The sequence below is a fragment of the Macrotis lagotis genome, chromosome 1, assembly GCF_037893015.1.
Source record: "Macrotis lagotis isolate mMagLag1 chromosome 1, bilby.v1.9.chrom.fasta, whole genome shotgun sequence".
NCBI lineage: Eukaryota > Metazoa > Chordata > Mammalia > Peramelemorphia > Peramelidae > Macrotis > Macrotis lagotis.
Window position 1 is genome coordinate 782,492,800 of NC_133658.1, and position 111,692 is coordinate 782,604,491.

At 35.7% G+C, this 111,692-nt stretch overlaps 1 protein-coding gene and 1 long non-coding RNA gene across 3 annotated transcripts; one reads left to right on the top strand and one right to left on the bottom strand.

Annotated features, from left to right (window-relative positions):
- Nucleotides 1-18,175: 18,175 nt before the first annotated feature.
- LOC141488299 (uncharacterized) lies at nt 18,176-109,092 on the top strand. The gene is made up of 3 exons (XR_012468636.1): nt 18,176-18,379; nt 20,152-20,214; nt 108,923-109,092. It is a non-coding gene; the product is annotated as an uncharacterized LOC141488299 (long non-coding RNA).
- On the bottom strand, nt 36,553-88,409 carry ALKBH8 (alkB homolog 8, tRNA methyltransferase). 2 transcript variants are annotated; one of them, XM_074216605.1, is made up of 12 exons: nt 78,451-78,532; nt 77,295-77,395; nt 74,312-74,549; nt 71,419-71,550; nt 69,474-69,569; nt 67,434-67,538; nt 66,051-66,121; nt 55,403-55,509; nt 48,277-48,428; nt 42,580-42,845; nt 38,334-38,483; nt 36,553-37,629 (listed from the first exon to the last, which is right to left on the bottom strand). In XM_074216605.1, the coding sequence occupies exons 2-12, from the start codon at nt 77,385-77,387 to the stop codon at nt 37,066-37,068; spliced, it is 1,974 nt and encodes a 657-aa protein (XP_074072706.1). In that variant the 5' UTR covers nt 77,388-77,395; nt 78,451-78,532; the 3' UTR covers nt 36,553-37,065. The 2 variants fall into 2 exon arrangements, with proteins under 2 accessions (XP_074072706.1, XP_074072705.1); XM_074216604.1 differs by lacking the exon at nt 77,295-77,395 and adding an exon at nt 88,375-88,409 and having other exon boundaries at nt 36,554-37,629; nt 78,451-78,586.
- Nucleotides 109,093-111,692: the final 2,600 nt, after the last annotated feature.

The window sequence follows — 111,692 nt, forward strand, 5'->3', positions numbered from 1 at the left end:
GATCTTGGTTACAGTGGTTTTATCTGTGCAAAAGCTTTTTAATTTAATGTAATCGAAATCATCTAATTGGTTTTTGGTGATGTTCTCCAACTCTTCCTTAGTCATAAACTGTTCCCCTTTCCATAGATCTGACAGGTAGACTAGTCCTTGATCTTCTAATTTGCTTATAGTATTGTTTTTTTATGTCTGTGTCCTGTAACCATTTGGATCTTATCTTGGTAAAGGGTGTGAGGTGTTGGTCTAATCTAAGTTTCTTCCATACTAACTTCCAATTTTCCCAGCAATTTTTATCAAAGAGGGAGTTTTTATCCCAATGGCCAGACTCTTTGGGTTTATCAAACAGCAGATTACTATAATCATCTCCTGCTTTTACACCTAGTCTATTCCACTGGTCCACCACTCTATTTCTTAGCCAATACCAAACAGTTTTGATGACTGATGCTTTATAATATAATTTTAGATTGGGTAGGGCTAAGCCACCTTCTTTTGCACTTTTTTTCATTAAGCTCCTGGCAATTCTTGACTTTTTATTTCTCCATATGAATTTACTTACACTTTTTTCTACCTCGTTAAAGTAATTTTTTGGAATTGTGATTGGTAGGGCACTAAACAGATAGTTTAGTTTTGGTAGAATTGTCATTTTTATTATATTAGCTCTACCTATCCATGAGCAGTTGATATTTTCCCAGTTATTTAAATCTAATTTAATTTGTGTGAGAAGTGTTTTATAATTGTTTTCAAAAAGATTCTGAGTCTGTCTTGGCAAATAAACTCCCAAATATTTTATATTGTCTGAGGTTACTTTGAATGGGATTTCTCTTTCTAGCTCTTCCTGCTGTTTCTTGCTAGACATATATAGAAAAGTTGAGGATTTATGAGGGTTTATTTTATAACCTGCAACTTTGCTAAAATTGCTAATTGTTTCCAGTAGTTTTTTAGATGATTTCTTGAGATTTTCTAGGTAGAGAATCATGTCATCTACAAAGAGTGAGAGTTTTGTCTCTTCCTTCGCAATTCTAATTCCTTTAATTTCTTTTTCTTCTCTAATTGCTGATGCTAATATTTCTAATACAATATTGAATAGTAGTGGTGATAATGGGCACCCTTGTTTCATCCCTGATCTTATTGGGAATGCCTCTAGCCTCTCCCCATTGAGTATAATGCTTGTTGATGGTTTCAGATAGATACTGCTAATTATTTTAAGGAACAGTCCATTTATTCCTACACTCTCTAGTGTTTTTAATAGGAATGGATGCTGTATTTTGTCAAAAGCTTTTTCAGCATCTATTGATATGATCATATGATTTCTGATAGGTTTGTTGTTGATATAATTAAGTATACTAACAGTTTTCCTAATATTGAACCAACCCTGCATTCCTGGAATAAATCCTACTTGATCATAATGTATTATCCTAGTGATGACTTGTAATTGTTTTGCTAAGATTTTATTTAGGATTTTTGCATCTATATTCATCAGGGAGATAGGTCTATAATTATTTTCTTTCTCTGTTTTAACTCTTCCTGCTTTAGGTAACAGTACCATATTGGTTTCATAGAAAGAGTTAGGCAGAGTTCCATCTTTCCCTATTTTTCCAAAGAGTTTATATAGGATTGGAACCAATTGTTCCTTAAATGTTTGGTAGAATTCACTTGTGAATCCATCAGGCCTTGGAGATTTTTTTTAGGGAGTTCAGTAATGGCTTGTTGAATTTCTTTTTCTGAGATAGGGTTGTTTAGGTATTTAATCTCTTCTTCATTTAACCTGGGCAACTTATATTTTTGTACATATTCATCCATTTCATTTAGATTACCATATTTATTGGCATAGAGTTGGGCAAAATAATTTCAAATTAGTACTTTAATTTCCTCCTCATTGGTGGTGAGTTCACCTTTTTCATTTATGATACTAGCTATTTGGTTTTCTTCTTTCTTTTTTTTAATCAAACTGACCAGAGGTTTATTAATTTTATTGGTTTTTTCATAATACCAACTTTTGGTTTTATTTATTAATTCAATAGCTTTTTGCTTTGAATTTTATTAATTTCTCCTTTAATTTTTAGAATTTCTAATTTGGTACTTAATTGGGGATTTTTGATTTGTTTTTCCTCTAATTTTTTTAGTTGCATGTTTAGTTCATTGATTTCCTCTTTCTTCAATTTATTCATATAAGCATTTAGAGCTATAATATATCCCCCTGAGAGTTGCTTTGAAAGAATCCCATAGGTTTTGGTATGTTGTTTCATTATTATCATTATCTAGGATAAAATGGTTAATTCTTTCTATAATTTGTTTTTTGCTCCACTCATTTTTTAAAATGAGGTTATTCAGTTTCCAATTTGTTCTGGGTCTATATCTCCTTGGCCCAGTATTGCATATGACTTTTATTGCATTGTGATCTGAGAAAGATGTATTTCTATTTCTGCCTTTCTGCAGTTAATCATTAGGTTTTTATGTCCTAGTACATGGTCAATTTTTGTATAAGTTCTATGTACTGCAGAGAAAAAGGTATATTCCTTTCTATCCCTATTCAGTTTCTTCCATAAATCTACCATATCTAAATTTTCTCACAATCTATTTACCTCCCTAATTTCTTTCTTGTTTGTCTTATGATTCGATTTATCTAGATCTGATAGCGGGAGGTTGAGGTCTCCCACTAGTAGAGTTTTGCTGTCTATGTCTTCCTGTAATTCTTTCAGCTTCTCCTTTAAGAATCTGGATGCTGTCCCATTGGGTGCATATATATTCAACATTAAAATGACTTTATTGTCTATGGTACCTTTTAGGAGGATATATTTTCCTTCCTTATCTCTTTTAACGCTATCTATTTTTGCTGCTGCTTTGTCTGAGATAAGGATTGCTACCCCTGCTTTTTTTTTACTTCAGCTGAAGCAAAATATATTTTGCTACAACCTTTTACCTTTACACTATATGTATCTCTCTGCTTCAAATGAGTTTCTTGTAAGCAGCATATTGTAGGATTCTGGTTTTTAATCCACTCTGCTATTTGCTTACATTTTTAAGGGAGAGTTCATCCCATTCACATTTAAGGTTATGATTAATAATTCTTTATTGCCCTCCATGCTATCTTCCCTCTGTTTGTATTTTTCCCCCTTTCCCCCCTTTTATCCATATTCCCCAGTCTTTTGTTTCTGAAAACCACCCCCTTCAGTGTGTTTGCCCTCCTATATCACACCCTCCCCTTTCTTTCCCCTTTCCCTTTTTCCCTTTTCCCTTCCCTTCCTTTTATTATTTCCCCTTATTTCCCCCACTCACCTTCCCTTTCTCCATCCCCCTCCCCTTTTCCCCTTTTAATACTTGAAAGGTTAGATGTTTTATAAGTTAACTGAGTATGTGTAGGTTGACTTTAAGCCAAGTCTGATGAGAAGAAGATTCAGGTGTTTCTCCTCTGCTCCCTTCTTCCCCACTATTACCATAGGTTTTTTGTACCTCTTAGAGTGTAATGAGATTTACCCCATTCAATCCCCTTCCTCCTCCTGTTTCTTTCCTGTCCCCCTTTTTAGGGCAGTAGTGTTTTTTTTAGATCATTCTATCTAAGTCATAGAAAATTCTGAGTGTCTGACCCTTCTAGTTCTGTATATTCTATCGAATAGAGTCTAAATTCCTGAGAGTTATTAGAGTCTTTCTCCCAAATGGGGTTAAAGCCAGTTACATCCCATTAGATAGTAGTCTCATGGATAGGTCATGAATGTCCATCATTTCTGGCAAGGTGTATTCTCTCTGTTAGAGTTACATTTATTGAATTTTTTTTCCTTTTACTGCCCCCCCTTTTTTTTACCTTTTCATGTGTCTCTTGAACCTCCTGTTTGATGTCCAAATTTTCTGTTTAGCTCTGGTCTTTTCATCAGAAATTTTTGGAATTCTCCCACTTCATTAAATGTCCATCTTTTTCTCTGGAAGAGAAGGCTCAGCTTTGCAGGAAAGTAGATTCTTGGCTGCATTCCAAGCTCCCGTGCTCTTCAAAATATCTCATTGCAGGCCCTTCGATCCCTTAATGTTGATGCAGCCAGGTCCTGCATGATCCTTACTGTGGCTCCTTGATATTTAAATTGTTTCTTTCTGGCTGCTTTCAGGATTTTCTCTTTTTTCTGATAGTTCTGCAGTTTGGCCACAACATTCCTTGGTGTTTTCATTTTAGGAACTTTTTCTAGTGGGGATCGATGTACTCTTTCAATAACTACTTTGCCCTCCGATTCCATGATATCAGGGCAGTTTTCCATCACTAGATCCTGTAATATTAAGTCCAGGCTTTTTTTTTCCTCTTCAGTGTTTTCAGGAAGTCCTATAATTTTCAGGTTGCCCCTCCTCGATCTATTCTCAAGGTCAGTGGTTTTGTTGATGAGGTATTTTACATTTGCTTCTATTTTTTCTATTTTTTAATTTTGTTTAACTGACTCTTGCTGTCTTGTGGAGTCATTAGTTTCTGTAGACTCCATTATTTTTTGGGGGGAGGAGTTTTCTTCATTAACCTTTTGCAACTCCTTTTCCAATTGGTCAATTCTACTTTTGAAAGAGCTTTCCATTTGACCAATTGAGGTTTTGAGAGAATTAATTTCTTTTTTGCATTTGCTCATTTGAGGATCTGAGAGAATTGTTAGCATTTTGTAATTGTCCAATTGATGATCTGAGAGATTTTTTCTCCTTTTGTGTTTGTCCAATTGTACTTTCTAAGGTTTTGTTTTCTTGTTGCAAGGTATTAATTGTTTCTCCCAAATTTTTAAGCTCCTTCCTTATTTCTTCAAGGAAGTCTTTCTGTGCTGGAGACCAGAATGTATTCTCCTCAGAGGTTCCAGGTCTCTCTGAGTTTTGCTCTTTCCCTTCCAGGAATTTTTCTATGGATCCACCTTTCTGATGACCCTTCTTCATTTTGCTAAGACCTTGAGTTGCTGGGGGCTGGTTCACCTGGGCCTGGGATCCTAAAGCCTTTACTGAGTACAGTTTCTCTGGCTGGCCAGTAGGAGGTGCTGGTTGCCCTCTCTGGGGTGTCTGTGACCTTGGTTGGGAGGCCTTCTCCCTTTGCTGGAAGGCAGGATTTGGAGCTATTGAATTCTTTTGCCTTCAATCAATGGTGGGCTTTACCCTGGCCTGAGGTCATTCCTCAACTGGGCTGGTTTTTCGGCTCACACACCTGGGCCTGAGGCAGAAGTAGTTTGCAATTGTTTGTTTTGGAGGAGGCCTCAGTGCAATGGAGGTGTGGCCTCAGAGTTTCTCAGACCTAAGGAGCCCAGCGATGGTGTCCACAGCTCTCCTGCACCAGACCCCTCCCCACAGCCCCTTCCCCAAGCTCCGGGGGACAGCACCAACACCCGCACCTCTGCTTCCCTGTGGACTCAAGCCCCTTTTGTCCAGCCCCACTGCTGATCCAGCAGGTCCCACTTTCCGGCCCTCAGATTCCCGGTTCCAATTCAGCTGTTACTCTGGCTGATCCGGGTCTGATACTCACCCGCCCGAATTCTACCAAAGCTGCAGCGGGAGACAAATCCCGAGGTAGATGCTCTTTCTCATGACTTTTCTCTCTGCGTTCCGTGAGTCAGACTTCCTCTAAGAGGTTTGTTTCATGTGATAGATGGGGAAGAGATCAGGAGACTCTAGAACTGTGCCTGTCTTCTCTCCGCCATCTTGGCCCGGAAGTCTGTCCTTTGTTCTTGAAGAAGACCACAACATCAGGGAGGTGATGCTGTGAAAAGCAAGTGAATTGGATTTGAATGAGGGGGTGCTGTGCTAAGTCACCAGCCTCACCTTCTCCTCTAGAATTGTCTGGGTCCAATGGTCTGATGTGAATCAGGACGACTGGAGATGGCCCTGGATGTGAGGTAGTCAAGGCTAAATAACTTGTCCAAGGTCACACAGTCAGTGTCAAGTGTCTGAGGCTGGATTTGAACTCTCATCCTCCTGATTTCAAGGCCAGTGCTCTATCACTGTGCTCACCTAGCTGCCCTCTTTGAAATGGAAAATGTACAGCAGCTACAAATAAACAAGTACCTGTTGACCCAATATAAACATTGGCTGAAACCAATAGCTATCCTTTGTTCAATTTTAGAACATTTAAAGTTGAAATCTTCACATTTTTTGTTCTTTACAGAAGACAATAATTGCTGATTAATTATCATGCCAGTAGTTGTCCTTGGTATTGTAGGCCTTAAAATTGGGCCTCCTCCTGCCTACTCCTCTGGCTGATGTAGGAATTAAGGATCTCCCCATAGTACAGCTGCTTATGTAAGGACTGAGGATATAGCTGTATTTGGGAATTATCTTTTTCAGCTCTTAAGTATTTCCTGTCAAGGTAATTAATGCTGTTGCTGGTGATGATGGTATAAAAATTCTATAGCTTGGGAATCCTGAAAGACAGAATTGTTGTTTTGAATTGTCTAGAGGAGGTGACTTGCCTTCTTCATTGCCATTTATCTTCTTTCCTAAGATGGAGGATCTGATCTTGCCTATCCATAGCAATCCTAGAGGAAATAGGGAGACACTAAAATTACTTCTGCTTTTAAGAAAATCATTTTTGCTGCTCAGTGTTACAGATTCTCTCCCATTGTCTTTTCTCATCTATCTGTCTAATGAAATCCTCTCTCTTTCCATAGCCCCCTCTAATCATTTTCTAATTCCTTTGAGAGGGAAGACATGTGTGATCTCTAGCAAATCACTTGACTTCTCTGGGTCTCAGCTTATCTATCTGTATAGATGATTGGTTTGGAAGTAGATGACTCTTGAGTTCCTTCTAACTCTGTCTAGGCTCCCCAGATCCTATCATTTAAGGAATCATTGGCAATCTCGGTTTCAGTAGAGTGGGAAATTCGGAGATCAGATCATAAGAGGTTGCAGAGATCATGTCTTCACTTATACTATCTCTACCTTAGTTTAGGCCCTCCTTACCTTGTCTGCATTAGTATGATAATGTTGGGGACCAGTTTTGGAAAAATCAATTGAAATGACAAACTTGCTATTACTTAGCATTTGGTCTCAGAAAACTTAAATGACTTTTCCATGGTCACTCAGCTAGTATCAGGGGTGATCCTTGAATCTAGGTCTTCTTGACTGACTCATGCTGACAAGTTGGAGGTTTGCAGAGAGGGCAGTCACTGCTACAATTAACTGTCTAAGCCTAAGTGCTCTATAGGTAACCCTGGTGAAGGAAGAAGGAAGGAAGGAAGGAAGGAAGGAAGGAAGGAAGGAAGGAAGGAAGGAAGGAAGAAAGGAAGGAAGGAAGGAAGGAAGGAAGGAAGGAGGGAGGGAGGGAGGGAGGGAGGGAGGGAGGGAGAGAGGGAGGAAAGAAGGGAGGGAAGGAGGGAGGACTATAGCAGAAAAAGAAAGATATTTGAAAAAATCTTCTAGTCTTGGTGAATATGCATGATGAGTAGGGTTTGCCCTTGCAGTGTGCTGTGGGTCTTTGGTTGGAACAAATTGAACCACTTGCTAAAGATATGAGGAGCTGAAGGGTATAAGGATAGAAAAATGAGTTAAATGATCTTTGCTTTTGGAATGGGCTTCTATTCTTGATTCTTTTTTTGGTTTTCTATGGTTTCTGTGCCCTAGTTAGCATAACCTGGAGTCTATCACTTATGGCTGTGCCTGTGTCTAGTCTGGGATAAAGTATTGAACTCACTACCTGAATCTCATAATCTCTCTACTTTGCTAAGTCATATTGCTTATATGTCCTGAGAAAGAATATTATTCTAATAAGTAAAATATTGCTCTGTAAGTTGTGCCTCCATTACAAAGATGGCCAATATCTTTTATGGTCTGGTTTTATAGAAGTTTTGATTTTCAGAAAAACAGGAATTAATATTTGGATTGACAATCTGTCCTAGAGCTGACTCACTTAAGAGATGTGTGGTATTATAGAAGGAGTATTTACAAAATACTAAAATAGTCTATAAGCTGTCACTCATTGCTTTACTAATGTCAGTTAATAAAATCATCTTCATCATCATCAAAGTAGAAAGTGGCCCAAGTCCGAAATAAATCATAATAATTGGGGAAGGAGATAGACATTTATAGAATTCCATATTACATGCTAGGCTCTTATACATATTATCTCATTTGATCCTTACATCAACCCTGAGAGTTAATTAGTGTTATTATCTCTATTTTATAGTTGAAGAAACTGAAGCAGTTTAAACTACTTGCCTAGGGTCCCACAGATAATAAATACCTAAGGCCACATTTGAACTCAGGTTTTTCTGATTGTACAACCTTCTAGCCACTCTGCTATCTAGCTGCCTTGATTAACTCTGCTCCAACCCTGAATATATCTATTCCTAATAAAAATATCCCATAGATAGCACACTCTTTTTTAAATACAAAGAACAACAAGTGAATCAAACCAAGTATTTTTCCTCACTGAGACAGGAAGATGACCCTCTACGGATGATGGTCAGGTATCACTGAGCAGCAACATAGGTTAATCTTTTCTTCAAATAAAAAGCAATTGTCAAATTCCTAGACCACAATTTCATATCAGTTTTTTGATATGAAATCCAGTGCCAGTAAAATTCATGTTTTTTAGAAATATTGACTAGACTCTGAGTCACAGTGATTCAGAGTATTATTCAAATGGGAAATTTAAGCTTCTTATTTTTTCTCCTCTGAGTCACTGGCTCATCTGGACCTTGATGTCAAAATGTCTAAATGATCTTAGATGTTTCATTTCCTCATAAATTCATGGTGAAAGTTTGAGCATGTGCTAGCACCAGGTTTTCTTACAGCTGGGCAATCTGTAACACGCTTTTGTTTAAAAACTGTTGCTTTAATAATAAAATTTACATAAGTAGTAGATATAATACTTTTAGGTTTATAAAGCACCTCAAGTGCATTATCATTTAATCCTTCTAACCTCCCATCAAAGTAAGTACTAAAGACAGAACAGCATAATAGATATTGAACTTATCTCTAAGTCGAAGTCCTGACATATGCAGGCTGTGTGATGCTGAGCAAGGCCCTTAAGTTCTCTATTCTAGGCAACTCTGAATCAGAGACTAAAAGTTACAGAGATCAGATCAATAAACATTTATTAAGCACCTACTCCAGGTACTATCTTGGCATTTGGGATACAAAAAAAAAAAAAAGGCAGATGATAGTCCCTGCTTCCAAGGAGTTCATATTCTAATGGAAAGAGACAAGTTATATACAGGATAAGCAGAAAATAATTAAATGAACTAAGGTAGGGGCAGCTAGGTGGCACAGTGGATAGAACATGTTCCCTGGAGTCAGGAGGACCTGAATTCAATTCCTGCCTCAGGCACTTGATAATTGCCTAGCTATGTGACCTTGGGCAAGTCACTTAGCCCCACTGCCTTAAATAAATACAATTAAAACAAAAATGAAGACAGACACCAGAATTGAGGAATTTTGAAATTCTATAGAAGAAGACTAGAAAGGTAAAAATGGGGCTAGGTTATGAAGGATTTTGAATGCCAAACAGAACTTTTTAGGCATTAGGAAGCCACTGGGGTTTACTGAGATGAGGGGTGACATGAGATTTGTATCAATTCTCTATCTAGAGATGGATAGCACATTTCATCATGAATCCTTTGGAATTGCAACTGTTTATTATATTGATCAGATTATCTCAGTTTTTCAAAGTTTTCTTTACAATATTATTATCTGCTCACTTTGTATCAGTTCATACAAATTTCCCAGTCCTTCATAACTTCAACACATGAGAATTCCATCACATTAATTTAGCATAACTCATTTCCCAACTGATGGGCTCCTCTCAGTTTCCAATTCTTTGACACCTGGAAAAGCTGTTATAAATATTTTTGTGTATATGGGTCCTTTTCCTCTTTCTTTGATCTCTAAGGGATTATAAATATACCAGCAGAGTCACTGAGCCAAAGGATATGCACTCGTTCTTTTTTTATTTTTTTATTTTTTTTTACAAGGCAATGGAGTTAAGTGGCTTGCCCAAGGCCACATAGCTAGTTAATTATTAAGTGTCTGAGGTCTTTCTATGTACCTTTAATTTTAAAAAAAATTGTCTTATTATGTAATTCTGCTATATCTCATACTATATATTTCTTCCTTAAGGATATGATTTCTCTCTCATTACATTCAACTTAGATCAGTGCATACTGTGGGAATGATGTAAAGACTAACAAACTGCCTTCTGTAGGGTGTTGGGGGGAGAGAAGCAAGATTGGGGGGAAAAATTCTAAAATTAAAATAAAATAAGTAAGGTCTAGCTCAAATCAAGAGCCAGCATTATCTGTAATAGGAATAATCTAGGAACTTTTCTTGTTTTGTTTTTGTTTTTGTAAGGTAATGGAGTTAAGTAACTTGCCCAAGGTCACACAGCTAATTATGATTAAGTGTCTGAAGTGAATTTGAATGGTCCTCCTGACTCCAGAACTGGTGTTCTATCCACTTCACCACTAACTGCCTCAAAACTTTTCTAATAAGAAAGGGAATGAAGTAAATATCTATTACTATTGAAGTAATAGCGCTAAATAATAGTGCAAAAAATGCTACCTATTACAATAAGCAGATTAGATGGTGATTTACTTAGAAAATCCTACAGAATTTATTTAAAAATTGAATTGAATTTGAATTGAAATCAAAACAATTAAGAACTTCAGCAAAAGTGTAGGATATAAAATAAACCCCCATAAATCAACATATTTCTGTATATTACCAACAAACTCCAACAGGAAGAAACAGAAAGAATAATTTCATTTAAAATAAATAAATAGAGCATAAAATATTTGGTGGTATACCAGGCAAGACACACACAGGAACTACGTGAATATTTTTACAAAACACTGTTTACATAAATAAAGACAGATCTAAGTAATAGGGGAAATAGCAATTGCTCACATGTGGGCCAAGCACACATAAAAATGACAATGCCATCTAAAATTAATTTACTTATGCAAGCCCTACTAATCAAGCCATGTAAGGAGAACTTTATAGAACAAGAAAGCACAATAATAAGATTCATCTAAAACCAAAAAGTCAGGATTATCAGTGGAAAAAAGGAAGGAGACCTAGCCATACTTGATCTCAAGCTATACTATAAAACTAAGCACCAAAGCAATTTGATCTGTCAATCCAACTATATATATATACAATATACAGAAGCAAATGGACATAAGTGTAATGTTTGAAAAACCCAAAGATTCTAGTTATTGAGTCAAGAACTCATTGTTATGCAAAAACTGATGAGAAAACTGGAAAATAGTGTGAAAGAAACTAGGCATAGACCAACATTTCACACCAAAAACAACACAAACTCCAAATGAATAGATAATTTTAATGTAAAGAGCAATATCATAAACAAATTAGAGGAGAATGACCAAAAATACCAGTCAGTAACAGACTACCTTCTGTGGGGGGTGGGGGAGGGAAGCAAGACATGGAGGGATTATAAAATTCAAAATAAATAAACTTCCAAAAAAATGCCAGTCAGTTATGTGGACAGCAGAAGACTTCAGGAATATACAGGAGATAGAGATGACCAAAGGAGGTAAAATTGATAATTTTGATTAAATAAAATTAAATATTCTTTCTGTAAAAACAAAATCAACGTAATTAAAATTAGAAGAGAACCAGGAGATTGGGGAAATAAATCTTTACAGCAACCTTCTGTGATAAAGTTCTCATTTTTAAGATATGTTAGGGAACCAATTAAAATTTATTATGATTAGAACCATTCCCCAATTGATAAATTGTGAAAGCATATGAATAGTCAATTTTCAAAGAAAGAAATCTAAGTTATCAACAATCATATTAGGAAGGAGGAAAAACTCTCTAAATAACTAATAACTAGGGAATCAAAACAATTGAGGTACCTCCTAAACTCCTACCTCCACAGATCAGATTGCTAAAGTTGTCAGAAAAGGAAAAAGAAAAATATTGGAGGAACTTTGAAAAAATATATAAAAATATATACATTAATGCATTTGTTCAAACTCCACAATTCTTTCTCAGGATACAGATGGCATTCTACATTGCAGATATCCCAAGATTGTGCCTGATTCTTGCCCTATTGGTATGAGCAAATCCATTAAGGTTGATCATCACTCCCATGTTGCTGTTAGGTATACTATGTTCTTCTGGTTCTGCTCATCTCACTCAACATCAGTTCATGCAAATCCTTCCAGGCTTCCCTGAATTTCCATCCCTCCTGGTTTCTAATAGAACAATAGTGTTCCATCATATACATATACACACATACATATACCACAGTTTGTTAAGTGATTCCCCAATTGATGAACATTCCCTCAGTTTCCATTTCTTTGACACCCCAAACAGAGCTGCCATGAACATTTTTGTTCAGGTGATTTTTTTTATCCTTTTTCATAATCTCTTCAGGATACAGACCCAGTAGAGGTATTGCTGGATTAAAGGTTATGCCCTATTGGTATGAGCAAATCCATTAAGGTTGATCATCACTCCCATGTTGCTGTTAGGTATACTATGTTCTTCTGGTTCTGCTCATCTCACTCAACATCAGTTCATGCAAATCCTTCCAGGCTTCCCTGAATTTCCATCCCTCCTGGTTTCTAATAGAACAATAGTGTTCCATCACATACATATACCACAGTTTGTTAAGTGATTCCCCAATTGATGAACATTCCCTCAGTTTCCATTTCTTTGACACCCCAAACAGAGCTGCCATGAACATTTTTGTTCAGGTGATTTTTTTTATCCTTTTTCATAATCTCTTCAGGATACAGACCCAGTAGAGGTATTGCTGGATTAAAGGTTATGCACATTTTTGTTGTCTTTTGGGAATATTTCCAAATTGCTCTCCAGAAAGGTTGGATGAATTCACAGCTCCACCAACAATGTATTAGTGTTCTAGAATAACTACATCCCTTTCAAAATTGATCATTGTCCTTTCTGGTCATATTGGCCAGTCTGAAGTGACACCTCAGAGATGTTTTAATAATTAGTGATTTAGAGCAATTTTTCATATGACTATGGATTGCTTTGATTTCCTCATCTATAAATTGCCTTTGAATATCCTTTGACCATTTGTCAATTGGGGAATGGATTTTTTTTAATTTGATTCAGTTCTCTGTATATTTTAGAGATGAGTCCTTTGTCAGAAGCACTAGTCATAAAATTTGTTTCCCAATTCACTACATTCCTTTTGAGCTTGGTTACAGTGGTTTTGTCTGTGCAAAAGTTTTTTAATTTAATATAATCAAAATTATCTAGTTTATTTTTAATGGTGTTCTCCATTTCTTCCTTGGTCATAAATTGCTTCCCTTTCCATAGATCTGACAGGTAAACTATTCCCTGATCTTCTAGTTTGCTTATAATGTTTTTTTATGTCTAGATCCTGTATCCATTTTGATCTTATCTTGGTATAGGATGTGAGGTGTTGGTCTAATCTAAGTTTCTTCCATACTAACTTCCAATTTTCCCAACAGTTTTTATCAAAGAGAGAGCTTTTATCCCAATAGCTGGACTCTTTGGGTTTATCAAACAGCAGATTACTATAATCATTTCCTGCTATTGCACCTAGCCTATTCCACTGATCCACCACTCTATTTCTTAGCCAGCACCAGACAGTTTTGATGACTGATGCTTTATAATTTTTAGATCTGGTAGGGCTAAGCCACCTTCTTTTGCACTTTTTTTCCCATTAAATCTCCAGAGATTCTCAACGTTTTATTTCTACATATGAATTTACTTGCAATTTTTTTCTAATTCATTAAAGTAATTTTTTGGAATTTAGGGCACTAAACAAGTAGTTTCATTTTGGTAGAATTGTCATTTTTATTATATTTGCTCAGCCTATCCATGAGCAGCTGATATTTGCCCAGTTATTTAAGTCTGATTTTATTTGTATGAGAAGTGTTTTGTAATTGTTTTCAAAAAGTTTCTGAATCTGCCTTGACAGGTAGACTCCAAGTATTTTATATTGTCTGAAGTTACTTTGAATGGGATTTCTCTCTCTAGCTCTTTCTGTAGCATCTTGCTAGTCATATATAGAAATGTTGCAGATTAATGAGAATTTATTTTATAACCTGCAATCTTGCTAAAGTTGTAAATTATTTCTAGTATTTTTTTAGATTTTAGGGGGATTCTCTAGGTATACCATCATGTCATCTGCAAAGAGTGAGAGTTTTGTCTCTTCCTTCCCTATTTTAATTCCTTTGATTTCTTTTTTCTTTTCTTATTGCTGAAGCTAACATTTCTAATATGATATTGAATAGCAGTGGTGAGAGTGGGCATTCTTGTTTCACCTCTGATCTTATGGGAATGCCTCTAGCCTATCTCCATTGCATATAATGGTTGTCAATGGTTTCAGATAGATACTGTTTATTATTCTAAGGAACAATCCATTTATTCCTACACTCCTCTAGTGTTTTTAGTAGGAATGGGTGCTGTATTTTGTCAAAAGCTTTTTCAGGATCTATTGATATAATCATTTGATTTCTGATAGGTTTGTTCTTGATATAATTAATTATACTGACAGTTTTCCTAATATTGAACCAACCCTGCATTCCTGGGATAAATCCTACTTTGTCATAATGTATTATCCTAGTGATAACTTGTTGTAGTCATTTTGCTAGGATTTTAATTTAAGATTTTTGCACATATATTCATCAGGGAGATGGGTCTATAATTTTCTTCCTCTGTTTTGACTCATCCTGGTTTAGGTATCAGCACCATAATGATGTCATAGAATGAGTTAGGCAGAGTTCTGTCTTCACCTATTTTTCAGAAGAGTTTATATAGAATTGGAACCAGTTGTTCATTAAATGTTTGATAGAATTCACTTGTGAATCCATCTGGCCCTGGAGATTTTTTCTTAGGGAGTTCAATAATGGTTTGTTGAATTTCTTTTTCTGAGAAAGGGTTATTTAGGTATTTATTTTCCTATTCATTTAACCTGGGCAACTTATATTTTTGCAAGTATTCATCCATTTCATTTAGACTATCAAATTTATTGGCATAGAGTTGGGCAAAATAATTCCAAGTTATTATTTTAATTTCTTCCTTATTGGTGGTGAGTTCACCTTTTTCATTTATGATAGTAGCAATTTTGTTTTCTTCTTTCTTTTTTTAATCAAGTTGACCAGAGGTTTATTAATTTTATAGGTTTTTTCATAAAACCAGCTCTTGGTTTTATTTATTAGTTCAATAGTTTTCTTGCTTTCAATGTTATTAATTTCTTCTTTAATTTTTAGAATTTCTAATTTGGTATTTAACTGGGGGTTTTTAATTTGTTCTTTCTCTAATTTTTTAGTTGCATATTTAGTTCATTGATTTTCTCTTTCTCTAATTTATTCATATAAGCCTTTAAAGATATAATACACCCCCTGACAGCTGCCTTGGGTGTATCCCATAGATTTGGGTATGTTGTTTCATTATTGTCATTACCTAGGATGAAATAATTAATTCTTTCTATAATTTATTGTTTGATCCACTTTGGTTCTATATCTCCCTGGCCCTATATTGCATATTATTTTTATTGCATTGTGATCTGAGAAGGATGTATTCACTATTTAACTTTCTGCAATTGATTATTAGGTTTTTATGCCCTAGTACATGGTCAATTTTTGTGTAAGTGCCATGTACTGCAGAAAAGAAAGTATATTCCTTTCTGTCCCCATTCAATTTCCACCATAAGTCTATCATGTCTAGGTTTTTCTAACAATCTATTTACCTCTTTAACTTCTTTCTTGTTTATTTTATGATTAGATTTATCTAAATCTGAGAGCAGCAGGTTGAGATCTCCCACTAGTAGACTTTTGTTGTCTGTATCTTCCTGTAACTCCTATACTATGCTATCCCATTGGGCGCATACATATTTAGTATTGAAATTATTTTATTGTCTATGGTACCTTTTAAGAGGATGTAGTTTCCTTCCTTATCTCTTTTAATAATATCTATTTTTGCAGCTGCTTTGTCTGAGATAAAGATTGATACCCCTGTGTTTTTCACTTCAGCTCAAGCAAAATATCTTTTGCTCCAACCTTTTACCTTTACTTTATATGTATCTCTGCTTCAGATGAGTTTCTTGTAAGCAGCATATTGTACGATTCTGGTTTTTTAAATCTAGTCTGCTATTTGCTTATGTTTTAAGGGAGAGTTCATCCCATTCACATTCAAAGTTTTAATTACTAACTCTTTATTGCCTTCCATGTTATCTTCCCTCTGTTTGTATTTTCCCCCTTTTCCCCCTTTATCCATAGTCCCTAGTGTTTTGTTTTTTAATTCTGCCACCTTCAATGTGTTTGCCCTCCTATATCCAACCCCCTCCTCCTTTTTCCCCCTTTCACTTTGCCCCTTCTTCCTTCCCTTCCTTCTCTTGATTCCCCCTTTCCTCCCCACTCTCCCTTTCCCCGTTTAACATTTTAAAGGTAAGATAAGTTTCTTAATTTAACTGAGTGCATGTATGTTAATTTTCCAATCTGATGAGAGTAAGATTCAGGTGGTTCTCACCTCCTCCTTTCTTTCCCTCTATTGCAATAAATCCTTTGTACCTCTTAATGTAATGAGATTTACCCCATCCAGTCCATTCCATCCTCCCATCTCTTTACTGTCTTCTTTTTTAAAGGAGGCATTGTTTTTAAATCATTCTATCTGAGTCATAGAAAGGTCATGAGTGTCCATCATTTCTGGCTGTTCTTTCTACTAGAATTACAATTATTGAGAGTTATTAGAGTCTTTCTCCCAGATAAGGATATATATTCAGTTTCATCTTACTGGATAACAGTTCTTCAAATAAGTTGTGCGTATCCATCTCTCCCGGCTAATTAAATTCTAATAGAGTTACAATTCGGGGCGGCTAGGTGGCATAATGGATAAAGCACCAGCCTTGGAGTCAGGAGTACCTGGGTTCAAATCTGGTCTCAGACACTTAATAATTACCTAGCTGTGTGGCCTTGGGTAAGCCATTTAATCCCATTTGCTTTGCAAAATCCTAAAAAAAAATTCTTGAGAGTTGTTAAAGTCTTTCTTCCAGGTAGGGATATTTCATCTTATTTGATAAGTTTCCCCCCCCTTTTATAAATTTTACCTTTTCATATGTCTCTTGAGTCTCCTGTTTGAAGTCCAAATTTTCTATTAAGCTCTCGTCTTTTCATCAGGAAAAGTTGGAAGTCTCCTATTTCTTTAAATGTCCATCTTTTGCCTTCAAAGAGAAGGCTCAGTTTTGCTGGATATCAGATTCTTGGCTGCATTCCAAGCTCCCCTTGCTTTCTGGAATATTGAATTCCAGGGCCTTTGATCCCTTAATATTGATGCTGCCAGGTCCTATGTAATCCTTACTGTGGCTCCTTGGTATTTAAATTGTTTCTTTCTGGCTGCTTGCAGGATTTTCTCTTTTATCTGATAATTCTAGAATTTGGCTACAATATGGTGTTTTCATTTGGGGATCCCTTTCCTGAGGGGATTGATGTATTTTTTAATAACTATTTTGCCTTCTGTTTCCATGATATCAAGGCAGCTTTCCATCACTAAATCCTGTAATATTAAGTCCAGGCTTTTCTTCTCTTCAATGTTTTCAGGAAGACAAATAATTTTCAGGTTATCTTTTCTAGATCTATTCTCAAAGTCAATGGTTTTGCTTATGAGGTATTTAATATTATTTTCTTCTATTTTTTTCAAGTTTTGGGTTTTTTTTTTAACAAATTCTTGTCTCATGAAGTCATTGGCTTCCATAGACTCCATTTTTTTTTAAGGAAAGACTTCTTCATTTACCCTTTACAACTCCTTTTCCAATTGATCAATTCTATTTTTGTAAGAGTTTTCCCTTTGATCATTTGAGGTTTTGAGAGAATTATTTTCTTTTTTCATTTGTCCAATTGTATTTTCTAAGGATTTGTTTTCTTGTTGCAAGGTTTTAATTTTCTCTTGGGTTTCTTTTCCCAAATTTGCCAATTGACTTTTAAGCTCCTTCCTGATTTCTTCAAGGAAATCTTTCTGTGCCAGAGGCCAAATCATATTCTCCTCGGGGTTTTTATATCTCTCTGAATTAGGGTCTTTTCCTTCTAGGAATTTTTCTATGGTCCCCCCCATGTGCTGGCCTTTCTCCATTTGCCCAAGATCTTGTGTTGGGGGAAGGGCTGGTTCACAGAGGTTTGGTACTGAGATCCCTAAAGGCTTTACTCACTGAGTGTGATATCTCCTCCTGGCCAGTAGGGGGTACTGGAGGCTGGAACCTACCCTCCAGCCCTTACTGTAGGTCCCAGACTGTCAGTCCCCTGGCCATGCCTCTACTCTCTGGCTGTTTCTCAGAGCAAATTGGTTCCATAGAGAGTGGTTTCCCACAACAAAATGGTTCCTACAGCAAAGCGCCCAGGGTGGATCTCTGATTGGCCCAGCTCTCGCCCCTCCCCCACTGGCTGTCACTGTGCACTCACCACACACTTGATCCCTGAAGGCAGACCTTGAGGTACCTGTTGTTTTTCTTGCTTCTCTTTCTGGGTTTTGTCAATAGAACTTCCCTTAAGAGAATTGTTTCCATATTGTTTATTAGGAAAGATCAGGAGACCTTAGCACAGAGCTTGGCTTCTCTCCACCATCTTGGTCAGAAGTCCCCTGACATTACTTATTTTAAGAAAAGCTCTATTTATTACTGTTTTCTATTGTTTTGACAGAAATGGATATCATATCTTGTCAAAATATCTTTCTGTATCTATTAATTTGATTTTTATTATTTATATGGTATGATTTGTCTAATATTGAACCAGCATTCCTAATATAAATTAATCCCAATAAAAGTGTATATTCCTATAGCCTCCTTGCTAATATTTATTAAAAATTTTTTTCATCAAAATTCCTTAGAGATATTGACTTATGGTTTTCTCTCTCTGTTTTGACTCTCTCTGATTTAGATATCAAGATCATACTTGTGTTACAGAAAAAATTTGACAGCCCCCTTTTATCCTACTTTTTCAAACAGGTTATGTAGCATTGGAATAAATAATTCTCTAAATAACTGAGAGAATTCACTTGTAATTCCATCTGGTACTGGAGTTTTTTCTTTGAGCATTCATTTATGACTGATTAAATTTATTTTTCTAAGATAAGGTTATTTTGTTTTCTGTTCCATTAATCTAAACAACTTACACTTTTATACATATTTAATTACTTTGTTTGGAATGTTAATTTCATTAACATAGATCTGGGCAAAAAAGTTTCTAATAATTGCTTTTATTTTCTTCATTGGTTGTGAATTCAATTTTTTAATTTTTAATACTGGTAATTGGGTTGTATTTTTAAATTAAGTAAACTAATGGCTTAATTTTTTAAAAAAGAGGTTCTGTTTTATCAATTCAAAGGAATTTTTGTTTTCATTTTCTGCTTTCAATTTTGTTGCTCTTTCTTTTGATTTTTTTTATTTTATTTTTTACTTTTGCAAAGCAATGGAGTTAAATGACTTGCCCAAGGTCACACAGCTAAGTATTAAGTGTGTATCTGGGGTCATATTGATCCCAGGTCCTCCTGACTCCAGGGCTGCTGCTCTATCCACTGCCACCTAGCTGCCCCACTTTGATTTTTTAAGATTTATATTTTAGTGTTTGAGAGTCTTAAATTTATTGGTTTTCTAGGGTTCTTTTTAGTTGCATGTTTGATTCATTGATCAGTGTTTTTTTTACTAGATGAAAGTATTTAGATATATAACTTTTCCCCTAAGTACTAATTTGGCTTCATTCTCCAAATTTTAGTATAATTTTTCTCATGGTTGTCATTATCTTTAATAAAAGTATTGGTTGTTTCTATGATTTGTTCTTTGATCCATTCTTTCTTTAGGATTAAATTATTTGGTTTTCAAATAATTTTAATCTTTGCTTAAAAGTCTCTATAAATGAATGTAATTTTTATTACCATATGGTCAATACAAATTCATTTAACATTTCTGCTTCCTGTATTTTTGTGAGATTTGTGTGCCCCCAAACACTGTCTGTTTTTTTATTATAATTTATCTAAGTCTCAGAGGCGGTAAATTGAGTCCCTAGAGAGCTTGTCCATCAGTCCATATATCAGGGTAGACAGGATAAGGGGCATCCAAGTAAGTAGAGTTGAACAAGAGGAAGAGAATTGACTGGATTGCCAGTAACTCAATTAACTTTTTCCTGAAACTTGTTAACTCGATAGCATCTCATTCCATATGATTCTCATAGTAGCCCAAAAGTAGACATTATTAATTCTTTTTTTTTACAGATGAGAAAACTGAGGTTCAGCGAAGTGTCCAAAAATGGAGCCAATTAATCTGTGCAAACAAAGGCCAGTAACCAATTATAATATTTGTAAAGTAACAGTTTCTCCTCTGCCACTGTGGAGAGCTCTACTGTCATTACAACTGACAACTACACTGTCTTTTTGCATAGAGCTTTCTTCTTTTCCCCTGTTTTTTGGTTCGGTCTTGACGAAGATCTCAATTTCACCTCTGGGAATTCTTGATAATGGTAGTGATCCAGTTCAGCAAAGTCACTTGGAAACAGATAAAACAGGCTCCTAATTAAATGACTTCCAATTGAATGTTAGTTTTACCTTAAAGCAAAGAGAAATTCTTTTGTAAAACATGACAGCCCTATAGTCCAAAATATGACATTCTGCCCAAAATAGACAGTTGTCACATTTTTCAAGAACAGAAACTCTTGAGTTTTTCAACATCTTTTTTTCTCTTTTTTTTCTTGAATGTCTTATATAGGATACTATCATTCTCCTTTTGCTCAATTTAATATTTGGTGCCCTTAAAAGCAAATATATTTGGGAATTAAGTAAAAATTCCTGGGAGACAAACTTTTTTTTAATGTTACAGCCATCTATAGTGCTTATATTTTTCCAATGCTAATTCAATTCAATATTTATTGGGTCTACTATATTTTAGGCACTAGAGTAATGATTCAACCAGTTGAGTCTCCTTTATGTGACTTGGATTTATCATTTCCCCATGCCTCACTCTAACCCCCTCCAGTAGAATGTCAATTCTCTGAGAGCAAGAAGTATGTCATTGTTGTTTTTTTGTATTCTTACTACCTAGAGAACTTGTCCATCAGTCCGTACATCAGGGTAGACAGGACAAGGGGCGGACAAGAGGAAGAGAATAGACTGAATTTCCAGTGGGAAATTGCAAAGTTCTTTTAATGATGCCACATTTCTCCTGGAAACAGAGGTCTATCTTGACACCAATATTCTACCCATATTATTGCATAAAAGTGTCTAAAGAACTGAAATATTAATATCACACAGAGGGCAATGAAGAGATGCACAGTGAGTATGAGCAGGCTTCAGTATAAATCCAATGAGGAACTTCAAAATAGAACAGGAGTAAAAGGGCAGTAAAGAGCCAGTCATATGAACAGGGTAAAAGATTATTGGGTAGACATCCAGGGTGCTTTCATTAAATTTCAAAGAGAAATTGAGGGTGATTTCCAACAGATTAGATGGGCTCCTGTGTCTAATTTATGAAAGGACATGGATAAAATAGCCCTAAATGGGTTGACTTTAATCTGCATCCCTGGAGGTGGGACCCAAATCCATAAAATCACAGATCATCCATTCAGTATGTAAATATCTATTGTGACTAGCATGGTGTGTAGTGCCTAGCACATTATAGGCACTAAATAAATGTTTATTGGATTTAATTAAATTGCTTAAATATTCTATTTAGTTTTAATTTCATAGGATTTAAGACTAAAAAGGACCTCAAAGGCCTTCTAATCCAATCTCTTATCTAATAGATGAGGAAAACAGGGCAGAGTTGATATGACTTCCCCACGTTAAACCAAATAAGAAGGAAGTAGAGGAGCTGCAATTTTAAAACGTGAAAGAGAAAGTGGAATATATACTTTTCTATTTGTAAGCAGGTTCTTTTTAAGTAAATTGTTTCCTTTGCTATGATAGTTGCTATTCAATCGATTCAAATAAACAACATTTGTTAAGTTCTAGAACTAAGCTGTTGTTGTTTGTTTGTTCTCTAAGCGAACCTTCACATCAGTGAGGTGATGTCATAAGCATGGGAATTAGATTTGAGTGAGGGGGAGCTGTGCCAAGTCAACAGCTTCACTTTCTTCTCCAGAGCTATCTGGTCCAGTGATCAGACATGGATCAGGACAACTGGAGAGGACCATCTAGTACACATCTAGGAACACAAAAGAAGAAAAGTTCCTGCCTTCAAGTGGCTTACATTCTACTGGCAGGAAACATCATGCACACATATAAGTAAAAACAAAATATCTATAAAGCAAATCCAAAGTATAGCGCAAGAAAAGGGGACAATTTTTTCTCCCTTCCCTTCACTTTTCACAAACCCTTCATTTTCATTCCTTCAGATCCTCCATTAAAATGAAATAGACTTGCTCCTTTAAGTTCAGTGGCAATGATAATAATAGTTCCCTTTCTGAAGTGCTTTACAAGGCAATTTTATGAGAGGCAGGTAGTACAAGTATTATTACTTGTTACATTTAACTGATGAGGAAACACAGCCTCAGGTTTTGTAAGGAATATAGCAGGGATTTGAACCTGGATCCTCTAATGCTAAAGCCAATGTTTCTTTACAATGTCCTTCTAGTTGTTCCATAGCTACAGGATATAAAGTAATACCCTATATCTCATGGCCAATAGAAATTGAGATGTCACTGGTTGCCAGTGGAAGATAATTCCATCCTAGCTATCCTCACTTCCCAAATGAACTGTCATGGGTAGATTATAAAAATTATATTCCAGAACAGCATATGTTAAAATTAGTCATACATTAGTAGTACAAAAGAAAAACAGCTCAGCTGAAAAAAAGTGACTTGCATGGGAGAACATTTAGAATCTTCATAAAGGAAGCCACACTGTGGTATATGAAAGGAATATCTCCTGATTTGCCAAACTGGTGTTTAACTCAGGCTAAACTTCTGAGTCAGTCATAGATCCAGGAAAGTCAAAAAATACATTGGGCCCCTGGGAAGCCACCTGGCCCCCTTAGATGTCAGATTTAATACAAAGGGCTTACACAAAAGTATCACATCACTATCAAAGACAAAGAAACTCAGCCTACAATAAATTGAATGGCCAAACAATGAATAACATCCTCTCTGTATGTCTTCAGAGGCTGGTCTAATTTTAGCTCAATACCAAAGATCTGGTGATGCTGTGGTTCAGATTCTCTATCTAAAGCAGGGTTCTTCAACCTTTTTCCTTTCCTTGGTTTTCAGTAAAAATCTTGCTACTTGATATGATAAGAAATAAATTAAAGAGTTTACCATGCACTTAAGAAAATTATTAATTTCGATAGGATAATATCATTATTTGACAAATAGTCTCTATGCCCCTATTGAAAAAAATTTTTTTTACTAATCCCTAGAAGTATGTATACCCTAGTTAGTGAACTAGTTAAGTATGAGACTCCCTGGATCACTTTTCCTATCCAGCCTTTCAAATTCTTTCAGTAACTTCCTAACAAACACTCCCCTTTCCCCCATACTCTCTCTTCCCCCCCACCCACACACACATTCACTCACAAATACACAGACACTTGTGGAGATTCTCTGCACTAAGAGTTGAACAAAATAGAAATTCAGTAAACTCTGGAGGGCAGATTGGGGGTGAAATTCAAATCAGCTTTCTTATCATTTCTTATAAGAAGTTGTGAGGGAGGAAATTGAAAGACAGACACAACTAAAAGAAGGTTTTGAGATTATTTTGTAGATTTCATTTATCTTTACTTTTTTCCTCATTATTATTGTGATTGAAGGTTGGACTGCAGTCTAAAAGGCAAGGACCAGTAGACTCCCCCCAGTTTTTTGCTAGGCTAAGAATGAGCACCATTTTGGAGAGGGAGGGTATCTCTGAGATAATAGATAACCACATATTTTAAAATTTATTAATTATACAGATTGAAACAAAACTAGCATGTCACTTCCAACTTTGATGATTTCCCTAATTAAGAAACAATTCTTAACAAAGTCATTAATTAATGTGGCATTTGGATATGGTAATGAGAAAAAATATTTGGGGATAATACTCAAAATATAATTTAATTGCTACATTATACTTTTTGCTACATTACATAATGTTATTTTGTTATAATAAAGTATTCTACTAACATTTCATATTACAGCATTTTATAAGTATTCTGCTGCAATATTATTTTACAATATGTAATGTAATTATGCTGCATTTTTTTCAACTGATGTCAAAGCAATTCAATACCATCCGCATCCGAACTGATTTATACACTTTAATTAGTTCATTTAATTTATAAAGTTAATACAATACACTTGAAAGATCAAATAATAATTCTTTACTGTCTGTACAAGTCCCTTATAAAGCACACATAAAACAAATTCCTCTTTTTTTCAAGTTTGTGGGGACTTAGTTGTTTCTAGTCTTTGTTGGAGACTTAGCTGTTTCTAGTCTAACACCGAAGGCCTAGACACTATGGGAAAATCCTGAATAGTCCTTATACTCTTCTTGTTTTATGGCATAAGTGACATTAGTGACAACCAATTCATTGTCACTTAGAAAGTAGGTAGAGGAATAAGGAATATGAGGAAAATATTGCAGCAGAAAATGAGATAGAGGTTACCATTAAGAAGAAAAGGTCCATGTGGGGCCTCCAGAAGGAGGTCTGAGCTTGGAGTGTAGAAGAAGAGGTCTAAGTTTCACTTCTATTCTCATCCAAGACCAGAAAATCTGTAGCACACATCATTTTGTGCATGAAGTGGGTCAGCATATATATTTGATTTCAATTAAAGAACTCATAAGTATCTAAAGGCAGCTGTGGATCTTAAATGCGATTATTTGTTCTGAATTAGGACCATGAGCCCTTTGTTTGAATAACTGAAATTTACTTAATTTCCATCATTACTCCCTATTCTCCATATTTTCAAATAAGAACTGGTTGCAACTTTGGTTGCAAAAACAATAATAATGAAGCCATCCCTTCCCTCTAGAAGCTGACATTCTATTAGGGGATAGAACAGGTAAACAGAGAGACAAATTCAAAGTAATTAGAGGAGGGAGAGCATGTTTTAAAATATAATTGTTGGTACCTTGAATTTCTTCCTTTGAAAACTGTTAATATCCATCTTTGCAGGGAATAATCTCTAGAAATTGTGATAGTTAAGGTAGGACCTGGGGGGGGAGGTAGTATAAATGACATTTGGAGAAGGATGAAGTAGGAGTGATACCTGTGGGTGTCCCTAGAGGGATAGGAATAAGAAAGTTTAAATCATATATCAGGTGAGTCACACTTTGTATGAGAGATGACTGTCACTGTGTGGCATGGTTTTTCTCCCCTCACTTCAAATGAACTACATAAATAGGGACTGCAAGAATAGTGGAAGGTGACAATGACCAGTGTGTCCAGCTTCTAAAGGGCTTGCACTATGCATGCACAACAAACCCATTCATAATAATAGCTTTTAACTGGAGCTCTGTAGGCTCAATAAGATCATTATTTTGAACTTGAAAGGCCATATCAAAGTTGGGCTTAGTTCAGAGGAAAGTGACCAGGATAGTATAAATCCTTAAGATGATGGCATATAGAGGATTGGTTCAAGTAAATGAAAAGATGTAAGCTGTTGAAGGCTCAGGAGTAGGCTATTATAACTGCTTCAGTATTTGATGGCTACCATGTGGTAAAGAAGCTTATACCTGTTTCATTTGGTCCTAAAGGACACAGTTAGGAGCAAACTGTGGAACCTGTGTGAGACAATTGTTACATTTTCATCATGAGCATTTACACCTCAGAATTCTTGCAAAAGCTACAAATTGGGGTTTAATTTATTATTTTGTTGGTTAAAGACTTAAGAAAATATTCATAATGTAGATTAAACAAAAGTGTGCAGGACATACTTTTATTTTTCTTGGAGAGACAGTTACTAACATTTATTAGCACACTTTAGGTAGTGAAAAATATTGAGGATCAATTTAGGAGAAAATTTCCTAACAATTAAGGGATATTGGGCTGCTTCCAGAGCTAGTGGCTTCCTCACTAGAGGTCTTTACGCAAATCCTTGATGATCAGTTGTTGAAAATGTAACAGAGGGGTTTGTTTGTAACAGATGGTTCTGTCTTTTTTACTTTTGATTCTGGATTGAGAAGTGCATGGATATAGGACAAGAGAGGTAGTAGTAACAGACAATTTGAGGAGGTTGGCATTGAAAGGGAGATAAGATAAAGAAGAGTAATTGATGGGACTAAGGGGATGGAACAACTATATCAAGAGAACCTTGGCAACTGCCAGTAGCAGTTCCTGTTTCACTGCTTCTAGCTCAAGATATATATCATATACATAAAGACATATAAATATTCTGTTAGAATGCAAAACCACCCCTCTCTTTTTACTGTTAGGAGACATCCTTTTTTTCAGAGCTAAAGCCTAGTAAGGAAACTGTGCCCCGAGGGTGGCATAACATCAATCCTTTGTGTTCACCCTCCGGATGAACACTGCTGCACCTAAATCACTGAACTGATGGTCCCTGAACTAAATCACTGAACTGATGGTCCCTGAACTCGGGCAAATACCACCAGGTCCAGACATGAAGTCCATCTCTGAATGGACTTTTTGTCACAAGGCAACATTGCCTCACTGTCGCTTATGTGCCTCACCACTGTTACAATACTACATCGTTTGCTTCTTCATCTAGCCACAAATATATAAATCAAAGTTTAGCTTTAATGCCTTGAGTATCCTACTAGAGTAGACCCTGACCCATGTATCTAATTTCTCTCTCTCTCAAAAGGACAAAAAAAAAAGCTTTTTGCTTTAAACCTACATCAGCTATCTGGTATTTTTGAAGGTAACAGTGATTGCAAAATCTCTGTGACCCTTTGGTCATTTGTTACCAGAGTTGACAGTACATATATAGTGTGTATGTATATACATATATATATATATATATATATATATACATATATGTATTTATATATATATATATTATATATAACATAAGTCTATAGGTTCAAAGAGTAGAGGTAGAAGGGATTTTGCAAGTAATCTAGCGTAATTCCCCCAATTTTAATGAGGAAATAATAATAGAATTTATATAACACTTTAAGGTCTACATAACACTTTACATGTTAATTCATTTGACCCTCACAAACAACTCTTGGAGGTAGGACAGTCCATTTTACAGATGAAAAAACTGAGTCAGACCAAAGTTAAATGACTTACCCAGTAATAGAAAATATAGTAGGTAGTAGAAAGGGCATTCAAACTTAGGTCCTCTTGCCACTGTACTACAATACCTCACTTTTATATCAGCTTCTCCTTCCAACTATGCTATTTTAGCTACATTCATTTATTCATAGATAGTTCTCATATATAACTGTTATCCTCTGAGGTAATAAACTACAAGTCCTTCTTTTAAAAAAATCTGTAAGCAAAATAGTGATTCATTTGTCTAAGATACTGCTGAAAAGATGTTTTTATTTTGTATGAAAAAGAAACTATAATTCAGAAGACCAGGGTTCAAATTCTAGACAATTACACTATTAGGCCTTGGAGTATTCACTTACCTTTTCTGGGCCTCATAAATAAAAAAGAATGAACCAAATTACTGGGTTCTGGTAAGAAAAGTACTTAGTAAACCTCAAATTGTCACATAATTGTGACTTAACTATTTTTTAGAAAATAATAATATGGGGGAAATTAAGGTGAAAATAGAGTTGTGAGCACTATTATTATCTTTCTGAAGCATTGATCTGAACATGTCACTCCTTTACTACTCCTACTTCAGTGAATTTCTCTTTTGAGTCTAAAATGAAGTATAAACTACTCTGAGGAAGGCCCTTCACAACTATGCCCCAGCCTCCATCTTGACCAAACTTACTAAATATTTATCATCTGCACATTCTGCTTTCCAGTCAACTGACCCTGCTATTCCTTTCATTTAACTCTCTCCCCACTCTCTGGGCTGTTGCACTGTCCTCCATGACTGGAATACCCTTCCTCCTTATCAGAATTTGTAATTTCCCTCAAGACTCAACTCATATCCCACCTTTTTTTTCATAGAATCCTTCCTGCTGACATCATCTCCACAATGATCTTGAATTTATCTCCCATATACTCAAATGTGTACATTTGTACATTACAGTACAGAAGCATATAAGCTCTTTGTGGATATAGACTGTTTAATTTTTGTTTTTGTTATCTCCATCACCTGGCAGAGGCCTTGGTATATAGTATGCTCTTAATAAATGATTACTGATTGGTTGTTATAAACTTCTTAATTCAATGGAGAAAGTTGCCTTCCACAGAGGTCAATCAACCTTTACTACTCCTCTAACTACTCTCACCACCCTGATGCAGCCCCTCATCACCTCACACCTGAACTGGTCATTAGCCTGCTGATGGATCTACCTGCCTCAAGTTCCTTATTCCAATCCATTCTCCATTCAACCAGCAAAGTGATTTCCCTCAAGCATGTCACACTATACTTTCCTACCCCCTTATCCCCAATAAGCTCCAGTAGTTCCCTGTTGCCTCTAAGATCAAAATACTCTTTGGAATTCAAAACCCTTAAAAAAGTCTAGTCCTCTCCTACCTTTTACATTTTTTTTACACCTTAAAACCTGCAATACTCTTTATTCCTGTGACTGGTTTCCTGGATATTCCATGAACAAGACACTATATTTCTCAGTTCTGGGAGTTTTCTCTGGCTGTCCCCATGTGGGATATTCTAAACTCATTTCTATCTACCGGCTTCCTTTATGTCCCAACTAAAATTCCATCTTCTGTGGGAACCATCCCTCAACCCCTCTTAATTCTAGTATTTTACCTCTTTTAACTATTTCCTATTTATCCCATAGATAGCTGGTTTGCAAATAATTATTTGCTTGTTTTCTCTGATTAAATTGTAAATTCCTAGAGAGGAGAAACTGTCTTTTGTCTCTTTTTGAATCACTAGTGTATAGCAGTATTTAGCACATAATAATTTTTTTGTTGTTTTTGTTTGCAAGGCAATGGGATTAAGTGATTTACCCAAGGTCACACAGTTAAGTAATTATTGTCTGAGGCTGAATTTGAACTCAGGTCCTCCTGACTCCAGGGCTGGTGCTCTATCCACTACACCCCTAGCTGTCCATCTTAAACATTTGATAAATATCTCCTTTTATTCTTAATTATCATCCCATTTTATAGATAAGGAAACTGAGGCAGAGAGAAATTAAACAACTTCCCTGAGGTCCCATAATTAGTTAAGTATCTGAGGTTGAATTTAAATTCAGGTCTAGTCCTCCCCAATGTACTACCTAGTCTCACCTAGCTATAACTAGTTGCAATCCATACTGTTGGTTAAAGAGAGAGAGACAGAACAAGAACCCATATCTCCTCATTCTGATTACAGAAATGTTTTTGCCACCTCTTGCTGTCCTTCCTTTGACACTTGCCTCTATGATTCTCTGGGAGTTTCTCATCTGTCTTAAATGTTAAATCAATTCAGAAGGGGTTGAAAAATCTTAACATTTTTTTGTTAGCTGATTTAATAAAATTATTTGCAAGAAACATCTTTCACATCTGGCATTATGAAGTTTTCTTAATCAACCCAAATCACTTAGTGAAGTCCTCTTTATGAAAGACACAGACTTGATGGGATGAGGACCTGGGAGGGCAAAGTCCTGGAGTCCTGTACTATCCTTGCTGGTCTCTGCTACTACCATCAATCATTTTCAGTTTAGCAGTTTTTTCTTTACTGAGAGGTTGGAAGAACTGTTGTCAGTCAAGACATTACCCACTTTCCTGTCCCTAAAAAAATATACATTGTCCCTCAAAGTTTTCTCAGTATTCTTCTACTGATGAAAACAAGAGATTAAAAAGGGGAAACGTTTTTCAAAGAGAGCAAGGGTAGACCAAAAAGTAGTACAGATTATAAAACTTCAAAATTATCACACACATACACACAGAATCCTTGAGACCTCTGGATTGAAAATTGATTAACAATAGATCTAGAGGTGGCTAGTGGCAATTTGTCTAAGTCTTATTCTACAAGTGAAGAAAGTGAAACCCAGATGCATTTCTTACCCATAATCACATAGGTAGTAAGTAGCAGAGCTAGTATTTGTGCCGACATCCAGTAATTCCCAATCCAGCTCTTTCCTTTTTTTAAACCTATTTATTTTCATCCATATGCATATGTATATTTTTAAGTTACAAAATTTCCTTCCACCCTCCTCCCCTCAGTGACAGTCAGATTAGCATTGTACATACATATTTTGATAAACATGTATACAGGAGGAATTAGGATTAAGGGAAAGAGAGACATAAGAGATAATTTTATAGTGTTAATCAGATTCTGAAGGGTATGTGTGTGTGGATGTGTGTGTGTGTGTGTGTGTGTGTGTGTGTGTGTGTGTGTGTGTGTGTTTTATTTTGTTTTTCTTTCTCTGGATGGGGATAACATAGTCCATAGCCAGTCTAATACAGTTGTCCTAGCTCTCTGAACTGTTGAAAGGTCCAGCTCTCTTTCCAAGACACTCCACATCTATTCTATTTCTGCAGCAGTTCACCCCCTAAGGATCCCCAGATATTTCTCTAGCATTCCTTAATTCTGAACAAATTTGGCTCCATCCTACCAGCATTCTGTATACTGATATGATTTCATTCGAACTGACATCCTAGGATTTCCCTGCTCTGACTCCCACTGTCTTACCTCTCCCCTGTAGCTTTCCTTTTGTCTAGTTGCTAGGCATCTTGATTACTGGTTTCTGACAAAAAAAAAAGTTGTTTTCCCAATAGTGCCCCTATGATTTCTTCCCTTGACCCTAGGTGGTCCCACACAATCTTGTGTTTTTTTCCTTCTTTACCCTCTGCTTAACCTTTCTCAAAATGCTTTTTGTCTTGGAAAGTTTTGATTGACAACCCTAATGGACTTGCTCATCCCTTCCATGCAACAACCAGGGACAATTTTGAGCTATCTGAAATGGAGAATACCATCTCTATCCAGAGAAAGAATTATGGACTTTAGACAAAGACTATCATTGTCAAATTAGAAAAAAAAGCATTATATTATTATGTAATTTTACTATTTCATACTTTATTTTTCTTCCTTAAGGATATAATTTTTCTGTCATCACATTCACCTGAGATCAATATAAATGGAACCAATGTAAACACTAACAGAATGCCTTCTGCAGGGGGGTGGGGAGAGGGAAGCAAGAATGGGGAAAAAATTGTAAAACTCAAAATAAATAAAATCTTTCTTTAAAAAAAAGTTTTGATTGAATGACAAATTTTGAAGACTGAGTATAGAAGAACAGAAGCTTATGTTGGTATCAATTCCCAAAACATTTTTACAATGAATTACCATATTTTGAAAAACATTTTAAAAAGTAGATGATCAGGACACAGCATTTTTACTCACAGTAAGGCATGTCAGAATAAACTTTTGACAGATTCATTAGACTGGAAATTTAGGGAAATACAATAGGAATGATAGTTATGGTTTTTTAAATAACTGATGCATTTCATTTTGATATAACTATTACTTCCCAATTGTAAGTCTGGGGTGGCTAGGTGGCACAGTGGATAGAGCACTGGTCCTGGAGTCAGGAGTATCTGAGTTCAAATTCAGCCTCAGACACTTAATAATTACCAACAGTATTTTACTTTTGAAAAACAATTAAGAAAAATCATTGAGAATAGTTATTGGGAATGGCAGCACATGCAACCTTCTCAAGAGTTCATTATTATTATTTTCTTTTGGTTTTTGCAAGGCAGTGGGGTGATTTACCCAAGGTCAAATAGCTAGGTAATTAAGTGTCTGAGGCTGAATTTGAACTCAGGTCCTCCTGACTAAAGGGCCAGTACTCTATCCACTGTGCCACCTAGCTGGCCCTAATTCATTATTTCTTAACAGAAAGGAAATGTAAAGCATCTTCTATTGTCATTCATCTCGAATGTTTTGGAATGAACTCCCTCTATTTCTACTTTTTTTACAACACATTGACTTAACGTCTGTTTATTAGTGACTCTGAGTTCAAATCAACTGTTGTATTTGTTTGCAGACATTACTACATGAAAATTGTGATAATGAAAGTATCTGTGGATCATCTATGAATGAATGCATAAATCTAAAACAGAATAACTTAAGTGCCATATTTCCCCTATAAACTGAGTTGCTAAAAGGAGTTAAACAGGAAAAATGCTACTATTAAATTTATTAATTAGGCTCTATTTTATATAGCTGTTCTATATCTTTCCTTCTACTAAGGGAGTTTACAAATGTTGATATGGTGAATTTGATATTTTATTGAGGTAAATAGATTCAGGTGATATGACAGCTCAGAGCTGTAGAAATAAATTTGGCAGTCATCTGCAGAAAAATGACAACTAAAAAAAAGAGGGAAAGAATGACTAGAGAGGATTTCAGGCCAAGGACATAGTATGAGGGAGGGACTGACTTAGAGAACAAGAGGAAGAAAGCCAAGAGACCAAAAAAGAAGTCAAGAGAAGTCAAGAGAGGAGAACAAATAGAACTCTATGCTTACCAAGGGAAGAAATGAATAACACATCTACATCTTAACAAAGTTTCCATTGAATATAAAAAAAGATCTGACTTGAGGTCATTAGATATTTTTCTACTTTATTAAGAGAATCAGAAGAGTCAATTCTGGGATAGCACCTATCTATCTATTGAGATCTAAAGTAGGTATATGAGTCTGTCTCTAGTAAATTATACTACATGGAATTTGTGATAATTATCATATTCAAATGTCTTCCATTTTCACTTAGTCAGCATTTACCGTTTTCTAAGTACTGGGACAATGTTCTAAAGCACTAAGTGAGTGTGTTTAGGGAAGACAAGTACCTCTAGTGTGGGGGCTGCTTTCCATCTTTGATGACCACCTAAGTCACCTACTTTCACCTATGACTCCAAGAGGCTGTGGCACACACAGTGGCCACACACCAGAAAACTGTTTCGGCAGACAAATTAAATCAGGTTGAGGGTAATTGAGGGGGACTCAAGCATGTGAAGTCTTCCTCTGATAGAATGGGTAGACAAGAACATTTTTGTTCAAATGGCCATGAAGGCAACTGAAGCAGACACTCTGGAGTGCTTAGAACTTAAACTTAGAAGGCACCAAGGTCCTCTGCATCTAAAGTCATCACCAGTTATCTTGACTCTGTCTTGCCACCATGATGACTTTGGGAGAGAGTGAGGAAGAGACAATGACCTCATGCAACTCTGCCTTACTTAAATTCAATTTATGTACAAATCTTAAGACATCACCCATATCATTTTACCATTCCTATCTCAAAATCCTAAAGTAGTAAGCAAGTGATGAAGTAACTCATACGGATATACTGGGAACTGTAGTCACAACCTTGCAAACAGGCAGCCTAGGTCATAGGATTGTCTTCTCACTGGAAGTAGCAGTAGGAGTAGGATTTGGCAGCCCCCTGGATGTCTGAGCAGTCTTTTAAGGATCACAGCACTCTCCTCCTGGTGTGAAGAAGTTAGAAAAGGAGCCTGATTACCATGGCAGTCACAGATCCCACACTGTGGTTAAAACAAAAAAAAAATATGCAAAAATTTCTTCAAAGAAGAGCCCATTCATCATTGATGCCTGGAATGTATGCACATTCATAGATAACGTAAGATCCAATAGATCTGAAAGATAAACAGTTTCTGTTGCAAGAGAACTCAACAAGTATCATAACCAAACAGCAGACCTTAATGAAAGAAGGCTGGCAAATGAAGACTAGTTTGCTGAAGTTGGAGCTGGATACACATTTTTCTGGAATGGCTGCAGTGAAGGGAAAAGCCATGAAGCTGGGGTAGGTTTTGCCATCAAAACTAAACTAGTCAAAAAGCTTGAATACCTACCAAAAGCTGTGAATGACAGGCTCATGACAAAGAGATTGACTTAAAGGAAAATTCCACACCACCATCATCAGTGCCTATGCTCCCACCATGACGAGCCCTGATGTAGTCAAAGAAAAATTTTATGAAGTCCTGGAAATCCAAGTAGGCTTAGCTTACTTGACATGGCAGGGAGGCCTATGGGGAATGGAGTTGGAAACAGTAATAGCAATGGTAACAGACTTATACATCTCATGACCTTCTCATCAGAAACACCATCTGATGTTTACCTAAACTCAACAAAACTTTCTGGATGCATCCTTGTAGCAAACATTGGCATCTAATAGACTATGTGATTGCAAGGAGAAGAGACAGATAAGATGTGAGAGTGACAAAGGCAATGTGTGGTACAGAGTGCTGGACTGATCACAGACTCATCTTCTCCAAGCTAAATATTCACATTCAACCAAAGCAGCAGCTCCAAGGCAAAATGTCTACCAGAAGAATTAATATTGAGACAAGAATGTTTCTGAGCAGAAATAGTTTGTTGTTAACTCAGAGGGAGAGTTGAGCCAAAATACAGTTGGTAAAAAAGGAGCAGAAAAGGAGAGGGCAATTTTCAGAGATTTGGTATACAGCACTGCATCTGCTCATCTGGGTCAGAAAACTCACAAACATCAAAACTGGTTTGATGAAAATGACAGGGAAATACAAAAGCTGCTAAATGGAAAAACAAGAACACCACAAGATTGACCAGCAGGATAGTTCATCCATTTTTCTTTTTCTTTTCTTTTCTTTTTAGGTTTTTGCAAGGCAAATAGGGTTAAGTGGCTTGCCCAAGGCCACATAGCTAGGAAATTATTACGTGTCTGAGACTGGATTTGAACCCAGGTACTCCTGACTCCAGGGCCGGTGCTGTATCCACTGCGCCACCTAGCCGCCCCTAGTTCATCCATTTCTAAGGCAGCATTTGATTCCATCAAACAAAGTGCAAGAGAAGTTTAGAGAGATTGAGGGCTCTTGGCTCAGTAAGAAGGCAGATGAAATTCAGTTTTATGTGTATAATAACAATTCAAAGTGCTTTTATGATGCCATGAAATCTAGTTATAGGTCAAAGATACATGGTGCATCTTAACTATTTAGTACCATATTGATTAGTGATAGGGACAAGATCCTAGAGAGAGTTGAACACTTCCATAGTGTTTTTAACAGATCATCAATCAAGGCAGAAGTCACTTTACCTCAAGTTGAAGTCAATCCCTCCCTAGCTGAAGTTCCAACTGAAATAGAGGTTTTGAATGCCATTAGGCTCCTTTTATGTGGCAAAGCACCTGATTCTATTCCAGCTGAGATCTACAAGATGGGGGGGCCATTGCTCATCTAAAAGTTGACTGAAATTTTCCAGGCTTTTTGGTATGAAGAGGTTATTCCCCAAGAAGTCAAGGATGCCTCCATCATCCATCTCTATAAAGGTGAAGGGAATAGATTGTCTTATGACAATCAAAGGGGTATTTCTCTTTTAGTTACTGCTGGTAAAATTCTTGCCAGAGTCTTTCTCAATAGGTTGATCTTTCACTTGGAAATTAATCACTTTACTGAGAGCCAGTATGGCTTCAGAAAAGGTAGAAGAACAGTCAATATAGTGTTTGCTGCCTGACAACTCCAGGAGTGAAGCAAGGATGTGTCCTTGCTCCCATACTTTTTAGCATGTTTTCAGCCATGTTATCAAATGCCTTCACTGATGATGAACACGACCTCAAAGTCAGCTACCTCACTGAGGCAAATTCTTCAACTAGTAAAGACACAAGCCAAAACCAAAGTGGAGGGAGTGTTGGTACACAATCTTCTGATTGCAGATAATTGTGCACTCACTGCAGGCTTTGAAGCTCCTTGTGTTAATTTTGGCCTAACAATTAACAACAAGAAAACACAGGTCCTCCATCAGCCAGCACCACACCATCCATATGTGGAACCATCAATTATAGCAAATGGAGAAGTTCTGAATACTGTGGATAAGCTCACTTACCTTGGTAATGTCCTTTCCAGGGAGGTACACATAGATGCTGAGATGAATTGCCAGAACTAGTTGAGCATTTGAGACTCCAAAAGAAAGTGTAGGAGAGAAAGAATAATTGAAAGATCATCAAACTGATGGACTACAGAGCCATTGTGCTGACCTCATTGCTATATGCCTATGAAACCTGGACAGTCTACAAGCACCATGCCAGGAAACTAAATTGCTTCCATTTAAATTGTCTCAGGAAGATTCTTAAGTTCACCTGGCAAGAGAAGGGACCAGACAGTGAGGTCCTTCCTTGAGTTAAATTGTCACACATTATTACAGAGAGCACAACTATGATAGGCTGACCATGATGGGGAGGGTTTTGGGAGAAAGACAATGAGTTCTGTTTGGACATGTTGAACTTCGAGATGCCCAAAGAAATTTGATTTGAAATATTCAAGAGGAAATTGAAATTATGCAACTTGAGCTCCAGGTATGGAGCCAGGAGGACATCAGTTCAAATTCAATCTCTGATACTTGAAACTTACTAGCTGTGTAACTCCAATTGCTTTGCAAAAAAAAAAAAAAAGGGAAAATTGTATAAAAGTCAAAATTAGAGCTTGACATAAATCTGGGAGTGATTTGCAGAAAAGATAACTGAACCCACAGAAACTGATAATATTATCTAGTGAGATAGTATATAATAAAAAAGAAAAGGTGGAACAGGGTTGAAACTTGGGAGAAACTCAACATTAGAGGTTAATTAATATGAATTACCAAATCCCAACCCACCCTCCAAATAAACAAATACAAATCTGAGGACAAGAAATATAAACTGTCAACAAGATTTAAGTTTATTACAAAATACAAATTCATTAAGACACTAACAGATGTGACTTCTGTATGAATTCCAAAGAATTTGAAATTAATATTTTAAATAGCATTCCTTAACACTTTGAGAAAAAACAAATTCAATTCATAGAATATAAATAGAAAGAATATCAAAGCTTTTCATAAACTAATTCATTCATTTTTTTTTTACAAAGTCCATGTCCTTGTAACAAAAACAGAGAAGAGGAACTCTATTATAAAGCGCATGACAGATGGAAAAGGAGAGATTAAATCCTTTGTCCAAGGTGATCCAGATGGTAGAGCAGGGTACATATACAGATTAGATGCCTGCTGATAAACCTCTATCTCTGCTTCTTCAATCTTTTAGTAAGTGTGTTTGGCAGTTTTTCCCCAGGAGACTTTCTTCTTAGACAAAGAAATGATCAACTCATTTTTTTAAAAAAATGATTAAGCATATCTTGCCAATAAGAAATGCTTAGAGAGTCAGAGCTTTTTGAAAATCACACACCAGTTTCCTTGATCATAAAAGCTTTGCTGAATGCTTATGTTACTTAACATTCTACATGATGTTTCTAGTTCTCCTTCACAAAATACATGGTAATAGCGGTGAAATACAGGGTTTGGATTATGTGGCCCCTCCAGATCAGGTGTAAGTTTCAGTGGCTCAGCATGCTTGTCTTGGCACCTCTTAAGATGCCAAGGGACCAGTACATCTTGAGAATGAAAAGAGGTCCTGTTAGTGTGAACTGGCAGCTTGGAATTAATTACTTCATTTACATTACAACCTCTATCCTTCAAGTCATTAATGGTTGAGATAGAACATACAGAAATCTGACTGCTGGTGCCAGGATTCTGTTCCCCAAGTAGCCCTGAGGCCAACACACCACTGTTGAGATGCAATTCCTTCTCCTCACTATCCCTGTTCCCCTTAAGGTACTTAGACTTCTGCTTATTGTATTCTTGTTCCATTGCCCAGACGTAAATAAGAGCCTTTCCTCCAGGCCTCAGGAGTCGAGCCAATTCTTGGAGGGTTGCCAGTCTTCGTTCCTAATAAAAACACATTGCCATTCATCAACCCAAAGATAAAGAAGACAATGGTAAATATATATATATATACATAAAGTAGGTATATATTATGTATGTATATAAATGGACAGCAACACTGCTTTCAAATCAGAGTGAGCAATTCCACTAAGACATACTAAATAAACTGAAGAAAAATAGAAAACCTCTCATTCTACAATGAATTCTTAGATTAAGAAAAGTTATAATTGAGACTAACGGTAAAATAAAGAAATTTTTTATCTTGTTAACTCCTGTATCATTAGCTTTTTCCTAACTTATTGGTTGGGTATCCAGGATCTAGATATCCTCTTATTCTGTGAATGTTGATACATATAGCTTTTCACATTTATTATTTTTTTTATTTTTTATTTTTGTTCATTTATTCATTCATTTATTTATTTATTTTAGACTTTCACATTTAAATAATCAAAGCATACACTTGGGCAAAGATTAGTGTGTCACAAAAGACATATTAAGAGAGTGGAGTCTATCTTCAACCTACCTTTATATTGGATACTGGGGAAACTGATTAAAGAAATGGGAAATAATATAAAATTGTAAGGTAGTGAATAGGCAAAAACAAACAAAAAACCTCCAACCCTAAAAAAAAAAAACCCAAAAGTCCCTTCCCTGATATTCTCAATAATCATGCTTACAACATTAGATGGAAAATAAAAAATACTTACTGCTGTTGCAAAATGATGAATGACAGCGATGGAAATGCAAGCATCACATGATTCACTTCGAATGGGTACAGCTAAGGCATCACAAACAAAAGCCTCAAACTGCCTTTCCCTACATATCTCAACAAGGCTTTGACTGCGATCACAACCAATCTATATCAGAGAGAGAATAAGATTATCAATGTATTGTTTGAATTTCATGAGAAATTAAAACTCTAAACTAACAAGTTACTTGTTCTGCTCAGGTCACAATGACCAAGGACATATGAATGATTTTTATACATACCATGGCAACCAGACTTGGTTGGGATTTAATGTATATATTAAAAGAAGGACCACTTTCAACTGACTAGGCCAGCTTTCATTACTTTGAAAGACATCATAGGTACCCAAATTAATGAAACAAAACAAATATATGAGGGGAGTAAATGTGCAAACAGTTGAAATGTAACATCTCAATCTCCAACTATATAACCACAGTTTGAAATCAAAGCTTCTTATAAAAGACCATATGGTTCTTTTTCCTTACCAAATATGAAGTCATCATCAGAAAAAAAGTTTCAACCACTTTGATAGCCTTATAAGAGCACATACTTATCTAAAATTACTCAGAAGATACAAATGCTTTTAAATTAGAGACTACACGGTGACAGCTGCTCAGTGGACAAAAGTAGAAAATAATAAAGTAATGCCATATTTTGTCTGTTTGGTCTAGAACTGTGGTCATAGTATATAGGGAAGTCCCAGTGAAGAAACTTCCCCTACCAACATAGATCAGCAACTGTTCTACCATTCATACATACATACATACATACAGTATTATCTGGGACACTGAGAATTTAAATGACCTATAAAGAATCACACAAATTCCAAGACCAAGATCTTTTGGATCTTGTAGGTCAATATTGATGATGATTGGTGTGTACAGGTATTTGAGTTTGTTGATTGGGGAGGGAGTGGGAGAGGAGGGGAAATGGAAGAAAATGAAAGTGGTAGTCTGCCTTTTTATCAAGCCCATGCAAGTCCTGATGTGGCTTCAAGTACCTTACTGCATGTGTTTCATTTTGCTTAATTTCTCTGGGTGCCTTCTCTTAACTTTCTGACTATCAAAGAACCATGGAGAGTTCTGTTCTTAGTGGCAGGTACATTAAGGAATATTAAATAATTAGCAATTAATTATTCCAGACATTTCCTCTTAATTTAATTTTGAAAGGGAGAAAGAAAAAATTGCAAACAGATTTAAACAGAAGTGGTCACCTCAAGTTTTTATTTATCCTGACAATCTGCTGTCATAATGAGCAATGATCGACAGTTTCCTCACTCTTTTAGAATAGAGGGATATTAATCATTCTGTCAAGAGTATTTTTCTTATTTAATGAGATAATTCATTTTGGGTTCATTTTTAAATAGATGTCATATTCTATACCAGAACCGAATGCATAGGAGAGATCTTTTGGCATAGTGAAAAGTGTTAAGGATGAATAAACAATTATGTCATAACAATTCCTAAGGAACTATACTGCTCAAAATAAAGTGCACTCTATTTTAATTCTTATTGCTTATTATAATTGCTAATACTTGATAGAATTAAGTTTTTTAAAAGTACCAAATACTGGCTTATTTAAGTCAAACAAAGGAAAAAAAGAATCATTTTAAGAATAGAAGACTTAGGGATGCAAAAGATAATGGGGATTGTCCAGTTAAATAGATTCTATTTACATGAGAGAAAAGAGGGCACAGAGAAGATAAATGACTTGCCCATGGTTATACAACTAGTAATCATCAAAATGGGGATTTAAGCCCAGATTTTCAGAATCCAACAATAGCATTCTTTCCTTTAAACAGAACTGTCTCAAGAAAGCTAACCTTCTAATAAGACAATCTCATTTACTAGAGATACTGTTCAGCTATCTAGACTGATAGCATGAGGGCCTAGAGCAAGCAAATCATACTTTGGGAAACAAGGAGCAGAATAGCAGCAATGGGGAAAAAAAACTTCACCAAATGAGTGCAGTCCTTAACTACTGTTAAGCTCTTTCATTTCTTCAATAGAAGAGAGGTCAGGCAATGTTTGGAAATAATGAACCAGATCTAATGTGCATGCCTAAAAGAGAAATAACCAGACTCATTTAATATGCCCAATGAGTTGATTCCTTTCATTCACACCCTTCATATAGCTAACTATCTGCAAGTTCTTTATCCTATTAACAAAACGATTATTATCCTGCAATTCTCTTTTCAAACTATCTTCACATCTCTCTAAAGCAGAGGTCCTTAATTTTTTTATATTATGTCTTCTTGGGCAGTCTGGTAAAGATTGATTCCTCAGAATGTTTCAAATGCATAAAATATATTGGCTTACAAAAGATATAACTATGAAAGTACAATTATCAAAATATTACAAAAGAAAACAAACAAGTTAACGGATTCTTAAGAACCCTTACTCTAAAGACTTTATATTGAAAATAGGGCAGAGGAAAAAGCCCTCCTGACATTGTTATGTAATGATCAATAACAATGAGCAGAGACCACCAAATTATTTATGGATATTTATATGCATTTCTTGGAAGAATAAAATGATAGGTCTTTTGAGGCAGTATATACACTGAAGACTATAGTATAAATATCACATTCCTCAATTTAAATCCTACTTTGATTCCTCCTCTTAAAATACATATAAACATCTAAAAACTATTTTTATAATGTAAAAAAAAAAGTTGCCTTGCCGCAAACATCAATGACTTGAACTATTGAAAAAACTAAACATGTTTTGGTTAAAATATTTACTTCATTTCAACAAACATTTAAGAGATTTACAGAATTTTAAGAGTTAGAAGAGAACTTATAGGCCTTTTGGTCTAACCTTTAGGTCTAGATCTCTTGAATAAGATCTTATAAAATATCTACAAATGATTGTTGGTCTCTTCCTGAAGATCTCCAATCAGAAGGAATTTAATGCCACCTGAAATTACTCTCTTTTTCATCAGTTCTAATTAATAGGAATGTTTTTCCTTACACCATAACACAGTGTGGATGGAGAGCTTCCTAGCACATACTAAATGTTTAAGAAATACTTGCTGACTAAGTGACTGGCCTTGAGGTCAGAAAGACCTGGGTTTAAATTGAGAGTCCCTAAAACAATGAAATTACAGGCCAAGTTCTATAGAGAATTTTTTAAAAAGATAATTTGAAAAGAGAATAATCTACCAGCAGTAGGGACCAGGAAAGATTTCTAGTTAAATCTGTATTAAACCCTAATCAGCTTTTTTTCTTTTCCAATATTACTTTAGAACAATATTAGATTATGGGAAAGAATAGAATGCTGGTGGAAAGAGGGGGATGGAAAATTATTGCACTGTAGTTCCACTTATTCTTTTCATTTACTTGAGTCCTTCCTCCTTTACAACAACAACCTTTTAAACAAAAAGCTGCATTAATACATTATCATTACTACTACTACTACTACTACTACTACTACTACTACTACTACTACTACTACTACTACAATATACCAGGGATGGTATTACAGATAGAATAAGATTTAGTCCTTCCCCAAAGGAATTCTAACCTTGTTGTTTAACAGCTGTTAAATTCTACTTGACTTGATTCACAAACACACACAAACACACACTCTCTCTCTCTCTCCTTTGTGGAATAAAGAATGAATGGAAGTTCTCTCTAGTTTTTAGTCTTTTACATTGTCACTCTACAGAATACTTGATCACACAAAATAAACATGTTCATAAAGACATTAATATATAGAAATATTTCCAAGAAATAGGCTAATCCTGATATTATCTAATAAATCTAAAGAAAGATAATTTTTTTCACTAAGAATAGACATTAAGAAGTCACGATACTTTTCACTATGCTTTAATATTTAAAAATTCTGAGTATACCCCACACAATACTAGTACATCAGTGTGATATGAAATTGATGTTCTCTCATGTCTAAGTCAAAAAAGTGGGAGCTGAGACCATCTTTATGAAGTCTTTAATTATGGGCCTAGTTGCAGACATGTTATCTACTATCAGCTTGGCTAAGTTCAAAAAAACTTATCATTAAACATCTGGCTAATAGGTAAATAAATCTGTGATGGGTCTATGAGCTGCTTCAGTAAATGAAAAAAACTTGCACCAATGAAAGCATAGTCCCTTTGAAGGAAAAAAAAAATCTGTATCATGTGGGTAAGGGATAATTATTTCTGAAAAAAAAAAGTCAAGAAAATCAGGGATGAAGTTGACTTACCATATATATCTCTTTATTCAGGCCAAGATATTTTCCATTTCCACACCCAATATCTGCCACTATTGAGCCCTTTGGTAAAGCTTTCAAGAATGCCCTAATCTGAGGCCATGGGGTATGCCTTGTACTGCTGAAGTGCTCTGCTATCTCCTCATAAACTCTGTGAACATACTCTTGCTCCAATTCTGAGGCTTCCTTGTCATTCTCTGGGAAGGAGGGGAAAGTTTCACTTTGATGACAACTTTGACTGTCACAGACCAAAGGATAACCTGAATAAAATATAATAAAACAAGTAAATCTTTAAACTGATACCCATGAAATTTCTCATTAATTTTTCTTAAAAGGGAAAAAAAAAACTACAAATGGTGGCTTCTAATTCCTCTAGAAAAGAAAGTGTTCAGATGCAACAAAAATTCTCAGTAATAGAGTAGTATGTATCCTGGCTGAATTTTGACTGAATGGAATTAATTATCATTACAATTTTTTTTTTAGTTTTTTTTGCAAGGCAATGGGGTTAAGTGGCTTGCCCAAGGCCACATGGCTAGGTAATTATTAAGTGTCTGAGACCGGATTTGAACTCAGGTACTCCTGACTCCAAGGCCAGTGCTCTATCCACTGTGCCACCTAGTCACCCCTAATTATCATTACAATTACTTAAATTTTCTTGGAAATTATGAACATCAGAATTACCAAAAGTTAAGAGATACCTCTATTACTAAAAAATAAATAAAAAAAGAAACAAATCTCCAAATCTGTACTATAAATTCTCCAGTGGAGAGTTTTGCACTCAAAAGTAAAAATAAACTTATAATAAATTGTCTCCTGAATAGAGACTTGTTAAATACATCAATGTCGCATCAGGAAGACATCAATGAAATATTTGCTCAAATATTGGCCAAACTTGTCTGTAAAATTAGACCTTAAACACCTGGACAGTGAGAGACAATGCTTTCTACTTTTCAGGATCTCCCAAAATAATCAGGAAGGTATCAATCAGACTCATAGTAGTGCTTAATAAAGACTAATTGATTGGGTTTTTTTTTAGGTTTTTGTAAGGCAAATGGGGTTAAGTGGCTTGCCCAAGGCCACACAGCTAGGTAATTATTAAGTGTCTGAGGCCAGATTGGATCTCAGGTACTCCTGACTCCAGGGCCAGTGCTCACTCCAAGGAGCCACCTAGCAGCCCCTAGCAGCCAATTGATTGATAAGAAATTTTATGTTTTAAGTTCCCTTTATAAAGATAAACAAAGAACTATCTTGGGCTAAAGCTTTCAAAGTAATCTGTTACCTAGAGAGAGATTTTAGATTTTCCAAACATACTTATCTACATTAATTCCAGGCAATGCAATAATACGCATCTTTAACTCAAAAAGTTATTTTAAGGACTGCCCTTGTGCTCTATGATTAAAGTTGACTCATTTTGTTAGGTGAACTATAATTTCTTTTGTTTTATAACGCTGAGAAATTAGAAAAATTTGTTACATGTTGCCTATAGTGGAAGCCCCCAAGATATTAAATGCATCTTACTTTTACTGTCATAACTAAATACAAATTGTCAGATCTTCCTAAGATCATTCAGTGTAATAAACACCTCGATGGATACATTTATTAGGTATAAAATGAGATAATATTTGTAAAATTCTATATATGTTATATAATATAAATGGCAATTATTACAATGAACTTCCTTTCTACCTTTCCAGGGTTCCAAGACAACTAAAAATAAATCAGTGTTTACTGTCCTTAAGGGCTACCTACTATTTAACAATCTGTCACATTCAGCTCCCCTGTTGGGTTAATGGGAAATAATTTTGAATCTTGACAACCAACAAATTTATGCTCAGACCAATAACTGTGTAAAGAATACTTTGACTGTATTCATTTTTTTCATTGTAACCCTTTCACTGTTTACTTGTATTTCTTTTTTTTTTAAGATTTTTGTTTATTTTGAGTTTTATAATTTTTCTTCTAATCTTCCCTCCCCCACCCCCCAGAAAAGGCAACCTGTCAGTCTTTACATTGTTTCCATGGTATATATTGATGCAAATTGAATGTGATGAGAGAGAAATTATATCCTTGAGGAAGAAACATAAAGTATAAGAGATAGCAAGATCAGAAAAAAAGATATGTTTTTTTTCCTAAATTAAAGTTAATAGACCTTGGTCTTTGTTCAAACTCCACAGTTCTTTATCTGGCTACAGATGGTATTCTCCATTGCAGACAGCCCCAAATTATCCCTGATTGTTGCACTGATGGAATGAGCAGGTCCATCAAGGTTAATCATCACCCCCATGTTGCTGTTAGGGTGTACAGTGTTCCTCTGGTTCTGCTCATCTCGCTCAGCATCAGTTCATACAAATCCCTCCAGGCTTCCCTGAATTCCCATCCCTCCTGGTTTCCAATAGAACAGTAGTGTTCCATGACATACATATACCACAGTTTGCCAAGCCATTCCCCAAATGAAGAACATTCACTTGATTTCCAATTCTTGTACAAATAATGTTCATACATTAAAAAAAATATTCTTGTTTAAGAGTAAACAGAATACCCCCTCCCCCAAACAAAATATAGACTCGCTTGAGCTATAAAGCAAAGGGGAGATAAAAAACCAAAATTTAAAAAATAGTAATAATTGTAGGTAAGGCCAGGTGGCACAATGGACAGAGCACCAGCCCTGGAGCCAGGAGCACCCGAGCCCACATCCAGCCCCATACACCCAACAATCACCCAGCCGTGTGACATGCAAGCCACCCAAACCCCACTGCCCTGCAAAAACCAAAAAAAGAAAAAAAGACCCAAAATAAAATGAAATAGTACTAATAGTAGGGGTGGTTGGGTGGCAGAGAGAGCACTGGCCCTTGAGCCAGGAGCACCCGGGTCCAAATCCAGCCTCAGACACCCAAAGATCACCCTGCTATGCGGCCCCAGGCAGGCCACCCAGCCCCATTTGCCCTGCACCCTCCCCCCAAATAATAATAATAAAAAATGTGCTTCACTCTTTGTTCCAACACCAACAACTCTGTCATGGGTGGATCGCATTCTTTATGGTAAGACCATCACAAAAGTTATTTCCATATTTTTCCAACGTTGCCATTGCTGATCGCAACTCCCTCCTTTCTTATTTATCCACCACCATGTACTATATTTTCTCTCTCCTTTCACTCTGACTCTGCTGTAGGGTTGCTGAGTGATGCAGCAGACAGATCGCTGGTCCTGGGGCCAAGAGGCCCTGAGCCCCCATACCACCCCTTAGGCCCAGAATCCACCTGGCCCTATGGTCCTGGGCAGGCCTTCCAATCCCAGCCACTTGCAAGAAGTAAAAAGGAAAATGTGTTATATCTGACCACTCTCCTCCCATGGTCCATCCTCTCTTCCATCACTCACATCCCCACCCTTTCCCCCTGCTCCCCCCTCCTTCTTACTCCAGATGTCTATAACCCACTGAGTATATATGCTGTTTCCTCTCCTAGCCACCTCTGATGAGAGCCAAGATTCCCTCATTCCCCCTTGCCTTCCCCCCTTCCATATCAATGCAATAGCTCATTGTAATAAAGAAAAATCATATGAGATATCTTGGCCTATTCCTCCTCTCCTTTTTCTTTCTCCCATTACATTTCCCTTTTTTCTATTGACTCCATTTTACACCATATTTTATCTTCGAATTCAGCTTTCTCCTGAGCTTCAACTATAAAAGCTCCCTCTACCTTCTCTATTAACTGAGAAGGTTCATATGAGTATTATCAGTGTCATTTATCTATACAGGAATACATGCAGTTCATCATCATTAAGTCCCTCATATTTTCCCCTTCTCCTGCATCCATGCTTCACCTGAGTCCTGTATCTGAAGATCAAACCTTCTGTTCAGCTCTGGCCATTCCAACAGGAACATTTGAAATTCCCCTGGTTCATTGAAAGTCCATCTTTTTCCCTGGAAGAGGACATTCAGCCTTGCTGGGTAGTTGATTCTCGGTTGCATTCTAAGCTTTTTTGCCTTCCGGTATATTATATTCCAAGCCCTACAAGCTTCCAATGTAGTTGCTGCTAAGTCCTGTGTGATCCTGACTGCAGCTCCACAATATTTGAACTGTGTCCTTCTGGCTGCTTGTAATATTTTCTCTTTGACTTGGGAGTTCTGGAACTTGGCTACAATATTCCTAGGGGTTGGTTTTTTGGGATCTCTTTCTCAGGGGATCGGTGGATTCTCTCCATTTCTATTTTGCCCTCTGCTTCTAGGATATCAGGGCAATTTTCCTGTAGTAATTCTTTGAAAATGATGTCAAGGCTCTTTTCCTGATCATGACTTTTAGGTATTCCAATAATTTTAAAATTATCTTTCCTAAGTCTGTTTTCCATATCAGTTGTTTTTTCAATAAGATGTTTCACATTTTTACTTCTAATTTTTCATTTTTTTAGTTTTGAAATAATGAATCATGGTTTCTTGTAAATTCATCAATCTCCCTGAGTTCTGTTCTTTGTCTGAAGGATTTGTTTTCCTCAGAGTTTTCTTATCTCTTTTTCCATCTGGCCAATTTTGCTTTTTAAAGCATTCTTCTCCTCAATAACTTTTTGAACTGTTTTATCCATTTGACCTAAGCTGGTTTTTAGCATGCTATTTTCTTCAGCATTTTTTTGGATTTCCTTGACTAGGCTGCTGATTTCATTTTTTGTTTTTCCTGCATCTCTGTCATTTCTTTTCCCAGTTTTTCTTCTAACTCCCTCATTTGATTTTCAAAGTCTTTTTTGAGTTCTGTCATAGCTTTAGACCAATTTCTGTTTTTCTTGGAGTCTTTAGATGCAGAAGCTTGTGCTTCCTCATCTTCAGATTGAGTACATTGATACTTCTTGGGCTCATATGCAAAATATTTCTCAATGGTCTTCCTCTTGTTTCTCTGCTTGCTCATTTTCCTAGCCTGAGCCTGGTTTTGGGATGCTTCCTGAGCTTTTGGGACACTCCCACAAGGGTCTCAGTGTGTGAGGCTCTGTCCTCCCTCCTGGTCTGTGAATGACCATATGCACCCCACTCTGCCACGGGGCTAAGGTGGGGGGGGGGGGGCCTAGATTGCGATCAGGATCTGAATGTGGTCAGAGCCCCAGAGTCCTATTCCAGGGGCAGAGGACAGAGCTCAGCAGTCTCTCTTCACTCCCCTCCCTCAGTTCAATGGGCTCATGCCCTGGGGCTCCTGCTTATGGGCTCTGCCAGCTTATGTTTCCTGGATCTGGAATGCAGTGGCCATACTGCTCTCTGTGTGCCCCGAGGGCTGGGCTTCACATGCGCTCACTCTGGCAGAGGTCCCCGGCGGGTCCCCCAATCTGTGCCCGGTGCTCCCCGGGGAGTAGCTCAGGAGACTCCCCCGCTGCTGTAAGCCACGGCTCCCAGCACCCTAGGACTGCCTCTGGGAGGCTGAAGTTCTTTTGCTCTGGTGGGCCACCACTCCGGCGGGCCACCCCTCCAACCCTGGGGAGCAGAGCCTTTCTGCTCTTTTCCAGGTTACCTTGAGTAGGAGAACTGCCTCATCGGGTCCCTCTGTGGGTTCTGTCTCTTGAAAATTTAGTTAGAGTCCTTAGTTTCGAAGTTTTAGGAGAAAGCACCTAAGATATGATCCTTCTTGTCACCATCTTGGCTCTGCCCCTTAGCTGTTTACTTGTATTTCTACAAGAGCCAGTAAAGTTGATTTTATAGTAGAAAGACTTCATACTTACTGCAGTCACAAGGTGTTCTCCTCACTTTTCTAAATGTAAATGAAGTCCGCACTCCTCTTTTCTTTAGTGTTAAGTTTCCAGCATCACTAATGATAATTCCACTTTTTTGTTCCTCAGATGCCTGAATAATATCAAATTTTCTGGGTGTGATTCTTTTCATTTAAAAAAGAAAAGGGAAGTTCGATGAATTATTAACATTATATCTTAAAGAATTATTTCACAATAAACCATTAAAAATACAAATTAAAGTACAAAATAAAGGCACACAAAACTAATTAAGTACATACTATTTGTAAAACACTGTGAGAAGTGTGAGAAAAAACTGAAGAAATGATCTATGCCAACCATAAATTTATAATCATCAGTAGCTGAAGGTAGAAGATATGCATGTATAGAAAAAACAATACAGGATTTTCTAAGTCATACTGCAGTTTTAAGCTTTAATAACTTAAATATAAATGCTATAAGTTTACTTGCCCATTTGAAAAGTTAATTACTTAAATTATTAAAACATTGCTATACTTCTTATTAAAAGTCAATATAATCACAATCTTGTGGTATACTGTTTGTGAAGATTTTTGAACTTTGTAAAAGCTTTCATCACTTGACGTCCAGAGAAAGAAAAGAATTGCATTCATAATCCTAAAAAATCATCAAAAGAATTAGGTTTTGATGCATACATGACAGCTTTGCTGTATCCTCACAAAAAAAGGCTAATAGTGAAAAATCAGGCAACTGAGGTGACCAAATAGGAAGATACCCTCTAGCAATCCAATGATCTGAAAAAAGTGTCAACCTAGAAACTATCAGAGTACAATACACAACAACACAACACCAGGGCATGATAAAACAAAAAAAAAATTATTATTTTAAAATCACAAAAATAAATAAGTATAAAAGAAATTGAAATAGTGAAATTTTCTAAATTTATTGCATTTAGAGTTCTGAAGCTATTAATGTTTAAAGGTAACTAAGGCTTCTGGGACACTATATATGGAAATATGTAGTAAAGTAGGTAGAATGTTTTGTAACAGTTTATAGGAGGGCATAATTATTGTGGTCTAGGTGTGGTCAAGGAAGACAGATCTTGAAGGAAGCCCAGAGTTTGGAAAGGGATGAAAGCAAGTTGTGGAATTGAATAAATGACCTTTAAGTGTTGTTATACAGGATTAGAACAATACTGGAGAATAGTAACAGATTTATATAAGCCCTTATGTTTATGTAGTTTACAATTCACAAAACCCTTTCTTTTCAACAAAGCTAAGAGGTTGGTGGTAGACATATTATTATATCCATTTTTTTCTGGATGAGGAAATCAGAAAGGTTAAAAAAACTTGTCCCTAATCACACAACTTAGTAAGTACTGTAGTCATGACTTGAAAGTAGAAAGTAATTTGTGGGAGGTACAAGTAAGCAAAAATTGACTACTAATTTTTGAAGGGAATTAAACATATAATTTTGGATCAAAAATATTCAAAAGAATAAGAGAGTACCTTGGACCTCTTTCTTTAAACCAGTAATGAACTTTGGCTGAATGAATGAGTAAATGAAACACAATTTATTAAGCCCTTATTATATGCTGAGCTAGATGCTTAAGAGTGGAGCAAAATAATTAAAAAACAAAGACAGTCTCTAACCTTAAGGTATTTCTAAGCGAAGGTAACACAGAAAGACAGTGGTAATCTAAGAGGGATATTTTGGACTGAGAAAAGGTTATAGACAATAATTATAAATGAATCCATACATGTATGAGAGTTAAGTCAGGTTTTGGAAAAGATATTGAGAGTTGGAGAGAGTTGAGAAGGAAGGAATGTTTAAAACAAAACAGTAGAAGATGGAAAATGGATAATAAGTAATAAGTAATAAGAAGAGAACAGATTTAGACCTCCTTTCTAGGAGCAAGAGTAGAACTGATTATGCATGGTTCCAGAATTAAAATAATAATATACAAATTTTCTCAACAAAATTAAATAATCCTTCTAAGGACTTCCTTTTTGCTAAGGATCCTTCATCATTAATAACTTCAGAGGTTTATTTAAATATAATTAATTTTTTTTGTTACATTTTAAGTTCTGAATTTTCTCCCCTCCTCCTTCCCTACCCCACACTAGAGAATGTCACCATTTCTCTCTCAATTCTTTCTCTGAAGGTGGATACAACTTCCTTCATAGGTTCTTTATAGCTGATTTGAGTATTTGTGATACTCAAAATAACTTAGTTCTTCTTCAAACAATATTATTACTGTATTCAGTATTTTCTTGGTTCTGCTCATTTCACTCTTCATTATTTCATACAAATTTTTCTGTTTCTCTAAAATGAACCTGACTTTAGAGAATTCATTCAATTAAATACTGATTTATATATTGGAAAACCTGATTTAACTTTGGCAAAGACCCAGGGAAGAAAAGAGCATTCCTATCAGTTTTCAATGTTTTCAGTACTAATTGTCAGTTGCTCAGATTTATAAGTTCTTTCTTTTTATGAGACTCACTCTATTAACAATCACAATATTTATCTTACCTTTATTCAGCATCTTTTTTTAAAAAAGAAAATAACTAATGAAGTGTTTTACTTCTTAATATTTAATATTTTAATAAGGGAAGAATAGTACAACTCCCAAAAGAACAATTTTTAAAGTTACAGTACCTTCTACACTAGGAGCTAGCGATCAAATCAATAAAAATATATTGAGTGGGGCTTTAAAGTAGTATGAGACTGTCTTAGGAAGTCTATGGAGGGAGATAAGGTAAATATATAAAGATTTAAAAAGCCATACAAGATAAGTAACTGTATAAGACAAAAGAAGAGATTATCACTATTTGTCCAATAAATGATATGAGCCATAAGTGCTATCAGAGTTCAAACAAGGATGAGATCACTTCAAGTTAGGGGATTCATGCATGTATGAGAGTTGAATTAGGTTTCAGAAAAGAGACTAAGAGTTGGGGAAAGTTGAGAGGGAAGGAATGTTTAAAACAAAATAAAACAGTAGAAGATGGGAAATGAGGGGTATTTTTACAGGATAATAAGTAAAAACAATTTAGAGGAGTAGAGATGCAGGGAGAAGCTAAAATGTAATGACTTTATGTCAGAAACAATAAGAAATCCTTGGAGGGAGTAACCAGGAAAATGGCATAATAATAATTTTACCAACTTAAGAGTTTTGTAAAATACATAAAAACAATGAAAATAAGAGCAAGTAACAAGAGAATACAATGGAACAGCACAGTTCTCTAAAAAAAGAATATCAGGTTAACTTTTAAAAACTATGCTACAGAAATGAGAAGGAACAAAGAGGTGAATAGCTGAAATGATGATACCAGTCAGGAGAGAAAGTAGCCCTGTTCAGCTCTTACACTGTCTGCTTTCCTTCCAAGGAAAATTATCTTTGTATAGGAAAATAATTGGCTAAAACAGAGTTGAAATCCCAATTAACTAGGAAGATAATGATGCACCAAAATCACTAGGCTGAAATAAAAGTATATCATCTGTTGTTATCAGTCATTTTTAATCATGTCCGACTCTTCATGAACCCATTTAGGATTTTTATTTTTTTCTTTTTTGTTTTTGCTAGGTAATGGGGTTAAGTGACTTGCCCAAAGTCACGCAGTTAATTATTAAGTGTCTGAGGCTGGATTTGAACTCAGGTCCTCTTGACCCTAGGGTCAGTGCTCTATCCACTGGGCCACCTAGGTGCTCCCATTTACAGCTTACTTGACAAAGATACTAGAGTGGTTTGCCATTTCCTTCTCGATTCATTTTACAAATGAGGAAACTGAGGTAGTATTAAGTAGTTTTTCCAGGATAACATGGTTAATAAGTGTCTGAGGTCAGATTTGAACTCAAGAGAGATGAATATGCCTGATTTCAGGTCTGGCACTCTATCCACTTTGCCACCTAGCTGTCTCATATTATATTGTAGGCCATAAAGAGTGAAAGATATGATTACTGAGCTACTGCATTGTGACAATGATCTTTAAAGCCTTGTGAAGAACAGAGAGGTGATATGAGCCTGAAAAAAAAGTAAATATCTTAATTTTCAAAAAAAAAAAAAAAGAAGAAAAGGAATCAGCAAATTACATACCAGTGAATACGATTTAAAAATTCTGGAATGTATTACTACAGTGATCATTAATGAACATCTGAAAAAAGGCAATGGTAATCACAAAGAGCCAGCATGGTTTTCTCAAACAATAAGCATTTAATAAGCCCCTATTTTAAGCCAGGTATGATGCAGGGGATATAAATACAAAGACTGAATTCTTGCATAAAGAACAGGTTATGTCAGGATATCCAGATGGGTAGATTGGGAGATGCTGTAGATCTAGTTTTCTAGCAAAGCATTTAACAAAATCATATATACTATTCAGGTAGGTAGGATGGAGAGATTAAGCTGGGCAACAGTATAATTTGGTGGATTCACATCTATTTGGATGGCTAGTCCTCCAAAATAATGACGATTAATGGTTCCATGTCAGGTTGGAAATAGCACTAGGAAGGAGTAGAATGCTCCCAGAATCTGAACTTGGCTCTGTGCTAATTACTATCCATGACTTAGATAGAAACACAAGTGATATGCTTATCAAAATGGCAAATGATATAAATTTAGTCCATTAGGCCTATATACTGGGCTCTCTCTCCTCTCATCTTTCAGTGATTTGATTACATCTAATTTTCACCCATCCCCAAACCTATATATATCTCTAGCCTTTATCTGTCCTAAATTTCTGAATCTCCAACTAATTTCTTAACCTCTCCATCTGGATGTCTCATAAGCATCTCAAACATAAAACGTCCAAAACAACTCATTATATCATCCCCTAAATCCATCCATCCTTCTAACTTTTCTATTTCTACCAAGGTACCACCACTCTTCTAGTTACTCAGGTTTAAAACCTATGAATCATTTTTGACTTCCTATCTCTAACTATCATGTTTAAATGATTCGACCTCAATATGTCCCAAACTCTTCCTAACGTTCTGATCATACCATACCATATCACACAGTAACTTACTATACCTGCCTGGTCTGTAGCAATAGTTTCCTAATTGTTCTCTTCAAATCCACTCTTGTCTTTCTCTAAACTCTTCTCCAGAGCCCCAAAATTATATTCCTAAGGCATATGTCTAACCATACCAAGTCTCCTACTCATGAAATTTCAGTGGCTGCAGTTTTTAAAATAAAGGTTTTTTTATTTCTAAAATATGAGGAATTGATCCAAATTTATAAAAATAAATGTAATTTTCCCAGTTAGTAAATGGTCAAAGAACACAATCAGGCAATTTTCAAAGAAAGAAATCTAAGGCACTAGAGCCATATTAAAAAAAAGTTCTAAAACATTAATAATCAGAAAAATCAAAATTAAAGCAACTATGAGAATCTTTCTACCTCATACTCAGATTAGCATAATCAATAAAGGGAAAATGACAAATGTTGGAGGGACTATGAGAAAATAAGAAACAATTTGGGATTTTGCCCCCAAAGTTACTAAACTGTGCATACATACCCTTTAATTCTGCACTACCACTAATAAGTAGACCTATACTCTCCAAAGAAGGAGGAAAAAACATATATGTACAATGATACTGATTGCAGCTCTTTTTTTAAAGCAGTAAAAGCATGAAACTAGGGAAGTTTCTATCAATTTGGGGGGATGATTGGACTAATTTTGGTACATGAAAGTAACAAAATGCTACTGGACCAAAAGAAATGAAGAAAGAAATAATTTCAAAGTAATCTGGGAAGACTTGATTTGCAAAATGATGCAAAATGAAATGAGCAGAGCCAGGAGAAAAAGAAAAAATTTAAAATAGTTAGCTATACCAAAGGAGAATGAGTTGTCTTGGGAGCAAATGGGTTCCCCTTTCAGGCAAAGCCTGGATGAGCACTTAAGTAGGTTATGGAATGTATCATTGCTCAAAATAGGCTAGACAGCCCTTGAGGTCTTACCTAACTCAGATTCTGATAAAAGTGCCATCTGAAAAAAATTAAACTCACAATGGTTAGCAAGATGAAATTTGTTGTTGTTTTTGTTCAGTTATTCAGTCTTGCCATGGTCAGAGTCCATGGGGTTTTCTTGGCAAAGATATTGGAGTGGTTTGCTAGTTTCTTCTCCAATGTACCTCCATTTTACAGATGAGGAACTGAGGCTAATTAGGTCAACTTACTTGCCCAGGGTCACACAGCTAGTAAGTGTTGGAGGTCAAATTTAAACTCAGATTTTCCTGTCTCCAGGATCAGTACTCTATCTTCTGTGTCACCCAATTGGTAATATTTTAAAAATATTATGCAGAAAAAATTCTTTTCATTATATAGAGGTTTTCGTCAAGGGAATTCCTTAATGAGTTAAGAAGGTATAAAAATAGCTATAATCAAGCTAAACAGAGTTAGATTCCATAATTTTCAATTCCAAGTTTATTACTAAATAACTAGGTCATATAGAGAAGTTCCCCTTAAACACCTCATCTACTATAAATTGAGCAATTATTCAGAAAATCAGATTGCTTCTAAAGAGGTCATAATCAATTTTTAGAACCATTCATAACTTTCTAAAATTTTTGTAAAAATAGTATAATATGGCATATAATATTTCTGAGCAGGAAAAAGAATATAGATCATACTATGGTTCAGCTATATAAAGTCATTATAAAGAAAAAAAATCTTTACAGAGTAATTCATCCTTTTAAAATGGGCCTGCAGTAGCTCTCATTTGGGTGCCTCACAATAAAATTACTGACACAATTATTCATAAGCCAAGATAAGAAGAAATGAAAGTTCTTACAGAATGTAATTCCTGGGGCAGCTAGGTGGTGCAGTGGATAGAGCACCAGTCATGGAATCAGGAGTTCTTGAATTCAAATCCAGACTCAGACACTTAATAATTACCTAGCTGTGTGACTTTGGGCAAGTCACTTAACTCCATTGCCTTGCAAAAACAAACAAAAAAAGTTATCTGTGGCAGAATGTACTTCCTGTGTTAAGGCAGACAAGTCATTTAACCACCTTGATCTCCACATTTTTTCCTCTATAAAGTGAGAGGGTTGGATTAAATAATCCCTAAAAGCACTTCTAGTTCAGAATTCTATGGGACTGGTTTACTATTAACAAAGAGGGCTCCACACATACCCATGGGTCCAAAGGTATCTAGATTCTCCTGTCATCACCAGCAAACTCCGTTGAGGCAGTAAAACTGACACCATGCAACCATCTGGGTGCTTAAAATCCATGACAATCTTAATGAAAAGACAAAAGCACGACTATCAAACTTGTGCAGAACAGGAATGGAAAAAATGACCCTCCCTTTCTGAGCTAATACTAAACAAAACAATTATGATTATAAATATTCTCACCAAGAAAGGGTTGCTTTTAGTTAAACATACACAAACACATACATACATACATTTATATAGAAATATATATATATTTTTTCAATTAACAAGTATGTTTTTATCCTCTTTCCCACCCATCCCTCATGAAAAAAGAAAAAAAATCCTTGTAATATATATATATACATATATGTATGTATGTATACACTTAGTCAAACAAAATAAAACCATACATTATCCATATCCATAAACCATAAATTTCTTTCTGTAGTCTAACACCTCTCTTCCAGGAGATAAGAATAAGATAAGCATTCTTTTATGACTGTTGTTCCTGTATTGAACTGGGTCTTCTCTTTTCTCCCTATATTAGGGGGAATTGGTTTTTAAAAATATTTGATAATTGTATTTCAATATGGTTTCATTTGTAATTCAATTCATTTTGCTTATGCATTTAAAAAAAAAGATACCAAGAAGTCTATAACATTCATTAGACTGCCAAAAATAATCATGACTAAAAAAAGGCTAAAAACTCATGCTTGATACTTGTTTGCTTTGTGATCTCATCAGCTTCCAATGGTTCAATTATCACTTCCATGCAGATGATTCCCAGATCTATAAATACAGCCCTAATCCTTCTCCTGAGCTCCAATCCTATATTAACAGCTACCTTTTGAACATTACAAACTTGATATCCTGTAGGCATCTCAAACTCAACATGTCCAAAATCTTTTCCCTAAAACTCTCCCTTCTTCCTATTTATTCTACTGCAGCCAAAAACACCCCACATTACCAGTTATCCAAATATTAGTGTTATCCTTGACTTCTTACTTACACTTATAATGGGGATGAGAAGCAGTTGGTGGTCCAGTGGACAGAATACTGGAGTCTATGGAACTGAGTAGTTAACTTAAGCTTGTCTCTTATGTAGCCTCTACTTACTTCCTTTTCATCAACAGTGAAATGGGAATAATAAAAGCACCTACCTGACGAGACCGCTGCAATAATTTTCAAAAATGCTTACTTAATAGGGTGAATGGCACACAGCAGGTATGATATAAACATTTATTCCCTTCCCTGCCTCCACTCTCACTGAACCACCACCCTAGAATAGGCTCCCATCATACCTCATTTGAATTAATTCAATAGACATTTAATTGGTCTTACAGCCCCAAATCCACCCCCCTCCCCACTCCTACCTCTAATTCATCCTCAACTCAGCAGCCAAACCCATTTTCCTACCACATTAGGTCTGCACTCAATAAATATAGAAGTTCTTTTTTTATCTCCAGGATCAAATAAAAACTCTTTTGGCATTTAAAGGCCCTCACAAATGGGTCCCTTCCTATCTTTTCAGCTACACCAGCCTGCTTGCTAGTCCTCACTCTTTCAGAGTTTCTTCATTTCCAAAGTTTCCTTCAATACTTAGCTCTAATCCTACTTTCTACAAGGGTCCTTTCCTAATAAATTCCTTCACCTCCAGTGTCTATATTCTAAAATTCTTCAATTACTCTGAATTATTTTTAACATATATAGCAATTTAAATGTTGGTTCCCCTATTAGAATGTGAATACCTATCAACCTCCAGAGAAAATTGATGGAATCTGAACCTGAAACATATTTTTTCAATTGTATTTTTCTTGCATTTTTTTTTTGTTTCTGTCTGTTGATTTTTTTGTTTGTTGTTTTTCCAACATGGCTAATATGAAAATGTTTTATAAGACCTCACACATATATCAATTTGCTTGCCTTCTAGAGATGGAGGAGGGAAGGAGGGAGAGAATTGGGAACACAAATTTTGAAAAAAGAATGGCAAAAAACTGTTTTTACATATAATTTTGGGGGAAAAAAAGAATGTAAGCTCCTTAAGGGTAGGAATAATACTTCTGCCTTTCTTTCTATCCTAGCACCTAGCACTGTGCCTCCTGTATAGTAAGCACTCAATTACCATACAGGGAATCATTTGTGAACCTCCATGTCTTAACTATATTTATCAGTATGAAAAATTATCTAGCAAAGCTGAGTTAGGAAATGAAAAGCAGTCTAATTCACATGTATCAGTGAAATTAATGCACATTCTTTCTTTCTGGCAAGCAGTCATGACTAATGAGGAAATCTTGGCTTAATAAATGATTAGAATTGAGAAGTTGAAACTTGACCCTAATTAAACTGTTCATAATTCTTTCTTTTAAAGATTCTGGCATTTATGAGTTTGGAAAAAACAATTTTCATCAAATGAGACTAAATGGTACAACAAAACACAAACTGAGAATTGCAAGAGCTTGTGAAACACTGTTGCTTCTGCCCTCACTAAAACATATTTCTTGAATACCCTCGTATCCAAGAGACTATGCAAGGCATTGCACATCATCTGTTTGACCTAATAATTCTGGATCAAAATAGAAAGGGAATGGAACCATTATTCTGCATGTCCAAGTTTGAGCTATATTTTTCTAATATTCACAAAGAATAATAAGGAAATCCTCTGATTTCTGCCTTCTAACACTTATCTAAAGTAAATATAATTTAGTTTTTCTTGGAAAAAAGATTTAAAAAGGTTTGAATACAGTGTTTTCAAGTAGATCTTTATCCTAACTGGACATTCCTAGTTGTCATAGTTAGAAAAGGGAGGATTAAAGTATACAGCTTTTTTAATTTGCTAAAGATCACAATTAATTGTGCTACTCTGTCCAACTTCTCAAGATACCAAAGGAGATTAGAAGCCCTGCATTTTTGTCTCTAGAATAGAAATTCTTAACCTTTGACCCCCTTTGATAGTCTGGGGGAAAAGACCCCCCCCATCTCAGAATAATTTTTTTAAAGGCAGAAAAAAGAATAAATTGGGTTATAAATGAAATGTCATACTAAAATGCAATGATCAAATATACATATACATATACATATATATATATATATATTTTTTTTTTTAGGTTTTTGCAAGGCAAATTGGGTTAAGTGGCTTGCCCAAGGCCACACAACTAGGTAATTATTAAGTGTCTGAGACTGTCCAAAGTTACCAATAACTTCTTAATCGTCAAATTTAATGGTGTTTGCTCAGTACTTCTTGGTCTATCTTTGACAGGGATGACTGCCTTCTCCTTGGAGAGTCTCTTTTCTCTACATTTTAATGACACTCCTTTCTCTTGGTTTATCTCCTACCCATCTAACTCTTGCTTCTCAGTCTCTTTTCTGGCTTATCAACTACATCATGCTGCCTGACTATAAAAGTTACCAAATGTTCTATTCTACAGTGCTTTCTCTTTTCCTTCTCTCAGTTTCCATAGCTTTATCACCAATATGCAGAAACTTATAGACCCATTTATCAATCCCCAATTTCTCTCCTGAGTTTCAATGCTGCATCACTAATTGACTACAGGACACTTCAAACTGCCATTCTACACACATTTCAAACTCAGTATATCCAAAACAAAAATCATGATCCTTTCTCCTAAACTTTCCCCTCTTCCAAACGTCTTTATTTCTATTGAAGTCATTTTTTTAGTCTTTGGGATTAAAAATCTCAAAATTATCTTTAACTCATTCTCCCTCACCCCAAATATCCAGTCAATTATCTAATCTTGCCATTTCTATCTTCACATATTTTATATCCAACTCTTCTCTCACTCACAAAGTTACCACCTCAGATCAGGGCGCCATTTAAGTTAGAGCAATAGCCTATTCATTTATTTCCCTAATTCAAGTGTCTTTCTTCCAGGCCATCCTACACATTACTGCTAAAATGATTTTTATTAAATGAAGATATGTCTATATGTCTCTCCCACTTAGTTAACTCCAGTGGTTTCTTCTCATGTCTAAGATAAAAAATATTCACTCTGTACCACCTGGCCTCATTTGACCTTTCCACACTTGGTGATCCAGTCAAACTGGTTTTCTCTTTATTTTACACATATATGTATCAGTACTTAGATGCAGAAACTCATGTACATGCACATACTCTTATTTGTAGTCTCTGTCTCTTTTCACTAGCTGTCCCATGTGACTTATATTCAATTTAGATTCTTTCTCTTCCAAATGAAACTTATTACCATTTTTGGCATGAAGTCTGTCCTCATTCCACAGCTTCTGATACCATCTTACTTTCCCTCTCAGACAACCCTGTACTAACTACCTTGTATATGCCCATATATATACATACATAGCTATCTAATATGTATATTAACTTCACATTTGTGTTATTTATATTTTATATACTATGTTGGCTCCCCCATTAATAATTGGCCCCTTAATAATAATAGCTAGCATTTATAATACCCTTTTCTCTATGTTATCTTAGGTGATAAATGAAATCTCAGAGTGCCTGACACAGAACTGGTACATAATAATTACTCATTGATAGACTGCTTCCATTGATCTTTATCTTATCCAAATGTTCTCTACCACTGCTTTCTGCTCTGGTTCCTGAAATTCGTCCTATGAGTATATTTAACTCCATTCTCTTAGTTGTCCCTTATTTCTCTCCTATTCCTCCTATACCCTTCCAGTCACTCTAGTCTCAGTACTACCTAGAAAGCCAATATTGCCATTAGTTTACCTTGTTTATTTTCCATGCTTTGTGTCTTTATGGCACTCTGTAGCTTTTATTGCTGGCCTTTTTTCTGTCTTTTGTCACTCTACACTGTTCTCACCTCAACATCAAGGAATTAAGTCTAGATAGTCTCATGCCCCAGATCTAACAATTTGTGAAGCTAAGAATTTAATCTTAGTGACTCTGTAGCTAAAGGAGATGAAATTAGTTTGGAAAAGTTTTCCAAAAGTTTATACTATTGCTGCCATAGGTAGATCCCTCAGTCATTATCCTCTAAATATTAGCTAACCTTATATGTCACCAATATGATCTCATTTGATCCTCACAACCACCCTGGGAGCTAGGTGCTATTACCCCCCAGTTTATAGACAAGGAAACTGAGGTAAACAGAGGTGAAGTGATATTCAAGGTCACATAGCTATGTCTGAAGTCATGTCAGAACTCAAGTCTTCCATGATCAATGTATAACATTCTGTCCACTGCACTGTCCTACCATCCACTTACTCCTTATAAATATTACTTTTGTCCTCATCAGGAAAAATGAGAACTGGCCTTAGGATAGTCTGAATAGATCTATGTTCAAGAGTAGGATTCTAAAGTCTCAACTAGGTCTACAAAAGACAAAAGTTAATAGCATCATGAATGGTTCTCAAGAATAAAATTCTTATGGAATAATTATCTATGATCTTAGGGGAAACTAGGTGGCAAAGTGGATAGAGCACTGACCCTGGAGTCAAGGAGGACCTGAGTTCAAATTTGGCCTCAGACACTTAATAATTACCTAGTTGTATGACCTTGGGCAAGTCACTTAACCTCATTACCTTGCAAAAAAATTATCTATAATCTTAATAAGTTAAAAAATGGGAAAGCATCTAAAGGAACTTGAGTAAGGATGGATGGAGAGAGAAACCAAATTCACAAGGGTTTACAGATTTAAGGAAAATGGGTTAAGGGTAGAAGAAATGAGTTTTGATTATTCTCTGGAAAAGTTTGATTGTGAGGAGAAAAAACTCAAAGAAGGAAAGAGTTTTATTTTGTTTTGGGAATGAGGAGATCTAAGAATGTTTGCAAGCTAAAGGCTAGGATTAAAGTGAAGGAGAAGTTAAAGCTTCAAAAAAGAATAATGACTTAAGAGATGCAATTCTCAAACTTTTTGATCTCAGAAATTCTAACTCTCTTAAAAATTACTAAAAAACCCTCCGAAGAGCTTTTGTTTATAGGGATTATATCTACTGAGGTTTATCATAGTAGAAACTGAAAAACTTTGTATTAACATGAAAACAGTTTTGATTCTGGTGATCTCTGAAATTCAAGGGGTTTATGAACCAAACATTAAGAACTGCTGATGAAGAGAAAAGGAGATCACAATTAAAGAGATCAGATTTGGCAAAAGGAGGGGACCTTTTTTTTTTTAGGAAAAAAGCAGTAAAGGATTACAGAGGTAGTAAAAAAAAAAAGAGAAATTTTGAGTAAGTGGGAACAGAAGTTAAAGAACACATAAAACTCAAATGATCTCAGGAAAATAAGTGGTAAGGTTATCTGAGGGTGAAAGAGGAGGAAAAAATCACTATGGGAAAAGCATTAATGAGTCAATAGAGATTAATAAAAAGACTGCTGAATAGTATTAAGGACCCAGCTGGGGTTACAGCATGACTTTAAAATGTATTAGATCAGTATGGTTTGGTCTCTTTCTCTAGTGATGCTCAGCAGTTCTCAAGGAGAAGCAGAAATAGCATACAGATGGAAATCAAGGTGGAAATGACAGATCAAGAAAACAAGAAATTCCAAGGTGATAGCTAGTCACTACTGAGATAATTAGAAAGGATGAAGAGAGGTAGCAGTGGCCCAAAGAGCCATGACTGACAAATGGGAATTTCAAGGGATCAAGGTTATAATGGCATGAAGAATTAGTTCAGTACATGTGAAGAGAGTTGAAGAGGTTAAAAGATATAGGAAATCATCAAAAAATCAAATGATGTGTTAATGAAAGGGAGTTCAAAATTACTATAGTATTATTAAGCTTCATTTTGCCTCTAAACCTAACTATTATCTTCATCACAGGCTTTTCAATGTTATTTTTCTAAGTGTTACAAACAAGGCTTTAATCTGAAGTTATGTAACTGTTAAGAAAATTGAAACCCAATGTGTACTTCTAGAGACACCAAATGGATATGGTGGATATGACAACAGATTTTTATGTGTGACTTCATTTCTTTTAATTTCTGACTAAAACTGAATAAAATGATGAGTTATCAAGGAAAAAAAGACAAAACTAAAATGCAAAACTTCTCTCAGGATCATCACCAAATTCATCTATTAAATATTCATATTTGAAACAGTGCTGTATTACATTCTATTTAAAGATAAACATAAAGTAGACAAATAAGAGGGACACAAGGCTAATCTTCACAATGGATAATCATCTCCTGAATAAATAAGAAAAGCACATTTATAACTTAAAGTTACATTTTAAAAATCATTATTTTTGAGAAGCAGAGTCGCTTAGTGGACAGAGAGCTGGCTTAGGAACCAAGAATTGGTATGAATTGGTTTCAAATCCTACCTCTGATAAATCCTGAATACATGAAGCTGGGTGAGGCACCTAACCTTTAATTTTCTAAGACACCTTTTTGAGACGAGAAGTTGAAGGCACTTAAAGCAGAGGAAGTTTCCTGGACCCAAGAGTTCCTTATAATAGTGACATCAAAGGTGTAGTCCCCATCCCTACAAACATTAGTATGAATAGGAGTTCTGGGCAGTAGAAAATGCAGATACAAATAAGTTAAAAGCAATGGTTGTAAACATTTGACTTCCATAATAAAAATAAAACTTCACAGAAGAGGTAAGATTTACAAAGGTTCTCAGAAAATGGGACAGAACTTGGTAAGCTAAGAATGGAACAATGATTTGATGTGGTGATACTATGCCCAAAGAAAGGGTTGGGAAAGACAAAAACCATGGGTAATAATTTTGACTCTCAAGAAGATAAGAGAGTACACTGAAGGCCTGCCTCAGACAGTACCTCCTTGAAAAAAGGCATCTGGATGGCATCCAGGGAAAACAACTTTTCCCTCTTGACACTTAAAGAGTCCTTATGTACCACTGATATGGTGCCTATATTATCTTAAATTTCTGCTATTTATGTCTGATTTGTAACTTTTCTAATAGACTTTTGGAAAGTCAAGACTGTTCTTTATCCCTCACTGCCCAAGCACAGAGGGCCTTACACATAACTGGTACTCAATACACATTTGTTGAATGATTTATCTAGTAAACATTATTTTTTACAACTTTTTCCAGGCAAAGAAGAAAATCAAAATAAAGACCCACAAGACTTTATCTGTCACTATATAAATTCTATTGAAATTAAACCATTCATATGGGACAATAAAGACCAGAATACAAGTTAGGGAAACTGAGTTCAAGACCTGGTTCTTTCGCTAATTTGCTAATTAGGCAAGTCATTATCTTCTCATGGATAGGATTTAATGAGATGTTCTCTAAGGTTCCTTGCATCTTTTAACTTCTCTGCTTTTTCTGTGCCCAGTTTGCCTCAGTCATAAATATGTTTTCAGTTTCATACACTGTTTGCAGCTACACATACTATTTCACGCACACAGTTTTCAATCTCATAGTTTTCAGTTTTACACATACTGTTTTCAATCACAGATACACTGTTTTCAGTTTTATACACTGTTGGTAGCCACACACACACACACACACACAAACACACACACACACACACACACACACACACTGTTTTCAGTCACATTGTTTTCAGTTTCACACAACTATTTTCCCCAAAAGTCTGTTAGAGTGACTGGCACAAAATAGGTACTCAGTAAATTTTTCTGTTAAAAGGAATTGAGAAAGTGAATTTAGAAATGCACACAGCAAATTGTAGGGAACCTGACTTAAGCAATCCACCACGGGATTGTAACCTCATGATATAATTCATCCAAAGGCAACTCTCCCCAATTCCCTAATGCAATGTCAAAAAGCAAAACTAGTGTAAGAGAAAGAGGCCCAGATTTAGAATCAGAAGCCCTGGATGTGAGCTTCAGCTCTGTCTCTTATGATTGCTTCATTTCAAAAAAAAAATAATATTCATATTGTATTTTTTATAATTATTGTGAAAAAAGCACTCTTGTCAAGTGTAATAGGTTACAAAAATGTAGCTAGAAACATTAGAAATATCTATCTCAGCAAGGAAGACTAAGAAATCTCTGTTTCTGAATATCTGAGGGGCAATCACACGGAAGGATTAGACTTATTCATTTTGGCCACAGAGAACAAAACAAGGTTATTCAGAGAGGTGGGTTTCAAGTCAATGTAAGGAAAAGCTGCTAACAAGGGTAGCCAAAAAAAAAAAAAAAAAACAGAAAATAGAAAGTAAGAAAATAAGAACTCCCTATCATTAGAGACTGAATGTTCATTTTTTTGAGACATTATCAATGAGATTCTTATTCAGGTACAGGTTGGAATAGATAATTGTTGAGGTCCCTTCCAAATGGAAAGTTCTGTGATTGAGCAAAACATTAGAAAGACACTCTTTTTTTCTTATCAAGCCTGCATATATTCTCTTTCCCCTTAGACTGCAATTTTGCACTATTAATGTGGAAAGAACTTGTGCATTGGCCACCAAATGACAACTATGCATTAAGTAGTAAGTAGAGCAACCTGGCAAATGTTCACACTTTTTCAGGATGAGATAAGCAGAGGAAGAAAGCCTGAGGGGGATATAAATGAAAATTGATAACTGAACTCAAAGGACACAGAATCCTGGATTCAGCAGTGAAAGAGAGCTTGCCCAAAGACACATAGCTATTTAATGGAAAATCTTCTGGGACCAGAACCCAGTTCCCCTATCCCTAAAGGTCCAGTATTTTTTGTGCTATATTAGACTGCCTCTTCCTTTCTTGAATTCCACTTAAATAATATGCAGAGCTTATAGCATCTTAAGATAGAACAAAGACTTAGGAGGTACCTTAAAGATCATCTAGTTCAATCCTCTGATTATTGTTATAGGTGAGAAAACTAGGCTCAGAGATCTGGTGCTTTTGTATTCCATTGGGGGGGGTCATATAACCGATCCAATGTTTGGGGGATGAAGCAACTGAATGAAAATATTGTTAGTATATTATGTAACCTTCTGAAAACACCTAGGTCAGAATCAGTACACAAGTCACTCATGTTGAAAATAAATGATAAGGGGGCAGCTAGATAGTGCACTGGATAGAGTACCGACCCTGGAATCAGGAGGACTTGAGTTTAAATCCAGCCTCAGACACTTAATAATTGCCTAGATGTGTGACCTTGGGAAAGTTACTCTTTGTTTTGTTTTGTTTTTAGGTTTTTGCAAGGCAAACGGGGTTGTGGCTTGCCCAAGGCCACACAGCTAGGTAATTAGTAAGTGTCTAAGACCAGAATTAAACCCAGGTACTCCTGACTCCAGGGCCGGTGCTTTATCCACTACGCCACCTAACTGCCCCATTTTTTTTTTGTTTTGCTTTTAGGGAAAGTTACTCTTAACCCCATTGATTTAAATAAATAAAATTAGAAAAAGAGAAAATAAATGATAAGCATGCATCACCACTGAGAGAATATAAGACTAATGCACGTAGGCTCAATCATCTTCAATGGAGTACTAAAGTAGAAAGTAGCACAGAAATTGTCTCCACAAAAAGTAAATGTTAAATGTATGATTACTGTTTGTTCTTCCTCTGTAGGTTAGCTCTCCTTTTCTGTTCCTTTAGGGAGGCTGAGCAACATCCATGATATTTTGTTTTGTATACTAAGTGTAGATGAACTTGAATACACTAAAAATTAAGAAACATGGGAAATAGTTCTATGTAAAGCAAAATATATAAAACAATATGAATAATTAGAATTTAAGAGCATTTACCTCTGCTCCCAAACTGAGAGAGATGATCTCATTCTCAAAAGCAGAATGGGTGTCAATATGAGGAGGAATTCCTGAAAACAGAATTAGTAGGTCATTTTCTTTTCTTTCTTTTTAAAAGTTTACAGACACATAAATACACCCACACATATATCCTAGACATGGGTTTATATGCCCATTAAACACCTATTTTATTGTTTAATATATACTTATTGATTAATTGCAAGTTCAAGCAATAGCAAAAAAAGGTACTATAATTTGAACTTAAAGGGAAAGTATGGTATATGTGATTTTCCAACTTCAAACTAAACACCTTAGATTGACTTATGTTTTAAGATTCAGGAAAAATTCTACTGTGCCTACATTCAGCTCAGGAGATTTACTTCTTACTTGAGACACTGACTGGTCCTATTGGAGGGAAAAAAAAAAGGTATAGGAGTGGCCAGGATTCAGAAAAATTTCAGCTGCTGAAACATCAATATCAATTCATTATAAAAGTCATTCCTTGGAAGCAGAGAAGGTAGGAATACAAACTAATTCATTGAAATTAAATCTAAGGAGAACCCTGACTGAAGGCATGGTTTTCTCCTTTTCTCTTATACTTGAGCATTTGTTTTCTTTGAGCGAGAACCCTGCCCATAGGAGGGGATATTTTAAAAAAATGAACATTTGAGACAGTCCTTCCCCTTACAGAGTATACATATTCCTTACAATAGCCTGATGTACTACAAATATCAAATATTTGTTGCCAGATTAGTTGAGAGCACTCAAGGCAATAGTGTCAAATTCAAATGCAAGAAGCATATTGATTTAGAAAACTACAAATTAACATTTAGTATACTGTATTTTTATTTATTTTGTTAAACATTTTCCAATTACATTTTAATCAATTTTAAGTCATACTCCCAGAGTTTCAGCCTGCCCCAAAAGTTTGATAACTCTGACTTGGGGATTTCCTGCAAGTCTATGAACCTAAATTTACTATTTACAGAGGTTCTAGTTTGGGAAGAGTAGAGTCATCTGACAATACTGTCAAATTTTCTTACAACTGTTGATCATCATAGCCATGCCTTCCACTGTTGTTCATTTCTTTTTTGTGCTCATCTTTTTTTTATTTTTAAATTTCTCTAATGGAAACAGGAAACAATTATTTTTAATATAATTGCAAATAATTTAAATAAAAGTTCCACACAGGTTCTAGACTCTTTCTATTGGACCAAGGTCAAGCAAAAGTAATTAGTAATAGTAAAACAGTAATAATTAGTAAGGCAAGTATGATTAAAAAAAAGTGGTATTAACAGGACATTATATTCTTTAAAAAAAGTTATTTTCTCTACTTTTAAAAACTGAAACATTAGTTTTGAGATATTCAGAAGTACTACTCACCCTGCCCAGGTTCATACTGATTTACTGTTAGTTGATCAGGGATATATTTAATGTGTCCTTCTTTCAGGCACTTCTCTAAAATACTGTGACAAATATCAGGAAGACCTGAAGTTAAAATGACAAGTATAAAACATTAGATTGGAAAACCATTTACTAAATATTTCTGATGCAAGGACAGAAATCAAAGCCAGTGTAAAATGCGTTATTCTAAATCTAATAACTAGGTCCATAGACAAGTGACAATAAAGATATCCTAAAACAAACTACTCATACATCAAATTTCCAAATTGTTTTTACATTTTATAATTTTTTTAGATTGCTGCCCAAGATTTTTAAGCAAAATTCAGAAAAACAATTTTTACTAATAATTTCTGCATTTTGTAAAAAAAAAAGATGCCCCCATTTGTGATGAAATAACAAATCTAATTAGAACTTAACTGAAAAAAAAACAGTAAAAAATTTGGAGGGTCAGACTTGTAATTTCATTGCTATGAAATTTCCCTCCATCAATGCAGATTGTAATGTGTATATAACCTTAGAGTTTTATTTGGGGCATTGAGAAGTTGCCAAAGACACATGGGCAATATCAAAGGCAGGACTTGAGCCCAGTTCTTCCTGATTCCAAGGTTATCTCTCTATTTAAAACTTCAAGATGACCATCTAATACAGTAATATTTTATTTATTACTTATAATACTTTGCTATATGAAATAAAACCCTAAACATTAAAAAAGATTGCAGTAAAAGTAAAGTTCTGATGCAAAGTATTTCTTTTGTAACCAAATAAATACCAACCATTCTTGGGAAGTGGGGAGGAACAAAAGGCATTGCACTTCAATTCATAAAACTTGTCTCTTGGTTTTTCTTTTTTTTTTTCCCTTCAATTTTGAAAAATATCATATTCAGTTAGAGAAACTATTCAAATCACAAAATTTGAGAGGTAGAAGATAATCCAAACCCCTCATTTGAAAAATGAAGATTCTACAATCCAGAGTAAAGTGACTTGCTCAATTACACATAACTATTTAATGGAAAATCTTTTGGGACCAGAACCCAGTTCCCCATCCCTAAAGGTTCAGTATTCTTTGTGCTATATTAGGCTGCCTCCTTCTTTCTTGAATCCCACTTATATAATATGCAGAGTTTATAGCATCTTAAGATAGATCAGAGACTTAGGAGGTACCTTAAAGATCATCTAGTTCAATCCTCTACTGTTATAGGTGAGAAAACTAGGCTCAGAGATCTGGTGCTTTTGTTTTCCATCAGATGATATTCCTGATTGTTTCCATTCTGCCTCAGGCATCTCTTCATGCCCCCAATTCATGCCTTCTACTTCAACCAATTCAAATTTAATAAGCACCTACTATATATCACATAAGTGCTAGGTGCTGTTTTTGCCCAGGGTCATACAGCTAAATATTCGAGGCTGGATTTGAATTTAGGTCTTCCTGACTCCAGGCCTAGATTTCTATCAGCTAAACCACCTAGTTGCCTTACTTTCTTCCCCCTTTACCTCTCCTCATCCCCTATCTCATAACTTTTCTTAGCATCAACATTTAAAGGGAAAGATGTTTTTTTGCTTATATTTGTATTCCCAATGCTAACACAGCATCTAGAACACAGTAAAAACTTAAAAAATACTTGCAGATCCACTGGTTCACTGACTTGTCCATGGTTATAAAGTATGATCCTGATCCACGATCACTAAATCTTACTATTAATATTAATCTATCCACTTTATCTGACAATTACTTCAATTATAAACTAAACTGAACATCTTCAATTTTTCACTTTGGAGGGTCAGACCTGTAATTAATTAATGAGATAGCTCATTTTCATACCAAATCTCTGGTCAAACCATACACACTCGGAACCAACTTCCCTTCATTGTGACCCTGAGTAATTAAGTTTCAGTTATTTTCAAAAATCACTAATAACAAACTAACTAGCCTCCCCTCAACTAGGATGCAGCTATTACATAGGAGACCTCATTTCCTACAGAGTAGGAATGTAGTAGCAATATCTATTAACAATAACTTACCTCCAGGTAATGGCTTATCCTTATCTACATTGTTGTTATCATAACAAAATTCATACCCATAATGCTTTACTTTTCTATGTTTTAAAGATTTCTGAGCTGTAAAAAAGAAAAAAAGAAGTAATTTTTTTTGGGAAAAATACTTAGCTTTCTTTATATGCTTCAAAATCAATAAGAATGTATAAGAATTTGTAGAGGAATTTGCAGGGCTTACAAACTCCTGATGAATTCAACTAAGTTAACCAAATATCCTGCTATTGTAGCCTATACTCCTTCAAGTATAAAGTCGTTAATCTAAACAATTAAGATTTTAGCCAATGTTTGGCTTAAATGCCAGTCACACTGCTACTAAAGAACTGAAGTTTTAAATCTGAGAGAGTACTTGGAGCATTATAGATTTAAAGAGAATGTATTAGGTTTTTAAAACTGAAAATAAGAGTTTGAAATATCTGAGGTTTTAATTATAAGAAATGATGAGAGAATAGTCTTCCTAGTTCTTATGGGAACTTTGTCACCATCATGACAAAATATTATTAGTAATACTTGCTAACGCTGAAAAAAAATGTAGCAAGAAAAACTAAGAATCGAGTTATGAAAGAACAGAAGCCCATAGAGAAGTTTGATATCATTTAGTTAATCCTTCTTTGGTTGGGATCTTATCTGAGACTTCGTTTATGGCATGGGCAAATATATTAGGTTTTCCAAATATTTTTATTTGCAGATGACAGTGCATTAATTATAGACAGTTCCAGAATGCTCTAGTGCTTCCTTAGTGAAATCTGTAAACAATTTTTTAAAAATTGCTTTAAACATCAACATTATAAAAACAAAATGGATGAAAAATACTCATTCAGCAGAGTATTTCATCTGGTTGGGTAGGTGACTGTGTCAGTGTGCACACACACATGTGTCTTTGGGCATACACTCATTCATGTGTGTATGCTATCTTGGCCAAAAAATTCATTACCCTATGGTTAATTTGGCAATGAACTAAACTAAGGTAAGGCTTATTATCAGATAACAGGCATAGAATCCATCACTCAGTGGGTATTTGATACCTTTCTATCTTGTGAGTATCTACTAGAGTCTCTAAGAACTCAATCACCTCTAAGCTACAATGAAACATCAATCAGATTTCTAAGAAAATGTAGCTAATGTCATATCATATGCTATATCTAAACATGCAAAAACGTGGGTATGCATATTTATATATGAAAATGCATATACCCATGTGTAGTATATGTATGCTGCTAATAAATGTGTATACATAGACATAAATGTATACATACTTCGTACTGTCTTTTTCACTATATATCTTTGACAAGTACAAGTGGACCACGATCTAAATCTAGAATTAAATAGGAGGATGATTGAACTGAATTGAATTGAGGAAGATTGCAAAGTATTTTCAATAACTCCAAATTGTTCCTTACCGCAAAGGATCACCTCTTTTAAAATCAAAATTTTCCCAGTGCAGCCAAACAATCACAAATCAAGGACCTCTAAGATCTTAAAAAAATCCCAAGTATATAGCCCAAAGGATCCAGGAAATAAAGGAGACATAATTAGATTGCAGCAGGTTACCAGTGACAACTGATATTTTAAAAAAGGTGTAAAGTATATCACCAAGGAAATGTCTAAACAGAAAAAAAGGGAGAGCAACCATTTAGAGAGGATAGGGAATAGCAAAAGATACAGCACTACTGCCATTATATCAAAGAAATAAGAATAAAATCTCTAGTACATTGTGTGACTCCTACACAGAAGATTTATGGAAAAACTCAGGCAACCAAGGGACAAGATGAGAAGTCATGACACGGAAGTGAGCTGTAATGAAGAACTCATGCCACTGAAATTATATATCAGAATGTGACAGAGAAACAAAAAACATGTAAGACAGTCACTTGAAAAGATCTTCAAAAGCTTGATTTCAATAACTTTCATTTACCATTCTGAGCAACAGAATTGTCAGTCCAATCAATACTTTGTAATATCTTTTCCTCATCCTCAGGAGAGACAATTTCTTCCACGATCATGAGGCCTGGAGGTAATACTGGAGGCCTGAGGTCTTCCCAATGCACTAGAGAAATAAGATTAAAATTATTGCACACAAAGTAGTAATTACATCCATACATTCATACTACAAGTCAAATTTTCTAAATTTCAATTAGAGAGCATAAAAATTGACCCAAAGGTGTATGTTAAATATGAAAAATGCAAAAACAAAAACCAAGAAGAAATATGAGTTTTGCCCATTGTCATTATTAGGGACAAAGAAAACATCCTTTACATAGGTATTCTGTTCAATAATGATTATATCACTTTTTCTAATCTCACACAAGAAATGTTTATCAAATCTTTTAAATGTCCAACAATGTCTCTTTAAATGAAATATCAAAAGTTCTCTAATCATATTATACATAAGGTTTTTTGTTTAAGAATATCTGACGTTAAGTTATAGAAAATGAAAATTAATGTGCTATTTTATAAGAAAATATAATATCAATGATAATATCAAAAGAGAAATTTTCCATACTATTCTTCAAATGGCTCCAAATACAACTGCATTTCTGAAGGTATAACTGATTAGAATGCAGGTATAGAAACAGATCCTGGGAAATCCATACTTAAATGTATTTTTTTTGTTGTCCAGTTGTTGTTCAATTGTGTCCAACTCTTCATGACCCATTTGGAATTTTCTTCACCATTTCCTATGCCTTCCTGCCTCTGGGTCTGGCACTCTCTCTACTGTACCTCCTAGTGTCCCTTAGGGGACCAAAAAATGTTTGCTCAAGGCTAGAATAACTTCAAGAACATATGGCATATATCCATATACATGCAATCACAAGTTGCAGTAGACTCTGGACCAGAAGACCTAGATTCCAGTCCAATTGTTTCTTGTTAGGCTGAAACGGTATTGTAGACAGAGTAGGGGACTTGGGGTTAGGAAGAACTGAGTTCAGTTGCTGCCTCAGACACTTACTAGTTTGTGATTTTGGCAGTCATTTGACCTCTCTATGCCTCAGTTTCCTTATCTATTAAAAATGAGAATAACAGTACCAACCTTAGAGAGTTGCTGTAAAGATCAAATGAGATAAAATATGTAAAGCACTTTACATATCTTAAAGTCCCATAGAAATATTAGCTAATATTATTATCATCATTATATGAGTTTGGGCAAAGCACTTAACTCCTCTAAGTTTGTTTCCTTATCTTAAGAATAGGGAGAAGGCTAGCACTGGGAACCTCATCAGGTCAACAGAATAATAGAAATGAGTTGTCTTCATAGTGCCTACAATTTCTAGTTCTCATATATTCCTTGTCCTCTTCAAGCTGTTTTACATTTATTTACCTTTTTGTGTAATATTCTATCTTCTGAGTAGAATACAAATATTTTAAGGACAGGCCATTTCTTCCTATGTCTTTCTATCCCAAGAGTATATAAAACACCATGTCTTATATACAATATTTGCTTAATAAACATTTGCTGTTGACCTGAAAAGAACATATGGAAAGCACTTTGGGAGGATAAAGGAGTTATATAAATGTAAGCTATAAGTTATAAATCTAAATAAGATTTTATTGTAGTTTATCAACACATTTCACTAATTTAAATATTGAAGTATGTTATATAAATGACATTGATAAAAATCTTGTGAATGATTTCATTTTAAGGATAAAATTGTACTTAGTATTCTTTGAATAAAACATAAATCAATTATATGCTTAAATAAAACTTATACTTCTCTCTGAAATAACAGAAAAAGTAAAAACACTTTCTGAATTTGCAGTTCAGTGGGTATTTACTACTGACAAGTACCAAAATAATTTTGATTTTGTTCTATTCTCATTCACAAAGTTATACATTTACAAATGTTACAGCAGCCTTGGAAATTTGGCAGATTGTATTACCAAATTTCAAAGAAGAAAAAGTTCCTAAATTCACTTACTCTAGGCTACTTTTTATTAAGTGTCCTTGAGAAGAAAAAAAAGAGTAACCAGAAATGACAAGAACAATATTAAATTTTCTAATGAAATCTTGTTTCTTAACTTTAATTTTAAAAAATTGTTTAGAGGCATATAAAACTCAGACATAATCTAATCAAGGATAGGAGGAGAGGTCTAAATTTAGGCCATAGATTTAAAACTGTATATATATTTTGCAATTAGGCAGAGAAGAAACATTGTGTGTGTGTGTGTGTGTGTGTGTGTGTGTGTATGAATTCTTTAAAAATGATCCTGTAAAATTTCATTTTGAAATACATTTTGAGGCAATGTAAAGTTGATCTATTAAATTCCTTGGAAGGACAAGTAAATATAGAGTTTCTTCCATTTCCAATTTTAAGCAGATGGTCAGAGAGATTGATTCTCAACAATGAACCTGAATCTCAAAATGCCTTTAGTTGATTAGTATTATATTAGGAATGGGATAGTACCAAGATGCCTCAATGTATACCAATTTGACATATTTGTACTTTCAATAGAACCAAAGGCTAAATGTTGTATTGTTATTCAGGCACATCCAACTCTTTATGACTACATTTTCAGGGTTTTCTTGGCAAGATACTGGAATAGTTTGTTGTTTCCTTCCCCAGTTCATTTTATAGGTGAGGAAGCTGAGGTAAACGGGGATAAGTGACTTGCCAAGGGACACATAAGTAGTATGTTAGGCCAGATTTGAACTCAGAAGATGACTTCAGGCCCAGCCCTCTATCCACTGTACTCCCTCCCTAGTTACTCTAATAGCTTCATTTTATAAGCTCTAAATTCCCAATTTTATAAAAGAACATGAACCAAGGCAAAATTCAGAATTATTTTCAGAGGATAGATAAATAAAATACCTTTTTCTACAAAGTTTAAGTACAGAGTGATATTTTGTCCCAGGTCATCTACTATTTCCTTTCCATTGAGTGTTACATAGGCTTTTTGGGATTCCTCTTTGGTCCTATATCTTACAAAGGAGTATGGTTTGTTAGGCGGCATTAAGAGAGCTTCCACTGATCCATATCTCTCTAATACTTTAAGCAGCAGGGTCCTGCTCACACTGTTACCCAAACCTCCATTGGCAATGACCAGGCTCTAATTAAAACAAAAAAGAAGTAGCATTAGCAATCAAAATTTATTTGTTTAACCTAAAAGAGTATTTTACTAATACAACAATGCCAAAAGAAAAAAACAAGTATTGTTTCATTTTTATTCAATGATAAATTGATTTAATAATTTTATACAAAAAGCCAAAAATACAATTAATTTGATACTTTGTGTCTATAGCAAATGTCAATTTATTGTACATATAGGCTTTTAAAAAATAACACACACTAGTTCAAAGTAAAAAAATAGATCTTACTTATTAACTATAAATATAAATTTAATATAATCACACAAAGGCATCCTAACACAACTATTTTACATTATAGCCAAGAATTGATTAAAACTCCAATGCAGCATTAATTATTGGTTCTATTTAAAATAAAATTAAAAATTAGTTCAGGGGCGGCTAGGTGGCACAGCGGGGCGGCTAGGTGGCACAGTGGATAGAGTACTGACCCTGGAGTCAGGAGTACCTGAGTTCAAAATCTGATCTCGGACACTTAATAATTACCTAGCTGTGTGGCCTTGGGCAAGCCACTTAAACCCATTGCCTTGCAAAAAAAAAAAAACTAAAAAAAAAAATTAGTTCAACATCAGGCTAGTTAAATTTGTAAAGTGATAGACATCACCCATTTCACTAAATGTGGTGTGTCTTTTGGGACTGTTTTTGCTTTTTTTGCTGCCTAGTACTAATCTTTATTCAGGGAAATTTTTTCTTTATATTTTTCTTTTGATGACACATCTCACAACCAAGTCTGTTAGAGAGAAAAGTCCTTGCTATCTGGTCTGGGACAAAATCCAAGATCATATTATCTACTATTTCTGAGAATATTGAAACACAGCAGAAATAAGCATCTCATCAAGGATAAAATTTGTTTGTGACTCACTATGCCTTCATAAAGGACAAACAAGTAGGAAAATATGTCTCTGCCATAAAAACTTTAAAGAATAAAAGTTGATGACAACTAAAGTAAACTAGACAATAACTGAAAACTGACCCTCACACTTCCATACAGAGAATCTTACTATAACAAAAAACACAAATCTTACTATAACAATAAATACAAAAAATTGACTAGAATTCGATGTTATATATCTATTATGGGTCCATAAGATGAGAGCATAAGGCAAATGACAGAAATTTCAGGATAACCTTAAGAACAAAGGAAAAGTCTGTGTGTGTGTGTGTGTGTGTGTGTGTGTGTGTGTGTGTGTCTGTGTTCCTGTGACAGAGACTGAGAGAAAGAGATAGAGAGTGGCAGAGAAAGAAAGATTTACAGGTAGATAGGTCAGTAAGTAGGTACACAAACATGTCCTCAGATTGCAACAGCCAAAGTGCCAAACTGTTGCCTTTGGAGAGGGAAAAAAAAAAGCAAAGTGAGTAAGAAAGAGAAAGAACAATGCAGGCATTAAGAGAGTTTCTTTTTTATCTCATTCTTCTTTTTAACCTGACGATTTCATATTAATGCTTCAAATTTATTGTTCTTCTCTTACACTTTACTTTAATAAAACTAACTTTAATTTTTAGTTTTAGCCAAAAGGTAACAAACTCACACCAATATTTACCACCATTTCATTTAGTTGTTTTTTTCTGAAAACCAATCTTTTTTTAAAGTCCAGAAAATGTGGTATAAAATTTAAGAGCTTGAATAATTTCCCTCTCACCATAAAATATTTAAGAAGCAAAGTGTTCATAGTACTTCTCTTACCTCTAGGGTAATAGTTCTCAAAGAAAGTCCTGAAGACCACTAATTTCCTTTAAAAGTCTTCTCTAAATCATCTGTAGATCAGTCCAAAAGTGAGCACAATGGTTCAAAAATTAGAAGATTTGGGTTCAAAACCCAGTTCTGCCACTTGTTATCTGGTTGAATATGGGCAATTCAATTAATTATTCTAGGACTAATTTTCATTATCTATAAAATGGGGGCAGAAAGGAAAATGTAGGTTGAACTAAATGACCTTTCAGGTCTCTTCTAGCTAATGATCCTATGAACCAGATCATAAAATAATGAATTGTTTGACAAATACATTTTTTTCCACAACATGTGAATCTTTGTCAACATGTATAAAAATGAAGATTTTTTTAGCTATAAAAAAACAATTCAGTTGTTTTTAAGCCAGATAAAAGAGCAACAATTTTTTTTTTCTTCAAGGGTCAAAAGCATGTGTGAGATCAGGTCTATCAATTCTTGTTTTTTTCATGGTCCTCATGCCAAAAGTTGAAGAGAAATTTGTGAAGTACTAACAACTTATAAAAAAAGAAGGAAAAGATCCAAACATCCAGGAAAGACCAGAGGGGCCAGAATACAGTTTGCTAATCACAGAAAACATAAAATAAGAAGTTCCATTGTAATATCACTCTTTAGGTATCACCTGTGGTGTTTGATCAAAGCTGCTAAACAAAGCCAGGGGAGTCAGAAAATAAAAAAGGATGGCTGCAGCATTCACCATTTAATCTTTTGTCTACCTCTCCAAAAACCTCAAAAGAAACAAACAGTGCTATTGGTAGAAGCTGAGAGACAGGTGGAAGGAGGGCAAATGGCTTAAATATCTTTGAATGTTTTCGAGTAACACTTCATTTAATATAATTCCTCAAATATGAAAAACATGAAAAAAATAAAGTGAAAACAACATGCTTCAATCTGCACTCAGATTCCATTCAGTTCTTTCCCTGAATGTGGATAGCATTTTTCATTAAGTCTTAATTTTTTAAAATGTATTTCTGCCTTGTACCTTGCACCTCCCATTCATGTCTCCACTTCTCCCTGGGTTCCTTTGATTTCTTAAGACTTCAAACTCAGAATCCCAACCACACAATACTGACATGAAAACATCTGTATTAAAAAAAGATGGCTCTTGAAATATTTATAACTTTTTTTGTGGTAGTATTTTATAGCATTTTTGGTGGTAATAAAGAAATGGAAATAAAGCAGATACTCATCAACTGGGGATGACTAGACACATTATGATAGCAGATGATTCTAGTGGAATACTGTGCTATAAGAATATACTTAAGCAAATATACTTAGGCATTAATTCTTTTTTTAAGTCACTTTAAGTCATTTTATTTCCATTCTCTTTATCAGAAATTTCCTTTAAATTCCCCTATCATTATTATTCAGTTCCAATGCCAGAGCTCTTATCTGCCAGAGGTCAAATTGCTTCTCAACAAATAATGTTAACCCTGTTATCTACTCATATATTTGCTTTAAATTCATTAAGTCTCCATACTCTGATTCAAAATGGACCAAAACTGAAATTATAAACAATAGTAACACCATGTTATATTTATAATCCTTCTGAAGCAACATAGCAAAAAAGAGTTCTAAAATTAGATGCAGGAGACCAGGGTTCAAAGTGCAAAATGAGGCTAAAAATAATTGTATCACCTACCACACAGGATTGTTAGAAAGTGCTCTGCAAATATTGAAGCATTACATATATGAATTGTTATCAGTTATTAATATATGGTGTTTCACCTGGTCTTCACAATAATTATGTGAGATAGTAAATATTTCTATTTTACAGGTAAGGAATCTGAAGTTCAGAAATATTAGTTACTTAGTCCCCCGCAGCTTAAAATGACAAAATGGGAATTTAAATTCAAGTTTTCTCTAGTTTCCCAAGTGATATGTGCTCCTAAAATAATCTTCCTCTATCTACTCAGCAAAAGCAATGGGAATTCATATGGCTGAATTAAATATGAATATATAATTATATATGATCATAATATGGTTCCAAACAGAATGTTAAATAACCCTCAAGTGTAACTGAGTAAAGACATCTCCTCAAAGCTCCTTCACTGAAGAGATTATTAATATGCATTAATATTTGAAAGTAGCATGGTAATTACATTTACAATCAAAAGATAATAAAAGTTCTGAGGTACCTCAGTGACATGGGATACACTTTCAATGCCTTCATGTCTTAGTAATGTGTATCTGGCTTTGGTTTGTTTCCTCAAGAATTTCTTCTCAGTTTTACTAAGTTTTGTATGACTTTGGTTGTAGTTGTCCATCCTGGCACTGCAGAAAAACATGAATTGAATATTTATAACTCAAAGTATAATCTTTTTTTCTTCAATAGTATTTTATTTTTTCCAATTAAATATAAACAAGATTTTTAACATTCATTTTTCATAACATATGATTTCAATTTTTTCCATCCGTTTTCTCCCCCTCCCTAAAATGGTAAGTAATTTGACATGTTATATGTGCAATTATGTAAAAATATTTCAATATTAGTCATGATGTGAAAGAAGAAACTGTGTAAAAGAATTATAGTTTGCAAAAAGAAAAAAAACATGAAAAAAAATAAAGTGAAAACAACATACTTCAATCTGCATTCAGATTCCATTCAGTTCTTTCCCTGAATGTGGATAGCATTTTTCATTAAGTCTTAATTTTTTAAAATGTATTTCTGCCTTGTACCTTGCACCTTCCATTCTTGTCTCCACTCCTCCCTGGGTTCCTTTGATTTCTTAAAGACTTCAAACTCAGAATCCCAACCACACAATACTGACATGAAAACATCTGTATTAAAAAAGATGGCTCTTGAAATATTTATAACTTTTTTTGTGGTAGTATTTTATAGCATTTTTGGTGATAATAAAGAAATCAAAATAAAGCAGATACTCATCAACTGGGGATGACTAGACACATTATGATATCAGATGATTCCAGTAGAATATTGCTGTGCTATAAGAAACTATGAGTATGATAAAAATAGAGAAGCATGGAAGGATCTACATGAATTATGCACAATGAATGTACAAGAGCCAAGATAATATAAACAATAACTATTAGAGGCCTAGACAATATAAAGGGATTTGAGGAAGTGAGATGGTACACTGTCTAGAGTTTAGGACCCTAGATTAGCAAAGCCTGAATTATAGCTGGCTTCATACCCTTACTAGCTATAATTCCTCAAGTAGCAATCTGCCTCAGTTTGCTCTTTTGCAAACAGGGTAATAATAGCCTCTTACCTCCCAAAGTTGTTGAGGATAAAATGAGATATTTGTAAAATACTTTGCAAACCTTAACAAAACCTATAAATACCAGGTTTAACAATATCAGTAGAAGGACCTACAGGCTGGTATGCAAACACAAACATTAATTCAATGGACTGCCAGGCTACTGGGCCATAGAATGATTAATAGATCATTTTCATCCCTTTAGTTTTTCCATGAATTGTTAGGCTGATCTTTTTTTTGAGAAATCACTGATCTTACTAAAGGGACCTTCTCAAGCTGATGCAATCAAAATAAGACGACAAATAAGATTATATATAGAGAGAGGACTAAAACATCAATAGAGATTTCCTCTTCCTTGTGGATCTTGTAGAAGACAACCTCTATGGAAGGGTAATACCTTTGATAAGCATACATTTCTCTGCTTCCTTGCTTCAATTTAATAATCTGAGGATCACGGAATAGAGTTATTCTTTATGACAGCCTTTTAAAAGTTTTTACTGGATATCTTTTGCTATATCTAGAATTGCTTTCCTTTGGTGGTCATCTCCACCTTTGAACTTTCTTATTTGGACTGATGAAGCACTTTTTTTTCTTTTTTTTTTGATTTATTTATTTTATATCATTACAATAATCTTGTTGTGAGAGTAAATATAACCCCCACCAAAAAAAAGTTGAGAAACCTCAAGAATAGTAAGAGAGAAAGAAAAGTGTACTTCAGTCTGTGTTCAGATTCCAATGGATCTGTCTCTGGGATAAACTGCCTTCTTTATCATGAGTTCCACAAAGAAGTTGCTTCAATATTTTCCCCACAGTTGCTATTAACTAGCCATATTTCCCTTCACTCTATTACTCCCCACTCTCATTTATTCTATTCTCTCTCTTTCAAACTGTCCTGGTTCAGAAGTGTGCTGTATCTGAGTACCCTCTCCCATGATCTTCCCTCTCTTCTATCACCTACTCCCCCCTTCCCCCCTTATCCCATCCCTTCCCTCTCGTTCTCTAGGGTAAGATAGCTTTCTATACCCTATTAAGTGTGCATGTTATTTCCTCTCTGAGCCATTTCTGATGAGAATGAAAGCTCACTCACTCCCCCTTACCTTCCCCCATTCCACTCCCTTGAAAAAGCTTCTTCTTTACTTTTTTTTTTACTTTTTTGCAAGGCAATGGGGTTAAGTGGCTTGCCCAAGGCCACATAGCTAGGCAATTATTAAGTGTCTGAGGCCATATTTGAACTCAGGTATTCCTGACTCCAGGGTCGGTGCTCTATCCACTGTGCCACCTAGCGGCCCCCTTCTTCACTTTTATGTGAAATCTTAGACCCTTCTTCCACTCCTTTCCCTTCCTCCTAGTACTTTACCACCCATTGACTCCATCTTTTTACTATACATTACATTTAGCACCTTCCTGTGCCTTGTCTATATAATGCTCCTTCTAACTGCTCCTATGAATGAGAAAGTTCATATGAGTTATCAGTATCTTCTTACCATGCAGGAATGCAAACAGTTCAACATCATTAAGTTCCTCATAATTATTCCTTCTCTTCCACCCCCTCTATGGTTCACCTGAGTCCTGTACTTCCTTTCTATTCAGCTCTGGCTTTTTCAATAGGAAAATTTTAAAGTCCCCTATTTCATTGAAAGTCCATCTTTTCCCCTGAAAGAGAATGTTCAGTTTTGCTGGGTAGTTAATTCTCGGTTATAAACCAAGATCTTTTGCCTTCCAGAACATCATATTCCAAGTCCTATGAGCCCTTAAGGTAGGTGCTGCCAGATCCTATGTAATTCTGACTATAGAGCCATGGTAGTTGAACTGTTTGTTTCTGGTAGTTTTTAGTATTTTTTCTTTGACCTGGGAGCTTTGGAATTTGCCTGTAATATTCCTGGGACTTTTTCTTTTGGGATCTCTTTCAGGAGATGATAGATGAATTCCCTCAATTTCTAGTTTATCCTTTGCTTCTAGGATCTCAGGACAATTTGGTTGCTTTATTTCTTGAAAAATGAAATCTAGGTTCTTTTCCTGGTTGTGACTTTCAGGTAGCCCAATAATTTTTAAATTATCTTTCCTGGAGTAGTTTTTGAGATCAGTTGTTTTTCCAATGAGATATTTCACATTTTCTTCTAATTTTGGGGTTTTTTTAAGAATAGTTTTATTTCTTCTTGATTTCTTCCGAAGTCATCAGCTTCCTTTTGTTCCATTCTGCATTTGAAGGAGTTATTTTCTTCAGAGCTTTTTAAAATCTCCTTTTCCAACTGGCCAATTCTGCTTTTTAAGGCATTCTTCTCCTCATTTGCCTTTTGTGCTTTTTCCATTTGGCCTAAACTGGTTTTTAACATATTATTTTCTTCAGTATTTTTTGCATTTCTTTCACCAAGCTACTGATTTGTTTTTCATGATTTATCTGCATTGCTCTATTTCTCCTTCCAACTGTTCTTCTTCCTTAATTGCTTTTTAAAGTCTTTTTTGAGCTTATCCACAGCCTGAGCCCATTTTCTATTTCTCTTGGAGGTTTTGGGTTCAGAAGCTTAGATTTTGTCATCTTCTGAATCTTCCATGGGACCAAACTAATTTTCTATGGTCCTATTCTTTTTTTGTTTACTCATTTCCTCAGCCTATGGATGATTTACTGCACTTCCAAGGCTTTAGGAGTTTTTTGGGACAACCCACAGGGACCTTATTTCCTCCAAGGTCTTATGACAGCCTTTGACTGCTCTCTTGCCAGTTCTTTGGTATGTAGATGACCACAGGCCCTCCCCTCTGCCCTGGAGCTGTGAGGAGGATCCCTGCCTGGCTATGGTGGTGTGGGAGCAGCAAATGGTTGAGTCCTGCCCCAGGGAGAGCAGAGACCTTTGCAGTTTCCCCAGACCCCCTTACTGTCTGTGGGCTACACTCTGGAGGTAAAGGCTGGCTTCCCCATTCCCACTGCAGGTTCTCAATGCAGGGCTGCTCTGAGGTTGGCACTTGCTCCGCATTCACTCTGGTGCAGCAGAGTTCTCTTACCAACCCTTAAAGCTGTTCCTGGTGATCCCTGGAAACTGCCCCCCTCTGTCACAGACCCAGGTGTCCCCAGGGATCTAGGCACTTGCCCAGCTGCATTGTTGCTGCACTTACAGAGGTTTTTTCCAACCCCCAGTCCCAGTGAAATGCACCTTTCTCACGGAACTTCTAAGTTGTCTTGGACTGGGATATTGTATCACTCAGTGTTTCTGAGTTTCTAAATTTTGGCTCCAGGAATAATGTGATGGCTTTTGGGGTTTTTGGGGGAATGAGTTTCTGGGAATTCCGGCCTTCAAGCCACCATCTTGGCTCCACCCCCTGACAAAGCACTTTCAAAAAAGACAGAACACCTTTAATGAGGAACCACCTCTGCCAATGAAAATCATTATCCACTTTGTCCCTTAAGATCTAAGAGAGTAGCCCGAGACATTGAAAAGTTAAGTGACTTGCCTCCAATGGTATACTAGGGTGGGAACTTCTGATCCACAAGTGATATTAGTGTAGTATTGGCAAGGCAACCGCAAGCAGGACTCAAAATTCAATAAATCTAGCAGTTTTTTTAGGGTTGAATTGTCTGATCATTATATAACCCTCAAATGATGTTATAAATATCCAAATGGCTCTTGGCAGGAAAAAGGTTCCCCACCCCTCCTTAGTCAAAGGACTTGAATTCAGGTGGTCCTACTTAAAGGACAACTCTATTCACCTAGCCACGATGTCTCTTAACTCTCCTTATAACAAAGAAAAATATTAAGATCAACCAACAAAACAGGTGGATCTGATAGTACAAGTAACATTTTGCACCAACAGTTCTCTCTCTCTCTCCCAAGAAGAGGGAAATGTTTTTCATCTGTGGTTGCATTTATCAAGGAATCTTGAGTGTCCTTAAAACATGCATAAAAAGATACAAAGTGCGCTACAAACCATTGCCACTGAATAACCACATAGCAGTGGCTTAAAGCAGTGGTAACACACTTGGATAGAAAACAAATCCCTATGGCAGTATACTGACTTAGAACATTACAAAAGAACTTTATCTATGTTATTTTGCATTTTATTTTATTAAACATTTTCCAATTATTAATAAGGATGTGAGACACAGGGTCACTTCTATCTCCCACTCCCCACCCAAATTTGATACCTCTGGAAGATAGATTAGCATTGAGAAAAAATGTTTGAAAAAAAGAAAATTACATGCATAGAGCAAGGAATAGGAATGGGTGAACATGTTATGATTATATAAATGTACTATTGTTCTATAAGAAACCATGAATGGTCAGACTCTAGAGAAGCATGGAATGAATTACAGAATGTATAGCCTTGCTGGATGCAACTCTTCTCAGCAGTTCAGAGAGCTAGGACAACCCTAGGACAATGCTATTCATATCCAGAGGAAGAAAAACAAAATAAATCAAAACAAAAAACCTACAGAATCTGAATGAACACTACATCCACTTTCTAAAAATTTCTCTTATGTTTTTCTTTCCTATTTCATGGTTTTCTTTATTTTCCTTTAATCTTAATTCCTCGTTCAGAAAATAACTAATTTATAAACATGTTAAACACAAATGTGTATGTTCAATATTCACCAGACTGTTTGCTGCTGAGAGGAAGGGAGTGGGAAAGAAGGGTAGAAAGAAATTATGCAACTTAAAAATATGCATGTGCATGTGGATGAATGTTGAATAACTTTCATAACATGCAACTGGAAAAATAAAATAAAATATTGATTTACAAAAGAAAGAGTAAAGGATAATAGAAAGATAACCTGGGTCTTTAAATGGTACTGATGAAATGGAAAAAGATCTAGAAAAAGGCATCTAACTACTGAATAGATCCTCTGTGAAGGATCTAGGGAAGGACATGAACAGATTCATACCACATCATAGGCATGCATGGGTTATGATGTGATCCAATGGAATTTACCACATTAGAAATGAGATTAGAGGTGCACTAAAGTATTGAAGTCCTGCATCAATATTTCAACTGTTTCTATAATGACTGTTTTTGAAACATACTTGATTTTCTTCCTTTCTCTAACATAAATATTTGAGTGCCTACTTGGATAAATGAGTTAACATATGTAAAGCACTTTGTAAACCTTAAAGAGTTATATAAATGCTAACTATTATTAACTACTATTTGTTACAAGATACTTTCATCATCAAACACAAAAATGTAAACAATGAGTTAAAGCACATTTTTGTGCTTTTAAAGTGTAATCCTTTCAAGTTGTGTCTGATTCTTCAAGACCCCCATTTGGAGTTTTCTTGGCAAAGATAATTTTCCTTCTCCAGGTTATTTTATAGATGAAAAAAACTGAGATAACAGGTTTAAGTGACTTACCCAGAGTCACATAGCCAGGAAGTGTCTGAGGTTGGAATTGAACTAAGATCTTGAGTGTTCCAGATTCTAGGAGGAATAGCCCTCATTGTACCATCTCATTGAACCACATTTGGGGTAGAAGAAGCATTTTACAAAGTGGTACTTTTCGGATAGAATCTGAAAGTTCTAAGAATCTCTATCAAATAATTTGAAGTCATTAGTTTATTTTTTTTATACTAGTAATGTTTGTGGTTTTCCTATGCAAAGAAAATAGTATGAAGTGGGAATTATCAGGGACTTTTTAAATGCTTATTTTAATTTTCTATTACTTTTCCAGAGTTAATTAGGTTCAAAATCTCTTTGATATCTGATATTTTCTACATTACTATCCACATAGAAGTCATCACATCTGGTCAATTCCACTCCCAAAAAATCACAGATCCAATTTCCCTTTCTACTGCTACTGCTTGTAGACCAGGCCCTCACTATCTTTTGCCTGACATACCACAAAGTCATCATATTGTTCTCTTCTCTCCATTATACATAAAACAACCAAATTTACTCTAAGCACCACTCTGATCACTTCCCTCCACAGCTCAAAATTCTTTAGTTGCTTTCATCACTAAAGCCTAAATCCTTGGTGTTTAAAGCCTCCTGGATTTAACAAACCTACTTCAGGTCAAGGATCTTTAGAGAGATAAAAGGAATAAAAGAATATTTGGAGATTCACAAATGGTGAGAAATGTTATTAGAATCTGAATAAATTTATGTTTGCAGTTAGCAAGTTAGTTTCCAGCAGGTGGAGCCTTATGACCATATAGAATATAAACATTTTCTTAATCTACAGACAGAATTTCACTTAATGTAGTAGTACATTTATGAATTTTCTTCAAGTTATCTCTAACAGAATCATATTTTTCTCCACTTCACATTATAATTTCAGGTCTACATTTTCTTTATTCCTAGATAATCATCAAGTTCAAATGGTCAATGGCCACTAACAATTGAACTTATTATTCACTCCACTATCAGAAGGAGAGGATCTCCCCTGCTTCCTGGCCAAAGTTCACCTCTCCATCTGACCATTTAACCTCATCCCATCATTTACACCCTAAACTTGCTGTCCTCTGTCTATATCTTTAATTTCTCTCTCTCTCTCTCTCTCTCTCTCTCTCTCTCTCTCTCTCTCCTGACTCTTTCCTCTCAGTCTACAAATATGCTGAGATCTCTCTCCTATTCTTAAAAAAAATCAACTCCTAATTCTGCTACTCAATCCAACTATAATCTTAAACCTACTTCAACCAAGTATAGGATCTTTAGGGATTGAAAAAAGGAATAACAGACAAATCAGTCTGATGGCTGAAAAGGGTGGTGGGAAATGTTATTAGAATCCAAGTAAAGTTCTCTTCTCTATTTCACTGATGAAGTTCTTAAAAGAAAAAAAAATTGTTCTTCTGGTCTCTTTGTGTCTTTTGACGCTATGAGTCATCTTCCTCGCCCTTGGCTTCCATGCTACTTTACTGTTATGATTCACCTCTTCCTCTAATGGAATAGGAAGGAACTAAATGGAGTAAAAAATAAAATACAACAGTCTCTAAGAATTAAATAGCACACAGAGGGCAACTGCAATGCTCAAAGGAGGTTTGAACAATCTGGAATATGGAACCAATGAAGAATTCTAAAGAACAGGAGAAATAGAGATCACCAAGAATTGTATATTAAGAAGAGAAGATGGGCTAATGAGGTGATAAGAAATGACAGGAAGACAGAAAGTTCCATGATACTCTCATGGTGTCTGCCAGGAAAAAGTCAGGAAAGCCTCCAGCAGGTTGGATGAATCCCTTCAGGTGGACCTCTGGGAGAACAAAGACCCCCCCCCCATGATGCATTGGATGGGCAGGTATGAATAGGAATCACTGCAGGGAATTTCCAAATCAATAAGAAGTCCATATGTGTATTTTTTAAGCAAGGCAATGGGATTAAGTGACTTGCCCAGAGTTGCACAGGTAACTAAGCATAGAATGTCTCAGGTCATTTTGAACTCAGGTCCTCTTGATTCAAGGGCTGGTGCTCTACATTTGGCTATTTTTAAGGATTATAAAGCACTTTCCCACAGGCGGAATTACCATTATTAATTCTATTTTACAGGAAAAGAAATCAAAAGGAAGAGAATAAATGATTGCTTCATTTCCCATCTATCTACATTCCTGGGCTTCTCAATCATATCCCCAAGAACCTCTACATCCTTCAAGAATGTTCAGGAATTCACCCCTCATCAATACCTTCTGCCCCAGGGTCCTAACTCTTTTCCTCTAAATGGAGAACAGAACTGAAAGCTCCTCCCAGAAGCCCTATTTAAGGATAACCCCTAGACCAAATATCTCTTCTCTTCCTAATCAGCCCTCCCTCACTTAAATCCAATTCATTTGCAAGTCATGGCATCACCTTCAGTCAAGATCCAAGGACAAACAGCAACCAGCTGCCATTCCAAAGAACGCTGCTGGTAACTTCCCCGTACTCTTTCCCCCTTGGAATTCTTTTTTCTATTTTAGTACAGTGTGGGATAAGGTGGGCCTTTAATAAATATTTATGGACTGACTTGACTAGTGTCAAACCAATAGGAAGTAAAAGAGTCACAATCAAACCCAGGTCCCCAGATTACCAGTTGGGCATCCTATAGGTAGAGTCAGTTGTCCCTAAGTGAATAAGACTTCTGCCATACTAAGAGGATAGAGGGCCAGGGACCTGCAATGAGGAAGATTCATCTTTGTGAATTCAAATCTGGTCTCAGTACTAGCTAGCTGTGTGACTGAAAAAGTTACTTAACACTCTTTGCCTCAGTTTCCTCATCTGTAAAACAAATTGGAGACGGAAATGGCGTACCATTCCAAATGGCCAAGAAAACCCCAAATGGGGTCATAAAGAGGAATCCAACGCCACAAGGAACAACACCATTAAGTGATCCCACTTTCCAAATTCCGATTGACTTGAATCAAAACATAGGCATTAAACTTTACAAGATTCAGGGAAGGTATTGTAAAAGTAAATATATCCCAATAGAAACTTTGTTTTTTTTTTGTAAAAATAAATATTTTGAAAATAACTATTTTATTCTTACGGCCACCCCGTGAAGTTCAAACACTACATTAGGGGCAAATCCCTGGATTTGGAGTCAGCTCGGATCCGTGCCCGGGTCTTATCTGGGCCTCCGCTGTAAAAATGCCGGGGAGCGGCCGAGGAGAACCGGGGGGACAGAATGACCTCACCACACTCGGGCCCGCGCACCCCAAAACACTGGCGCCCTCCGTGGCGCCTTGGCCAGAACGCGGGCGCGGCCACCGGGGGGCACTTCCCCTCGCCCCCCCCCCGCGGGCAGCACGCGGACCCCGGCCCGGGAGCCCTCGGAATTCGACCCCCCAGTTCTGCCCAGGATGGAGCAGCGGGCGCCGCGACCCGCCGCTTCGTTAGGAAGAACCACCCCGGGGGCCCGACCAACCCCCCGCGCTCCCCGCAGCGCCTTACCTGGGGGCAGCCATCTTGGAAAGAGCGGCACTCCATTTCCCATCAACCCACGGGGCTGCGACTACAATTCCCACAAGCCTCCCTGCTCCTGCCGAAGCCTAAGGCCGCCTCCCCCAGCCCATCCGGGAACCCCCTCGTGACCGAGAGGCCTTGGGGAGAGGAAAGAAAAAACTGTGTGGAGGAAGGGCTGGGCGCGGAAGGCTCCCTTCTGTGCCATTTTTTTCTTAAATTTATTTACTTTAACTTTGATTTTTAAAAAAAACTTTTGAGTTCTAAATTCTCTCCCTAACCCATGAAGAAGAGAAGAAAGTATGGTATTAATGAAATCATACACCATAATTTCCATATTAACCATTTTGGAAAAAAAAAAAGTAAGAAAAATTAAGTGAAGAAAGCATCTCCTTGGAGAGGCATGGCATTTTTCATCACGGGTCTTTTGGGATGTCTGGGATCATTGTCTTATTAAGGATTATAAAGCTGATCATCATTTCTACATACACTATTCTGATTCCGTTCATTTAAGTCTTCCCTGCTTTTGTTTTTGTTTTTTCCTGGCTGTATTTTCTGTTAGCTTTTACATCCCCATTTCTTTGGCTTCTTTTTCTGAAGTGAAATTTCTAAAAATCCATTTCTTTTACCCACTCTTTGTCAGGAACTCAAATTTTAGGGGGAATCATTTTTGGATATCCTTGCAGAGGAAATTTTTCAAGGTAAAAAGAAATTTCAAACTTTCTTTAACAACCCTCTGTATTACATTCTTCCCATCCAGAACCCTTCTACATTCTAAGAAGGCAAGTAAAATTGATGTTGACAAAATGCTTATTTAATATTTATAATAATACCTACCATATTGATTTTTTGACAAATTTATGTTATAATACAATTACATGTTTTATTCACTAAATATAAACTTTATGGTTTTGGTGGGGCTTCTAGTTCTATGTGTTATCAGTGGCTCATCATTATAAATAGTCCAGAGTGATTAAAATGGCTTTTATTAAGACATCCCAATAAAAGGACCACATCTCTTAAGGAAAGGGAGGGGCCCCTGAAATCACAGCAATGATGGATCTTAGATGCAGTTTGAAAAGCTTGTTACTGGGGCGGCTAGGTGGTGCAGTGGATAGAGTACTGACTCTGGAGTCAGGAGGACCTGAGTTCAAATTCGGCCTCAGACACTTAATAATTACCTAGTTGTGTGGCCTTGGGCAAGCCACTTGACCCCACTGCCTTGCAAAAAAAATCTAAAAAAAAAAAAGCTTGTTACACCCCCTTCATGCCAATCTTTGACCAGGGTCACAAACTAATTGATACATTCACCTCCATATGCTTTTCCCAGTCCTGCTCATTATACTAAAGAGCACAGGGGAGGGAGAACAGTAATCTCCTTAAGCATGCACAAAGGAGAAGGATGAAGATTCTAGGTTAACTCAAAACTAGATGGGGCAGACCTGATCTAATCTCAGGTTTTGAATAGGTTGGGGCCAATTTTTTTTGTCATATATTCACATGCCTGCCCATAGGCACCAATACAGGCAGACCCCAGTTTTTGTAATGTAAACTAACAATCTCTCTTCACATTCTTGTGGAAACCAAATACCCCCATATTCCTCACATATGTAAAGTACATAATAGTGATTTTTAAAAAGTGATAATTTTATTATTTTTAGAGGTTTACAATCCTTTTCTGTTTTTTCTGACTTTGCAGTCATCATTTCTATGATTATGCCACACAAAGAAATTATTAAGTGTCTGAGACCAGATTTGAACTCAGGTACTCCTGACTCCAGGGCAGGTGCTCTATCCACTGCACCACCTAGCTGCCCCAAAGTCCTATACATTTTAAGAAAAATGCAATCCCCTTTATGAGTGTCTGTGCTCATTGCCTGAAATGTCTTCTTTTCTCCTTTACATCTAATGAATTCTAAAGCACAAGTCAAAAGCTGTGATTTCCAACAAGGCTTCCCTTTTCTCTCTTTCCATGCTGTACCTCTTCCCTTGGTAACATTCTTATCCTTCTCTGTGTGATTCTTGAGACTAGGGACTATTTTTGGAGGTTTGCCTTTTTTGGTATCCCTGGTATCCCTTAACACAGCTTCACACATCGTAGGTGTCTACTTGGCCTGACTCCTCTTTGACTTTAGGAAGTTTTATTTTAGATGAAAAATTCCAAGTCCTGTCCCCTTTGGCACTCAGGAAAATTCCCAACACCTGAGTAGAGAGTAGGCTCTCCATCTAACCATTTATTTATATCTACTTTTAGTTGGTCTTTTTGTGAATGAGACTGTATTTGAAATAAAATTCAATTTACTGGAAACATTTGGGAAATGAAAAAGCAAATTGTGTTATAGTGTCTGTGGAGAGACGAGACAAGAGGGGGATGTTTCCCCATCACAGCTTTGCTCCATGTTTTCTCCAATGTCTAGAATGCAGACGATCAGAGTCTCTTCTTCCATCCCCAATTCTGAACTATCTTCTCCCTTTTATGTGAATTGCTGGCCCAGTCTCTCCTACAAAATCTTTGATTTATTCAGTAAATTTTTAGGGCTCTGGTCTGATTGTTTAGGAAATATTTTCCAATGACTTAAATCAGTGAGTAAAATGGAGAGGTTTCAACCTTAACCTTTTCCAAGACAGTCTCTGCCCTTAAGAAATTTGCATTCTAGTTGTTATTCATTCGTATCAATCACATCTGATTCTTTGTTATTCCATTTGGAATTTTTGTATTAAGTTTACAGGAATGCTTTGCCATTTCCTTCCCAAGCTCATTTTATAGATGAAAAAATTGAGGGGTTTTAGTGACTTACCCAGAGTCACTTAGTTAATAAATGTCTTGGGCCACATTTGAACTCAGGTCTTCCAAACTCTAGGACTGGACTTCACCACTTACTTTCCCTATATTCTAGTAGCAGAAAATAAAACATAAAAGGGAGATAATGTTATAAAGGTTATTAAAAAACACACCTTTAAGTGGAACAGACTTCAAAGCAATATGGTGGAAAGATAAGATGAAATTTCATCTATCAGAGACTAGGGTACCAGGGGCAAAAAGACAACATGGTTTTGAAATGACCAGATTAATTGTTATAGTTTCCTTGCAAAAATAGGTATGCTAAAGTGCTGTTGAATTGATTTGCTTGACTGTGAATTGATCCAATCATTCTGGAAAGTAATTTGAAGTGATAGATAGATATAAAGGACAAACTATGCAGAGTTCATATCTGACTAGCTAATCTCCTTAGGGCTTTCAATTGCCTATGCACTTTACTTTCTTTAGCTTCTGCTAACTACAACAATACTTAAATACACCTTCTTGTTCCTAAGGGGGAAAAAAGAGTAGGCAGAAGTAAAGGAGGTCTATGTTAGAACTACCACTTTCAATTTTATATATATATATGTGTTATATGTGATATGTATGTATCACAGATGCATAAATGTTTATTTTGCATATATAAGCACTATATATGTATATATATATATATATATATGTATTTTTGACAATCTTTTTTTCTGTTCTTTGTGGAAATGTTCATGCTTGTTAATGTTTATAAAGGTCCTAATAATTCAAAAAGAAAATTTAAAAATAAAGAAAATGGACTAAATGCTCCCTAGGGTCCTTAGACCTGTCACTGTTATAACTTTTTTTTCAAAGGCTAAACCACTGAAAGAATAATCTATATCCAGGAGTACTAACCCTGCCTGCCCAGCAGAGGGTGCACATGAATAAGCTAACCTACCACTAGCCACATGAAAGGGACTTTAAAGATCATCTTCTCTAATCCCCTCATTTTATGAATGAGGAAACTGAGGACCCTCAGAAGTTAAGTGATTTACTCAAAGCCACATAAGTAATGACTCAAAGTATGTGGATTCTGGTCATCTGATAACTTTCAGAGTATTCATTTCATAGGATTTCTAAGAGCCCTTAGAATGATCTAAAAATGAAGAAACTTAAACTCATCAAGGTGGAGAAACTTGCCCAGGTCACACAGGTATTAATTAATGAGCCAGGAATATCATCCAAATCCTTAGGACAAATAAACTAAAATCTATTCTTGCTGACACTTATTAAATATTTATTAAGTGCCTACTATGTGCAGGGCTCTATGTAAAAAGGCTAGATAATTCTGGCCCTGATCAATTTTTGTGGGACTATTTCAACAGCCTTCTAATTGATCTACCTGCCTCAAGTCTCTGCCCTCTCCTCTTCTTCAAGGGGCCAAATCACTCAGGTACTCAATACATTCAATCACCTCTGACTCTTCATGACCCGATTTGGGAATTTTGGGGGTTGGGCAAAGATACTGCAGTGGCTTGCCATTCCCTTCCCCAGTTCAGGGAACAGATGAGGAAATAGAGGTAAATAGGATTAAGTGACTTGCTCAGGATCTCACAGCTAGTCAGATTTGAACTCAAGAAGACTCATCTTCCTAACTCCAGACCCAGCACTGTGTCCACTATGCCACCTAGCTGCTCTGTTCTCAATAAGTTTCTATACATAATCTTACAGATCAAGTGGCATGGCATTTGAAATCCCAGACTATATCACTTATTCATAATTTTAACCAAAGGCCAAATCCCATATTTTGACTTATCTTCATCAGGAGAAGGACCAATGACATGTTTATGATATTTTGGTTTCAACATGATGCTTTCCTCCCTCTGCCTTCTTGCAGTTAAGAGATAAATAATAAAAAAAAAAACCCTAAGGCAAAAGATCCACTTAAGTGGTGGTTCAGTTCAGGTGGTATTTTTGTTTTGCAAAATTATCAAGAAAATAAAAGTATCCTCCTTTATCTGGGTCTCAGACTCTGAAAAGTTGGCCCATGACAATTTATCAAAAGGACAAAATTTTGAATAAAGCAGTACAAGAATCTTTCAATAGACATCTGAATTCATAACTACTTTGAGTGAATCTAGAAATGCAAACTGTGTAGACATAGCTACAAACTAATTGTGAGGATGGGAACTAACCCCATGCTGAAGAAGAGGGGAAAAAATCATAGATTTATCATAACTTTTTCAAGTCTTCTATGAGAGAATTTTTCATTATCCTCTTCTGAATAGAGACATACTATAAAAAAATGGAAAGGAAAATTCCTTTTTAAAAAAGGGAGAGGTTACTGGAGAGAGGAGCATTTTTGTCAAATTATCAGGAATCTGAAGATAAAAAAATTTTCAGCTTTTGAAATGAAGACACCCGGATTTCTCAGGCATGCAAGACAAAAATGATTGAACCCTCTTTCTACCACCACCCCCCATGAAAAGTGTCACTTTGGGAGCATACTTCTCTTTTTTTTTTCAGGTTTTTGCAAGGCAAATGGGGTTAAGTGGCTTGCCCAAGGCCACACAGCTAGGTAATTATTAAGTGTCTGAGACCGGATTTGAACCCAGGTACTTCTGACTCCAAGGCCCGTGCTTTATCCCACTAGGCCACCTAACCACCCCTATACTTCTTTCATTCAAAATTTTAATCCCTTGGTTGATGGGATTATTTTCTCTTTGGTTTTTGTTTGTTTGTATTTTTGTTTGAAGGGATGCTATTAGTTTGGGTATTTTTTTTTAACCCCTTACAGAAATTTCAGAATCTTCAATTCATTCATTTAAAAATTTTTTTCTTTAAACTTACCCAAGTAAAAAACTTACTGTTTTTCTTTACTTACTTCTAATGAAGTATTTCTTGAATCCTCTTTTTTCTTCTTTTCATTAATTTATTTCATTCTTAGATGCAGTTTTACACCACCTGATTAAATCACAAAGTTGAACCCAGCTTTCTTTCCAAACTTACACCTCAGCAGCTGCCTCTTAGGATTGCTGGCTTCTTGAAACTCCAGCAATAATAGATTATATAAAACGCATTTGATGTTTAGTGGTGACATTTCAAGACCTGATGTATTATTCATGCTCAGGTAATAAAGTACCATGGAAATTTTGTAGTTTTATAAATCACATGATGTAAGTATTCCCACTACAGTAATTACAGGAGAGAAGCAATTTAAAATAAAAACCAGGAGAAGAAAAGACAAAGAAGCCAGCTTTGAATTTGAAATACAATACATGAAAACTCTGACAGGAAAATTGGGGGGGGTCACTTCAAAACAAGATTATGTATGTAAAATATTCATGCAAAAATTATTGCATAGTCTTGAGAAGATTGGAAATATGCTTATGTTACTGAGAAATTTTGACAATAATCAGATAGGAGGAGTTGGCAACTACTTCAGAATGCAGAAATCTGAATGATTTTTTAGAAATCCCAGAGCAGATTTAAGGAGAAACAATAAAGTATTTAGAATTAGTACTCTGCTACCCATTACCATCTTTTAATGATCAACTAAAAGCATTTTAATTTACATGAAATTTCCTAACAAAATAATGGGATTTAAGTCTAGAAGGGACTTTGGGATCAACCTTCCCATCATATTCATAATATCTAGCTGTATTACTGTTGTGGTGTGTAAAAGATGAAATGACTGAGGAAACAAAGACTCAATCTTCCAAGCATATTGATGTCTTAAGCAAATCATGGCTATTGCCCAAAAAATTGGGATTAGGCCCCTTCCTCAGCTTGGAACTGGATGCCAAATTATAGGGGGAGACAGATCTTTATACATTAAAAACAATCAGACAAGGCCAATTTATTAAAAGAAAAAAATATATTAGGCAATCTGATTTCTATTTAGAGGAAAAATTGAGGATTTTCCAAATTGGAAGGGAGAGAATGAATAGCTGTAATTCTCTGAATTCAGAAATGTCCCATTCCCCAAAGGGTCTGTAAATAATCAAAGGAACATGGAAACAATAACATTAATCTGTACAGAGACAGTTTTCAGATAATACCTGTGGGTTACTTGAGATATACAACTGTGAAAAAAATTTTGTCAGTTTTTGAATTTGACCAGGTCCTTAGTTAAGGTCTCTAAGCAGCAGGAAGAGGTGGTCCAGTTTCCAAGGCACATAGGGCTAGGTTCAAATAATACAATAAAAATTTCTCCCAATTTCTACAATTGAATGAAGTTTTCTTATAGGACAGAGTTTGTACTAGAACCACAATTGAACAGAAAGGAAACTAAGCCAGCTCCGGAGTTGTCACAAGATGGAGTCAGTGTGGTTCACTCAGTTCCCACAATTAACCACTAATCCCTTCAATTCCCTCCCCAACACATATATACATACACACATATATACAACATACATACATACATGATAGTGGCGGTTCTTGTGTCCATTATTGGAGACCAAAACGACATTAACAAATTAGCAAATTGATTAACAAATTCTTGTTGCATATTATGAAGCTCCCTCAATTGTATATAATTAAACTGAGACCCAGAGAGGTAAAGTGACCTGTCCAACAGCACATTTCCAGTAATTAACAACTGATATTCTAACTGGGGTTCTCTGACTCCAAATCCAACTGTTTTTCTACCTATATATTTATTCTTCTGCATCAGGTTTTTGAGGTTATAAAGATTTATGAAGCAAGTTGGATATAATAAAATAGCTATGAAAAGTCATGAGAATATGTTTCTTGAAAGCAGAGAACATTTCATTTTTTAGTCATTGTTTTCCTCAATTATGTACTTGGATATTATAGGCACTTAAATGCTTATTGGAAAAGAAAATATAACAGAACACTATAATTTAAAATGCATATATTTCTTCCAAAAAAAAGAGCTGAGAAAATGTAAGCCCACCCCCATTCTTTGCAGAGGTGGAAGATTATGGGTATGGAACATCACATCTGTAGTCAGATTAGGTTAATGAATTGGTTATTTTTGCTTAACTTTTTTCTTCTTTCTTTTTTAATCTTCATTACAGGAAATGTATTTGTGGGGTTCAAGGAATGAAATTAATTCAAAAAAGGTGTGGTAAGAAGTCATTGAAAAAGATATTGGACCTTATTTCAAAAGAAAAAGTGGCTAAGAATACATTAGCAACTGCTATATTATATGTCTACGCTCCATATACAGTTAACTTTTTTTGTTTCCTCAACTGCAAAATGAAGAAAATAATAGGACCTATCTCACTAAATTATTGTAAGGATAAATTGAGATAATGTAGAAAGTACCTTAAAACTTAAAGCAATATATATAATATATATATATATAAATGTCAGTTATTATGCTTATTATTATTATTATTTAAAGGCTTTGAGGAAGCTATCTATATGCAAATTGAGGGCATCTTCAAGGAAACAGTATTTTTAAATAATATTTTACAATGGCTACCTCTTGACTATCTTACAATTGACTTAAAGATATAGAAAATATGAAATCCCATTGTGCTATTTTTTATTACAAAAGTATTCAATTTGGTAGAACAAAAACTGCCTCACACACTCTTTTACAACAAAGTTTCATCAATATATCAGAAATTATTCAACATTATGTAACAACAGAAAGAAACTTGTTCTATGATCCTCTAATAATCAATATTGTTGAGGTATAAAAAAAGAGAAATAATGTTTCCCTAAAAATTTAAAACTATGAAAGAAGAAATCTAGAGCAACATCAAAGTTGAGAAGGGATTCCCCACATATGATAAGGTCTTTCAGATGATTCTGTTTGCAAGGCTAGAGTGTTGACTTGGGGTCCAGAAGATCTGAGTTTGAATCCTACCTCGGATGACCTTGGGCAAGTCATTTAACTTCTCTCAGAAGAAGTTTCCTCACTTGAAAAATGGAAGAAATAGTACCTATTTCACTGGTGTTTTGAGAATCAAGAGACATAATGAATGTACAAGACTTTACACATTTTAAAATGCTCTATAAATGTTAACTATTATTGTTGCATGAAATTGCCTTTGCTAGCATTAAGCTCCAAGATATGGAAAAGATCTGTAATTATTCAAAAGAGTTTGGCTTGGTTTGTACACCCACACAGAATGAACAATGTCTTGTTGCCCAGATTTCAACATGTATTTAAATGGACACCTTATAAAGTTTGTCCAACAATATATATGGGACATGCCAATATAGATGGACGTTGAGCTGAGCCCAGATTTGAAAAGGAGGAAGGGAGCAGGACAGATAGTCTCAGTAGCAAGGCACTCTTATTGACATCAAGCTAGTAATAATAAGAATAGCCACCTTAGCACTTTGTCTTTAGATTCCATTTAGAGAGGACTGGGGGCTGCAGAGTATTTTCTGACTTTCAAGATACATGGAAAAACACAGCTTTCAAAAGTGAATTTTTATGACTGAATTTCAGTTTTAAAATATTTACTGAACACCTATAAAAAGAGCAATGAAAAGTGCAAACTCTTAATAGTCCTTTTAAATGCCTGTATTTTATATTTAGATCACTTTAAGATTGTAAATTTACTTTTGTGCTTTCAGGTGTAACTAATGAGAAGTGCACAATTATTTTCTTAAATGGGAAAAAAGTTCAAATGTAAAATTATCTAGTCAGAGAGTCACTGACTACAGAGAAGGGTTGTAAAAAAGACTTCTTGTCTAACTCTACCTATTCCCTACTCCCCAATAATTTTAAGTTTACAAAGGCTGTCTGATTCTTATTCAAAGTTTAGTACCTAAAGTGAAACTTGACAAACTTGAGGAAAGGGACAGGCTTTGAGAAATGAAGATATGCCATAAGCAAGATACTAAGCAGAAGAAGACAGAAAAGTATTTTATCTTTTGACCAATAGGAATAAGATTCTGTATGTGCACAATTTAAAATTATTGAAAATGTTAAAATTTTAAAACACAGAGCAGGAACAGATTGTACACCTCTGCATTTTCCCCCTTCACTCATAGAAACAGAATCAATCAGAATAATTTTTTCACATGTATGCAAATGTGACTTCAGGGAATATGCAATCAAAATGATGTTAACTAGGACCTAGCACTTCATGCTACTTTTCATCATCTCTCAGAAGCCCATTGATAAGTGAATAACTATCATTAGACCTAGGAATTAATAATTAATTAGCGTTGATCAGAGGGCTCTTCTTGAGAGAAACAATATGCCTAGTTGGAAACAAAGAAAAAGGTCTTCATGTAAAAAAATAACAGTGCTGATTTTTTTTTAATCTCTTGAAGTTAGGAAACTGAAGATGACTGTTGCTATGGTAAGATCAGCAGACTATAATATAAAAGGATCATTTTCCTGAACTGTTATCTAATTTTTTTGAGAAACTGTGGAAGTGTACTTAATAAGGTTGGTTTGCATATTGTCAACTGTCATATTATAAGTTCTTCTATAAATTTCTGTACTGAAGTAGAAAGAGCTACTAACTTGGAATTCAGAGATTTAGCCCTATAGGGCTAAAGATATATATATATATATATATAAAATTTAATTTTGCTGACCCTTGGGTTCCTCAAATCAAAAATGGAGATATTAATAACATTTTCTTGCAAAGTTTTTTCCTATTTTTATTTTTATTTATCATATATTATTATAATAATCTTGTGAGAATAATAATAAACCCCCCTCCCCCAAAAAGATGAGGAACCTCAAGAATAGTGAGAGAGAAAAAAAAGTACCCTTCAGTCTGTGTTCAGATTCTAATAGCTCTATCTCTGGGATGAGTTGCCTGTCCCATCATAGCCATCAGAGAAGTTGTTTCATTGTTTTTCCCACAATTGCTATCACTAGCTATATTTCCCCTCTATTTTATTCCACCCCACTCTCATCTATTCCATTCTCTCTCTCTTTCTCCCTCCTTCTCTCTCTCTCTCTCTCTCTCTCTCTCTCTCTCTCTCTCTCCTTTCACCCTGTCCTGTCCAAAAGTGTGTTGTATCTGAGTACCTTCTCCAACGATCTTCCCTCTCTTCTATCACCTACTCCCTCCCTTCCCTCTCCCTATTCCCACTTATCTCATCCCTTTCCTCTCATTTTTCTCTAGGGTAAGATAGATTTCTATGCCCTATTAAGTGTGTTTGTTATTTCCTCTGACCCATTTCTGATGAGAATGAAGGCTTATTCATTCCCCCTCACCCTCTCCCATTGTCAAAGCTTTTGTTTTTGTTTTGGGGTTTTTTTTAGGTTTTTCAAGGCAAATGGGGTTAAGTGGCTTCCCCAAGGCCACACAGCTAGGTAATTAAGTGTCTGAGACGGATTTGAACCCAGGTACTCCTGACTCCAGGGCTGCCCCCAAAGCTTTTTTTTAAAACTCTTATGTGAACTATCTTAGCCCCTTCTTCCTCTCCTTTTTCTTCCTCCCAGTACTTTCCTTTATCATCCACTGACTCCATCTTTTTACTGTATTATACCATATATTCAGCTCCTCCCTGTGCCTTGTCTATATATGCTCCTTCTAACTGCTCTTATGAATGAGAAGGTTCATGTGAATTATCAGTATCTTCTTCCCATGCAGGAATACAAGCAGGTCAACATCATTAAGTTCCTCATAGTTAGTCCTTCTCTTACACCCCTTCTATGGTTCACCTGAGTCCTGTACTTGGAGATCAAACTTTCTGTTCAGCTCTGGTTGTTTCAATAGGAAAGTTTGAAAGTCCCCTGTTTCATTGAAAGTCCATCTTTTCCCCTGAAAGAGGATGCTTGGTTTTTCTAGGTAGTTGACTCTTAGTTGTAAACCAAGATATTTTGCCTTCCAGAATATCATATTCCAAGCCCTACAAGTCCTTAATGAGGATGCTGCCAGATCCTGTGCAATCCTGACTATAGAGCCATGGTAGTTGAATTGTTTGTTTCTGGCAGCTTTTAGAATTCTCTTTGACTTGGGAGTTTTGGAGTTTGACCATAATATTCCTGGAAGTTTTTCTTTTGGGATCTCTTTCAGGAGCTGATAGGTGAATTCCCTCAATTTCTATTTTACCCTCTGCTTCTAGGATCTCAGGGCAATTTTGCTGTATTTATTTCTTGAAAAATGAATTCTAGGCTCTTTTCCAGGTCATAACTTTCAGATAGCCCAATAATTTTTAAATTATCTCTTCTGGATCTGATATTTGAGATCAGTTGTTTTTTTCCAATGAGATATTTCACATTTTCTTCTAATTTTGGGGGGTTTTGGGTAAAGTTTTATTTCTTCCTGAGTTCTCACAAAGTTATCAGCTTTCCTTAGTTCCATTCTGCATTTCAAGGAGTTATTTTCTACAGAGGCTTTAACTCCTTTTCCAGCTGTCCAGTTCTGCTTTTTAAGGCATTCTTCTCCTCATTTTCCTTTTATGTTGCTTTTTCCATTTGACCTAAACTGGTTTTTAACATATTATTTTCTTCAGTATTTTTTCTATTTCTTTCACCAAGCTGCTGACTTGGTTTTCATGATTTAACTGCATCACTCTCATTTTTCCTCTCAATTTTTCCTCTACCTCCCTTAATTGCTTTTTCAGAGTTTTTTGAGCTCATCCATAGCCTGCATCCATTTTCTATTTCTCTTGGAGGTTTTGGATACAGAGGCTTTGATTTTGTCATCATCTGAGTATGTATTGTGGTCTTCAGTGGGACCAAAGTAATTTTCTATGGTCAGATTCTTCTTTTTCTGTTATTTGCTCATTTCCTCATCCCATAACTATTTTACTGCACTTCCAAGGTTTGGGGGGATTTTTGAGACAACCCACAGGGACCTTAATTCCTCCAAGGTCTTATTAGGGACTGTAACTGCTCTCTTGCCTGTCTTCAGGCCCTCCTCTCTGCCCTGGAGCTGTGAGGATGGTCCCTGCTTGGCTATGTGTTATGGGAGCCCAGATTGTAACCTGGATCTGAGTGTGGGTAAACAGCTGAGTCTTGCCCCAGAGAGAGTAGAGAGACCTCTGCAGTCTCCACTGATCCCCTTACCAGCTATGGGCTGAGAGCTCTGGATATGCTGGGTGGTTCTGTTGACATCCACTGCTAGTTCTCACTGCAGGGCTTCTCTGAGGCCAGAGCTCTGCTCCATACATACTATGTTGCAGCAGAGTTCTTTCACCAACCCTTGGCTGTCCCCATGATCCCTGGGCCAAGAGGTCTGGAAACCACCTCCTCTGCCATGGACACTTGCACCATGCTGTGCCGCACTGAGGCTGTGGCTGCAGCCATGCTGGCTTTTTCCAAAACCCCCCCACCCCAACCCAATGAAACACACCTTTCCCATGAATTTCTAAGTTGCCTTGGTCTGGGAAATTGCATCACTCAGTCTTTCTGTGGGTTCTGTCCCTCTAAATTTTGGGTAGAGTCATAATTTGATGGCTTTTGGAGTTGGGGGGGGGGGGACAAGTTTCCAGGAATTCCTGCCTTCACACCACCATCTTGGCTCCACCCCTCTTGCAGAGAGTTTTTTGAGGCTCAAGGGAAACATTTAATGTTGAAAACTCTCTGAACCCGAAAACTAAATAAAAGGTCAAAGTTAATGGTCATAAACTGAGTTGTTTTTTTTTAAAAAGAATGATAGCCATGAAAGGAACTTAGAAATCATCTAGTGTAACTGCTTAATTTTTTACACAAAGAAACTGAGGGCTGGAGGAATGAGATTTGCTGAAAGTTTTAAACCAATTGGTTCCTCACCAATCAATAGAAAATGGAATAAACTTAAATCTGTCCTTCCTAGGTATCCAGGATCAAAACAAATGGGTAGAAAGCATAGGGGAAGGAAAAGCTCTCAAAGGAATTATTAAATTCTTTTCTGTGATTTCTTTTTAATATTAGTAGGAGGCATGCATTTATGGGTATTTATACATACATACATAATATATACTTACACATATATACTTACACACACACACACACACACACACAAATGTCCATATTTTGCTCAGAAATTTAAATGAGTACATATTAGTCACTACAATGATTATGGCAGCTCCTCAGCATGGATGTACCTCAAGAGAATTCTCTCAATCCATTGAGATTTATAGAACACTTTCCTCTCAACAACTCTATGAAGTAAGGAATGGAAGTGTTATTATTCCCTTTTTTAACAAAAGGAAAATAGTAATTGTGACAAATATGGGCAGCATCCACCTGCATTTTGTGAATAACTAATATTTTTCAGATCATCAGAATTCATTTAATTAATTCATGTGCATTTATTAAACACTTACTATGTAACAGTCACTTTACTGGATTCTGAGCTAAGGTTGTGAGACACAGAGTTAAAAAACGAAATAATCCCTGCTGTTGAGAATCTATAATTATGTTGAGAGGAAACACCTTGTAAAATTAAAATCAAATATACTAAAAGTAATTTTGAGGAAAGGACACTAGCAATGAGTAGGCATGAGAATAGGTGGCATTTGATTTGAACTGTGAAGGAAGCTAGAGGTTTTAAGTGACAGAGGCAAGGATGAAATGCATTCCAGAGAACTGTACATCCTGGACAAAGGTACAGAAAACATAATACCATATATGGAGTGAAACAAGTAATCCAATTTGAATGGATCATAGAATCCATGCAAAAAAGTGACATATAACAGTCTAGTAAAGAAGACTGGACTGTGAAGAACTTTGAAAGTCAAACAAAAAGTTTGTAATTGATCCTAAAAACAATAAGGAACCATTGGAGCTTCTGGAGCAAAAAAAAAAAGGGAAATATTTAGATCTTTGCTTGAGGCGGCTCATTTTGGCAGCTATGTAAAGGACAGATTGCAGAAGGAAGAAATTTGATAAAGGTAACTTAGAAGTTTGTTTCTTGTAATAATGTAAGGAAATGTGATGAAGACCTGAATTAGGTTTGATGCTAACTATATTAACTGAATAAAAGTAACAGGTATGGAAAGTATTGTAGAGGTAGGATCCATGAAATTTGTAAACTGATTAGTTGGGGAGAATGGGGGAAATAGAAGAGTTGAGTTTGACTAGGATTGCATATCTAGAAGCCTGGAAAGAGTGGTACCTTCAAGAGCAATAGGAAATTAATAAGGAGGAAACTATTGAAGGCAAAGATGATGACTTCTGTTTTAGACATAGTGAGCTTGAGGAAGTATTTGGTGATGGGAATATGAAGTTTAAGATTGAGATAAGACAAGGGTATATAGAACTAGGAGTCATCTATGTAGTATGAACCTTGCAGGGGAGGTGGTTAGGTCACCGAGAATGTAGAGAGAAGAGAGAAAAGGTTACAGACCAAATTCATTGGGTACATCCACAATTAGTGGACAGGATATGGATTATGACTTAGAAGACTTAGGAATGTCCAGTCAGATAAGATGAGAGCCAAGAAAGAGCAGTGTCATGAAATTCCAAAAAGAGAAGGTGACCAGTCAAATGTGAAAAGGCTACTGGACTTGGCTAATGAAAGGTCATTGGTATCTTTGGAGAAACAAGTCAATAAGCATTTATTAAGTGCCATCAGTGTGTCACTGACTATACACTGAGAATGCAGACACAAGTTAAAAAAAAAGATAATCCATGTCCTTATTTTCAAATTTGGGAAGACAACACATCAAAGTGATGTGAAAAATGTACTTGGGAGTTGAAGGTGAAGCTATCTTTGGAGGACATGACAGAGGAAAAAAAGTCTAGAAAGTCAGTAGTCAGGAGGAAAACCTAGAGGGGGTTGGTTGGCCTAGGAACACCCCTCAAATGGAGGTTCTGGATTCTCCCACCAATCAAATCAAGTGGCTACAAGGGCAGAGGGATGTTCCCAGATGAGAAAGAGGCCTTACTTGGGTGGAAGATCTTTTCTTCCTTTGTGGTAGTCTCATGAAGTTCTCTCAAAGTCTAGATTTTTATTTAACTGGGTTTAACAGGAGCATGCCTTACAGCATTGAGAAACTCCCTTGATTCAATAGTTTCTCAGATCCTGATGCAGATGATGCCATGAGCCAACAATGTGCTATGGACACTTACATTTTTTTTTTTAGGTTTTTGGTTTTTTTTGTTTTGTTTATTTTGTTTTTGCAAGGCAATGGGGTTGAGTGGCTTGCCCAAGACCACACAGCTAGGTAATTATTAAGTGTCTGAGGCCGTATTTGAACTCAGGTACTCCTGACTCCAGGGCCAGTGCTCTATCCACTGTGCCACCTAACCACCCCAGACTTACATTTTTTAAACTTAACTCTTTCAATGGTTTATTCAAATCTTTCTGCCTATCTTTTCATAAATTCTTCTGGTGGTTAAAGGGAGGTGGACAGAGAGAAGACAGATTTCACAAACTCATAGTTTGTACTGCTCCAACACTACACTGGTCTGCTATTTGAAAGAGAAAAGTGAGTAATAAGGTTAAAAGTCAGATTGCAAGAGGAATGAAAAGTGAATGAGAGGAGAAGTGGAGGCAATGAATATAGATAGCAATTTCTACAACTTTTGCTGCAAAAGGAAGGATATAGGATGATAGCTTAAGAAGATGGTAAAATAAAGTGAGGGATTTTATAAGGATGGTGGTGGTGGGGAAGAAAGAACTGGGAGTGTTTATAAAATCAGGGAAGGAGATAGTGGGTAGGGCAAGACTGAAGATTAGGGAGATTAGAGATGTTACAGTGTGGGATGGGGGAAGGAAATTTATTGGAGAGCAGGAAGGGATGAAATCAAGGGTACAAGTAGCAGGATTAGCCTTGGTGTGGAAAAAGACTTCCTCTTTATTAGAGGCTGAAGTTAAAAAAGAAAACATACAGGACAATATCAAAGAGTATAAGGTGTAGAGTAGGGGATAATGGGGAAATTCAGATACTTATTGGGTATGTTGTAGTGAAGATTTTTTTTTATAGTATGGTTTGGAGTGAAAAGACCAAGGAGGTTTCTTCTAACTCTTTTAGTTAAACTCATTCCCCTCTACTTTACCCATTTCCAGTCCTGTAGCATCTCTTCTAACTTTTCAGACATCACTGAGAGCAGTTATTCCCTTCAGTTTTTTTTCAATCTAGTATTGCTACCAATAAAAAAAAACTAGATCAAGTATTCTCACTCTCTGGAGCCACCTACTAGACCTAAGGTGAAAGCAATAGTGATATTTCTGGATAGGATTAGGATGAGATATCTAAGTAGTGTCTTTTGGAATCCCAGGATATGAATTTGAATCCCCACTTGGTCACTTAACCACCTAGGTGATGTTGTTTAGGTCCCTTTCCTTCTCTGGGCTTTATAGTTTCCTCATTTACAAAGTGAGGGGATTAGACTTAATGACCTAGATTCTTTCTAGCTCCAAATCTAAGACTCATGAACTAACCCAAGACTTTCTCTTGTTTTCATGATCAATACACTCAAATTTGTAACATCTCTCCTTTTATCCACCAATGAGTGTATGAACATCAGAAAGGTCCTATTTGTTGAGAGAGACAGGCTACCTTTACCATCCTTGAATACTCATTTTGTCTTTCCCTAGGTCTTTCAGTGTGAATCATCTTATGTTTCTTTATTTTCCTATTGATTGAAAAGTTTCTATGTCTGAAACAAGGATAATTCATTCATTTGATGTTGGGAGTAGCTAAGTGGCACAATGGATAGAGTTCCAGGTCTAGAAATTCATCATCCTGAGTCCATTTCTGACTTTGGACATTTTCTAGCTGTATAACCCCAGACAAGTCATTTTCCTCAGTTTCCTCATCTATAAAATGAGCTAGAGAAAGAAATGACAAAGCACTCTATGACAAAGACAACCCCAAATGGAGTCATGAAAAGTTAGACATGACTGAATAGCAACATTTCAATGTTTATCTAGAGCTCCTTATTTCTTCTTCCATTCAATGAAAGTTGCTTTCATCCATTATTTTAAAAAAAAAAGTTCCATCTATGCTACTAACTACAAGTTGTGTGATTTTAGGTTTGTCACTACAGTTCCCTTACCTATAAAGTAAGGGGTTGGACTAAATGATCTCAAAATTTTTGTTATTCTATAATCTACACAAGAATATGCTAGAGTGTCATATTTAAATTTCCATCAATTAAATGTTGACTAAAAAAAAAGTCTATCTAATGATGATGATGACATATCCAAAATATTTTTTGACATTAGATCTGAATTAGAAACAGTAATTTCAGGAGTCCTTCCTGCTATCTTTTTTGAACAAAACCAAACGTGTTTTAGAGATTAAGAATATTTCCTTCAAAGCTTCTGGCTCTTTTCATCAGGATGCTAAAAGTGTGATATTCTTTTAACATTGCTATGCAATTCTGACTTTTCTCCTAGTTTCTTTTCCCCATATCCCCATTTTGTGATATACCTACACCATGGACACTATCAAAACACACACACACACACACACACACACACACACACACACACACACAAACACATTTCTGACCCTAGTCAATGACAGTTTTAATCTAAAGAGGTGAACAGGATTCAACAAGAGTATAATTGAATTTGACTTTCTTAAACTGGAATGTTTTTCAATTTCATAAAAGCATAGAAACTTAAAATAGAAAAGACCTATTGGGTCACTTAATCTAGGTCTCTGATTATTCTAGGTTCTTCTGTATGGTATATTTTATATTTTTTCTTTTTATCATTACTGACAATTCTGTAACATGGCCTTTTTCACACTAATAAGCACGCAATTTCAGCACAGAAGGGGATATATGAATCATAAAGGTCAATTCCCTTGTTCTACAGGCAAGGAAACTGAGGCCCAGATGAATTGAATGATTTGCTCAAGATTACACATAAACAAAGGCACATAGGCAAGAATGACCAAATTAGGTAAGGGGAACCAGTTTGGGAATAATTAGAAATAAAACTACCAGGTTAGGTAGATAAGATCAGACCATAGATGTCCTTATAAGGCAGGAGAAATGACATAAAGGCTACCATAAGAAAAATCTCTTTGTGGCAAAAAAAAAAAATATATGAGTAGGTCAGGTTGAATTGAATATGCTTTCCAACAATGCTGATTGAAATCCACACTTGTATGTCCTATGAGATTCATTTCTACATCATCCTACAGATCTTCCAGAGAATATCCATCCAGTGTGTTGAGTGAGGGTTTTCTTCTAATTGGCAAAATTGTTCTTTTAGAACTGAAAGGAACCTTAAATGTTATCTAGTCCACTCACCCCTCCTTTGGACAGGTGGAGAATTATAGACTCAAAGAGGTGAGGAACTCACCCAAGGTCATACATATATAGTAAGTAGAAGAATCAGGATTTGAACTCAATTCTGTATCTCAAATTCAGGGCTTTTTCTACTACTGTGGGTATCAAGATAGGGCATATGGGACGTCTCTCAGTCATAATTACTCCCTAGGAGTGGGAGGAGGTGGTATGGGACAAGGAGTGCTGTATTTGAAGTTAAAGTACCTGGGTTACATGTTGGCTCTGCCACCTCTTTGGGTGACCTTAATCAATTACTTTACCTTTCTATGCCTCAGTTTCCTTATCTGTAAATTGAGGAGATTGAATCAATGAACTCCAAGGTTACTTGTAGTTTCAAGACCTAATTAAGCAATAACAAAACATCAAATGTACATTTTTACAACCAACTATTTTAAAAGACCTTTCTTCATAAATGACTCTAACAACTCATCCATTCATTACTCCTTCCTTCTCTTTCTTCCCATTCATTGTCTTTGTTTTTCATTATCACAATAGCTGCTTATCTATTTTCCTTTTGCAGAATTACAGCCCAAATGTATGCTATTTTTAACTTTACATTATTTCACAGGTTTTTTTGACTTTAGATTATTTCACATCTATTTCTAAATTTCAATCCATCTCTCATATTTGCATCTTAATTATATTATAGTATTTCATCTCATATACCACATTTTGTTTAGTCTTTCCTCAATTCAGATTTTTAGATTTTATCATAACAAATAATATTTACACAATATTTTTGAACAAATAGCTTTTGTCTTTTGATAATGCCACTCAAGGTATCATTCTTGTCACATGTATATGATTACAATATACCCAACCTGTGATATAACTAACAAAGGTTGCACCCATGCTGGTGCAGTACAGTGAACAGGGCAGGAGGAGGTTCATCTGGAATTTATCTGAGGGGAGAAAGTCCCTCCCTGACCACTACTAACTTTCTAAAGTTACTGACCAGTTTTAACAATGATACAGATAGGGATTGGGGATGTGGTTACTTTCTAAATTCTTAACTTTAAATGATGGCAATAAGAACCACCTCTCCAATTTGGAATCTATGTCAAATTATTTAACAGAATAGATGAAAAAGTTGAGATTTTGACTTGAAAATATACCAAGATCTCCAGGGAAGCACCACAGGAAAAAAAAAATGTATTTTCCATGGTAATGGGAAAAGACAAGTTCTCTAAGCAAAGCTGCTCCTATAACTAAAAGTCAGACTTTCCAAGGTTTGATAAATCCAGGTTATTCTAAATCACCTACACTCTATATTTGTTAGTTCTGACAGCCCCCAAAAGCCTATGCCATGATACATAACTATAATGGGCTTTGTTTTGCACCCATGTGAAAATTACAGACACCTGCTTCTGAGAGAAGACATTCTGCATTCCTTACCATATGGGTGAGAACAATTTCTTTCCATTGCCTGCATCTTTAAAACTACCATACTGGGAAAGTAACTCTTTTCTGGCAACATACAGAGGATAAAGATTCTATTCACCCACAGCACAAGCTCTATGAAACAAGTTAGGAGGGAGGACAGATTATCCTCCTTCCCCCACCTCCTTTAGGCATATGGCTCTGAGAAGCAGGCTTGTCATTTTGTTTTTATCTTTTTCATTTGTCTTTTTCAGTTCTAGGTACGGAGGGAAAGGTCCTCAGATCCAGACTCGAGTGATGGAGGCAGGATTCCAGGCTGGATGTTGTCACAGACCAATAAGGAAACTCTGAGAATTAAGGAACTTGAGGGGCCTTGGACTTGGAATTTGGTGGGATTGTGTTACATTAAAACTGAGTTAAATTATGAACCTTATCTCCCTCCTTTCTCCAGAACTAGAAGTGATGTGTATTGGGTGATTATGTACCCCGTGTATTAGAGGGATGTTTGTATTTTTATTCTTTCCATACCTTTGAAGTTAATATTCTTTTGCTAATCTGACTCTTAAATGGTTAAATGGAACTAAGGTTCAAAAGACCTCTGTAATTGGGAGAAAGTCATTGGTGGGGGCATGAGCCAATGGTAGAGATCTTGAATACCCTAGAGTCCCTTTAAGGGTACAGGAGAATCCTAGGGGAGGGGTGAAATGTAACATTTTTGACCTTTAAGCGTAGTCACATTCATAAAATCAACAATTTTGGATGACACCATACCTATATTTCATTAAGAACAAAGCTTTCTCATGACATAGCAATATGGTAGATAATAAATAAGCTTTACTATAAAAACTAACTGGATTTAGGAACTTCAAGATACAGTACAGTGATCCTCAACTTTTTCAATATACACAACATATCACTAAGGCATAGTGCTGCTGTGAGGGTAGTGTGTTTACTTATCTTTGATCTTTCCATTACTCTGTGGAATTTATATTTTCATTTCCTGACTTTAGTCATTCTGTATATTGTTCTTTTATTTCACTCTACAATTCCTGAAAAATCTGCCAGTGTTTCTCTGAATCCTTATATTCATAATGCATTATCATGTTTTGTTATATTCATGTTTTTCAATCATTCTCCAATGACGGACATTCACTTTGTTTTCAGTCCTTTGTAACCATCAAGAGTACTGCAATGAATATTTTAGCATGTGAAAGAAAAATATCAACTACCTACTATGAGCTGAGCACTATGCTAAGCTCTGGAAATATAAAAGCAAATGTGAGAAGCACTTGCCTTTGAGGAGTTTATATTCCAAAGAAGAAGACACAACATATAGGGGAGTGATTGCCAGGGAAGGGAGTCGTGGTTTGGAAAAGATTTTGGAAAGTTCCAAAGTTTGTGAGTGGAACAGTAAGGAAGTCAATCGACCTATCTTGCCAGAGGCAAGAGTAACATTGATTTGATTCTAGAACAAGAGGTAGAAAGAAGTGGTGTACAGAGGGTATTGATGCCAGAGAAATAAAATGATGAATGAAGAGGAAGCTGCATAGTCCTAGAGCATGAAAAAATAAGTGACTTCACTCCTCTCAAACAGAGACTCTATTTTGGCATTTATTTCTGTCTCTGATTTTTGGATGTGTATGTCTGCTAATAGTCATTTTTCTAGTGTAATTCCAAATTGAAATTCAGAAAGTTTGGACCACTTTATAGCTCCATCAACAATGTAACAGTATGCCTATCTTCTCCAAATCTCTCCAACATTGTTCTTTCTTTGCCAATTTACAAAGAATGAAGTAAATCCAGAGTTCCTTTAATTTGCATCTCTCTTCCTATCAGAGTAGTTTTCATGTAGTGACTTATAATTTGCAAATTTTCTTTTGGCAACTGTTCATAACTTTGCTTATTAATTGTTGTTGTTCATCCTTCATTTTCAAAGAGACCCAATGATATCACAAGACCAGTGATGTCTCAACTTGTTTGTGAGTTGGGTTTAGGCAAGGCAAAGTTGCTCAAAGTTGTTAGTCTTGCTGTCTCTTTCAGACTCAATAAAGTCCAGTGGCAAGACAAAAATCAAAACAACCAGTGATGGTCCAGAATGTAGTAGCTGACCTTGGTATCTTCAATGTCTAACCATGGTCTAATTATTCCACAGTGCCTGCCTCAGCCACCTCCTTGTTCTCATCTGCTTATTCCACTAGAGGAAGTCTTCACAAGCTTGGAATAGATATTCCCTAATTTCCTAATCTGATTTGAGGGTTGTTGGTTACCTCAACCTGGTTTAGCCTGTCTGCCAAGATGGTTTTACCCAGGTGTGGCCATTGTATAAGCTATAGCTTCTTAGAGCCACAAGTGGAAGATGGGTGGACACCAAAGGTTGATGAGCAGCCCTGTAAGGACTCAACAAGCTCTCATAACAGAGGTGCTAATTTTCCTTGGATATTTTATGTACTCTCTCTTTATAATTAGTGATTACTATTTATTGATTAGGTAATGACTGTTGGTGTTGTATGTTTATGCCACTTTCCAGAATATTTTGGATATCAAAATTTTATTGGTGATGTTTTATTCAAATATTTTCTTGTCATATAATTTCTTTTGTGTCTATCTTGTCTTTACTGATTTTATTTTTAGAAAGTTGTGAACAAAATTGTCTATTTTAACTGTTAAAATTTTCTCTGCCTGTTTTTTTTGCAAGGCAATGGGGTTAAGTGGCTTGCCCAAGGCCACACAGCTAGGTAATTATTAAGTGTCTGAGGTCGGATTTCAACTCAGGTACTCCTGACTCCAGGGCCAGTGCTCTATCCACTTCACTACCTACCTAGCCACCCCCTGCCTCTGTTTTTAAATGTTAATTTAAATGATTCTTAATATATATCCAAATAAGTACTGGGAAATAACATGATATTAAATCTTAAAAGTCATTTTATGTGTATTGTGTGTTGGAACAAACAGCCTTTGGTTTACCTAGAAAACCATCTGAATTATGTAATTTATGTATCTCTCATCATGTGAGAATATAGGAGG

Coding starts and splice junctions, on each gene's coding strand:
- ALKBH8 (XM_074216604.1), bottom strand. Junction 69,570..71,418: donor CAATTCTGTTGCTCAGAATG/GTAAATGAAAGT, acceptor TCTTTTTTACAG/CTCAGAAATCTTTAAAACAT. Junction 67,539..69,473: donor GGATAAGCCATTACCTGGAG/GTAAGTTATTGT, acceptor TTTTAACTTCAG/GTCTTCCTGATATTTGTCAC.